This window comes from Pungitius pungitius, chromosome 1, assembly GCF_949316345.1.
Source record: "Pungitius pungitius chromosome 1, fPunPun2.1, whole genome shotgun sequence".
Classification (NCBI taxonomy): domain Eukaryota; kingdom Metazoa; phylum Chordata; class Actinopteri; order Perciformes; family Gasterosteidae; genus Pungitius; species Pungitius pungitius.
Genome location: NC_084900.1, coordinates 16,742,883 through 16,854,593, shown reverse-complemented (window position 1 = coordinate 16,854,593; position 111,711 = coordinate 16,742,883). Strand labels below are relative to the sequence as shown.

The window sequence follows — 111,711 nt, the reverse complement described above, 5'->3', positions numbered from 1 at the left end:
GAGCACAAAGACTTTAGGAAAGTGTAATGTTGGTTTATGATGAGTGTAGTATGATGCCTATATAAAATGATGGTGATGATAGCAGCAGCAGCAGCAGATGTCAGCAGGGCCGGGGCAGGATCCAGGACGAGGGTCCAGGGTCCCCAACGGCAGCTGAATTAGTGACGTGCATTAATAAAACTTGGGTTATGGTAGAAGGAGAGAGTGAGAGAGGACGTCCCCCGGCAGTCTAGGCCTGGATGGATCAGAAAACAAACAGGGCATTTTCACCCAGGAGGCCGCTGTTTGTGTTCTGTATGCATTTTTAACCACGCTTTGTTTTCCAATGCCGGTTTAAGTGGTTTTGTTTGAGTAAACTTAAGTTCCCGCAAAGACGTATGTTAGTTGGTGTTTGCGTCTCGTTCTCGTGCTGGTGTGAACAACTGGCTCATTCAAGTATCGCACCCCCCCCCCCCCCCCCGTTAAACCCTTGCAGGCCGATGAAGTGAGACGAAGGCTCCATCACCGGGTGAGAGGAGGCGGCCCGAGACACGGAGCTCTCTTTTTTCTTTTTTTTTTAAAGCGAGCTTTGACAGAAGTCTGCAATCCCTCCTCGCCACACTGCCCCTGCTAATCCTCCCCATTCAACCGCATCACTATGGAAACTGACTGGATGTCTCACCCTCGCAGCCTAACTTGCGCCGTGCTGCCTGTCACCAATGCCGCGGCATTATTGGCTATTGGAGGCCCGGCCTGTTGGTGCAGAACCACTGGGCTAATGTGCCTTAAAAAATCTGCACAAGAGACCATCACTGGAGCATGAGCTCAAAGCTGTGCATGGGGTGAGCATTTCAGTGAGCGAGTTTGGGCTGGATGGAGTACATTTTCATATTCCTGCGACTGCCACCGATATTCATCCATTTGCCTTTCCCTCTGGCGAAATTGCAGGAGAATATTTGTCAAGGTTTAGCGTCTTCAAAGCCGAGGTAGCCATAGTCGTCCGGCCCATCGGTGAGACCACGCAATCCTCCCAGCGCCGACGAGAATGGGCACACGGCGCGTGGACAAGATTACCCAGCTAAGCTCCCGATGCAGAGCTTGAACGAAAAAGCTGGGAGAAGTAAAAAAAATGTGCATGTGCATGTGCCGTCGACGTCGGCCTTAATCCATCCCAAAGCTCTTCTTCAACCCCCTCAACGATCTTGGAGGAGAGCTTCTGTAATCGCTAATTACAAAGAGAAAGTGGTTCTAATCGCTGGCAGCATCGGTCCGTGTGAACGACGGTAACCTGAGATGAGCGGGTATCAGCCGAGGGACCAGAACACGAGGATGAAGCCTGAACTTGAGATGGTTAAACCCTTCCGAAGGAACCCGGGAAAGCCAACTTACTTACCTTGGGAGAGAAGTTGCATTTTTCCTGGATCACAAAGGTGCATAAACGGTTTGAAACCTGTTTAGGTTGGTTAGGTTTTCGTAAAAGAAAAACGGTTCTGCACATGTTTCAATTATGGATCAACTAAATTTTTACATACTGCATCTTTTTCAATAAATCAACCCTGATCATCCGTAACAAGCTTATTCCAAAGCAAACAAGATCTGATTTAAATGAAAAGCTTTACATCAGATCTTTATCATGATCAAAAGAAACAACAATATTTCAAAGTTCAGTTTTTTTTCTGTTTACGGCATCCCCAGAATGAATTGTCCATTTTGTGATACAGCTGTGACAGATTAAAAGGAAACTATGAAACAAATAAATAAATAATGCCTTTGTTTAATGATTCATGAGTAATTTGTTCCTACAAATTTACATCTATAGGCAACAATCAACACTATTCTATCATTCATGAGGGTGTGTCAGGACCGACCCTCGTGTCGTGTTGATTCTCAATAGAGAAACAAACCTCTGGACCCACGTGTTTGAGGATAAAACCTCGTCATACCAACTCAAAGATTCACAAATATGTATGTTTTTGCATATAATATTGAGTAAAAAATGTCAACCATGAGCGGTAGCAAAGGATTTGACCCGATTGTGGTTTGATTCCTCCCAATTTAATGTCAGTTATAAATGTCAATATAAATGAAGGCCTCACTGTGACATTAGCGGAAAATTCGTGGGATGATTAACGTCATTAGGGTTCATCATCTTCAAAACACGAACGTGTGTAAAACATTTAATAAAAATCCATCTGTAGACCCACTACAAAACATACGGACCAGATGAAGGGCACAAAACATACGGACCAGATGAAGGGCACAAAACACTGTGTAGGAAAGACTCAAAGGAAATGTGTGATGCCTCATGAACTCACGCTGCAGGAGAGCAGCGGGGCCTTAACTTAATGAATTTTTTAACAATCCTCCACCTTTCGCAGGCACATACAGCTGAGTATCGTTCGCGTAATGGAAATCCATTCCAGCCTCGCATCCGATGGCCCTTTGTTCACTGAAGAAACAGTAGTGCAGCTGTGAAGATGAAGCCCAGATGTTCCCTTCGGATTCGAATTATTACACAAAGTCTATGATACCCGTTACGATCAGCAAGATTGTCATGATTGTTGAAGCGTGAACGCAGTAATCAGAAGTCAAAAGCTAACACACAGTCCCGTGAGTGTGAGCATACACAACGAGGCCTTCAAAGAACAAGAGAAGTATGAATTCCATTTTGCTAATTTAATTTCAGGTTCCTGGTTTAGTGAAATCTGGCTCACTCTCATTATTGGTATTTAGTACCACTGTGCTTCTGCTAATATGTCAAGTCAAAAGGACTATTTTGACGACAGCTGATATGGAGAGAAAAGCAGATGCCCAAGAACAGATCCCTGAGGTACTCCATATTTCATATTAGAATTTGTTCATATTTGTTATTATTATTACAAGAATTCAGAGAATAACAGTGAGACATTTTAGTCTTGTGAGTAAATTAGCATTGATTTTTCTTTTTGCAGTGAGGGCCTACAACTGTTTTTTGCTTTTACTATCTCTTCATGTATGACGGTTGAAACTTGAGGATTTCACACATCATCGAACACATTATATCATTCGGGCAACACTCACCGCTGAAAGTTTAAAACGGATCACTTATTCAGATACTACACACCCAACAGATTACCCTCATGGAGAACTGTTTACACTGTTGAATAAGGACTTTTTTTGTTCGAGTTCACAAAAGCACATACGGGACCTCACTGCTGCGCTGCCCGTCCCGCACCAGAGGCCTATTCAACATAATGAAGTGCTCTGATGATGAATCCCAAATGTGTTAAATTTATCACTCCTCAGCCTCCACTAGGGGAGACCCATGACTTGTCGGTCTTGCTTGAGCGCAGTGGCTGCTAATTCACTCACTTGCATTCTCCATCATGTCTTCCCAAAGTAAAATACATTTCATTTTGAGAGCATTGGATTTTCCACAGGCATAGACCAGTAGTGGACTGGAAAATTGATCTAAAGTTGCTCAATTAATCCTCATTATGGGTGTTTTAGCACATGGACAGATGCTCCCTTGAGGATTTCTTCACCGGGGGCCTTGCAGAGTTTCAGGCTTTCTGTACGTTTGTCAGCATCTATTTTCCCTTTGCTGTAAAACCCTGACTACTCATGAATCCCTTTCCCAGCTTTGACTTGGGAAAGATTACTCAATATTTGGTCTGGGCTTCTTTTCATGTAAATAGGAACTTATTTTCACCTATCTAGTCTCCTGGTGCATAATATTTTGGTGCTTTTACACACGTTTTAAAGGCATTAGCTCTGAGGCATGCGGTCAAACTACAGCTGCAGTCGCACTAAAAACTGACCTTTTGATCTCCCAGAATAAACATTTCTGGTATGAAATTATGCTATTTTGCATTTCGCACTGCTTTGGAACAAAGATCGCCTTTGCTGCCCCTGTCAGACGTGACGTGTGTGAGGACAAACCTGGAGGTTGTTACTGCATGCCCCACGCCTGATGGTGTATGTGATGGCACACGCATGGCAACATCTATAGATGGCAGATGAACTTGTATAACTGATCGTGTGTGTGTGTGTGTGTGGAGTGCATAAGCAGTGTGATGCAACACCTCCAATGTATCCATCTCCTAAACTGGGACAGATGCATGAGCAAGAGCTGAAGTCACTTAATTTAGTTGTTGGCAACGGCATCAGGAAAAAGACGACCTTTTGTTGGTTCCTTGAGGCCAATGAGTGAGTCACATGACAGCCGGGTATTTACAGTGCCTCCTGTCACTGGCCTTGTCAAATCACAGCACACTTCACTGAAGCCCATTGAGCCCTCGGCTGGACTTCAGCTACACGGACAGAGGCAAAGGTGCCCCCCCCACACTCCTTTGGCTGGAGCATACTGCAATCCCGAATAATGCAGAAGAACAGGAGGGCATAGGGGGTGTGTGTGCATGTTGGTGTATGTCCATGACAGGTTGTGTGTTTGCACATAAAGGCGGGAGAGAGAGCGAGTGAGACGTAAAATGGGAGACACAGACTGTCTGCAGGAGCAATGAATTTCAGGCCCATTTATCTTATGAATGAGCCTCTGGAGGGCATTCATCCCCAGACGGTTCCATGAATTGTAGAACAAATAAAACTGCACTTCTAGACCCACATCTCACTGAGGGCAAAGACGAAATCGCTTCTTTCTTTTTTCTCTCGTAGTCTGACTTGAGAGATTAAACCAGCAAAAGATACGACAGACACCAACCAGCAGTCTGGTGGAACCCACTACTCCTCGACTTGACTCTTTGGTTGCCAGTTGAATGAACACACTTTAGTCTATTAGAAGACTAGTTACCGTGTGTCAGCCGATGGTTTGTGGATATTTTTGTCTTCTCCATTTTGACTTTTCACTACCACAAGTGCCACGAGAGAGAGAGAGAGCTGTGAACACCGTGCTGTGTTGAAGGAGACTTGACACTGGAGACTGAGACCAAAAAGTCACGTTTACATTTTTTACTGAGGTGATGAAGGCTAGTTTTATCATACTGCTCTAATGGCAGCGCTAAGGAGACAATTGAGCAAATTGGCTTCGTATTCATTTTCTTTCCATAGAATGAATAGTTCTTTTGTAATGGGTCACTTTCCTGCATTTGCGTCCGGCCTCGAACTCAAGCTCTCCAAAGGAGGCCACATAGAAGGCAGAAAGTTTTCTGTCATTACGGCAGCAGGGAGATGGCACTACATCACGTTTGCGCCATCTAAGGGCTCCCATTGGTGCGCGGTTCATCGTGTCTCCGTTGGAAAGGGCAAACTCCGGAGGGAACATAATCAACATCGTAGGGTCATCCAATAAAGGCTGGTTTCTGTGGGACGCGAGGTGTGCACCGTTGGGACGTTTCGTGCGCCTGGGTTAGCGTTAGCGCTGCTGACAGTCTGCTCAGGGCTCAGGCAGCACACACCAGTTACAGAGCCACTGCAAAGACATTTATCTTGGACACATCACACAGTGCAGGTCAAATACCAGGACAGAAGTACAGCAGACAAGAGTCGACAGAGAAGGTAGCTGCAGCACAGCGATGCTACAGCAAACTTTTTCATTTGCGACGTTCGCTGAAGTTGTAGCCGCTGCTCGTTTTACTCGGCGATGTCTGAAACATTGTCAGAAAGCCTCGGGGGCCTGCAGATTCCATTTCAGGGAGCTGCTATTTGAGGGGAAGAGGAGAAGGCAGTGACAAATCCAAAATGTGTGTGCGTGCACGCAGGGAGGATTTTTACTCCCAGTCATACGTAGGCTTCATTTCTATGGGTTTCAAAATGCAAGCTACTGTATTCAAATATAGTACTTGCTGCGTGCCGTTAACCCAACTGGCAGCTCTTTGCTTTGAGGAAGCGGCTCGACCGTGCGATGCAGGCGACAACATGCAAAAATAACCATTGCGTATTCTTTCTTCTCCAAGTAGTGAAGTATTTATATTTATATGTGCTATATAGGCCATTCTTAAACAAATATGTGTCTATTTTGTTTTCCTCATGTTATTCTACAATTATATTGAATTGAACTATTAGTAATGCGTTGCTGAGCTTGAAAACAACTGTCATGATCTGTAATGGCATAAAACCTGAAATACTAAGTAACAAGTAAGTAGTATCAGGGCTATAAAACAATTTTTTGTGCTCACCCGAAGACCAAATGAAACATTAGGTCTTAAGTTCACTCCAGTTGCTTCATGGGTAATTGTGTTTATGACGGATATATCATCTATGTTATTAATGTAATGACCCTGAACAGAAATGACTAACTTTCTCATCTATTCGGGATGCAGCAGAATGATGTGTGTGTGTGTGTATATCTTTTTTCTTTCTTTCACATTGCCATTCTAAAATTGTGTTCGATGATGAATCACTCAACACATCTTCTCTCTTGCTCAAAGGGAACTTCTTCTTCATGTATCTGAGAGGAAGTCTTTTCTGGGTGTCTCATACACTACGATAGAGGTTGTAAGAGCAGGGTTGGGGGGAGTGGGGGGGACTGAAAGGGTGCTGGGCGACTTGGTGGCCCAGTGGACTGGAAAACGCTGGCCCCGGGCAGAGACGCAAGTGTGCGGCTCCGTCTAATGTGGCCACTGGCTCATTAGGGTTCTGATGCAAGGAACACTGCGTAACGCCAAGTGCCTCGGCTCCAGAAAGAGACCACTGAGCGCAGTGAAGCACGGCGAAGAACACCCTCTCCCTCACCTCCGAGGACACTGCCCTCCATTCGGGTTAGACATTGTCACCCATCAGCGATCGGGCCTCCCCGATGAAGCGCTCACTGGACGGGCAGAGATGCTTTTCAGAAACGCCGTATCGCTCAGCCTCATGCAGAGCGTTCACTTCCTGCCACAAACAGGAGCTGCTGGCAGGTTGGTCATCAATGAAAGGAGGCGGAGGGGAAATGGATGGAGGGAGAAGTGGAGGAAAGAATAGAGTGAGGAGGAAAGAGAGTGACAGGCTCGGCCCTCCTCCGCCCCCTTCGGAGGTGAGGAGGAGCAGGAGGTCCTCTGCTTCAAGCTCAGCTGCACGTCAACCCGATCGTTACATCACACGAGCATTTGCATTGACATGATGGATGCTGTAGGAGTGGATCTCCACCAATGCAGTCCAGCTGATTCAGTACACTGCGAGCATGAGGAGAGCCTCTGCGGGCAGTTCGACACGTGGACTCTTTAATGGTTTCTGCAGGAACAAGATTTGGGGGGGGGTTGTTGGTGGAATTCTTCTTTTTTATAGATAACAAGCCAGTTCAACAATCTATTGCTTTGTTACGTGCACAATGTGCACGCTTGTGCAACTTCAAACAGCCTGGTTGAATGCATGCGTAAAGCAGCTGAAAGCAGCTTGAGACATATAGAGTGTAACCATTTGGACTTGTGGATTTAGTACATTTGCATGAAGGGTTCTGGAGCACAAACAAACATGATTAAACCCTAATTGTGACCCCCCCCCCCCACCCCTCCCCCCCCCCTCCATATGCTTAAGCAATGCCAAAGCGAGCAAACGCGCATAAGAGGCACAATGCAGACACTCTGAGGACACAATGTGGCGGCAGGGAGGGAGGTGGATGGTGTGTATGTGTGTGTGTGTGTGTGAGGGGAAATAGCCCCGTTCATCTCCTCTCATTTTCTGCCCGCTTCTACCCGGCTGAGTTTCTATGGCAACCCCTCAAAAAGCGGTGTGCGGTGAATTGTGTGTTTTGCGATGCGCTGTCTGATTGCGCCGCGCGCAGGGGATGGCGGGCTCTTTCGTCAGCCGCGCGCTGTAAAAGGAAATTGGTGGAGAGCTCCAATGAAACGGCACTTACATATGCTTTCTTCGGTGCGCGTGCCAGCCTTTCGGTACTACAGCTTGCGTGTGTGTGTGTGTGTGTGTGCGCGCGCGCGTGCACGCTTGTGGAAGCGTTACATTAGAATCTAGTGCCCCCTGCAGAGCGCTGCTTACTCGTCTTGGCTCCCACCAGACTGGATCCGTCCGACCATGCGGACTCATCAGTATGCGTTCGGGTTCCAGCTGATTGAGGCGTCGATGACGTTTCATTTCCACTGAACTCCCCGCAGTGTGCTTTTCATTTAGGGGGCATTTAATGAACGAGCCAAAGAGCACGCGCGGAAAAGCATCACAAAAAAACCCCTCATGTTGCCCCCATCCCTCCCCCCAATCCAATTTAATCTATCCACTGTGCGTACATTTAAATTGAATTGTACACAGTGCAAGACTTTGCAGCCCCCCCCCCCCCCCCCCAACACACACCTTACATCCCCTCCTCACCTATATCCGCCCGTCTATTTCCAGTGCGGGGGTTCTACCTTTGCATGTGCACTGCATGGCGGGAGATCTGTGTCTGCCTCTGAGGAAGAGGAGGACATGTTGTTCACCGCGAGCTCTCTGCGTGTCTCTGAGTGGCTGCACGATGCTCGTGAGCTGTGCCAGTCTCCATTAGCAGCCCATTACCAACCAGCAGGATCAGTCGTCACTGAGAATGCCTGCCACTGCGTGCGCGCGCGCGCGTGCGGGAGCTCTGTGATTGAGATGGCCTCGTTTCCAAAAATCATGGAGGGAGGGGACAAAGGGGGACGGGGGGTGGGTGGGGGGCTGCAAAGTCTTGCACTGTGTACAATTCAATTTAAATGTGTCTGCAAGTATTTGGTTTGTTTGACCCAGATTTCTCACCTACCGCACAGTGGATAGATTAAATTGGATACCCTGAGGCAGGCTCCCGCACCGGTTTAATTGAGTCGAAACGTAGTGAACAGCGCCCCCTGCCGGCAGAGTCTGTGTAGCACACGAAGGCTCGGAGTTTAAATCCTTGGATGAAAGATGATTGAGGCACGTGGGACAAAACCAGACGCAAGTATGTTTGCGTGGTTTGATCCGTGGGGAAACCACAGTATGTATTTTCTTGACGAAGGGTTGGTTTGCTGCAACCTTTTCATTTGCCCCGGGTTTGATGCAGTTGTTTTCTCAGATTCATCTCCGTTACACTGGATAATCCAAAAGGACTGAATAGTTTTCATGGATGGCTGCTATTGTTCATTAAAAGAAGAAAAAGTTCCAGTCGCCCACTGATTCTAGAGATATATAATAAGATAATGTTGCCATGTTGTAATTCAACTCTAATATATTGTGGTTGAGGCAGAATCCTCAAAACCTCTTGCCGTAAATGAAATAATGTGATGTTGTTTGTGTTTTATTTGGAGTAGGTGAATCATTTATTTATCTTTTCTCTTTCTCTACAGACGTAGATGTGAGGATGCCCCTTGAGCCGCCAAAAAAAGAGTTGATTTCCCTCACATTCCCACATGTGACCTCATTGAAAGCACAGGTGTAACCAACAACAGAACCTTCAACTGCATTACATCGATCTGCTCCGGGTCCAGTGTCAGGGCTCACCAGGAGCCTTAGATGGAATGGAAGCATCATTAATGTTATTATTTGCCCCAGTGAGTCAAAATGTCTGCCGTGAAGGGAAATCTATATTTCGCCCCACAGATCTCCCCTCCTTCTCTCTCCTCCTTTCACGGTGTGCTGGCCGTAGTCGGTCCTGTCCTAGACACACACACACACACACACACACACACACACACACACACACACACACACACACACACACACACACACACACACACACACACACACACACACACACACAACCTCCAGAGCCCTCTGCGTCTCTGCTCCAGGTCTAGAGGAATGTTGAGTGTCTCTACAGCCCCCCTCCCTGGAGATTAGGCCTCACCATGCCCCCCTCACTTCATTCCAATCCAAAGTATGCCCCCCTAAGAGCTGCCGCATTTTTATCTGAGCCGGGTGATTGTGACAAATGACACACAAACACACGCCGAGGCACAAAACCGAGGGGAGGCTGGGGTCCATGGGGGGGGAGGAGGAGGAGGGGCGGGTGATGTGGTGAGGAGCTTTGGGAAGGGGGGGTGGGGGGGACCAAGCAGCGCCAGGCTCCTGCTATAAAACCCTCCCAGGATGAGGCCAGTGTCCTGCCCTGAGCTGGACACAACCTCCTTCCTCTGTGCCAGGACGCTGACGGGACAGGCAGCACACGAGCCTCCACCATGAACGACATCTACAAGGCAGCGGTACGTCCTCTCCTTTTTACTTTGTCGGATGCTCGACGCATGAAAACTTAAGGGCGAATCTGTGTGTGTGAACTGAATGTCGGCGATGTGGCTTTGGGTCAAAAACCATACGTCTTTAAGTTTATTTTATTACCATGATGTTCATTCATATACCAAAGTCCTCCATCACTGCGTTCATCTGACACTACTTGACAAATCCCTGCTTGCCTCCATCACCTCCATCACGTGGCCGATGTTTAGGAGGATACCATATACGTCCCTAGATGTTCTCCCACTTCGGCTTCCTATCGGTGCTGACAGGAGCCACTCAGGGGGCCGGGACAGGTCGCAGGCCCGCGCGCCTAATTTGGGCCGGTTGCTCAGACGCCTTTCCGGGTCCTCGGGCCTCTGGAGCCAGAGGAGGGCTTCAGGTTTAGATACACCCCCCCCCCCGCCCGCCCCTGAATTCCAGCATTATCTGTGAGCCCGAAAGCCGAGTGGCTGCGGATGGTCAGCCGGCTGTCCCGTCCACTCACGCCCCGCCGCAGACATGCAGAGAGCGCACACACAGCCTTGTGCATTTGTTTGTTTGGATGGACCGTTTCTTTTCTTCACATATCAAGTGTGTGTGTGTGTGTGTTTAATTCATAGTGGACGACACACAATAACTCTTACATAAGCAGCTGTCTGCCTCTTTCATTCGAGGTGGCTTTTCCAGGATTACTGTTCCATTGTTGGGCCAGATCCACAGCTATGCTAATTCAAAGCGCCGTGTATTGTGTCCTTTATCGGTGGTTCCTGATCCTGTCTGTTTATTTTTAACTCCTCCTCTTACTGGCTCTCACATGATGTATAGGTGGTTCTGTCAGGGATGGCCCACTGTGTTTGGGGGCAAAGATGTTATCTCTATGACTGAAAACAAAGTTCAGATATTCTAATGGATTTACCAGAAGTGAAACCCACTAATGGTTGAGACATGCACAGTGATGTAAGAGTAACATACACAAATAACGGAGAATGCAAAAAATAAAGTAGTTTCCTGCATTGGTTCCAATCAGAGAGCCAAAGCATTTAGTACATCAACTTTTTTTGCTTCTTGCAGGTTGAGCAGCTGACGGACGAGCAGAAAAACGGTGCGTTAAAAACCAAATTCTGACTTTACCCGTGTAAATGTGGACCTCTCAAAGTATGATGCGTACAGTGCAGACAGCTGCTTACGACAGCGTGGCTCAAACCCGTCCAGCGTCGCATCACGCTCATTTCCTTCTCGCAGAGTTCAAGGCCGCCTTCGACATCTTCGTGCAGGATGCGGAGGACGGCTGCATCAGCACCAAGGAGCTGGGGAAGGTGATGAGGATGCTCGGGCAGAACCCAACCCCGGAGGAGCTGCAGGAGATGATTGACGAGGTGGACGAGGACGGTAAATCACACCAAGCGGCCAGATGATTGCCGCCGACTTCTCCGGAAGTTCCTTCGCTGTTCAGACCCCCCTGGGGTCTATATGTCAGACCATTGTCGTTGGGGGGGGGGGGGTCTTACTCCCAACAAGATTTGTCGGGCTGAGTTAAAGAGAAGCGCGTATCGGATGATACGCGGGACAACTTGAATTCTCTCTGTGCCTTAGTGACGAAAAACCTCAAAAGTAGCATCGGGGACTCGCGTTATGAAGCTTCGATGCATGTCGTCACGCTGTCAAATAGTGGCACAGAGGGGGACATTTAACGGCACAGTACGTAGTTCATATTAGAACGTTGTGTTTAATCGATTGGGCCTTCCCGAGTTTTACTCGCTGAAACGCAGTGTTTGGTGTGCAGGGAGCGGCACGGTGGACTTCGACGAGTTCCTGGTCATGATGGTGAGATGCATGAAGGACGACAGCAAAGGGAAGTCTGAGGAGGAACTGGCGGAGCTGTTTCGCATGTTCGACAAGTGAGTTTTTGAAAACCTGCAGTTTGCAGCTTCGTCCCCTTCGTGTCGAGAGAGTAAATCCCTGCAGACCTGTGACAAAACTCCTCGTATCTCCTCATACACTTCCCCGCACGTGCAATTATGTGTTCTGACAAAATGCCAGGCGGCTCTGCAGAGCACAGCGCGCCGTTTGCTCCTTAATCCTTTTTGACAGCACGGAATATTTCAAACACCCACTGCGTGTGAGCCAGACACCTCGCCTGAGCATCAAAGCACAAACCTCTCTCTCTCGGTCTAACAATGAAGTGTTCCAATAAGACTTACACAGTCGGTCACATGTCACGCACATCTGTGGAGCCCAACCTAGGCTTTGTGCCTTCATGTATCTCACTCCCTTTTTGGCAGGAACGCAGACGGTTACATCGACCTGGACGAGCTGAAAATGATGCTGGAGTCTACGGGGGAGGCCATTACGGAGGACGACATCGAGGAGCTGATGAAAGACGGGGACAAGAACAACGACGGAAAAATTGACTACGATGGTGAGGACGTTTTTAAATGTGAAGTCATTTAGCTTTTATCCAAAGCGACTTACAATAAGTGCATTTCCACCACAGAGATACAAACTCAGAAGAACAAGTAATAAGAAAGTACAATTTTCATCAAATACGCAGTTTCAAAACATGTTATAGATAAGTTCCATTATGAGTACAATTTTTTCTTAGAGGTCACTTGCTTACCGTGTCTTCCCCTAACCCTGCAGAGTTCTTGGAGTTCATGAAAGGAGTGGAGTAAACCCTGAACCAGAGACGAGGCCACGGTGTTATTGTTGTACGTCCACGCGGAAAGCCGGAAGCTGATTTTGGAATCCCGCTGATAGAAACGATGGGGACGACTTTGCAAGACTCGAATACTGCAGCTGAATGTTTGTGCGTTTTTTTTTTCTTTTTTCTACCATCTTTTGCATCGTTCTAAATACAGTCTGTAACTACTTTTCGGTGCCCGTGTATACAGAATTTGTGTAAATGTATCCAAATGACTTACGTTTCCCTTTTGAGAAGCTGGTGTTGTTTAGCTGCAACGTGACGCATGACGTGGTGCACGAGGCATACTCCAAGAGCAGCGGTACTGATCCAGTTAGTGTGCTGCACGCGTGTGTCCTGGTGTGCACGTTGTGTACATTTCGGTATGTTTAGGAGACCCTCTGGGCTCTTCAGCCTCCTCTCGGGGGCCCCTGGAATGCATATCTATCATACTGCAACACTAAATGTCAGTTTGAAATGTGCACCCATGTAATAAACACGATGCATTTGTCGGAGCCGTCATGTAGTCAATTTTTCATTTGGTTTGAATCGTCTAGTTTTAAAGTTCTTATAATTTGCAATTTAAAGTTCAACCCAAAGTTTAAAAAATAGATGTATTTTTTTCTCTTTTTACTTTTTAGTGCTATTCATGAATCAAAATTGTTTTTTTGCTGGTCGTCTAGTTTTGGCGATGTCGGGTTACCATTCGCCATTGTGATGGGAATCAATACTCGTCTTCTGGTGCAAAAGGAGACCAAAAAAAAACGTCTCTTACCAGAAATCATCACCTGCTTACTCAAGATGATCTAAAGACAACATTTGATCTGTTTCTTATTTAAACCATACTTCCTACATGAAGCTTTTCACAAAAAAGGTCTGTACCTCAGCTTGAGTGACCGGGTCTCAATTTCTGGACAGAGACATTGTAAAATAGTTGGGGTTTTTTTTGGTGACTTTGAGCACAAGCCGTGTGCTGCCTGCTCCCATCATGATGGAGAGAAGTTAAGCATCTCTACAGTCCATATCTCCAAGGCAACTCCCGCTTTACAATATGAACTGATAAATAGCAATGCAGGATAAAGATAACTCTCTTTTTTTAATTTTGCGTTGAAGAACAGAGCAGCGTTCCTATGCCCCTGATTGGCCGGTGCTTTTCAGTAGAGTCAAACGACACTTAAGTTTACAATCTTGTACCCGATTCGCCTCGCTGCTCTTTGGATTCTGCAGGCCCGATCACATGCTCGCCTCCCTGCTGCTCACAACAGCAGTTCAACACACTGAAATATCACGGATGTGATGTCAAAAAACAAGAAGCCTTTTTGTGTGAATCGGCCCTGTTTGCCTTGGAAGCTGACGTGTCCGTGCGATTCGGATTCTATGGGAGCTCTCGTCTGCGGCATTTCAAATATTTGTGTGGTTGCCGCGTACGTGTTGAGTTACGCAGTCTATTGAGACGGGAGCTATTTATGTCTAATCATGTTAGTGCCCATGTTAGGGGATCTGGATTGACAATCAGATGCCTTTGTCCATATTAAGAATGCTATTTAACTGCAAAGGGGCCAACAGTTCTATTGTTAAAACGGCTTTAATTCTGCCACGTGTTGGCACGAATCTGCAGGTTCATTTCACCCATCGGATTCCAGACGCCTGCATGTGAGTCTTAGCTTCATGTTCAGAGGAGTAGAGAAATATAAAAGTTCCTTGATATTACTCCCGAGTGTTTCTGTAGTGTGGAGTCAGCCGGTGAAGTGGCTGCAGTTCGCACTGTGGCCACTTGGTGTCAGCAGGAAAACGCGGTTACATCTGTTTGTTTGGACCGAGAGGGGGGGGGGGGGGGGGGGGGGGGGGGGGGGTCGTTTCATGGCACTACACGGTTCCCCAGAAGTAAACACACATGTCTGGTGAGGACAGGGAGAGGTTGTTGGAATTGTATTTGAATAATAGCTATACCATACCATTGTTTGGAAAAACAGGGTTCATTTGGGTCCATTTCCTAAAATGAATCCATATCATTTCCATCCCTGACTCTCCATCGGGGGTCCTCGTGGTCGCTGCAGCTGCTCTGCCCCCCCCCCCTCCCCCCCATCAATGGGAGGCCGGGCGTGTGTGTGTGTGTGTGTGAATGAATCTGAGGTGTGGCGCACTTGCAGCAAGTTGGGTGGGGGAAGTGACGCAGTTACGTAACAGCCTGATGACTCATGCCCGCTGTTATTAACACACGGTTATGATCCTCCTTTTGTGACTTAATATGCAGCTCAGGGACACACGACCCCCCCCCACCCCCCTCCCCTCCCCTCCCCACCCCCCCTGTGTCCTCACGTGAGTCCCTGTAACACTGACATCAGAGGGGATTGGGTATAGTATAAGATATAAAAAATTATGTAACCGGCTCCATTCACACACACACACACACACACACACACACAGACACAAGACAAGCGTCTCGGTGCTCTGTGAAAAACGTCCCAATCCTGCGCCATTGATTCAAGCCGACAGTGGGTTGCCTTCGTATGTGATCTATAGACGTGTGAATGGAGTTCACCGCTCGCTGCGGCCCACGCAGGCCTCGCACTGAAGCCAGCAGGCCTTTGGGCTCCTAGAAGATTCCGGTTTTACCGGCTTCTCCGCGTCACAACCGTGTCGAAAGTTGTTCCCTCGCGCCCTAAATAATGCCTGCCTAATCTCTGGAAATGTTCCATTCACCATTCACCCTTTTTGTGAAATATGAATACATGCTTCCCAACACCTCAAGTTTCACTATGGGCTGCTGGTTCTGAATGATTTCTTTTTTGTTAGTTTTTCGGGGTACAAGCATTATTTTGTGCTGTCATCTATAATTGGCATCCCTTCTTTGAACAATCATATTTCGACGGTTTCCAGGGACTAGATGCTCAGTTGCTTTTGTTGCCGTAAATAAACAACGAGGAAGTGGAACACTTTCAGAGAGAGAGAGAGAGAGAGAGAGAGAGAGAGGAAGGACTGCAGATCAAACTGGAACAAACAGAAAGCATCACGATGCTTCATCCCACTTCTGGTGTGCAGAACACTGCGTCTCTGTGTCCACGGCGGCCCACGGCGCAGCGACCACGGCGCAGCTCTCCAATTCCACAAGAACTACTCATTGATTCCAGTTGAATGACTGCGATTGTCACCTCTCAATTTACCACTGGAGGCTTTGTCTATTTTTACCACTTTCAATCAACGGATGGAGTGCGTACGTTAGGTGGTACAAATGAGTGTTTTTTTCAAAATGTCAATGTCAATGTCCTGTTCAGCTGGAGAGATAATAGAGGAGTGTTAATTCTTGACCTCACTACGTTGGTGCCTAATGTAGCAGCAGCACAGACGTGTCCTTCGCCAGGAGCCAGGCGTGGCCTTGGGTGACGTGGCCTTGGGTGACTCGTTTCCCACTGCTCCCTCCTCCGTTCCCGAGGTTCCCAGGCGACCCTCTTACTTCGTGTTGGGTCTCCCGGCCGGACGAGGAATGTTGCCTCTCGTTCCCCAGCCGCCTGCAGACAAACGTCACCTTGTTTTTTTTTACGCGTGCAGGGTGATGCGCGCGCACCACCGGGTGGCCAAATTTCCCCCCCCCCCCCCGCCGCCTCGCTCTGCCACAAGTGCTCCGTGTGGCTGCGCTGTACACACACATGACCCAGTCTCGTCCTCGCCAGCAATCAACACGTTTCCCGCCCCCCCCCCCCCCCCCTGGAGGAGCGGGTTCATGCCTTCGCTCTGAGGTCGTGTCAAAGGGCTTTTTTTGAGGGGGGGGGGAAGTTGGGGTGTCTGCGGTGGGTTTCTGGATAGATAAGAAGCTTCTGGTCAGGTGACTCGATGGATGTCGCAACAGCAGATGTCTAAACTAGTTGGTGGCAATGTTAAAGTTGATAGTTTTAGAGGCCTTGTTCCTTCTTCTAAATGCGTGCTTCCTCTCCACGAGGCCCACGACAAACCCTTCCACAGCGCCCGGAGGCAGGAAGCATCGCTGACGGCTTTTTTGATTTAGATCCGATTGTCGAGGCCGGAGAGGAATTGACTGGCGCGTCGACGCATGCCACTCCGACGCATGCCATTCCGACGCATGCCACTCCGACGCATGCCATTCCGACGCATGCCATTCCGACGCATGCCATTCCGACGCGGTTGATCATCAGCGGCGTTGAACCGGTGCTAAAAGGGAACGTCTCATCCGTAACATGTTACAAGAGAGCGAGGGAGCGGCTCAGAGGGCCCCCTCCTCAGTGAGATGATGTCATCCCCAGATTAGGATTATTCTCCCCGGGCCCGTGAGCATCTGCTGTGAGCAAACGTTGCGAGATCACTCGGGGTCAGATATTCGGATGACCTGTCTGGGCGCATTTATCTTCGTGTCACGATGCGGGAGAACAAAAGGCATCAAGTGAGACTGAAAGGTGAGTTTGTCGGTGAGGGCGAGCTGGAAGACATGGAGCCAGTTGTTGTGCATCAGAGGCAGAAGCAGCTGTGAAATCATTGTCAGCCATGCAGTATGCTAACTATGTTCTCACAACCGCAGCAGCTGTGAACCAGCGCCGACTGGCTTCTGCTCAGCCTCCACAACACACACACACACACACACACACACTCACAGCCACATGCCTGTCCGACATCCTGTCCATCTCATGCACATCTGCTTTCCCCGGCGATGCTGACTCAGCACAGCGTTGGCCTGCGCTTCCCTTGTGCATGTGCGTGATCACGGCTAGACAAAAAAAAAAAAAACTCTGGTCACATAAAGCGTGTTGTGACAATGTAATTTCTGAAGAAGATCTAAAGTACATGGTTTAGGCTCGCCTGCTGTTCATGAAATATGGTCTTTAAGGAAGGGAATTCCCTGCTTTGCATAAATATGACTTGACATGACATAAGAGAGCACTTATTTCTTTATATTGCGTATAATCATCCTGACTCTGATGCCATTATTCACAGGATTATACGCCTCAAATGAATATTGCCTAACGCCGCAACTGAATTTCACCCCCCCCCCCCCGAGTTGTGGAGGAAGGGCTGCCGAAGTGTCTGTGGTCGAGCCCCACTTCCTTCCACCGCTGCTCCAGTGACTGGTTTTGGTGGTGGGCGTGTCCGCGCCGTGGCGTTACAATGGTGGGCGTGTCCACGCCGTGGCGGAGTACGATCTGGCCCTGCCACTCGTGTTTGTCTCAAGAGAGCCGGGGAGAAACAGGAAATCAGGCATCTTGGTCGACGGGGGGGCCGGGACTTCTCTGAGGTATCGACCACACCGCCTCTTTTTTTTGTGAAAGTGAAAGTCGAGTAAAAACAGGACAAACAAATGATTTTCAAGCAAAAATATACAATATATTTGTTGTATAAACTTGTACAGAATGTCTTGGACATTTAGCTTTACATATACTATACAATACGGGTGGAAAACAGGGTCACTTTCGCATCCTTCATGATTTTAAGAAAATGTCCCCCCATGGCAACCGCATTTTATGTACATCTTGACAAACATACCAAAACGCAAACAGCCCTTGGATGCACTTTAAGAGGCCGCGAGGAGATACAGATGACTGGTATAAAAAAATCCCTGAAAATGTCTCTCTTTGAGGTAAGAACACATTTCGTCAAACTTGTTTCCTTTCATTTCCTCTCACACGTCAAACGCGCCGTTCTGAGAACGCACGGGCAATAGAGAGCAGCTGAATAAACGTTGTGCCATCAGAAGGGAGTAGCTGCAGGCCAAAGGAAACGTGGAGACCATCCATTCCTTTTACGCACCGATTAGTTACACATTTGTTCCTCTCAATCGTGGCGAAAAGCCGCTCTCACGCTCTCCGCCTCGACCTGGTGGTGTCGGACTTGTGGTTCAAGGCCTCGACAACAGGAAACGTGAGCTACGGAGTTGCAAAACAAGGTCACATGCAAATAATGCAGTTATAAGAATTAGAATGTACAGGGGCAATTATGGAAAGTGATATGTTTTAATTAAGTGGGCTTTTACTGGATCTTACAAACGTATTGAACGGGACATCAGTGAAAGTATTCATAAAAATATATACTTTCTGTGGTATCTCCATTCGTCAGAAGAAAAACTGGACGTTTTTTTTTTCAAGGCCCGGATCGCTGTCGAAGCTTATTTTGCACACCGTGAAAATATCTCGAGATTGGTCCCCCAGAAGAACACATTCTGATTGGCCGTCTCAGGGCAATAATCGAAACACTAACATCCGCCGCACAGCTGGTCAAACGACAATCCTGGATTTAATACAAAAGTTACGAAGTGTCCTGCGGTCACGATGAACGCCACGTATGACGACGGAGTCATCCTTGTGTTGGGGATTTAAGGCAGGCTGGAACCGACGTTCCCTTTGGTTCAGAGACACCGTGGACCGACTTAATAAAAAATAAAAGGCCATCCAATCGACCCTCATGTCGACTCCAGGGTGTCCAGCTGGAAGACGTTGTGATTGGTCGGCGTGGTGAAGAAGAGCTGCTCCTCGCTGGCGGCGCGGTTGTCGCAGGGACTGCGCAGCCCCAGCGTCCTCTCAAAGTCCAGCAGCTGACCCATGAAGTTGAAGTTGGGGGAAATGTTGGACTTCTTCCTCTTGACGAAGTCGTAGGCGTCGTTGAGCGAGAGGTTGAGCCTCTGCATCAGGTAGGCCACGGTGACCGTGACCGAGCGGCTGATGCCGGCCAAGCAGTGGACCAGGATGCCGCAGTGCTCGGACCGGGCCTCATCTGTAAGAACCAAGGGAACCCTTTGTTATTTGGGAGGCGCTTCCTGCTGCCGTCGACTGACAGGGCGCGGGGGGGGTGGGGCGATTCAGCGACGCATGCTTGTGAACTCGCACTCAACACCGCAGAGAGAGAAAGAGAGAGAGAGAGAGAGAGAGAGAAGACAACATTTCCTTCCTCGTTATAAAGCGAAACCTTTCAGCTCATTGACCCGGCGCGACGTAAACAAGTCCGACTGCGCGCTGTGGTTTCAGGGCGGTGAGCAGCCTGCGGCGAAATCATGAATAAAAATAATAATAGTGATGCGACGCCTCCATGGTGCAGGATTAGTTTCAGGAGTCAAGTGTCGTCGCTCTGTGGTGTCGTCGCGCAACAGCCGCTAACGGCGAGGTGAGGAAGGGAGCGTTTGATGTTTAACTCGCGGTGGAAACCGCCATTCGACGATAATAGAAAAAAAAACGCCCACGAATCCATTCACAAAACCAGCGTACCGAAACAGCCATTATCACGAAATGATTCTCGGCTCGTTACCTTGTTATTAAACGTAATTAGAGCGCGATGACCTCGTTGATACAAACCAAAAACTAAACAATCAACAACATCTAAACACACAAAAGTGTCTGCTTTAAGTTTAACAGAGTTACTGAGCTACTCACCTATAAATGATATGGCCTCGGGGAAGAACTGGGACAGGTTCTGGCTCCAGTGGTCCGAAATGGGGATCTTTTTGTACCGGAAGTGGCCGTCGTGCTCAAACACGTTGGGCAGGTTGGGTGTGACGTTCAGGATGTACCGGATGTTGTACTGGCACAGCACGTCCAGGTTGGTGGAGTCTTTGGCGCAGCCCAGGTAAAGGTAGGGCAGGATCTGGACGGGGAAGGCCGGCTGGTTGCCGGGGACGGGGCTCTCCTCGGACTCCGTGGCGCTGCTCGGCTCGCGGTCGGACTCCCCGTCCGAGCAGTCCGAGCTGATCCGCAGGTTCCCGAAGCCCAGGACGGAGAGCGGCGGGGAGGAGCTGGGACAGGAGCTGTCCAGGAGGGTCTCGCAGTGCTCCGGGTACTCGGTGTGAAACTTCACGAATCCACCTGCGAGCACCAGGTAACAGAAAGTCACACCGGCGACGTGAGCTTTTGTTGTTGTTTAAAATAAAACTGACACACTTCTGGTTCCTGTTTCTATTCATGTTTACACGCAACAACAACAGGGGAAAAAAAGAGGCGGCTGGGTATTGAAGCGGAGCTGTCAGGCACACACACACACACACACACACACGCACACACACCCCTCCTCTCACCCTCCCTCTCCTAAAAAGAAACCATTCATGAAATGCATGCCCGTTCCTGCTGGAGCAAAACATGGCGCCGCCATTTTGGAATTTTAATTGAGAATCTCCGGGACACAAACTTCGGGGAGCCTTCAAACCGCCGCGGGCGAATGTTGGCGCTGAAGCAGCGTCCGTCACGTCCATAATCAGAAATCAATAATCGAGATTTTAAAAAATAGATAAAAGAAAACGCGGCCGCCTCGACGTAAAGATTCAAATATCGGTGTTTGTTCTAACGTCCACTACCGTCTTCGTGTTTAAAAAAACAGAAATAATGGACCGCTAAATACCGCGAATAGAGATGCTAAATTATGCTACGCTAGCTCGGCGTTCGCTAATTAGGACGGCCGAACAGTTCGCGCGACGTCACTTAACTTCTGACGTTCTAAACTCCACAGCAGCCGACCTGACGTCGCACGCATTTTTCTTCACGCCTGTTAACGGGTCTTTTTTAAGGGGCTTAATTTAAAAAAAGGAAGCAAACACTGCGTTACCTTCCAGGAAAAACGCTTTACAGCCGTCCTCCCACAGTTTCTGAAGAAGTAGACCCAGAACCGACGCCGGGGCGCCGCCGTCCTGCCAGCCCGCGGTGCTCTCGTCGTACAGCAGCACCGTGTCCGTCTTGCACCGCCTAATGAACTTCTCCTTGTCCTCGTGGTTGGGGATGATGGTCCGGATCGGTATGTTGCCCTTCCTGAACCTGCGGAGCATCAGCCCCGGTATGGCCAGGTTCATGGCGGTCTCTACGTGGGAAGACTCGTAGAGTTCGTGCGAGCGGCAGTCCAGCAGCAGCAGAGAAGCGGCTCCGGACTCCAACTCCAGCTGCAGCCATTCCACGCTTTTACTCGGCGTCACGTCAGACATGTCGGACTCGATATCATGCTAACACGCAAGCGTTAAAAACACAAAAAAAACAGACAGACGCACACTCACGCACACGCACATGCGACCGCGCGCGTACTACATGTTCCACCGGACGACGAACTACATTTCACCCGAGGTATATAAGTAGTAAAAGACGCGTTAGATGTCGCTTCGCCGGTGCATGGCGCTTCGGGTCGAGCGAAGAGATTTCCCCCTTTTTTCCTCTTCTCTGTTTCCATCGGTCAGAGAGCCCGAGCGGCTCCCGGGGAGGGGCGGCGGGGGGGGGGGAGATAACGGAGACCTCCTTCCACCCGGATCCACGGTGTGCGGGGGTCAGACCCGAGTGTTTAAAAGATCTTCTTCAACAACTTCCACCACACTCCGCTTCGCGCACTCTCGTCTCACCATCCCGATGCACGCGAGTTCGTTTTTCTTTTTTTTAACTTGACAGCGGAGCAGCTCGAGAGGGAGGAGTTTATTTCTTATGATTTAAAGTCATAGCAGAACTTTCACACAGAGTTTGACATCCGTAGTTCTCAATGTAATCAGTCCGCTCCGTATAATTTTATTTAGAAACCGGAGAACCTGTGGAACTTTTTTTTTGGAATGATTTCATCATGCAAACAAACCCAATGTAGTGCTCAATGGCTTGCGTCATTTTACCTAGTTTTAATTTGCATGATAATCCCCTTATTGGGTTTGAGAACATCAAATCAGGTGCAACGTCATTATTACACACGACATGTGTTGTTATTGCGTTATTAAACCAAGTCCTTCTAGCCTATGTGGCATTTCCTTAAGTGCTTTCGTGATTTCCAAAATACTCTTTTTTGCCATGTCCATATTACATAACTGTATACCTGCATACATATACACGTGTTCCTTTGCAGTGATTCTACAACAACTATTACTTTATTACACATCATACATGCAATTACATGCCTGTTCATTCATTCATAATCCGTTTACAGCAACAAATGCGCAGATCGGTGATGCGAGCATGTTGTCATCTTCATCACATCAGACACGCCCTCCAGATGGCTCACTTCCTCTCCCTTCTCTGGTTTTTCAATGTCCTTACGAGGTGAAAGGGGAAACCTTTTACACACGGCGTGTCTGTGGACGAGTGCCCATGGAGTGCATCGACACCACAGCACATCCACGCCTCCCTCTCTCTCTCTCTCTCTCTCTCACACACACACACACACACACACACACACACACTCTCGCTCATTCATAAAGAGTCATCGGACCTGCCCACAGATGCAATAAGGAACCGAGCAGCCCGCATATGGGCGGTGAACGGATGAAGGAAATGTGCGACCGATGAGAACGTTCTGCCAACAACACCCTCTTCTGGAATCTTTTATCTAGATTTACCGGATTCCCTGAACGTGAAGCGCGAGTTATTTCAGGCGGAAGCTTGACCTTGTTGGACATGTCAGGAAGCTGATTGTGCTACGTAGTGTTACTCCGTACGGTGAATCCAAATCCGACTTGTTGGCTAATGGCTCGTGAGTGGAGTTTTGATGCATGATGATAGCCCCTTGCGCGATAGTGGTGGTCACGTGACTGCTCCACTCCCACCTGTAAATTCTGGTTACATAACATCCTCCAAGCGTGATTTGAGGGTGATTCACTCCCAGGGAGAACACTTTGGTTTCGCAGTGTCTGGTGCTGCTTCCTGGGCCTTTTAGCGGCAGATGTTCCGCGGGAAGCACCGAGGCACCGGGGATGAGACGGATGGGAGGGAGGCCTTCCTCCCCATTGATGTTACTCCGCATGTGGGAGCAAAAGGCTTCTTAATGGACTCGTTTAAAAAAAATCTAAACACGAAGACCATGGGCCGCAGGGTAGAAGATGTCTAACATCAATACGCACATTCATATTCTATCTTCTCTGAGAATCTACATAAAATACTAGAGATGTCTCCACGGATACATCCGACCAATCATATTACTACTTTTATTACACCCAATATGATCTTACTCGCTGCACAGACGGGAAACATAATATCCTGTTCTCCATTGATACCATCTAGTGGTTTTGCTTTGAAAGCTGCTGCACCAGCTATGACTCATCTGCTCACAGCTCCCCCGCCCAAAATAAGGAGAACCAGAACGCCCCCGTGTGGTGAAAACCATGAAATGCATCTCGTGAATAAACAACAGGACGCCGCCATATCTGCACTTTTTTCGTGGATAGCAAAATATCTAACTTTTCTTTTTGCGTGTTATTTAGGTTAGAGCTATACAATCTTTTTGGGAAGTAAGAGTAAATTATATATCCTGCGCCACCTACCACAACTACATGCTTCTCCATCTCCTTCTTTCTGAGATGTAAATCTGCAGAAGAACATCTTAGAACTGAGAGGAGAGGTGACCATGTAATGAAGGTTCACCCACATACTGTGCATGTATGGGGTTGCACTGATTACATATTAGCTAATCAGTAAAACAACCCACATAGTAATACTCTCCGGTCAAAATTTGGCTTACTGCATTCATAATGAATATGTATTCAAAAGGAAATAAACAAGAGTCAATCATCAGTCAACCCACACGTTTATTTAATGCAGCAGGACCTTTCAATACGCAGCAACATGTTTGATGTGAATAATAAATATGTAGGTCAAATGCCGCAAGGGTGGTGGGGCTCGTTGGGATTTGAGTGTTCTTAAGCCACGGCCGATATCACGTGACTGAGGCCCGTGAAGTAGGACTTCTCCCTCTCGCTCATCAGCTCCAAGTGAAGAGGCCGCCGGCACAAGTCGCACTCTGCCGAGGAGCGCCGACTCAGCTGCATGCCCACCTCCTTCCAGGCCTTCACCAGGCGGTCTGTGGACACGAAGCAGAGAGCAAACCATTGAGGAGAAAAACATCTTTGCCATAAATTATGGATATAAAGTACACCTAAAAGCGTAGAAAAAGCTTAATGTTAATGAGATAGGCATACCAACGAAGTAGAACATCATCTGGGGGGTGTGGTGCGGCGTGGGTGCAATGCGAAGCAGCTCCTCCCCTTTAGCCACCGTGGGGTAGTTGATTGCCTGGACGTAGATGTTGTAACGAGACATCATGATGTCGCAGATCTCGTTGTTCTTCTCCGGGTCGGCCACCTGCCCGAACACAGCGCATCACACGTCAGCGTCGCATCTCAAAGTCAGCCGATCGGATCGACGCGAATCCCGCTCATCGGGTAAAGGAGCGGTTTCCGTTTACCCGCACGGGTATGATGTGGCTCGGGCAGTGGACGACCGGCAGGCCCGAGTCCGTCAGCATCTGTCGCAGCAGCTTAACGCTCCTCTGATGTTTCCTCCGGAGCACCCGGCCCTCCTCACTTTTTAAGACCCTGATGGACTCCCTCGCCCCCGCCAGCAGCATGGGAGGCAGAGAGGTGGTGAAAATGAAGCCCGCGGCGTAGGAGCGCACGGTGTCCACCAGGGCGTCGGTGCTGGCGATGTAGCCGCCCACACAGCCGAAGGCCTTGCCTTGAAGAGGAACCCATGACACATGGGTAACCGGGGTCAGGGAGCTACCATGCCCCCCCGCCCTTCATCCCCCGTTAGTTCTACTTACCAAGGGTTCCAGAGATGATGTCCATCTTGTGCATGACTCTGTCTCTGTCCCCGATCCCTCCCCCTCTGGGCCCATACAAACCCACGGCGTGGACTTCGTCCACAAAGGTTATGGCGCCAAACTTGTGGGCGACGTCGCACATCTCTTCCAGTGGGCACACGGCCCCTGTAGAAGACACGCGGCCCCTCGTTAGGCTAATCAAAGATTTGTCATCATACAAATGAAAAAAACAGATAAACCTGCTTCATCTGTTCATGTCAAATGCAAGGATGTGATTTATCCTTTCTTTTTAGAAAGAAGGAAATCTTTTGAATGTCCTGGTAAACTGAGACTCACCGTCCATCGAGTGCACAGTCTCAAAGGCCACGATCTTCGGAGCAGAGGGGTCGGACCTCTCCAGCAGCTCATGCAGGTGGTTGACGTCATTGTGACGGAAGACAAGCTTCTTGACCCCACTGTTTCTAATACCCTGGATCATTGAAGCGTGGTTGCCGGCGTCAGAGTAGATTTCACAACCTTGAAGGTGGAGGGTTGAAAATACTGTGATGTATCAAGAAAATATCCACTCAAATAAAAGCTTTGTGTAGCAGAAGGCATCTGTTTAATTACACCTGGTAGTGTCTTTGCCAGAGTAAACAAGGTGGAGTCGTTGGCTACGAAGCAGGAAGTGAATAGCAGAGCGGCATCCTTGTCGTGCAGGTCAGCCAGCTTGCGCTCCAGATCCACGTGGAATCCGCTCGTCCCCGAAATGTTTCGAGTACCGCCGGCACCGGCGCCATGCTTTCGCAGCGTCTTCCTTGAAGAAAGATGTCAAAGGGTTTTCTTACTTTGAGGGGGCACGCCAGGGTTTGCTCTCGTACCTCATCGGCGACGAATCCCCCGACTCACTCGATCGCCTGGGTGACTCTGGGGTGACGGCTCATGCCGAGGTAGTCGTTGCTGCACCACACGGACACGTCTCTCTTGGCGCGGAGAGACTCCGAGCGGTCGTCCGCCATGGGGAAGCGGGTGGCGCTCCGGTTCACCGTCTTGAAAACCCTGTACGTGTGATCGGACTTCTTGCTTTCGATCTTCTCTTCAAAGTGCTTGTCGTACTGGAAGGTGACGACTGAAGGAGGGAGGTCAGGACCAGGGCTTTGTGAGGTTGACTGGGAAGAATAGATTGTGCATTAAAGGGTCGTCTTTACTTACCCTCGGGCAGGTTGTCCTTCAGAAGATGAGACACTCTGGAGGACGAGGGTCTAAAAAGGCTCTTCGGTGACACTCGGTTGGCCTCGTCGGCCTCCACAAGGTCCACAACGGACGAATCTACGTCTTTCTTCCCTGTTCAAAGGAAGATGAACCCCGCTGATGACTATTAATGACCTCCAGATCAACATGCGACATTCGTTTCTGTGGAGCGTCCTCCAAACCAGGACCGTACATTACCAACCTACTGTATGAGTATCCAGTTACAGGCTGTCTACCTGTACGCTGAGTGTGCATCTCCTGGACGTCCTCCTGCAGCTCCATGCCGGCCTCTCTGACCACCCTGTTGTTATTCTGCACCATTTCTGCAGCCAGGAACGGGCATTTGGAGCCTGCGGCCTGGATGGCAGGTGATCTCGCGTCATGCTTTGGACCTGCAGAAGACAGGGATACATCTCAATAATACAGAATTAATTCATTTCATTGAACAAGTCAGTCAATACATCGGGTGCTTTACTACTGACCGTTGTTTGTTGGAGTGCCTTTGGATACAGAAGCTGAGGAGAACAGGGCTCTGGCCATCATCACGGGGCACTTCTGGGCATGGCTGACCAGCGAGCACTTCCCAGCCAGCTGCAGGACGACACCGGGCACGGCGGTGAGGAAAGGGCACCGGCGGATCACTGCGTCCATTTGAGAGCCTCTCGACCTGAATGAGAAAAGGGAGAAAAAACAGGGAGAAGCATCAAGAAGTATGAGTATGAGACGGTTCTCCCCTTGATCCAGTTGATTCCACAGCGGTCGAATATATTTAAATGCAACCCGGTCACTTCATTCAAGGATGAAGTTCCCACACAGATATTAACATTTATGTTGTTTTACCTGAACACATCCCAGTCGGCCCTCACGTAACAGATGAAAAATGTCTTGCGAAACATGTCTTATTCCCCACTAATCTGTGAGCAGTGAGACTGGAGAGCGATGTTATCACGAAAGCCCAAGAGACTGCTTTCATTCTGCCTCCCCCGCGGTCAGCTGTCCTTGACAAGTGGAAAAAAGGGTTTGGCCTTTCGAGGACACGTCTGGCAACGAAGGAGCCGATGAAACACACAGCACCCACCTCACCCCCCTCTGCCCGCCCCCTCCTGTATATGTCAAAAACAGAGGCTGGATCTCATAAGGTCTACCACGTCAAACAACTAGCGTTGTTACCAAATACTTTGATTCCAGAAATGAGTGGCTTATTAGGTTTTTTAATTACCACTGAAAGGACAACATATTTAAGTTGTAGATTGTAAACCTTAATTAACTGCACACCACAAAAATATTGAATGACGGATTTTTGGAATCACTTCTGATGAATTTAGACTGGACCACATGCAAACCATCCCTGTGATATTCCTTCATATCATTTATCTTATGTTATAATAACCCACCTGGTTTATTCTGCAGGATCTAAATGCAACGCTTGTCTCCCTCGGCTGATTTTTCTTTTCACGTCTCACGTTGAGGAAACTCCAGTTGCAGATCTTACAACACTCCGGTCATTGCGGTGACGTAGCAGCGGTGTGTTGCGCAAGCACGGAGCCACGCCCACTGGCATGTACGTAATACTGCCGAAGATCCTCTATTGTAAACAAAAACCACTCAACGTCCATTCAAGAGACCATTTCTCTTGACCCAAGTCTTGTTTTTAAATGTGACAATTCAAGGAATGTTTGGTACTACTATTTCCTATTTAATTAAAGTTGTTCTATGGTATTCCAGGGTTTTTCTGATACGGTACTATTTACTCTTTACTACATTACAGTGGAAAATATTTTACTCACTTACTTCACTGCTAAGTGACTTCTGATATTACATATTATGTTTTTTCAGAGATGAAACTACCAAACACGCATTGTTAAAAAAAGTTCAACTTTGACTAATTTATCAAAAAACTGCCAATAAAACAATACGTTTTCTAGAGGCGGAAGTCTCTGAGGAGGAGCCGGAAGTGGGCGGAGCCTGGGTCCATCAGGGTATTCGCCCTGGATTGGGTTCAGGTGTGAGCTATGGGGTCTACCTGTAGCAGAACATGTCAGCTGCTTGTCTGAGTAAAAAATGCAAGTTTCTTTGCTCCCGGTACATTTATGTTTGAGCTTCAGTCGATTGTTATTTAGTGTACAGTAATAATAGTACATGGTGTATTTTCATCTAGATAGAAGCCGGGTGCCAGCCTTCCCCACTCCTCATACAGTCCTGAATGGGAAGTATTTTAGGGCCATAATACATAAAACGTCCTTTATTTAGGTAAAATGGAGATATTTCTGGTGTAAATGTGACATTTGTTAAATACTTGATTAGCAATGTGCATTTTTGTGCACCCATCCTTTCTATAACCCTTTCTATAACCCTTATAACGTTTTCATAAATTATTTGGTATGCAAAATGCTTTCAGCATCCATTTTTATTACCAAACATTGTTGAATAAAAGAAAATTAACACTGCCTCCACCTACTGGAGGATATTGTAAATAAAAATCTCATGTTGAGCATTTATAAAGTGAGGGACCTTAAGTCTTCCAGATTGCAAAAGCAATAAATCAACGTAATCCGCTCACATAGCGTCTGGGCACCAACAAGCACAGCGGAGTTCTGTGGTTGTGAATCGTGTAAAGAAATAAAAATCCAAGGGGATAAACGAGAAAACAAAAAAAAGACACAAACGTGTTCTGACTTGTTGACGGGATCACACGGTTTTAATGATCAGACGTGCCACAGTAAGAAAACGAACGGCCGTTCAACATTACATTACAAACATATTGAGACAGGCGGGACGGTTAAATGGAAGATCTGTTTTTGGTTTTGAAGCTTCTTTTGAGCAGTTCTCTCCTTCTTCCACTGAGTGGCGGCATGGGGGCTCAAACCCAGCCCCCGTACCGCAGCTTGTTGGGCAAGTAGATGTTGGTGAGGAATTTCGGAGCGATGCTTGCCAGGGACTGGATTTCGGCCTTGACCTTACTCTGCTGCATCAGCTCCATCTGCAACGATTTTAAGGAGCAAAGACGTTACGGCGGCATTCAACTTCAGAGAAAAGGACCCCTTGTGTTCAGAAGCACATGGTGAAGGTTAACCCTGAAGGATCCAATTAAGGAAAATCCCTTTTATTGGTGTGTTTTCATGTCATTCAAAGCAAGTCAAGTTTTTGATCTCACACTGAAGAGAGTTTTGTTGGTAGGTATTGAAAATAGCATGGCAAACATTGTTGGTGAAATGAGATTTTTTCAGTCTTTATTTAGCTCACACGTCTGTTCTCACCTCTTTCTGCCACTCGTGGTTGCTGGTTACGTACGGCCTCCCAAGGAGGCTGCAGAGTTTGCTCTCATCTCTCCTGGTGAGGGGGATCAGGGCGTCCTTGGGGACCCGCAGCCTGGAGGATGGAATTATTATTTTTTAAATCTTTTCGCTACATTTAACTACCAAATTGATTTCCTTAAAATGGCAGTAGGCAGTCCAGTTGACAGACTGTCGTTAAGTGACCATATGCATGTTTAGGGAGAGACATAGGAGGGAAAAAAAGGCAAGGCTACAATTTAATGTATGTCAAAAAGCCCCTTTTGGCCTAAATCTGTTCAAGGGGACGTATACTTAAAACTCAATATGCTCTTCAGACGCAGTTCGTAGAGGAAAGAACTTCGACAGCAACGGAAACCAAAACAAACAATCCAAACGTCCCCAGAATATAATCCCAATTAGAGACCCGACGAGGAAGTAGGAACTAGCCAATGCTGAGTCCAAACCTCTGGAGGTCAGAGGGGAGGAGGCCTAGCCACATAACGCTGGGGACGGTCAGGCTGTGGGCCTCAAACGCCATCGCCTGCGGAACAGAAACACACACAGGGGCAAGAGAAACAAATGCTCGCACACATGACAAATCTCAAATAAACACTCTAATTAGCGCGGCTGTTCACAATGAACATGGGGATGATTACACAAACGTCGCAGACATCAACAAAAGACGCTGCCACACAATCAGTCAACGCCGTCACGTCGCTTTCAATATTCTGTGACGGAGGATTGGGCCTCTTTTTGTTTTTACTTAAAAGAGGGGGCATAATTACACATTGCCGACAGTGAACAGGCCACATTGGACAACATGCAGCATGGGAACCGGCGGCATGGCAGGACTCACCACGGATCCGTACTTGTAGATGCACATGATCTCGATCCCTGGGAGAATCAAAGGGAGAGACACAGATGCGCTGCAATCACCAGCATACCGGAGCAATTATCCCCCCGAAACGTGTAACAGAGCTTAAAACAAAGTAAAGCATTACACATGTGTGTCGCCGTGCCACGGGGCAAAGGGTCAGAGGTATGGAGGCTGGTGGAAAGTGAGCCGCCCTGCCGGGACACCGATCACGCCAACGGAAATCGCAGTCAGGCTCGGCACAATGACGTAGCGGGACAGGTGCTAACATCTGCTGGCCTTGTGGGACTTTCCCCCCCCCCCTTCCTCCGAGCAGTGTGTGTATGTGTGTGTTCGCGTGGAGATGAAAGGACAGCGTGCAAAGAAAGAAATGTGCAAAGTATGTGCCAGAGGGGAAACCATTTTTTTTGTTCACCCGGACGGACGGAGAGTACCGTGAGGGTCGGCGTCCACCAGAGCGAAGACGGGGACGTGCAGCGCGTCCCAGAGCTTCCTCACCATCAACCGGCTGTTCAGATCCGGCACGCCTTTACCCTGATCCACGCGAGAGCGTCAAGAATGGCCTTTTTTTCCAAGAAGAACTTGTGATTGCCATGATTCACAAAGACATACTGTGATTATGATACAGGGCGACATCTTGGTGCAGAAGTCGTCGTCCAGTAGTCTCTGGAACGTTGCGTCCTTCTCAACAATCAGGACGAATTTAGCAGACGACACAATATCTGTAAATGATGAAAGGAAAACAACCCAGACCCTGCAACTATAAAGCATCACTCAAGTATACTCTATCAAAACTAAATCAATAGGACGTTCAAAGACAAATCGCAAAAGGATACTTTTAATCCCACAAATGTTTGAGGAAACTGAAACCGCCTGAAACCAAATGAAAACATGGGTTTGACTCGTGAAAGATGTCGGCATGTATTATTTATGTGATAAACACAGAGCGCTATCGCTGGTTTGGTAGGAAACGCTAAACACCCTCTGGTGCTGTTGTACACAAGAAGAAAGTATACATAAAAGAAAAAGAAATTGCTGAAATCATAGTGGATACAGAGTTTGGAGCATGGAGACTGTTTGAGTGGTGGATGGAACTGACAGCGGAGGCGGAGCGGCAGTCGATCCTCGTGCCGTCCTCCTCCATGTAACACAGGTCACCTGAGATGAATCCCTTCGACGTGGCCAACTGGGGACGTCGGAGCCACACACACACACACACACGCACACACACACACACACACACACACAAGCTCGCTCTCATTAACACTGCTTGATTTCAACTTGATTTCTGTTTGATGACACAACACAGCCCCCCCCCCCACCCCGCGTGTTCCCCAAGATAAGCAAAAGAAAATAGCTTATTTTCAAAAACCCACAATACTTAAAAGATTTAATATGTGTGTCTCTAACAAAAAAACAACAAAAAAATGAATATACAAACAAATTGTTTCTGGGCATGTTTTTTTTGCTCACATTGACGACGAGAGCACACACGCTTACCACATGTAGTGATCGGCGAGAGACCTTTAACATGCAGGAAATATCATCCACTAAACCATCAACGGCCTTCTGAGAGCCAAACAGCTGTGTGTTGTTGTAATAGATGTCTCTGTGGAAACAAAAGCCACATCTTTAAATCAGGAATAATTGAAAGAAACTGCTGCACAAAAGAAAAGGTTGCACAGAACACAAGTTCTCTCCCAAATAAAATGTGAACTGGCGACAAATAACCTTTTGGTGGCAAACGAGTTGCTCTGCACCAGTTTATAGATGACCAGGAAAAGCTTGAGAATTTGCGCTTTAAACAGAGAAACAAAACAAAATTAAAGATAATAAACACTTCATTCACTTATCACATCATAAAAAATAGGACCTGAGTGGGAACAAGAAAGCAAATTCTGTTCTTAATTAGGATGTTCATGTGTACACCGAGCCCTAAAAGCTTTTTCAACATATACTGCCTGTGCCAATTTGTCACCTAAGACTAAGTTGGACTTTTACTGCCGTTTGTGCAGTTTTCGGAATGTGTTCAGACTGAAGAGCAATGAAAGCCACGTGAAGTACGGTACAAGTGAAAAGCCTTTTTGAGTAAAAGGAATGTCGGTTGTCAAAGAAAAAAAAGGGAGAAAAACACACGTGCGTATCCTCTCACCAAATTTAGTGGCAGACGAAGGACAGTCGCTCCTAACGGCGGTGACGGCGCTTCCTGAAGTCACTTGAAGCCCGACGGCCCTGTCGAAGCTCAAGTGGGAAGAGGAACAAGGAAAAGAAAAAAAATCTTGAAGCCATCAAACAAATCCGCACAAATTGGGTTTGCTACGTTTACTTTTAGAGCTTTGAAAGTCAGCTCCCTGCACCTGTGAGCCATCTAAAATCCCCCCGAGGGGGCTACCTGCGGGAAGCCTCGTCGCCCCGGTTCCTTCCAAAGAAACCGCTGGCATTCGCACATTAGAGAGGAGCTGAAAGTGGGCTTCGAGGTTTGATCCAAACAAGACCAGACAGCCGGCTTTGTTCTGTGCGTCGCATTAAAAAGCCCTTTTGTAAATGTGTGTTTGTGTTGGCCGGAGCTCTTAAATCCCTAATCATCCAATCAATTGTTCCGAGCCAAAGTTTAACTTTGTGGAGCTTGTTCTCGACAGCGGAAGTGTGTATTAAACAGTGATGTGGTCATCATGTGTGTCCTGACCTTCCCAAAAAATAAACAATAAATGGTAAATGTTTATTTATTTTGTTACACAGCAGGACTGGTTGTGTTTATCCCTTATAGGTCAGAGGGTTTAGACAGATGTTGTTGTCGGAGGGCGGGTGGAACATGTTGTTGACGTAGTCACCTGATGTTTGCCCAGCCGGATCTGCTGGGCAGTGCCAGGACAGGGGCCTCATCTCTGGAAAGACTCGTCACTACTTCAAGGATGACGTTTTCAATGCGGGTCAGGATTTCCCTGCTGGAAAATGCAGATAGTGTTTCAAACATGGGCCAGGCCAGAAAAAAAACAGCACATGGGAGTTTGATTTCTTCCCCTGCAAGACTTTAAGTCTCGGCCATTAACATAAATGTGTTTATACCATGTTGTGCATTTTCTGGAAAGTCTGACAAACATTCTGTGGTTAAAACAATTGAGCAGGAATGTTTTGTAATCCAATGAAGGAAATACCAACCGTTTACTTCAAATTTGATATCTGCAATTATTTACATGGATGTTTCATCTTGAATGACGAATCCTTCTGAAGTTATTAAACTAAAATACTTGTCACGCGTTACAGCTAGAAAACAGTAACATATTTAAACCAAACGAATACGTAGTTACTCAACTAAAGTACGTCGAAAGTCAACTTCTTAAGTATTAGTAAATCTTCGCTAACGTGCCTTTCACCACTCCGGCCAGCGTTAGCTTCCCTGGAACCCGGATGAAGCGCTAACGTTAGCTAGCTAACCCGGTGCTACGTCACGTTATCTAACGGCCGGAACTCACTCGCTGATTTCTTCTTCAACACGCTGGAACTCTGTCATTACATCGACATTGTTCAGCAGTTCAGTGCGGAGCTTGTCAACTTCGGAAAATTGCTCTGCTTGACGGGATCCCATCGTGTGTGTTTTAAGTCAGTACACCGCAGTGTTTGTAAAGAAATCCTATTCATACGGATGTATATGCACGATGTTCCCGCGTAAGGCTACTGCCGAAACCTCGCGAGATTTGCGCACAGGCGACCGCTTACCTGTTTATCTGCAAACACCAAAACTGCTTCATTTTCAAGGGTCAATTGCTCCTCCATAACTAAATAATTGACTAAGGCTTCAGGAATATATATTTTCTCTTTTGATGTGTCATCCAGGTAAGATAAGATTACACAAATGCCTATTTTCAACGTTACAGAAGCATGTTATTGTCACACACAAGCACATCTCCTGTGTCGTGTTGCTGCCATCGTGACACTTCTTTGAAATACCAACTCAGGAAGTGTAGGTGTGATACCATGACGTTCCTCAAACGTATCTTTTAATTGGCAGCATTTAGCTGTACTTTCCTTCAGGGCTTTTCCACTGGAAGTGTGTATCAAACAGTAATGAACTACTATTATGTAATGCGCTCAGCTCCACCTTTTTTCTTTCTCTTGTTCTATTTTTCACTTGTTTTTCAGGCCCATACTAGCCTGAAGGGATCTGAGCACTTTTTCCATGAAAAGGACAGAGTACACTTGTATATACACAACTTACACCATTTGATAGTTTTATAAAATGTAATATATTGTTCACAACACACTTAATGAAAGTTTTTCACGTTTCCACCGCCAACAGTACCCTTACTTGATAGGCGTGGTGTATTCCAGAAAGTAGTGGTAACGTCACTTGATAGTCGTGGTATTGGACGGAAAGTGGATTGACGTCATTCGATCGCGCGAAAACTGAAAGCTAACCGCAAACAACAATGGAGACCTACAGCCGATCCTGTTCTTGCTTCTCGATATGTGGCTGTTAAAGTAAATGCTGCAAGGCGACATTGTTGCGAAGGTGTTGTAGTTTAAAAATGGCGCCTCGTGTGTCGTCTTTCCCCTTGCGGCACGCGCAAATGACGACACTCTTTCAACCAATCAACGTTCTGCAGTGAGTCTAGCTCCACCCTTTAGTACCAAACAACTGTGCCAAGTACCCCAACGAAATACCCAAAAAGTGGTACGGTACGGTTCGGATTTTTGGTACTTTTCTCAACTTTTGGCAGTGGAGACACAAATAAAAGGGTACCGACCCGACCCGTACTGTACCGTACCGCTCAGTGGAAACGCGCCATAAGGTAACTGTAAACGGTTCAGAAAAATCCCCTTCAGCCATCAGTAATGAGACCCTTCTTGTAAGCTTGTTGCTACTTGTCCAAAGGTGTGTCGCTGTGTGTTTGTGTGTTTCTGTTTGAAAGTGTGCGTGTAGGTGTGTTTTCCTCCAGAGCTTTGTACACCCCTCGAGCAGCAAACCGACGTTTGCTGAGATCTCGCTCCATGAATTAGAAGCCATCCGCGCGTCCTTATATATTCCGCCAAAGACGGGTTGTATCAGTGGTCATGTTTACGGATTTCTCCCGACAAAAACTCTTCAAATTGATTAATTCTCTCGTAAAAAATCTTCCTTTTAAAAATGGCGGTATTATGCTATAAAACCGAATATGTGAGACTCCTGAAAGAATGCATTTAGCAGACCAATTACAGCCTTGCAGGGCTGCATGAGGCTTGCGTTTCTCTGAAAACGCAGAACCATAAACTAGGCTTTAATTTCAGATATGTGCTGAATCTATTAGGCCATGTAGAGTCCCCACATTCAGGGTTTGCTGGCAGGCATGCTGTGTGTGTTTTCGGAGGCACCGCGGTCGTTCTTTCGCAGTGTGAAAGCCCGGGCGAGTGTGTTGGGAGCCCGGATCTAAAGGGAAGAGGGTTGTGGCCCCGACCTGACCCTGAATATTTCCTAATGTGCAGCTTTACCAAAGCTTCCCCTTTCCCCTGAGTGGCTTTGACAAGCTGCTTCCGCAGTAATGGCTCTTAATTTCTGAGTAATTGCTATCTCTAAGCGATGAGGGACAGCCCCTCACCCAAGCTGAAAAAAACCTGAAAAGAACCATAACATGTGGAAGTCCACAGGTTGTGGGGGTCTTTTTTCTTCTGCTCCAGAAAGACGGAGCCCCCTGCTGTTCCTTTGGCCCGGGAGAGATTTGTGTCGAGTGTGAGGCCCTAACCTGAGGAGACAGAGTGCAACGAGTCATGTGCTTCTCGGAACGAGTGTTTGTACTGGGCAGGATGGGGGGGGGGAGGGGGCTTCAGGGTCAGAGGAAAGAGAGTGGGGGCACTCGCTGCAGGTGAGGGGGATTAGCTGCAGCTTGAGGCCCGAAAGAAACTAAATACAGATCTGTCAACCTAATCCTCACAAATAGAAAACAGAGCTGGCCTCCTTTCACAATCCACATAGTTCAGCACATCCACCTCCTGTTCCTTGGAACCCCACCCCGCCCCCCATCGTCCACTTTCTTCCTCGCGCTCTCCAGCTCCTCTGTTTCTCATCAGCTCTTGGCCTGGGCCAGACTGGCTGTTCCTTCTCCCCTCTAATGGCTCCTCAGACTGGCATCCACTAAAGAGGAGCTGACTGATCACCCAGGGTCCTCCCTCTGATTGACAGACAGCCTCACGGAGTGGTGAGGGCAAGAGTCAAAGGGGGCAAGGCCTCTCGCCGCAGAGTCAACAATCCAAATGGGATCTCTTGCCTTGAGCCGCACGGAACTGGCTCTGTTTTATCAGGCCCCTCACACCTCAGTAATGGACGCTGATAAGCACGTGGCTTTAGGTGAAGACACCGGCTCAGTGTCAAGCGTGGACTCTGCGCCGATGACACAAGTGACAGAGCGCCTTGAGTGATAACATCCTGTGATGGATAAGCCTCACTAAGCCAGGCATTTTGGTATAGGCTCGGCTAAAGCGGTATCTGTGACTGTCAGTCACACCGACTATAACGGATGGGACTGGCTGCACCGCTGAGAGCTATGAATCAGACCCGAGCTCCTCTGGTGTTCCCCAGCGCCGTATCCGAGTGTCCGTGAAAGGACGCACCGGAGACAGGCCAAAGTAGAGGTTTAGCGATGGCAAGGACGATTACAAGGTGCAGCATTTTTAAATTAAGGGGATTGTGTGTTTCTCAGCAGCAAATCTCTGCACGAGATGCTGTGCAGAATGTACACAAATATATTATGAAAACACCAAAAAGATAATGCAGAAAAGGAGTATGGGGAGGGTATTGGGTTGCCTTTGCCAGTTCTAATTGGTTCCCAAACGTAGTTTTAGCACAACGTCCAACAAAGAACCCCGTTTCTCTCATCTACTTCCTCTTTGTAGTGTTATCATTACTGAGCATGAAGAAATAGTCATATAGCCAAATATGTAACCTATCCGGCGATACTAGTTCTTCAAAGGAAGTGACAGGAAGAGTTCATAAGGAAAGAGAACTTGGATCCAATAATTCAATAATAAATCCACATTGTGAAAAATGCCATATGCCCCCAAGCCTAAATGAGATTTTGAACTTTTTTGAAGCTGTTTCATATTCCCGCCCCCTCCCTTCCTTCTGCCTGTATCACAGCTGTGTCTCACATGTTTCACGAGGCCTCAGTGTGAGACAACAGAAGGGGGACATTTGCAATACCTCAGCGACACCTGGTTTGTCTGTTCTAACAGGCCGCTGGTCTCTGCAGAGCACGCAGTGGGCTCCTGCCTAAAATGTAGACACGGGTGGACGGGACAGACAGAGGTGGGAGGGCAAGAACGTGCTTCCACGCTCATTTTTCCTTGCACCCCGACCCCACTCTGCTTCATTCGAGGGTCAGTTTACCCTGAAAAAACTTTTACTGTATCAAACCCCCCCACCCACACCCCCACCGCGCCACGGAACCTCATACTCGCCTGCGTGCACAGGCTTCAAAGGACTGCTGCCTGCTGTTTTCTGAGGCAACACATGAAATAAATATTAATCTGACCTCTGACCGTGTGCTTTGAGCTCCTACGTAGAGATAAGCGGGCCGAGGGAAAAGTCTCCGACTCTCGCCGGAGAAGAGATAGTGAGAGCGATATTATGTGGAGATGAAAAGTGTTATCTTGTGCTCACGTGGGGGGGGGGGTTTAAAAGAGGGGGTTTTGCGGCGATGCTGTGTGGTCTCCTGTGGAGCTTTGCTTCGTGCTTCAACCTGTTGGAGTGTGGAGGTGTCTTAGATCATTGTGGGGAGAGTGTATGTGAGCTCTCTAAAAATCCCCCGACCAAATGTGTGAACTTGAGCCAAATGTAAGATATGAAAGCAGCATATAGACCGGAAGACATGACATGTCAATATGTGGTCAGCTTAGCTTTGTAAGCCCTAATAGTATAGAACTTAATAGTCATGGTTTTACTTCAACACAGTTCCACCCTGGAGGGATTCACCCGACGAGCAGACATGTGTTCACTCTTGTGATCTTACAGACAGCGACTATTAGTCGAACTCGTGTTTTATTTCACCACTTAATCGTCTTGACAGTGTGTACCGCTGCACGTCTAAATATGCCAGTGGTTGTCTGTATCCACAGACAAAATACTGAGTTCACTGTGAGATACTTGACTGAAGGTTTAAACGCTACTTGTTCCGATTGTCTGCGGTATAGTTTTCCTCGCCGAAGGCCCCTTTAGAGCAGCTCACCCAGAGCGGGCCTCAGCCTGTGCCCACTGTTTACTGTGACTGTCATCGGCCCCACGGAGGCCCAAACAAAGGGGGGTCTGTTCCTGTTATTCTGCCCCGGGATCCTCGACCCCTCTTCTGGGCACAAACTGGGGAAGGGGTTTGACCTCACCAATTTGACGGCAACGGGCAACGAGAGCAGGAGAATGAGTGTGTGACAACAGGCGTTGGAGGGAGAGAGAGGGGAAGATGTATAGTTCTAACTGTAACCAGGACCCTTTCAAGTCCCCTGTCGGGAAACTGCTGTAAAGTAAACACCTGCGGCCATTAGCTGATTCTATCTGAGGCACCGGATAGAAATGTTTATATGTTACAGGCTACTACTGAAAGGCCATTCTAAAGCAAATTGAGGATTAGATATACAGAACGAGGCCATGTAAGCTTTCAGGCTTTAAGCCATGTTGAATTGTCATTGGGGAAAAAACGAGGAGTGAAAGGCCTTTGAAGCCAAGAACAACCAACCACATTAAATGGGCAGGAAGGTGAGCTAAGTGTGGAGGACCCCAAGACACGCTCTGCCTCCTTCGCCTTCCTCTGCTCGCAATCACAGCCCAAGTCGTCTGCTGCCTCTCTCGCTGTGCCATTGAAGTCTAATTTTATTATCGTAGAAAAATCACCCAGCAAGCCTCAGCCCCGAAACATCCCAACTAGTGAGCCTTCAAACCTCCGGACTCTGTGCAGCGAAACTCTGTTCAGATGAAGCAGCAACCCGAAAATCCCTGCGAGAGCCACGCAGAGCGCCCGACGGGGTCAAGGGCGTTCCATTAAAGTGTGGTGTTTAAGAGGTGTCGGGCCAGGAGGGGAAGATGGAGGGATGAAGCGGCTGCCAAACATCTGCACCCTTGCTCTCTGTCTCTCTGTCTGCGGCGGGGATGGAAAAGCTTGCAAATCTGCAAAAATGCCGCATGAAATGGCCTTTGCGAGCGCCGCCCGCTCTGACATCAAAAGACGCAAACTAAGGTATTCAGAGGGTGCACCTGCAGGCCGCTGAGGGCACCACGGCAACTTGCATGTTGCAACCTATCCCACGGCATTTAAGTATTCTCCCACTCAGCCAAATAATTGCATTTTTAAATGAAGTTTATTATTTCCCACATGAACACTGACAGGCCTATTGTCACTCTGGACATTTGTCACGATTGAATCCACACAAACACGCATGCGCGACGAATTGTTGGCAAAGCAACGATGAGACGGCCCTCTATCATAAACCGAACCACCACGATACAAATCCCGCCCTAATCCCGTTCGTATCTGTACATGCAGCCACGAGTATTTCTGCAACCGGTAACAAAGGACAACTTCGCTCTGTCCCCATTAGAAACCACAGCGCACACCCTTCCCCCCTCACCCTCCTCCTCCTCCCGCTCCTCCCAGCGCCTCCCCTCAACTTGTCCGTGTCTCCCCCGGTGAAGCGCATCTGCCGGCCGCCTCCTCTCTGCAGTCCGCACGCTGCACTCCGGTTGGAAGCTGTCGGCCGCAGATGAGGACAGAGGTCCACGCGGGCACAAAACCGAGCCAACAAATGGACTTTTGAAGTGCAGTTGATGTTTCATTTGGGATCACTCCCCTCAACATGAGGGGTCGTGCCTAACTTCGGATATTGAACACAGACCGGCTGTTGCTACAAGTTCAATATCCATTATTTACCCCGAAAAGAACTGAGCGCAATTACGCACGGCGAGTACTATGGCACCGATTTTGGACAGACGGGCTCCCGCTTTGCTCTTGGTTTGGAGCTACTGCGTCCTGGCGGACACTGCGTTTACGAACTTCACTTTGGATAACGAGTTCCACTCCAGTTTCATCCACCGCCGGCTGAAGAGCCAGGAGCGCAGAGAGATGCAGCGGGAGATCCTGTCGATCCTGGGGCTGCCGCACCGGCCGCGACCCCACCTCCACGGAAAGCACAACGCCGCCCCGATGTTCATGTTGGACCTGTACAACGCCATGTCCACAGAGGGGGACGAGGACAGATACTCGTACCCCTACAAGCCCGTCTTCACCACCCAGGGCCCCCCGATAGCCAGCATTCAAGACAACAACTTCTTGAACGACGCGGACATGATCATGAGCTTCGTCAATTTGGGTAGGCTTCTCATTCTCTCACCGCAAACTGTCAAAGTACAATTTTACAGGTTTTTTTAGACGTTGGAAATGAGACCAAAAGGCACTGTTATGCACCACAGTTAAACCTCAAGCACTCATTATAACAATAGCTTGTACTAAACAGTTGGTTGAGATATTGAATGAACCTAAGCTATAAATTTGAATGATTCTCTCATTAACAAACACTGTTTTTAACCATTGTTGCTTTGACTTGATTTTATATGATCTGCTACATCTGGCCATATGTTACATTACATGTCATTTAGCTGACGCTTTTATCCAAAGTGACTTACATTGCATTATAACCGATGCATTACATTTAGCCTGGGGAGCAATTAGGGGTTATGTGTCTTGCTCAGGGACACTTCGACATGGGACAAGGAGCAGCCGGGATTTGAACCGCCAGCCTTGCGGCTCCCAGCGCATCACACGCACCACCCTATGTTCACTCTTTACTCCAAGTATAGTTCTCTCCACTAGATGCAACACGCTGCTGTTTTTTAGGACCCGTTGTTCTGTCACTGAGGTGGACGTTGTAGTTGTCAATTTGTTCTTCAGCCCATATTTTATTGACGCATGTGCACACAGGAGACCAGCACAACGACCACCTCTACAACATAATAATAATAATAATACCAGGAGTATAACATTCCAGAGACCGTCTCTGTTGAACAGCTGCAACCAGCTCACGTCCAGGTGCTGCAGACGATGGACCGCCCAGCACATAATATGTCAACCATGTGTTATCTAAAGAATGAGTAAGTCAATAGCAGAATGGGTTCAAAGTGCTCTGGGTCCTCCCTCCATTCTAATCTGGAGACGTCCCTTAAGACACTTAGGACACGAAAAGAATGCAAGTCAATGACGCTCTAGTTGCGTTTGTTAGTCTCAGTTGGTCTCATGCTCCACTGTTGTGTCGTATAGGCACGTCACTCACATTGATTAGTTTAGTTATTGGTTGTTTAAATAGTTGTTCCCGGAAGCAGTAAGTCTTCACTATCTTTATTGAAATCAAATAGTCGGCCAATCGGAGGTGGTTAGAAGGTAATAATTACAACATTAGCAGGCAGCGTCAGATTTATTGGATGGATAAACACATTGTTGCCCCAGGTCCTTTCCGGAGACGTAGCTGTGTTTTATTTGACTGTTTTAACCTTTCCTACATTTTTGCAGAGAAAATTGCCAATGCATTCTTCGGGAGCGTTTAAATGTTTTTTTTTTGGAAGTTCACCAAGGAGTTTGCAGTTTGCCTTCAATTCTGGAAAGATCCATGTTGGAGTGTCTCGGCGAGGGGGAGGGAGGTGACACTGGTTCCTCCACTCACTGCACCGTGCAATTACTGTGGAAGCTGCTGCATTGTGACTATTTTTGAAAGGTTGATGAATTTGACCACAAAGACTCTCAAAGTCAAGGGCCACAGTAAGCTGACAAGGTAGAAGGGCTCCTTCTAAGAGAGACAGAGAGAGAGAGAGACAGCGTCGGCAGATGGTTGGGACTCGGCCCATTTCTTTTTGCAAGGACGCTGCCTAAAGCACTCATTTCATTTAATATATTAGAGGAACATGAAAAGAAGGTCCCACCGCCTCGTCCCCCCCCGGCACATGCTCAGTCTTTTCCAAACGTGTCGGCCGTTTGGGTGTTTGGGCGCTTTGCGTTGTGTGTCTGCCACGTGTTGCATCTGCCAGTAAAGGGTTCACCGTTAGGTTTCTCCCGGAGTCTCATCAAAATGTGTGTCCAAGGCAGCTTGATTCAAAACAGCAGACGATATTCAGTTTCATTCCCCTTTTGAGAGAGAGCTATCAAATGGAATGACCATTTCCTCTTTAGAATTCCTTCCTCGCCGAATTTGCTCATTGTGGGTTTGTTTTCTTATTTTGATCGTCTGAGAGCGAAACGAGTGCGGCTTTTATTTAAAAACCGTCCCCCCGAAGCTCTGCATGTCTCCAGACTTTTGTCCGCCGCCCGCTGCTTCTCCGAGAGGCCCGCTCTCGTGCACATCTTTGCGATCGTGTTTGAATGCTATGACAGGAATGCTTCCGATTTTATCAATGGCTGCATCATATGGGCGAAGAGAGGGGAAACCGCGTTTTGCATGACGATCTCAAATGGAGGCCACTTGCTCTCGAGTGCCACTGCTTCCCTTTTGTCGTCGGCAGGTGTGAGCCCCGCAGACGCCAGCTGGGCCGAGTCGTGGGTCTTTGGGACAGAACCAGGGACGTCCCCTCATCCGAGTCCCCCTCAGTTCAAAAGCCCAGCTGTGTAAATGTCTTACGACACACACCCAGAATGTACAGCGCCAGCAAGTGAGCGACAACGCACACAGAAAAGTACACCCCCACCAAATGAAAACGTGTGTTTCAACATGTTACCTGCTGCCATTCATTCAAATCCGCCCCGTCTGCACACGCTACTTTTATTATACACACACACACACACACACACGTGCTTCTTGTAGCTATTTTCTTAATGCAGCCCCAGTGGTCTCTGGCAGCATTAGGCCTCAGCCACTTTGAATTAAGGCATTTCCTCTTTAACAAACCACAGCTTCCAGGGCTTTTGGCCGCTACGTTTCGCCCGCGCTGCACTCCAGTTCGGTTCAAGTTTAAAGTCTCGCTCACTCGCACCTCCCGGAGTCCGGGGAGGTAGCTGTGACTTGCGCGTCTGCTATTTGCATCCTGGGTGACTGAAACGGTAGCGGCATCAACAGCTGTGTTGTGTGTGGGAGGAAGGTTGGCAGTCTTTTACTGTAAAATGTTAGCATGAGATGTGTTAGTCACCGCTTCCTCATGTTGTCTGAACCCATGCAGTCTGGCATGGATAAACGTAGCCGCAGGTGAGTGTGAGGTAAAGTGTGTGTGTGCACGTGTGTGTGTGTCACTTTTTGGGCTGGTCATAAATTCAGTGTTCACTTCCAACCATCGTGGTCCGTCTCTGGAATTCATCCCCAGGCCACTTGGTTACTCCTGAAAAGAAAATCACTTTAAATATATACATTTTTAACACATATATTTTTTGTTTGTGTATTATTAGTTGGAATGCTTCAAGCATTCCAAGTATTGTTCTTCTAATCTTTATTCCGCCTTATTCATCTTCTTCATATTATTAGTTGGAATGCTTCAAGCATTCCAAGTATTGTTCTTCTAATCTTTATTAGTTGGAATGCTTCAAGCATTCCAAGTATTGTTCTTCTAATCTTTATTCCGCCTTATTCTACTATTTCTTCCGCCGCACCTTTCAACTCCTTCACACTTTCAGCTATTAAGACCATTCAAATATTAAAATGTTCAGCTCATTCAGGGGAGGGGTGCTATGACTTTTCAGCTTTTTAGCTCTTATAATTGAATTAATATAAATTAATATCTTCAACCTTTTTAACATGGTTTCCTAATGGATTAAATTTTCAAATCCTTTCAAAACTTCTTCAACTTTCAACTTTTTCAGCTTTTCCAATCTTTCAGCTAGAGACACCATTTAAACTTTAAAATGTTGACACAAGTCTTAACAATTTTATAAAAAAACAGCTTGTTGATATCTATTATAGTTTTTTCATAAACACTAATTATGTTTCATTAGTTTTGGGGTTTCTTTCGAATTTAGAGTGGAGTTTTCCGGATTGTCCCGCGATTTAGAGTGAGCGCCGTGTGAGGATTCAGTAAAAAAAAAAGAGGCACTTTTATCTTTACGGCCACAATATTCACTTTTCAGCCTTCATTTAAAAAGAAAACATTAGCCGTGCTTGTGCTGGTTGGACTCGTATAAGTTTGGAATGTCAGAGTTATTTACTTTTTGCGTGAGGAGCCTGATTGTGAGACAAAGTCTGCTCCGAGCCCCATACGCTTCCATACAAATCTGCCAACATTTAAAAAAAAAAAAACACAGCCGGTACACTTTTTGTAAACGGCTGTTTGAGCAGTTTTAAAACACATAGAGACATACAAACTACACTCAAACGTTCGGTAGAGTCTTGTGTCTCTCAAAATGTCATTATTTTTTGGCTACTCCAAATAGTTTTGCTCCAGGAAGCATTTGTTTGAGGTGTGGATTTTGTCTAAATCTCTTCACTCTCTTCGCCGTGAGCTAATTAGCGATCAGCTGTTGATCTATGGCCATAAAGACGTAGCTCAGGGACGTGCAGGTTTAACCGTGGTTAGATAACGGTACGTGTGGACGTGCGTGTCGTGAGTTGGGACGGAGACCCGGGATGAGCAGACCGTAAGTAATGTGGAGGCTGGACCGTAAGATATTTGAGACATGTGAGAGCCATAAGTACTAGATTGCTAGCTAGCTAAACTGCTAACGAGGCTACTCCCCGCTGGAGACTTAAACCGTGGTTGTGACGTTGTTCCTTCGGTGTTGTCATTAAGCTGCAGGCACGTGAGTTTATTTTTTTACGCGAGTGATACTATTAATAACCTTTTCGCGGACCGCAAGAAGGTCCGTAGGTTAATAAGCACGTCAAAAGTTACGGGGAGTGGCGTGACGTTGTTCCTTCGGTGATTGAGCTGCAGACACGTGAGTTTGTTTTCTTACGCGAATGACAGGAGATCGTTTGGTCTTTATTTTACGCAACAAAGCGTCAACCTAATATACTATTAATAACCTTCATCGGACCGCAAGAAGGTCCGTCAGTTAATAAGCAAGTCAAAAGTTACGGTGGGCCAGCCGGGGTTAGGGGGGAGGAGGGGGTCCGCTGGTGGGCGAAACTGCGCACTGAGGAGTGAACAATTGTAATCGAGATGGGGGCTGTAGTATTTGTGTGTGTCCACTAACATTTAATTGTCCAAGTGAAACACTTAGTACTTATTTTAGTCATTGGCGCTGTATGCGTCCATCTTTATTTCACAAAACCGCGCATCTCTATGACATCATCAAGACATGACTGTTAACTTATCCGGAAGTATCCAGGGGCGTTTTTGATGGGACCGCCACAAAGCTCTTGGTAATTTCTACACTATTTGCAAAAAGATTTTTATATTTTATTTTGACTTGTTGCCAGGATCTTCTCCTGTCTTGTTTATTCTGTGCAAATGGGCAGGTGCCACTGTGTATGGTAGGTTGTGACATCAATGTATTAATGGGTGAGAGATGTCATCTAGTATTAAAGCGCTTTGAGTAGTCAGAAGACTAGCAAAGCGTTGTACACGTCCATTTACCAAGTTCATTTAGTTTGAATGAAAAAGATTCAGCAATGTTTATAAGTAATTTAAGCTTTTTTCGTTCTGTATTTTGCCATTTCTGTTTTTTCCAATTCTTTCAAGTTCATTTCAGCTTTTCAAATGTACTTCAGCTTTTTCTATTCTTTCAGCAATGTTTTGAATAATTTCAGCTTGTTGCAGTTTAAGCAACTTTTTAAAATTAATTTCAGCTTTTATGTCTGTGATTTCAAATTCATAGAAGCTTCTCCCATTTCAGTTTTTTTGCAATTGTTTCAAGTTCATTTCAGCTTTTCTCATTTCTGTATTTTCAGCCATTTTTAAATGTATTTCACCTTTTTCTATTCTTTCAGCAATGTTTTGAATAATTTCAGCTTTTTGCATTTTAAGCAACTTTTTGAAATTAATTTCAGCTTTTATTATTTCTGTGATTTCAAATTCATAGAAGCTTCTCCCATTTCAGTTTTTTTGCAATTGTTTCAAGTTCATTTCAGCTTTTCTCATTTCTGTATTTTCAGCCATTTTTAAGTGTATTTCAGCTTTTTCTATTCTTTCAGCAATGTTTAGAATAATTTCAGCTGGTTTCATTTCTGTACTTTAAGCAACTTTTAGAAATTATTTTCAGCTTGCATTCCAACGCATTTTCAGCAGGAAATGCATTTTCTAGTTCCGCCTTATTAGTTGGAATGCTTCAAGCATTCCAAGTATTGTTCTTCTAATCTTTATTCCGCCTTATTCATCTTCTTCATATTATTATTCTTCTATTTCTTCCGCCGCACCTTTCAACTCCTTCACACTTTCAGCTATTAAGACCATTCAAATATTAAAATGTTCAGCTCATTCAGGGGAGGGGTGCTATGACTTTTCAGCTTTTTAGCTCTTATAATTGAATTAATATAAATTAATATCTTCAACCTTTTTAACATGGTTTCCTAATGGATTAAATTTTCAAATCCTTTCAAAACTTCTTCAACTTTCAACTTTTTCAGCTTTTCCAATCTTTCAGCTAGAGACACCATTTAAACTTTAAAATGTTGCCACAAGTCTTAACAATTTCATTAAAAAAACAGCTTGTTGATATCTATTATAGTTTTTTCATAATCACTAATTATGTTTCAGTAGTTTTGGGGTTTCTTTAGAATTTAGAGTGGAGTTTTCCGGATTGTCCCGCGATTTAGAGTGAGCGCCGTGTCAGGATTCAGTAAAAAAAAAAGAGGCACTTTTATCTTTACGGCCACAATATTCACTTTTCAGCCTTCATTTAAAAAGAAAACATTAGCCGTGCTTGTGCTGGTTGGACTCGTATAAGTTTGGAATCTCAGAGTTATTTACTTTTTGCGTGAGGAGCCTGATTGTGAGACAAAGTCTGCCCCGAGCCCCATAAGCTTCCATACAAATCTGGCGACATTTAAAAAAAAAAAAACACAGCCGGTACACTTTTTGTAAACGGCTGTTTGAGCCGTTTTAAAACACATAGAGACATAAAAACTACACTCATGCGTTTGGTAGGGTCTTGGGTCTCTCAAAATGTCATAATTTTTTGGCTACCCCATATAGTTTTGCTCCTAGAAGCATTTGTTTGAGGTGTGGATTTTGTCTAAATCTCTTCACTCTCTTCGCCGTGAGCTAATTAGCGACCAGCTGTTGATCGATGCCCATAAAGACGTAGCTCAGGGACGTGCAGGTTTAACCGTGGTTAGATAACGGTACGTATGGACGTGCGTGTCGTGAGTTGGGACGGAGACCCGGGATGAGCAGACCGTAAGTAATGTGGAGGCTGGACCGTAAGATATTTGAGACATGTGAGAGCCATAAGTACTAGAGTGCTAGCTAGCTATACTGCTAACGAGGCTACTCCCCGCTGGAGACTTAAACCGTGGGTGTGACGTTGTTCCTTCGGTGTTGTCATTAAGCTGCAGGCACGTGAGTTTATTTTCTTACGCGAGTGATACTATTAATAACCTTTTCGCGGACCGCAAGAAGGTCGTAGGTTAATAAGCACGTCAAAAGTTACGGGGAGTGGCGTGACGTTGTTCCTTCGTGGATTGAGCTGCAGATACGTGAGTTTGTTTTCTTACGCGAATGACAGGAGATCGTTTGGTCTTTATTTTACGCAACAAAGCGTCAACTTAATATACTATTAATAACCTTCATCGGACCGCAAGAAGGTCCGTCAGTTAATAAGCACGTCAAAAGTTACGGTGGACCAGCCGGGGTTAGGGGGGAGGAGGGGGTCCGCTGGTGGGCGAAACTGCGCACTGAGGAGTGAACAATTGTAATCGAGATGGGGGCTGTAGTATTTGTGTGTGTCCACTAACATGTAATTGTCCAAGTGAAACACGTAGTACTTGTATTAGTCATTGGCGCTGTAAGCGTCCATGTTTATTTCACAAAACCGCGCATCTTTATGACATCATCAAGACATGACGGTTAACTTATCCGGAAGTATCCAGGAGCGTTTTTGATGGCACCGCCACGAAGCTTTCAGTAATTTCTACACTATTTGCAAACTTTTGAGGCACTCACCAACCATGCAAAATGTTTTTATATTTTATTTTGACTTGTTGCCAGGATCTTCTCCTGTCTTGTTTATTCTGTGCACATGGGCAGGTGCCACTGTGTATGGTAGGTTGTGTCATCAGTGTATTAATGGGTGAGAGATGTCATCTAGTATTAAAGCGCTTTGAGTTGTCAGAAGACTAGCAAAGCGGTGTACAAGTTCATTAAGTTTGAATGAAAAAGATTCAGCAATGTTTAGAAGTAATTTAAGCTTTTATTAGTTCTGTATTTTGTCAAATTCATAGAAGCTTCTCCCATTTCAGTTTTTTTGCAATTGTTTCAAGTTCGTTTCAGCTTTTCTCATTTCTGTATTTTCAGCAATTTTTAAATGTATTTCAGCCTTTTTTATTTCAGCAATGTTTAGAATAATTTCAGCTTTTATTATTTCTGTGATATCAAATTCATAGAAGCTTCTCCCATTTCTGTTTTTTTGATATTCTTTCAAGTTCATTTCAGCTTTTCTCATTTATGTATTTCAGCTTTTTCTATTCTTTCATCAATGTTTAGAATAATTTCAGCTTGTTGCATTTTAAGCAACTTTTTGAAATTAATTCCAGCTTTTATTATTTCTGTGATTTCAAATTCATAGAAGCTTCTCCCATTTCAGTTTTTTTGCAATTGTTTCAAGTTCATTTCAGCTTTACTCATTTCTGTATTTTCAGCCATTTTAAAATGTATTTCAGCTTTTTCTATTCTTTCAGCAATATTTAGAATAATTTCAGCTTGTTTCATTTCTGTACTTTAAGCAACTTCTTGAAATTAACTTCAGCTTTTTGCATTCCAACGCATTTTCAGCAGGAAATGCATTTTCTAGTTCTACTATTTCTTCCGCCGCACCTTTCAACTCCTTCACACTTTCAGCTATTAAGACCATTCAAATATTAAAATGTTCAGCTCATTCAGGGGAGGGGTGCTATGACTTTTCAGCTTTTTAGCTCTTATAATTGAATTAATATAAATTAATATCTTCAACCTTTTTAACATGGTTTCCTAATGGATTAAATTTTCAAATCCTTTCAAAACTTCTTCAACTTTCAACTTTTTCAGCTTTTCCAATCTTTCAGCTAGAGACACCATTTAAACTTTAAAATGTTGACACAAGTCTTAACAATTTTATAAAAAAAACAGCTTGTTGATATCTATTATAGTTTTTTCATAAACACTAATTATGTTTCATTAGTTTTGGGGTTTCTTTCGAATTTAGAGTGGAGTTTTCCGGATTGTCCCGCGATTTAGAGTGAGCGCCGTGTGAGGATTCAGTAAAAAAAAAAGAGGCACTTTTATCTTTACGGCCACAATATTCACTTTTCAGCCTTCATTTAAAAAGAAAACATTAGCCGTGCTTGTGCTGGTTGGACTCGTATAAGTTTGGAATGTCAGAGTTATTTACTTTTTGCGTGAGGAGCCTGATTGTGAGACAAAGTCTGCCCCGAGCCCCATACGCTTCCATACAAATCTGCCAACATTTAAAAAAAAAAAAACACAGCCGGTACACTTTTTGTAAACGGCTGTTTGAGCAGTTTTAAAACACATAGAGACATACAAACTACACTCAAACGTTCGGTAGAGTCTTGTGTCTCTCAAAATGTCATTATTTTTTGGCTACTCCAAATAGTTTTGCTCCAGGAAGCATTTGTTTGAGGTGTGGATTTTGTCTAAATCTCTTCACTCTCTTCGCCGTGAGCTAATTAGCGATCAGCTGTTGATCTATGGCCATAAAGACGTAGCTCAGGGACGTGCAGGTTTAACCGTGGTTAGATAACGGTACGTGTGGACGTGCGTGTCGTGAGTTGGGACGGAGACCCGGGATGAGCAGACCGTAAGTAATGTGGAGGCTGGACCGTAAGATATTTGAGACATGTGAGAGCCATAAGTACTAGATTGCTAGCTAGCTAAACTGCTAACGAGGCTACTCCCCGCTGGAGACTTAAACCGTGGTTGTGACGTTGTTCCTTCGGTGTTGTCATTAAGCTGCAGGCACGTGAGTTTATTTTTTTACGCGAGTGATACTATTAATAACCTTTTCGCGGACCGCAAGAAGGTCCGTAGGTTAATAAGCACGTCAAAAGTTACGGGGAGTGGCGTGACGTTGTTCCTTCGGTGATTGAACTGCAGATACGTGAGTTTGTTTTCTTACGCGAATGACAGGAGATCGTTTGGTCTTTATTTTACGCAACAAAGCGTCAACTTAATATACTATTAATAACCTTCATCGGACCGCAAGAAGGTCCGTCAGTTAATAAGCACGTCAAAAGTTACGGTGGACCAGCCGGGGTTAGGGGGGAGGAGGGGGTCCGCTGGTGGGCGAAACTGCGCACTGAGGAGTGAACAATTGTAATCGAGATGGGGGCTGTAGTATTTGTGTGTGTCCACTAACATTTAATTGTCCAAGTGAAACACGTAGTACTTGTATTAGTCATTGGCGCTGTATGCGTCCATGTTTATTTCACAAAACCGCGCATCTTTATGACATCATCAAGACATGACGGTTAACTTATCCGGAAGTATCCAGGAGCGTTTTTGATGGCACCGCCACGAAGCTTTCAGTAATTTCTACACTATTTGCAAACTTTTGAGGCACTCACCAACCATGCAAAATGTTTTTATATTTTATTTTGACTTGTTGCCAGGATCTTCTCCTGTCTTGTTTATTCTGTGCACATGGGCAGGTGCCACTGTGTATGGTAGGTTGTGTCATCAGTGTATTAATGGGTGAGAGATGTCATCTAGTATTAAAGCGCTTTGAGTTGTCAGAAGACTAGCAAAGCGGTGTACAAGTTCATTAAGTTTGAATGAAAAAGATTCAGCAATGTTTAGAAGTAATTTAAGCTTTTATTAGTTCTGTATTTTGTCAAATTCATAGAAGCTTCCCCCATTTCTGTTTTTTCCAATTCTTTCAAGTTCGTTTCAGCTTTTCTCATTTCTGTATTTTTAGCAATTTTTAAATGTATTTCAGCCTTTTTTATTTCAGCAATGTTTAGAATAATTTCAGCTTTTATTATTTCTGTGATATCAAATTCATAGAAGCTTCTCCCATTTCTGTTTTTTTGATATTCTTTCAAGTTCATTTCAGCTTTTCTCATTTATGTATTTCAGCTTTTTCTATTCTTTCAGCAATGTTTAGAATAATTTCAGCTTGTTGCATTTTAAGCAACTTTTTGAAATTAATTCCAGCTTTTATTATTTCTGTGATTTCAAATTCATAGAAGCTTCTCCCATTTCAGTTTTTTTGCAATTGTTTCAAGTTCATTTCAGCTTTACTCATTTCTGTATTTTCAGCCATTTTAAAATGTATTTCAGCTTTTTCTATTCTTTCAGCAATATTTAGAATAATTTCAGCTTGTTTCATTTCTGTACTTTAAGCAACTTTTTGAAATTAACTTCAGCTTTTTGCATTCCAACGCATTTTCAGCAGGAAATGCATTTTCTAGTTCTTCTATTTCTTCCGCCGCACCTTTCAACTCCTTCACACTTTCAGCTATTCAGACCATTCAAATTTTAAAATGTTCAGCTCCTTCAGGAGAGGGGGGCTATGACTTTTCAGCTTTTTAGCTTTTATAATTGAATTAATATAAATTAAAAACATCAACCTTTTTTAACATGGTTTCCAATGGATTAAATTTTCAAATCCTCTTAAAACTTCTTCAACTTTCAACTTTTTCAGCTTTTCCAATCTTTCAGCTAGAGACACCATTTAAACTTTAAAATGTTGACACAAGTCTTAACAATTTCCTAAAAAAAACAGCTTGTTGATATCTATTATAGTTTTTTCATAACCACTCATTATGTTTCACTAGTTTTGGGGTCCTTTTCGAATTTAGAGTGAGCGCTAGAGTGCGGGCAAAGTCGGAAGACAAGAGAGGGTCCATGTTTTGTAAACTGTTGGTAGAGCAGTTTTAAAAGACATAAAGACATAAAAACTACACTCAAACGTTCGGTAGAGTCTTGTGTCGCTCAAAATGTAATTATTTTTTGGCTACTCCAAATAGTTTTGCTCCAGGAAGCATTTGTTTGAGGTGTGGGTTCTCGGTAACTGTCTGTGAGCTAAGTGCACCTTGCTCCGTTGCCGCGCCAACGAGCTGGGCCTCTTTCTGTGACTCACAGCTGATCCTAATTAGCTGATTAGTGCAGCCTGACATGACCTCCTTCTCTCCACCTTCTCTCATCATTTCAAACCCCCATGGAGGGAGTTCTTACTGTAATGTTTGATGAGGCCTATTAAATAATATATACTGTCTCTCAACCCCCCCACCCACTCCCCCAATACCATCATTTCAAAATAAAAGCTGCAATGATTATGTTATTTAAACATGAAGCTTATGATACAGCTGTTTCGTTGAATACTTATTGCGCTTTCAAATAGTACTACAACCACTACTAATATTTCTAGTACTTCTAGTAGTACTTCTAGTATTTAAACTGGTATTATTACTAAAATACTTTTACTACTAGTATTTCAACCCAATGGAGGGAATTCTTACTGTAATGTTTGATGAGGCCTATTAAATAATATATACTGTCTCTCAACCCCCCACCCCGCCACCCACTCACCCAATACCATCATTTCAAAATAAAAAGCTGCAGTGAAACATAAAGCTTAGGATTCAGCTGTTTCGTTGAATACTTATTGCGCTTTCAAATAGTACTACAACCACTACTAGAATGTCTAGTACTTCTAGTAGTACTTCTAGTATTTCAACTGGTATTATTACTAAAATACTTTTACTACTAGTATTTCAACCCAATGGAGGGAATTCTTACTGTAATGTTTGATGAGGCCTATTAAATAATATATACTGTCTCTCAACCCCTGCACCTACTCACCCACTCCCCCAATACCATCATTTCAAAATAAAAGCTGCAATGATTATCTAATTTAGCCATGAAGCTTAGGATGAAGCTGTTTTGTTAAATACGTATTGCTCTTTCAAATAGTACTACAACCACTACTAGAATGTCTAGTACTTCTAGTAGTACTTCTAGTATTTCAACTGGTATTATTACTAAAATACTTTTACTACTAGTATTTCAACCCAATGGAGGGAATTCTTACTGTAATGTTTGATGAGGCCTATTAAATAATATATACTGTCTCTCAACCCCTGCACCTACTCACCCACTCCCCCAATACCATCATTTCAAAATAAAAGCTGCAATGATTATCTAATTTAGCCATGAAGCTTAGGATGAAGCTGTTTTGTTAAATACGTATTGCTCTTTCAAATAGTACTACAACCACTACTAGAATGTCTAGTACTTCTAGTAGTACTTCTAGTATTTCAACTGGTATTATTACTAAAATACTTTTACTACTAGTATTTCAACCCAATGGAGGGAATTCTTACTGTAATGTTTGATGAGGCCTATTAAATAATATATACTGTCTCTCAACCCCTGCACCTACTCACCCACTCCCCCAATACCATCATTTCAAAATAAAAGCTGCAATGATTATCTAATTTAGCCATGAAGCTTAGGATGAAGCTGTTTTGTTAAATACGTATTGCTCTTTCAAATAGTACTACAACCACTACTAGAATGTCTAGTACTTCTAGTAGTACTTCTAGTATTTCAACTGGTATTATTACTAAAATACTTTTACTACTAGTATTTCAACCCAATGGAGGGAATTCTTACTGTAATGTTTGATGAGGCCTATTAAATAATATATACTGTCTCTCAACCCCTGCACCTACTCACCCACTCCCCCAATACCATCATTTCAAAATAAAAGCTGCAATGATTATCTAATTTAGCCATGAAGCTTAGGATGAAGCTGTTTTGTTAAATACGTATTGCTCTTTCAAATAGTACTACAACCACTACTAGAATGTCTAGTACTTCTAGTAGTACTTCTAGTATTTCAACTGGTATTATTACTAAAATACTTTTACTACTAGTATTTCAACCCAATGGAGGGAATTCTTACTGTAATGTTTGATGAGGCCTATTAAATAATATATACTGTCTCTCAACCCCTGCACCTACTCACCCACTCCCCCAATACCATCATTTCAAAATAAAAGCTGGAATGATTATCTAATTTAGCCATGAAGCTTAGGATGAAGCTGTTTTGTTAAATACGTATTGCTCTTTCAAATAGTACTACAACCACTACTAATATTTCTAGTACTTCTAGTATTTCAACTGGTAGTATTACTAAAATGACTTTTACTACTACTAATATTACTAGTACTACTAGTATTTCAACCCCAATGGTGGGAATTCTTACTGTAATGTTTGATGAGGGCCATCAATTAATAACTTTAGTTTTCTTAGCTTAGGGCGACTTTGGGTGAGTGGGGAGGGCGGCCGTCCTCCAATCAGAGGGTTGGCGGTCTGATCCCAGGCCCGGCTAACCTGTATGTCACTGTGTCCTTGGGCAAGACACTTGATCCCAGCATTGTTCCTCTAGCTGTGACTACACTGTGTGAATGTTAGTTACTGGTTGGGCAGGTGCCACTGTGTATGGTAGGTCCTGTCATTGGTGTGTGAATGGGTGAATGATGTTATGTAGTGTTAAGGTGCTTTGAGTGCCAGAAGACTAGAAGAGCGCTGTACAAATCTATTTTACCAAGTCCATTTGGTTTGAATAACAAACAGTCTGTCTCTCAAACCCCCCCACCCAATACCATTATTTCAAAATAAAAGCCTCAATGATTATCTGTACCTCAACAATGGGTACACCACAATTGCTTTCAAATACTAGTGAAACTAGTACTTACTTCTTCTACTGCTGCTAGTACCACTAGTACCACAATTACAAAAAATGTATTTTTTAATTCTCAGCTTTTCCTATTTCTATTATTTCAGCTTTTATTATTTGTGTTTTCAAATTCATAGAAGCTTCTCCAATTTCTTTTTTTGCAATTCTTTCAAGTTCATTTCAGCTTTTCTCATTTCTGTAATTTCAGCAATTTTAAATGTATTTCAGCCTTTTCTATTTCAGCAATGTTTAGAAAATTTCTGTATTTTCAGCCATTTTTAAATGTATTTCAGCTTGTTTCAATTCTGTACTTTAAGCAACTTTTTCAAATTATTTTCAGCCTGCATTCCAACGCATTTTCAGCAGGAAATGCATTTTCTAGTTTTCTATAATATTTGACTATAGTTTTTTTTTTTAAATTATACATCTGTTAAAAAAGTAGGTAAATAGAATATTTGTAAAGATTCAAGCCTGTAATTCCAATCATACAAAATTAGAGCTTGGTACAGTGTACTGACTGTAAATTTAATTTGAATTTAATTTAAAATGTTAAAAGTGCGCTCCCCGGTGTATGCGTGTTAATCTGCTCCAGATTTAGGTTTCAGCGTCACTGAAACGCTTTTCCTCCCGAGCCGAGGGCTCCGAGAAGGCCCTGGCCCCCTCCACCATTCACGGCCCTCCGTCTGCTCCCGTTTTTTTGTCGGAGCCGAAAAGTCCACCTGATGGATCAGAGTCCTCAGAGTCCCACCGCCTCGGCGCTCCCCGCCCCTCTGTCGCTCCTCGCCTTCCTTTTCACGCGGCGCTGAGGTTTAGCGCAGATGTTTCCCTCCGTCCGCAGGCCAAGGCAGCTGCTTCAAGGAAACTTCATCTCAGTCCAACAAGTCCCCTGGTCTCGAACCTCCGCCATCAGCGTCTCCAGCTCCGTCCCGCGCGCAGGACCATCTGATACCAGAACAAACCGTATTGATCACCAGCACTGCCCCCCCCCTCCGGTTTTAATTAGTTGGTTATCACGCGGTCCCGGTGGTGTTGTGTGGTGTTTGGTCTCCGACCTCCCGCTCTGGCCCTCTACCTCCAGGGGTTTCCACCTCCCATGCTTCCAGACATAAAACATTTCAACACTTTCTCAAGTTCTTTTGTGTGTTTTTCCACTCCTGAGCTCTCCTTCTCTCTCACACACACACACACACACACACACACACACACACACACACACACACACACACACACACACACACACACACACACACACACACACACGTTCCTCCTTCGTAGGGCCCGAACTTATTTTACCCAAATGTGGGATCCACCCTTTCTGGCAGTGCTACAACGGTGTAAAAAATCCAGTGAGATGAAAAAAAATTCTATATAATTACCATCACTTTAATTTGTTAAAATTCAGAACTTTTTTTCTCTTGCTAGTTTTTTTGTTACTTTGTGGGGTTCTGTTTTTAACATTCACAACTTGCGAGTCCCACTTTCACACACACATACACATTTCTAGTTTTAATATCTTAGCAAGACAAGCATTTCTAGTCTTTGTATCTTCGCAAGACACAATGTCTTCTGATGTAAATAACAGGTTTACATATTTTTTGTTGCTTATCAAAGACATTGTAGGGCTCAATGTCATTGTAACCAAAGATCATCATAAGGTATATGGGGCATAAAGATTTCATTAATATAATGAACTCCAGCTCAATACAACTCAATGCTTTCCCAGTACCATTTCAAATGACATTGCAAAAAATAAACTCCTTAACACATATGTTCTTTTGTCTTTATTAACTTATTGGTGCATATTGCCACCTTCAAAACATTTAGAATGGAGTAGAGGAAAAACAAAAGAACTTTGAATACTGCCTCCACTTTCTTAAACAAAAGAACTTTTAGAGCCAGCTCTTGCCAAACAACGTTGTCGCCTCAGCAGTTAAACCCATAAACACACACTTCTCCACCGTTTAGGTTCTGGTTTTCTTTCTTTAGGACTTATGTCACCAGGCAACCGGAGGAGTGTTGAAAATAATCCTTTTCTCCAAGCAGGGGGGTCTAAAGTAAAAGTTTACTCATTGAACAATTGTTGAGCTCAGAAAAAAAGTGGGACAAGATGAAGATGAAGATTCATCATTGCCTGTTAAGAGGCCTCACAAACAGAGACTGTTAACCCTGTCAATTCGACGGTGCATCAGCAAGTTCACACTCGTGCTTCCGTCTCATAGTAGTGATTCTATTTTTTATGTAGAATTTGACTGCCTTCCAGTCTCGCATTCGGAGAGCTTCAGGCTCTGCATCAATGCAACGTTGACACTCCTGTTTGCCTGGAACACTGTTCATGGTAATGGATCTCCGTAGATGCCTGTTCACCGCTGCCACTTCCTCGGGTGTCCAGGTTCTTTTGACGGCAGTTTGTTTACCTAAGTGGACATAAAAGCAGCACAGAATTGACATGTTTAAGAATTGTACATTTTAATTGCCGCTGAAACACTATTGCATCGATCATCAATTGCAGTAATAATTTAGTTGGAGTTTGGACAGATTGTAGTTCTGATTACTGTATGCTTTCAGACTAGGGCGCAATTAGTCATTATAAGAAATGACTCCAAAATAAGTATTGATGTATGTTGTGTATAATAAAACTATTTCATCATTGGAGCTCCTTAGTGCGCCATAGCGTCGTCTCCCTACTAACTTATAAAATCTATTCAAATGTTTGATGGGAGCTCAGAGATCTCCTCTGGCTCACCTGCTCGGCACACACAGGTAAATCCACCGACTTGTGCAGGGCAACTGTAGGTAAAAGCTTGAGCTAAGCTTATGTTAAGGCCACACACGCTCTCTATGGATTAAATACTAACCCTGAAAACTCATGCAGGGTTTGAGGCATTAATTGCCATCCACCTGCACCCCTTGAACATAATTGTATGGACTAGTAAAATGATCATCAGACAGGGACTAGAGTCACTTAGGAGCGCAAATTCACACCTACTACAACCTAATGCCTTTGCTTAAGCTAAATGGGAAACCCTCATGTTCAGTCTCCTTTTTTCATCTAAACTCACCTTTTCTTTCCAATGACCTTTTTGGGCGGTTTTGGGGAGACACTGTGGCGGGACGTTGTTGCTGGGATGTAACACAGTCATCTTCTGACACATCCATCTCTTCCATGGTGGTATCTGGGTATAGAAAATACATTAGATATTGAAGAGAAACATTGGCTTAAAAATTCAATTAATGGTATTATTGCCTGTACTGATTGACTTATAGAATATACAAAATAGTGGCTGCCTCAAAAAAATACTGGAATTATCCTGTTAATCAATTGTGCATTCCTGCCAAGTCAGCATGTAAACCTGCATGCATCTAATGGTCAAAATAACCAGCGACAGATGATTCATTAATGATAAAAAAAAAACTAAAAAAAACACACACATACCTCCCATAATGTCTTGCGACGACCCCATGTTCTCAGTCTCGATGTCAACAGTCTCTAAAATTGTATGAAAACAATTGTAAATACAATATTAATGATTTGGGAAAGCTGAAACTGTGGTGGTCAGCCTCTGATAACAGCTAGGGGAATTTTGAGTTAGTCATAATTAAATGTTGTGCCAAAGAGGTTGGAAGGAGATATAAATGTAACTTTTTATTCTTAAAGGTCACCTAAATATGGATAAATATATATATATATAAATATATTCGGACTTAATACCGTTAACATCGATGTGAATGTCATCCAGACTCCTTCCTTTGTACTCTCCAAGTCTTCCCCTCTCCAATGCCAGAAGTACTTTACTTATTTTGGCAAGCTGGAGCGTGCCCTCTGGAAGGCGGTAGTGTTGTCTGTGGACGGCAATGTTGTGACCAAGGAAATCTGCCAATTGGTCAAGTTCTGTTGTTTTCAGGTTTAGAACCGTCGAGAGAGTAGCAATGTGCTTCCTAAGTTTCGTTGAAGTCAGCGCTTTGGGATTTCTGACATTGTCACAGTCATTCACAAACTGCCTTATGCAGTCGCAACCTCTGATGTGATGGACAGAATGTGGCAATGCAAACAAGAATCCATTTTCATTCAGCACTCCACATTCTTTTCGCTTCGCTATCAAAATATCAAGCGATTCCCTCATGAGTGGGGTGAGGAGAACGGGAACTTTTCTTCCCCGCTTTCCTACAATGGTTATACGGATGAAATGTTTGCAGAGCTTCTGCTCAAGTGGTGTGAGGGCCAAGTTTACATCTTCATGGTTTTCAGTTTTGTCTGTTGACAAGTAGGACGACAAAGGCATTCTGGATACCTCTCCTTCTCTCCGGCGGTTGAAAAGGATAACTTGTGCAAGGGTTACTTTGGCAAGATCCTTCCATGTTGAAGTTGAAACCTCTTCCTTCATGTCAATCAAGAGTTGCTGCTGTTTTTTAGATAGATGCGCATGGAGGTTTTGGACATCCTCTGTGAATGGAAGGAGTTGAGGAGAATTCCACTTGGCCTGGTCTAATTGAGTAAGCGCTTGGCTTGCAATGTCAAATTTCCAGCTTTCTTGATATAACTGTGCAAATTCTGCAGCATCTTGGACTGCTTCTTTATCCTTTAACTTCAATCCTTCAGATTTAATGAACATGGCCAAAGAATGCAAGCTGTGGCCAACTTTCCGAGCAAGAGATGGACGTTGATATGTCGCAGTTTTGTCACTAAATCCAGCAAGGCATCTTGCAGCAGTGACAACATGACCATACTTTTCTGGCTTTATGAGCTCTTTGATTGTTGTGACAGGTGCAACTTGTTTTGCAGCCAGTAAAAGTCTTCCAAGCTCTCTCAGCTTCTGCCGGATGTATTGGTGCTGGCTGATGACCTTCTCATTCTTTTTAAACAGTCTGTACCCATACTCAAGTATGCAGCGGTCTTGCTTCACAGCCAGTGCAATAGCATCTTGATTCATATCATTTATGAACTTCCAGTAGGCATTGCTCAAATCAAATGGAGCAGGTTCAGCAAAAGCACACAGTGACTGCACTCTTGTTTTACCTGGTCGGGATTTCTCACTCTGAGGCTTTAATTTGCAGAGCTGAAAATGTCGCCACATCACCTTTCTTGTGTACAACCCGTAGCAGTAAAGACAATGCATAAATTCTTGTCCTTCAGTCTTTTTCTTTGGTTGCTTGCATGGAATTAGTTTACCACTCTGTTGCTCCAAAACCTTAGTGTTGTGTTGAAAGTTCCCCTGATTTCGGATATAGTCCAATTGAAGCCTCCTTTCTTTTGAGTTTTTTGCAAAACTTAATGCTCTCGCAACATCCACCTTGTCAGTGTGTTTACGTGCCAAGTGTCTTGACATTTTCTGCACTACTTTGCAACAGTACAAGCAGTGATGTTTTTTGTTGTAACTTCTTTTACCATCCTCCTTCCTCATAACAGAATCAACATAGACATCATTTTCAATGGAAGTTGAAACACTTGCTTTGTTAGCACATTTTCCTGCCATTTGCTCATTATCTGCATCAGCTCTACTGCACTGACTTGAAGACTTGACGCTGCTCTGACTGCAAGTGGAAGACTTGACGCTGCTCTGACTGCAAGTGGAAGACGTGGCGCTGCTCTGACTGGACGACTTGGCGCTGCTCTGACTGGACGACTTGCCGCTGCTCTGACTGGACGACTTGGCGCTGCTCTGACTGGACGACTTGGCGCTGCTCTGACTGGACGACTTGGCGCTGCTCTGACTGGACGACTTGGCGCTGCTCTGACTAGACGACTTGGCGCTGCTCTGACTGGACGACTTGCTTCTATTCTGTATAGTTGATACAATTTTCTTTTTTTTTGCATTTCCCATTGATAGTTCCAGGCTGCAATCACTGCCTGTACTTTCATCCTTTAAGTTTGGAATATACTCCTCTTCGCTATCTACACTGGAGTCATCTGATCCTGAGACATTCACTTGAATCTTCAGAAAAAAAACAAAAACTAAATTACAAAACCTCCAAATGATCAAAAAAGGTATACCTTCCTTTTAAGTGATAACATTGAAGAGTAAAAATGGAGACTTACGCGACGGAAACAGCTTCTCTTTGTTCTTTGTATAGCCATTTCGGATTCAGAACTGGACGGGCTCTCTGCACTGTCTTCACTTGAATCATAGAGAGCATCAGAAAAATCTGGTAGTTTAAGCATCTGAAAAAGAGATGTCAGGGTAGTGTAAAATATTTAAGTTCACAGTATTTCAAATTAAATATAGGTGAAAGGTTTTGGATGAAATGGTCTATAAACGCGCTACTGGTATGTAAGTGTCATACCAGAATGCTTTTTGTCCTTCTCATCTTTGGAACCACTTGTGCGCATGTGGGATGGTCTTGCTCATCGTTGGTTTCGTCCACCATACTTTCATTTGACTCATGAAGGTCGTCAGAAAAATCATCGGTTTCATCAGTGTCGGAATACTGAACTAAAGGAAGGCTTCTGACAGAAAACACCTAAAAGAAAATAAATAGAATAATTAGTCATAATAATTAGGAGAACGTGGTGATCATGTATGTGGAGATATACAGAAATTAGATTAGATCCTGAAAAAGTGTTAAGTATTTAAAGTTACTTATAGTTTGGACAAAACGGAGGGCCCCATAAAGGGTGGACTAGAAACATGTGTGTTTAAAGTTGGAACCTCTCAACAACATTTTTGGGGCTGCAGTGCATCATGTTTAAAATACCCCTTTTAAAAATGCATCAGCTCAGGAAGTGGACAATCACACCTGTAAAAACCTGAGGTTAGATCCTGAAATGTGTTGTTAAAAGTATTTAAAGTTACTTATAGTTTGGACAAAACGGAGGGCCCCATAAAGGGTGGACTAGAAACATGTGTGTTTAAAGTTGGAACCTCTCAACAACATTTTTGGGGCTGCAGTGCATCATGTTTAAAATACCCCTTTTAAAAATTCATCAGCTCAGGAAGTGGACAATTACACCTGAAAAACCTGAGGTTAGATCCTGAAATGTGTTGTTAAAAGTATTTAAAGTTACTTATAGTTTGGACAAAACGGAGGGCCCCATAAAGGGTGGGCTAGAAACATGTGTGTTTAAAGTTGGAACCTCTCAACAACATTTTTGGGGCTGCAGTGCATCATGTTTAAAATACCCCTTTTAAAAATGCATCAGCTCAGGAAGTGGACAATTACACCTGTAAAAACCTGAGGTTAGATCCTGAAATGTGTTGTTAAAAGTATTTAAAGTTACTTATAGTTTGGACAAAACGGAGGGCCCCATAAAGGGTGGACTAGAAACATGTGTGTTTAAAGTTGGAACCTCTCAACAACATTTTTGGGGCTGCAGTGCATCATGTTTAAAATACCCCTTTTAAAAATTCATCAGCTCAGGAAGTGGACAATTACACCTGAAAAACCTGAGGTTAGATCCTGAAATGTGTTGTTAAAAGTATTTAAAGTTACTTATAGTTTGGACAAAACGGAGGGCCCCATAAAGGGTGGGCTAGAAACATTGGTGTGTGTCTGCGAGGTTAACTTTAAATCACTTAGGAGATAAAGACAGGAGGACCCCATGAAGGACAAACGAGAAACAAAATGTGTGGGGTTGTTATCGGTCTGTTCTCTCAATTGAAATTCTACAGAATATGGAAAGCTTTATCACGAAAAGCCATTTTGACACCATCTTACCTGGGCTATAGCTTCCTTTCTGCGTGATTCCTCATGGGAAGTCAGATTTAAAGGGGTGTCTTCTGTCTCTATAGTCACAGCAGGGGCCTCATAGTTGGTTACCTGGGATTCAGAATTAAATTTAAAAATAAGATTTAGAACTCATGATGTCATTTTAGGAGATCTTCACACGTTACAGAAGTTAGCTCATGTAAAAACAGGTTCAGAAACAGCCTATGAATTAATGATATGCGCTTGGGAAGGCTCTATTGTAGATTTCTAACATAACTAACATCAACATGTTAGGGATTGCACTAGTTCACATTCAGAATACTTCCTTTTTAAACACACACCAGTTGAAAAAATGTAATACATTGGATTTCAACACTAAAAAGGATCGTAATAATAGAATTGCATCGTGTACAGGCCTACAAAGACAGTTTGTGATGACAGTGTGTACATTACATATTTACCTGGGCTATGGCTTCCTCTCTGCGTGATTCCTGATGTGAAGTCAGATTTAAGGGGGTGTCTTCTGTCTCTATAGTCACAGCAGGGGCCTCATAGTTGGTTACCTGGGATTCAGAATTAAATTTAAAAATAAGATTTAGAACTCATGTCATTTTAGGAGATCTTCACACGTTACAGAAGTTAGCTCATGTAAAAACAGGTTCAGAAACAGCCTATGAATTAATGATATGCGCTTGGGAAGGCTCTATTGTAGATTTCTAACATAACTAACATCAACATGTTAGGGATTGCACTAGTTCACATTCAGAATACTTCCTTTTTAAACACACACCAGTTGAAAAAATGTAATACATTGGATTTCAACACTAAAAAGGATCGTAATAATAGAATTGCATCGTGTACAGGCCTACAAAGACAGTTTGTGATGACAGTGTGTACATTACATATTTACCTGGGCTATGGCTTCCTCTCTGCGTGATTCCTCATGTGAAGTCAGATTTAAAGGGGTGTCTTCTGTCTCTATAGTCACAGCAGGGGCCTCATAGTTGGTTACCTGGGATTCAGAATTAAATTTAAAAATAAGATTTAGAACTCATGATGTCATTTTAGGAGATCTTCACACGTTAAAGAAGTTAGCTCATGTAAAAACAGGTTCAGAAACAGCCTATGAATTAATGATATGCGCTTGGGAAGGCTCTATTGTAGATTTCTAACATAACTAACATCAACATGTTAGGGATTGCACTAGTTCACATTCAGAATACTTCCTTTTTAAACACACACCAGTTGAAAAAATGTAATACATTGGATTTCAACACTAAAAAGGATCGTAATAATAGAATTGCATCGTGTACAGGCCTACAAAGACAGTTTGTGATGACAGTGTGTACATTACATATTTACCTGGGCTATGGCTTCCTCTCTGCGTGATTCCTGATGTGAAGTCAGATTTAAGGGGGTGTCTTCTGTCTCTATAGTCACAGCAGGGGCCTCATAGTTGGTTACCTGGGATTCAGAATTAAATTTAAAAATAATATTTAGAACTCATGTCATTTTAGGAGATCTTCACACGTTACAGAAGTTAGCTCATGTAAAAACAGGTTCAGAAACAGCCTATGAATTAATGATATGCGCTTGGGAAGGCTCTATTGTAGATTTCTAACATAACTAACATCAACATGTTAGGGATTGCACTAGTTCACATTCAGAATACTTCCTTTTTAAACACACACCAGTTGAAAAAATATAATACATTGGATTTCAACACTAAAAAGGATCGTAATAATAGAATTGCATCGTGTACAGGCCTACAAAGACAGTTTGTGATGACAGTGTGTACATTACATATTTACCTGGGCTATGGCTTCCTCTCTGCGTGATTCCTCATGTGAAGTCAGATTTAAAGGGGTGTCTTCTGTCTCTATAGTCACAGCAGGGGCCTCATAGTTGGTTACCTGGGATTCAGAATTAAATTTAAAAATAAGATTTAGAACTCATGATGTCATTTTAGGAGATCTTCACACGTTAAAGAAGTTAGCTCATGTAAAAACAGGTTCAGAAACAGCCTATGAATTAATGATATGCGCTTGGGAAGGCTCTATTGTAGATTTCTAACATAACTAACATCAACATGTTAGGGATTGCACTAGTTCACATTCAGAATACTTCCTTTTTAAACACACACCAGTTGAAAAAATATAATACATTGGATTTCAACACTAAAAAGGATCGTAATAATAGAATTGCATCGTGTACAGGCCTACAAAGACAGTTTGTGATGACAGTGTGTACATTACATATTTACCTGGGCTATGGCTTCCTCTCTGCGTGATTCCTCATGTGAAGTCAGATTTAAAGGGGTGTCTTCTGTCTCTATAGTCACAGCAGGGGCCTCATAGTTGGTTACCTGGGATTCAGAATTAAATTTAAAAATAAGATTTAGAACTCATGATGTCATTTTAGGAGATCTTCACACGTTAAAGAAGTTAGCTCATGTAAAAACAGGTTCAGAAACAGCCTATGAATTAATGATATGCGCTTGGGAAGGCTCTATTGTAGATTTCTAACATAACTAACATCAACATGTTAGGGATTGCACTAGTTCACATTCAGAATACTTCCTTTTTAAACACACACCAGTTTAAAAAATGTAATACATTGGATTTCAACACTAAAAAGGATCGTAATAATAGAATTGCATCGTGTACAGGCCTACAAAGACGTTTGTGATGACAGTGTGTCCATTACATATTTACCTGGGCTATGGCTTCCTCTCTGCGTGATTCCCCATGTGAAGTCAGATTTAAAGGGGTGTCTTCTGTCTCTATAGTCACAGCAGGGGCCTCATAGTTTTTCACCTATAATTGAGATATTATAAAAGGAACATATTTAGAACTTACAACTTCCCAAAGAAAAGAGTCTAATTCAACTATTATCTTAACTATTGTACTGGCAACATTTATGTTTAATTTAATGATGTAAATGCAACATCCTTGACTTTACTGACACAACCAAACCCTGATGGTTTGTCAACTGATATTAAAATAAAAAGCAATAACTAATATATATCAGCTATTATAGGTCCGAGACAACACCATCAGTAGCAGATACACTATCTGAATTAATGAGCCAATTCAAGCAGATTTCAAAATCATTCAAACTTCAAAATCTCCCAGATTAATAAACCGATTAATCCTAAACCTATAAACCAACTCACCTTTTGACGCCATGGCCATTTTGAATCACCATAGTTGTAATCAATTTCAGATCCTGCTTCGATGTTCTTTACAGCAAAAATGCACAAATGTGGCTTGTTGTTTACTATAATCTTTTTCATGATGCAGTTTGGAGATTTGTGGTTGTCATTCACTAATCTTCCAAGGGATCCATCTTCTCTTGATGCATCAATACTAAAAGGTATGAGAAAACTACCGGTTAAAATATGGACAACTTATACATCAAATTTCAGTCTGAACATCGTCACATTTATCAGTGATTGCTTAAAAATGGATTCATTGGAATAAAGTGTTGCAATTTACCAAGAATGTGTGTTCAAATGATTCTTCCAAATCTATTCAAACCTTTGTTCTAGAACCTGGCTCAAAAAAACATGCTTACCACCAGTTGCATTTCTGCCATTCAAATTCAAACAGAAATGTACTCTGTGTCCCTGTGTACTGTCTTGATTGGCATTCTTCCAATGATACAAGTTCTCCCCTGTACTCCAAGACAAAATCCCCGTGTTCGATCGGCTGGGTAGCAAACACTCCCCTCCCTATAAGGACAAGTACATATTTGATAAGAAATATTGAGTCATCTTAGTCTTCCACAACAGCAGCTTTGTTGAAAAGTCTAATTGAAAAGTATCAGGAACTACGATAGCATAAAATGCTGGCCCTTAAAAAGAACCTGAAGTCCCCGTACCTTTGTGGACATCAATGAATCTTTCCTCAAACCAGGGTTTGTCCCTCGAAGACCGAATGTGTAACTCCGCATCATCAGTCGGACGTATCCGGGCTTTCCTTTTCAACATTATGGCTCTGGAAAAATCATTTTCCAAGTTATCAAAAATGGGAAAACAAACACATCACTAACTAATTAACTGAGTTATATTTAGGATTTGTAATATGCGTGAAGTAGTCAATGCCTGATTCCAAGATGCCACAGCCCATAGCATTCCATGTGCAAGTAAATCACCAACTCTGAATCCCAGCTTTACATCCTTTAAATCAAAAACCCTGCTGTAAGTATGCTGTCAGCCAAGCGTCACATATAAAGGCAAAACTATAATATTAGACAAAAGCAGGGAGGCATAAACATATATTCAGCCTGAAAGTAACTGCACACACACACAGCGTTTTAGCCAACCTATATGTATGTAGTACAGGGCCCTGGTTTCCTTAACACTTGTTATTGCAGAACCACGTCTACAAACTAGATGAAAGCAAATAACAAGACTATCAAAATGCACAAAGGAGAACTTACACATTATTATCTACATGCTGGGATCAATTACCATGGCAAGTGTATGACCAGTGCAATCCATATATTATTCGATCAGCAACCCCCCAAAACACAGCTATCTGCTTATTGAGCCCTTCTAGAAACTCCTCTAAATGATCACATTGTAAAGTGTGCATACAACCCCACACTATTACAAACACTGCAATTTAAATTACTTATTAAGATCCTTTAACATCTTTTGAATGACTTCACACATCAAATGAAGTTTTACAGCACTTATCACGTCACGTCAGCTGTTTGAGCTAGTTTGTTTACTCTCAGCACTGCAACGCCAACAGACGTACACGTAAAACCCACGGGACAAACGGCGCAGATGTATACAGACACCGCCCCCCGTGTGTTAAGAAGTGACTCACGCTGCTAATAAAACGCCTATTTGCGTGTTTCACGGAGGTTATCAGTTATGCATGTTTCCGGGCCTCCGGTTGAATTATGTAGCAGCGAACGGAGTCGTAACTCTCCGTATGAAACAAACGTGTCCACCATCCTTTGCCGTCCTCAGTCAAACAAGAAGCCGTATACAGACACCGCCCCCCGTGTGTTTAGAAGTAACTCACGCTGCTAATAAAACGCATATTTGCGCGTTTCACGGAGGTTATCAGTTATGCATGTTTCCGGGCCTCCGGTTGAATTATGTAGCAGCGAACGGAGTCGTAACTCTCCGTATGAAACAAACGTGTCCACCATCCTTTGCCGTCCTCAGTCAAACAAGAAGCCGTATACAGACACCGCCCCCCGTGTGTTTAGAAGTAACTCACGCTGCTAATAAAACGCATATTTGCGCGTTTCACGGAGGTTATCAGTTATGCATGTTTCCGGGCCTCCGGTTGAATTATGTAGCAGCGAACGGAGTCGTAACTCTCCGTATGAAACAAACGTGTCCACCATCCTTTGCCGTCCTCAGTCAAACAAGAAGCCGTATACAGACACCGCCCCCCGTGTGTTTAGAAGTAACTCACGCTGCTAATAAAACGCATATTTGCGCGTTTCACGGAGGTTATCAGTTATGCATGTTTCCGGGCCTCCGGTTGAATTATGTAGCCGCGAACGGAGTCGTAACTCTCCGTATGAAACAAACGTGTCCACCATCCTTTGCCGTCCTCAGTCAAACAACAAGCCTAACTTATTAACGTAGATGTATACAGACACCGCCCCCCCCCCCCGTGTGTTAAGAAGTAACTCACGCTGCTAATAAAACGCCTATTTGCGCGTTTCACGGAGGTTATCAGTTATGCATGTTTCCGGGCCCCCGGTTGAATTACGTAGCCGCGAACGGAGTCGTAACTCTCCGTATGAAACAAACGTGTCCACCATCCTTTTAGCCGTCATTTGCAGTCAGTCCATAACAATCCTTACTCACCAACGTTGCACTCGTTATTTTAAGCCTTTTATTGTCAGTCAAACAACAGCCTAACTCAGCAACATTGCAATCGTTCGTCTAAGCCACACTAACATGCTGTTGGACCCGCCCCACAGACATAAACAAAGCCTCCGATTGGCCGAAAGTGACAATCGCGGGAAAATCCTGTGATTGACAGTCACCCAAAGCGGCACACTTTTGCCGTTCAGAGTAACGAGATTACGGTTTTTGTGACTAAATAATGCGGCAGTAATCGCGTAGTCATAACAAATGTTAATATTATACTTATTCATCAGAAAAAATATCTTAAGTATAACAATGCTGTAGCTAACAGTTAGCATTTTCTGATCTAAAACTAACAGTAGAAGCTAGCAATATATAGCTAGCTAGAAGCTAGCAGCACCAAGAAATTGTAATTTACAGAATAATGTGCTACTTTATTAATCCATTAATCTACTGTGGGTACAGATTGAGAAACAGATAAAAAAAAGTCATACTTTAATACAAAAACCTACCTTATTCTCCGCAAAGTTCCCAGTTGAGCAGCCAACACCGCATGGCTTTGGTATGCTGAGACATGAGATCTCGCTAATGACTTCACGAAAAATCTCGCGAGATTTCATAGAGGCCCCTCATTGGCTGAATTCTTACACACACCAGGAAGTGTGTGTGTGTGATGTTATACCACCTTTCCAACACTTGGGGCACTAGTGAGTAAAAAATCCACACACACATCACACACACTTTTCCATACTTTCTGACTTTGTGAGACATGTGCTAAAAAAGCTACAGGCATGTCAGGGGAGGCTTGTGAGCCCATATATGATGATAATTCTAGTGGGGTCCCTCATTTTGGGCCCCACAAGGTTGTTGGGCCCCACAAGATTGGTGTTCTCCCTGTTACATGGCCCCACAAACTAACAACTGCAAGTGCACACACACTTTCTCCGAACCCCAAAACGCAGCTTCTCTTTCCCCTCCACTTCATTCCTCACTCTCCCATATGTCTTTGACAGTCTTCGTACGCCTCTCTCAGATTCATACATATCGCTTCTGTATTCACTCCCGGGTGAACCAACGTGCACGTGCTCGTACGCACGCTCGTTTGTGGAGGGAAAACGTGCACACTCTTTTGTTTTGCCTGGGAGGAATGTTTCTGGAGCTAATTAGCGTTATTGAGCGCATGTTTTATTGCCTTCTGCTGGACACGGAGTGAGCAAAAGCAGAGGAATGTTACAGTCGCTACGGATCACCTTCCTGTCAGGTATTTCCTCTCAACGCTGCGCGCAGTTTGATGTGTGACGCCGAGGCCCTTGTGTGGAAATAAATGGCACCAATGAAGACAAATCCTCTCGTCGGGCAGCTTCGCAAAGACGAACAGTCAGAGAGATCCAGCAAAACACATTCTTCCCCCCCTCCCTCCACACCCCTCGCTTATTGTGCCTCAGATTCACCTGCTGAACCCAGGAGTCCACAGCGACATCTGGATGTGCGCAGCAGAGCCTCGGTGCTCTTGGCCCGGGCGAAGGCACTCGCTGTGAGGGATGATGAAACACTCAGCGGGTGAGTTCTGACAATGTGGCAAGTGGTCAAAAGGCGCAGATGCACTGAGCAGCGGGCCTTCTAGCTGTGTGATGTACGGAGCCCCCTCGTTGCCAGGAATGTTCTCCTTTTAGTTTTTCTAATACACCCCCCCCCCCCCCCCCCTGCCCCCACACCCCTTTCCTTTTTATTAGGTTTCCGTCTGTCTCTCCAAACGTAGCTAAACTCACATCATTTCTCCTTTAGGAAACGTGCAACCCAAAATCCAATTGCAAAATGCAAATGGAAAGCATTTATACTTTAAAGTGCGCTGTGGATTGCAGAATGAGTGATATTCCCACCCGTTTGGCCATGTCTCTTTCATCTGGGTTGCTTTGGCCTTCCCTTATCAGCACACACTTCTTGCAGCGGCGGGTACCAAGCGGCGATGCCGAGGGAGAGCAGATGTTGGGTGCCAGAGCGCAGCCAGAGACCCCCGGGGGCCAGCGGCTCCACTGCCGCTGCAAAAAACAAATACATAGGGCTCATAGGGGAGAGGAGGGAGGAGACGAGGAGAGCAAAAGGAAAGGAGAGAAGAAGAAGTCCAGGAGGAGAAGAAGGGGAGGAGAGCGGTGGATTCAAACCGAGTTCGTTTCCCTGTTTATTCCTCGTGGGAAAGCGATGTGCTTTAGAGCGTTTTGTTGTACATCTCTGTGTCTGTGTACATTATTTTGGGTCCACTTACTCTGCCCGGTCACCAGCTGCACTGTGTGATAGTTGTCCAGGCGGAAGATTGGGTAAGCGGGAGCCTGTTGAACTGACAACCCCCCCCCAACCCAAGATCCCCCACCCAACCGGTCCCAACCGGGCAAATCAAAGCCCGCAGAGGGCCCGAGCGTCGACTTCCACGAAATTCTGTGTCACAGCTGCGTTTCCTCCACAGCGAGTTTGTTTGCTCTAACAAAGAACAAAAAAACAACACTCACCCAATAGGGCTGTGATTAAACAGAATAAACGACGCGCTGTTAGAGGTCAGGGTTCCAACGTGTGCCCACGGAAATTATATAAAAGTTTTATGTAGACAACCGGAAATCTGCGTGCGGATGTGTGTGTGTGTCTTGCACGGGTTCTTTTTTTGTTTCTTCTTTTCTAGGCCTATAATAAGAAGCATCTTGGCTGGTCGAGGAGGGTGTGGCCCCATGTGGCCGCAAAATTAAAGAACATAAAAAAAAACAAGGGGAAGAGTGAGGGGGGGGGGGGGACGGGGGGACGGAGCGGCTGTGGTTCCGCGTCTCTGCGTCGTTTCATCCTGCAGTTCAGAGGAGGCGCAGATGGTTCCCGTGGCATCAGCACAGAGGGATCCCTCGCCGCTCCTCCGTGCCCCCGCCTCCACGCGCTCCGTCGCTCGGCGGCCGAAGGTCCGTTGTCAACCGTTGACTTTCAACTCGACCGACCTCCGAGGGAACGCCATGAAGTAGAAGTTACCAATTTTAGAGATGACTCAGTTTGCCCTGCAGGGCCTTCAATCATCGCGGCTTAGAAGAGGTTCATCCCTTATGTTAAGAGTAAATAACAGATCTAAAGGTGACTGAAGACACCTAAGCTGGTCAGGAAACTAAGCTTGCTTGCCACATACTCCAAAGTTCCCTAATTAACACATTATGTGCAATTTGTTTTCATTTGTACAAAAAGCAAAGTGTATAAATACGTTTTTTTTAATGTTATGGTTATGGGGGATTCACTTATTGGCGTCTCCACCAGACAGGACATCTGTGAAGTGTCGTTTTCACACTCTTCTTCTTCTGTATGGAAGGTCTATTGGTACGCCCTAGAAGCGCCGCTAGGTGGGTTTTGTCACATTTTCTGATGCACCGACCCTTTGGCGCACGGCGGCCACGCGGTTTCGCCGTCGGACACATTCCTGTGAGTTTCCGGGCTGTCGCCTAGCCAGTACAAACCCCGTGATGCCCAGCGAGGCGTGATGCGGAAAACCGGCACCACGTTCTTTTACGGGTGCAGAGGGCAGACGTGTTTGATGGCCGCTGTGAGGCGGAGGGAGAAAGAGGTCACCGGAGCTGCTCAGAGTGCAACCTCAGACCTCTCAGTGGCCCTCAGGCTAGAAAACCTTTGTTTTTACCACAAGAGTTTTCTTCCTCTGGATAATGCCGCAACTTGCACACTGGCTCCGAGGCATGCGCACGTGACCGTGCACACACACACACACACGCAATCGGCTGTGAGTTTTATGATCGTTAAGTGTCAGTAAGTTATAGCATGAAACTCCGCTGACCCTTTCCCAGCGAGCCAATGGTGTCAGGCCACAAATACATCACACAGGCATGATGTCATTAGCAGCCGCCGGTGGGCAGGATGTTTCCTAACGTGGTAATCGCCCTACTGTGGGTAGTCACCCGGTACCCAGGAGATTTAAAAGCCTCACTACTTTTTGTAGGATAAACATCTTGAGCACTCTGCCCTTTTCTTGCACTCCTCCTTTTTTTCTCTTCCCCTCTCTCTCCATTCAGCTCATGGAAACCATGACTTACTTGTTTCCCGACACTTGTTGAAAGAAAGATTATTACGGGGCCTCAGTCTGTTCTGCGTGGCTTTGTGTAGTTTTCCGTTCCACTTAATTCACGTCCGTATGAAATGACCTGACCCCGATTTGACTCGCTGCTTCTCTACTCCCCGGCGTGTGAATCAGGTGTGCTGTTGGACTTAATAGGCTCCTAGGTGCAGAGGTGCAGATAACGGCCGCACAGTTCTCCCCAGGAGAACTGAAGGTGGGATGGGAGGAGGGTGGGGTGGGGTGGGGCCAGGGGGGGGGGGAGCTTAAGCTGCCGGTAGTGAGAGCGGTACCAGGGGTGAGATCCCCCTCCCGCGGAGCAGCGGAAGCGTGCAAGGCGAGAGGGGGGGCGGGGGCCTGCGAGGTGTGAGGGTGCCAAACAGACGACTAGGCTAATGCGCGCCGTCAGATTTGGCCGCTGCAGCTGCAGAGCTCGAGGTGTCGGAGGAGTGTCTTAGGTCTGACAGAAAGAGATGGGAGATGGAGTTTACATTTTAGCCCAGGGAGCAATTAAGGGTTAGGTGTATTGCTCAGGGACACTTTGACATGGAACATGGATAAACCAGGGTTCAAACCAACAACCCTGCGGTTCCTGGCGCACTTTCACCAATCCATGCACCATATTACATGGAGTAAAGCCTGATATCAAGAACTGTGACACTATACAGTTACATTTCAATCCTATCAAAGAGTTAATTGCAAAAAATGAATCTGATCTTGACACTGGATGATGACTCCAGCTCTTTCGTACTATTGACTCTGTAAGAGTTGAATCTTTTTGCAGTGTGATTTCAACACTTTTGCTGAACACTGGAAAATAAACTCTAAGGATTTTGCTATGTATCGATTCTGTTTTCTTGTGGGGTTTTTAAGGCTCTATTATTCATGATACGTGATGAGGAAGCATTGCTCATGAAAGAGGCTGCCGGAGGCCTCGCACCGTCGCTACCCTCTGGTCACCACACAGTAAAAACAGAAGTGTTAATTTAACTCCTAAAGAGTTGAATTTTATTCTGTTTCAGATAACATTTGGTCCCACTCGAAATCAGTGTAGAATTTACTCTATGGTCAGTGTCAGGTTTTTAGAGTTAATTCTACTCGATATTGTGTAAAAAATAACAATGAAATGTGTAAAAGTATTCAGCACTATAGTTTAATCACACGGTTAAGAGTAATATAATTACACAGCAGAGTTAATTTATCTACAATTTGACTTAAAATTTTTTTTTCATTTCTCCAGTGTTAAAAAAAATATTAATCATATGCAGTGTTACTGAACTACAATTCAAATAAAAACCAGCACAAAAACACTAGATCACAGAACTTACAATTTATTGTAAAAAAAATAAATAAAGCATTTCAATGTAATTGAATTTACATTGCAAACACATTGCCTTGTCTCTGACAGAAACATGTGTAACATCATTAACGTCACAAAATGTTTACCATACATTACTTGTATTGACGGTACTTTGAGGATATGAAAGATCATTTTCTACAGAATTAACTGAACTGCTTCCATGGCACTTTTTAAGATGCTTTCTTAAACCTGAAAAACTACCAAAAGAACGTGAGCATCCTTCTTGACCACACTTCAGAAAAAGAGTCCTGCCTGTACATAGCCCATGAATGACCTTAAAGTGCTTAACGAGGTTGCTTGGACTTCCATGGTAACTTTTGCAAAGAAAATACTTCATAGTTTTATCTTAACTAACGCACCATTCTTGTCCTCAAATCATTGTTTCCCCCATGTCGATGTTACAGATGGTTTTTTGCACAAAAGTGAAAAAGCTGCTAAGGGAATAACTGTATGAGGTACCAAAGACGTAATGGGCTTTAAAGAGTTCGTCAAAAGCTCCAACTGAACCTGTTGCCTTGCATGGAAGGGCATGCTTGTCAACCACAATGTAGTAGGAGTGAATGGTGCTGTGTGGATCCCTGGGCAAGAAGGTAGGACTGACTGCTTATGGTGATGTTGTCTAGATGCTGCTGCACACTGCTTCCAACCTACAACAAAACACATTCAACAGAATTGTTTTGGTGACTAGCTTCTGACAATAGATCAGATCACTTCCAACTGTGCATAAGATTGAGCTGATGGAAGACATATTTTAGGATTAGTTCACTTTGAAAAGAAATCTTTGCTGATAATTTACTCCCCCCCATGTCATCCAAGATGTTCATGTCTTTCTTTCTTCAGTCAAAAAGAAATTAAGGTTTTTGAGGAAAACATTCCAGGATTTTTCTCGATATAATGCACTTCCATGGTGACCAACAGCATTGTGTATCTGTTAACAAAGAATATATATATATATATATATATATATATGGTTAGTTGCTGGTTCAACTAACGTTAACTTACACATCCATTTGTCTCATGCACTATGCATTACTTAGATGTTATACTGCAATTACAAAGGGCGCCCGTATTAGACAAATTTATGCTGGTTGAATATAACGTTAACGTTGCTATTTTCTGCAGCAAATTAGGCTTAACGTTACGTTAGTTAAAGTTAACAGGCACGGTGTCCATTAGCAACCAAATAACTGAGCCAAAGTTAGCTAGCTCATTATTTTAGTTCGAACAGTAACCCGTTAAAATTATTAACCCATGTTAAACAAACACTTCATGCAATCAGTGATCTAAGCTATCGTTTTATAAGACCAACATTAACTATCAGAAGCATGCTATTTCTAACGTTAACTGTTACCAGCATATAAAAAAACCTAATTTAGATTAAAGTTGCCCTGGAAGCTACAAATAATTTAGCTATTAACTGTATTAAATCCTTTATTGTTGTAGTGAACGTTATTTTACGCATAAATCATTCTGACCAACTTCATTTGTGAAAATATTAGGCTACAACATAACGTTACATAAAGAAACACACCCAGTTAACGTTACCGATACGAATTGATATAACTTGTAATATGACCTCAACTTATCAGCACATCTCTAAAAGATGTAAAGTTACAGGTTTGGTGTGGAAAACACAGAATATTACTTACCCAGCAATATCAGTAGCTTTGTGTTGCTCTTTTCGCGATCTCCATCCACCAAAATGCGTGCCGTTTGATGACGAGCAGCAAAACGGCGATTATTCTCTTTTTTTTTTTGTGGCGGGTATTTATCACTGCTGTAGAGTTAAAATTGTCATTGTGTTTCTGCAGATTTTACACTCATTTTTAACTCCACTGATAGAGCAGCTTTACTCCCAAAATGTTGAAAATACTCTATCTGGGTTAAAATAACTTTACTCTGAAATATTAACACCCCATTTTTTACTGTGCAGGCGCGCCGTGGGTTTGGAGGACAGAGAGGTCTTCGGCGCCCCGACTTCTCCAAGTGTGTCAGCACTTTGTACAAAAAGCAAATCCGGCATCAGACTAAATGATAAAAACGGCTCACCGTCGGTGTGCGTCGCATGTTGGTGTTTTTGTCTCTTTTGCATGTCTCTGTTGTTGCATCTCTAATTATGGATCACAGAAACCCATAATGATTGAGTTACCGCGCTGTGACGCACAAGGTCGCTCGCTTCACAGGAAGCGCTTTGTGATGGTTGCGTGTGTGTGTGTGAGTGTGAGCTCCACAGAATGGAAGGCTCATGAGCCACGAGAGGGTGTGTTCACCATGTTTGTGGTGTGCGTATGTTCGCGACACAGGTGGGGCGAAGGCTACTCGCTTCCTCCCAGAGGAAGTCATAAATGCACCCGCTTGGCTTCGGCAGTGCCTCTCCCCCTCGCCTAATGACTGCCATGCCGCTTTAATGACCTGTGAGAGAAAAAGAGAGAGGGAGACTCAAATTGTGGCAGAGGCCAAACACTCTCTGCAGATTCAATTCACACAATGAGGAGTTGGAAAATGGAAAGAGAGAAATAGTTAGTGTGGGAGTTTCACCGCAGCTGTTCTCACAAGCAAAGAATAAAGAGCTTTTTTTTTTACCACAAAAGGGGCGGCAGGCCTGGCTTTCTCCCCAGAGGCAGTGCACCTGCGCTCAGCCGCAGGTGGGTGGGAGGGGTCCCCGGTAACGCAGGAGACAAGAGAGCGTGTGAGGCGTGACGCGATAGTAATCATGCAACACAAGGATGCGCGGCAACATGCAGTTGGGAAACGTGCATTTTTTAAATATTTTACCTGAAGGAGGGTTAGGGTTAGGGTTAGGGCTAACCTAGCACCAAAAACCATGTTTTAGGACAGACGCCAATATCTTCAGAATGTGACTTCATCAATACGATGTCCATCAACATTAACAGTTTGAGCCCCGTGCATCATGACGTGGACAGGAGTACACCTCCTCCTCTCCCACCTCCCCAACCTGCTGTCCGCCCGCCAGGCGCAACTTGATCCGGGACCACGATGGAGTCAGGTCTCTGTAAAAACTTCCTGTTGCTAGGCTTCACAAAATATCTCATTTCGTCTATAAGACAGCCAATGGTAGGGTTGGTAGTGGTCCCGGGACCAATCTCTGGATTAGATAAGCCTCCATCTCTGTGTTGTAGAGTCCCGAGTGAGGTCAGCTTCAACTTGGCATTAAAACGTGTGCGTTGTCAATACACGTGGCGACGCTTTAAGCAAGGGGGGCTTGATGAAAGCCAGGATTGACTGAGTGTCCCACAGATTTGGGACATGCGTGGACACAGAGGTTGATGCAGGTCGAGCTGGCTTTTGTCTGTAGACTTGAGCGGCTTTTGAGAGCAGTCCGGCGTGTCCCTGCAGCAAGATCCAGGACATGGTGAGAGCGAAGCCGAGAAGAAGCGTCCATCAGTAATTAGATTCTTACTCTACTCGTGCTCTGGCCAATCATCTCTTAGTGCTTCCTTTGTACAATGTCCTTCTGCAAATGGCTTTAATGGGTGAGAGTCCACTGGGAAAAGTACAAGTGAAGAGGGGGCCGGGGGTGGGCAGGTCTGAGGAAGACAAAGAGGCAGGTGTGTAGTAAAAGAAACGACACGCACTGGAAGCATAGTGAAACACGCACAGCATTGACCTCATCGCTCACTCATATTGGTAACAGCTGGTATGCTGCGATGGGACATTCGATGGAATGGTGGCGTGTGCGTGCATTAGCGTGATGAAAGCTCGGCAAAGATCTCGCAAAGATCTCGCCAAGTTCAGATCAGTTGATTCCGATAAAGCGCTCATCGCGCAGCGACAGATGGTCGATGGAGGGCTGTCCTCCGTCAGTCAATCCGCCCACCCCTTTGGGTTCAGATTAAAGACTCAACAGCGATGAAATATTGTAAAAACATTCGTGGACTTTTCTTTTTTCTCTTTCCAATAACTTCATTGTAAAAGTTGAATGTCCACTTCAGGGTGAAGTATAACTTTGGCAATCCCTTAACTTTTCATCTGACCCCAAAAACCGTAAGATAACACTACTTTTAATTCTTCAAGTGTCTTTTAATTGTCCCTGTATAAGCGAGACCATTTCAAAATGCCCCCAAAAGAAAAATGATCCAGTGCTTTCATGTTTTTTTTAGAAGGGTCTGTGTGTATAAACCTGTATGTGCATTTGCGTGCGGTCCATCAGACGCTCGATAGGCCGAGCGGTGACGGGAGAGCGAGGAGATGTTGAGAGACAAGGCGCTGACCCCTGGGGTCCTGGGGGAGCAGGGTCAGTGGGGCCACGTCTTAGGGAGGGAGGGGGGGGGGGCGTGCTCGGAAAAAAAGCTGTGTGGATGAGAAAGAGAGGAGGGGACGAACCCCACCCCCCCAACTCATGAGAACCAGATGAAGGGCAGACTGGATAACTCTCTGTGAGAGGAAGAGAGCGAGAAGAAAGGGGCCCATAAAGCTGTCGGAGTCCGCCTGCATCTCTCTATCGTTGCGCCACATGCATTGCTGCTAGTGCTGGTGCTCATGAATGTCTCAATCATAAGCCAACACGTGTACTGCACGTCCCATGCATGGTTTTAATCTGGGACTGACCCCAAGTCCGACAAGCAATATCAGCCCCTTGCTAACAGCTGTGGTTGTAGGACTCTTTTACTTTTTTGAAAATGTGTGTTTTTCGTCCTTGTTTTGCAACACAATGCACGAGAGAAAACTACATTTTTGTTTCATTTGACACATCCCTGCCCACGTTTGACTCCCTACTGGTAGAGAGGGGGATGCAAAAAGGCTAATGGGGAAGGAAGCACGTTATCTGTTGAAATTTGTCTCATGTTTGAATTTCTTTCAAATATTTTATTTTTTGCAGTTGAGCACGATAAGGAATTCCTACAGGTGAGGCGACATCACAGAGAGTTCAGATTTGACCTGTCACGGATCCCAGAGGGCGAGGGGGTCACCGCTGCAGAGTTTCGCATATATAAAGACTTCATCCACGAACGTTTTGACAATGAGACCTTTCGCATCAGCGTCTACCAAGTGTTGGAGGAACACACTGACAGGTGAGCGAGGCGATTTGGGTTTTTTGGTGTGGGGGAAAAGACCTTCTTGAGATGCTGCCAGAATGAAATTGAATGGATTGAAACCAAATTTAAACAAAAGTATTAGGTCGAAAAATATTTGGAAAAAAAAGTTTAAATATAGTGTTGAAAAATGTCATGGGAAAAAAGTAAAGAAAAATGTAGGTCAAAAATGTTTATTAAAGTCAAAATAGGTTGGAAAATATCATGGGAAAAAAGTAAAAAAATTAGGGCTGTCAAAAATAGCGCGTTAACGGCGTTAATTAGCTGTTTGTTGTTAATTACGTCAATTTTTTTGACGCATTTCACGCATGCGCAGTGTGACAAATTATTCAGGTCCGGAAAGAACCTCTTCTTCTAGGGAATGCACTTCATCCTATACAACACATTACTGCCACCTGCAGGCATATGTCAGGCCGTCAGGTTCAGCAAGTTGTTTGCGCCAGAGACCCGCTCCCCCCCCCCCCCCCCCCCCCCCCCCCCCCCCGTTCTCGCGCAGCAGAACAGAGAAGAAGAAAAGCTCCGCCCAGCAGAGCAAGAGCAGCGCTGTTCTGAAACATGCGGAGGAAGAGAAACCAATGCGATCTAAATCCTCCCAGGTATGGGAATATTTCACACTGAAATGGGGGTGGTAGCGGATTTCTTTGCAGCGCCAGTCGTTCTAATCGCCGCGCTCGACTTCAAGGTGTAACCTTTATTATTGTTCGGTCTGAAACGGCGCGCCCAGTGACGGGTGGTGCAGCAATATTGTTGTTCGGGTGGAAATCGGGAGAAAGGTCGGTCCGGGAGATTTTCGGGGGGGGCTTTGAAACATCGGGAGGGTTGACATGTCTGGTCATGTCTGGTCATCGCAGGAGCACAAACTCGCAGCAGAGTGGGATAAACTGCAGAGGCTCGAGACCCTTCTAGAGCCATGCAGGGAAATCAGTCTGTAACTTATCAAATAACATTGATTTGATTATTTTCTGGAATGAATTAAAAAATCAAATATCAATAACATATATTTATGTAAAAAATAATAATTATGATAATAATAATGATAATTATGTATCTGTGTCCTGTTATTTATCTTTAGTATGCATTTCAGAAAGAAAAAATGGTTAGGATTCAGGTGTGATTAATCATGATTAATCCACTGAAAATTCTGATTAATTTGATTAAAATTTTTAATCATTTGACACCCCTAAAAAAAATATTTGCTTGATAGTCTTTTTGAAAGAAAAGTAAAAAAATATCATGGAGAAAAAGTTTTTTTTAAAAGTTAAAAAATATTTGCTCGAAAAATAGTAAAAAAAAGTCAAAGAATATAATTATTGAATTTCGTTTAATTATTTTTCTTATAATTTCTTGTATAGTTTATCATTAATGAAATCAAGCTCAAGTGGAGACCCTGACCTCCATGTGTCTGTAACCGGGCTGGGTTGAAGGTGTGTGTAACCCAGAAAGAGGCCCATGTCCTGCCCTCGTCATCCTCTCCTAAAGATTTCTGTTGTCCAGAGGGAACAACACAGGCATTTATCTAGGCCTGGGTACATGAACCAGAGCTCTGTGACACACTATCCGCCCAGTCAGAAAATAGGTCGGGATACATGAATGGCCACATGAGGAACAAGGGATTTTAGTCTCCGATGGAAGAGGAGTAGAGAATCCAGAATTCAGGGTTGGACAATAGGACTGAATTGGATATGCACTATTTCACTTGCTGCTTTTCACAGTTCTTTTCTCTATCACAGCTATTCTCTCTCTCTCTCTCTTTCTCTCTTTGGCTCTCCCATAGGGTTCTAGCCAGTGATGGACTGTGTATAGTGAATGAAAGGACCCGTCGTTTATAAAGCCATTATTGTCAATTAAGAAAATGAAGTGTTCCCTTGGGCTTTGCCATCTGGAGCCCTCCCTCCTCCCTCTCGTTCTCAAACTCTCTCTCTCTCTTTGTTTCACTCCGTCACACTCCTCTGACTCCCCCTCTCCCCCGCTCCCCCCCCATCCACTACATTACTTTTGCGCTGTGGTCGCTTTACAATCCATCACGTGGCTTTTTAAAAACAGAATTGTGCACGTTGATCTCTGACCTCAGAAGTGAACTCATCTTCCGTGTCCTTCTCCAGGGAGTCCGACTTGTTTCTGCTCGACTCCCGGGTGATGTGGGCGGCAGAGGAGGGCTGGTTGGTGTTTGACGTGACTGCCACCAGTAACCACTGGGTCCTGAACCCCGGCAGGAACCTGGGCCTGCAGCTTGCACTGGAGAGCACCAAGGGTGAGTGCCACTGGTCTCGGGGGGGAAATACAAGAGGAGCAAAGGTAGAAAGATGGATATGATGATGATGACATGATGAGGGGGCAGTTAAATGAAGTTGAGTTGAGGGATATGATGGATTGGAGGGTTCCACCAGAGGGCGCTAGAAATAAAGGGAAGGGTACACAAGTCACACTGAGAATAAGGAATTACCTCAGTAAACATTGCACACATGACATTATGGTCTCAATGGCCAGTTTCAAGCATTTAGTAAATTTTCGTCGAGTTTAGCTAGCTTGTGATGGACAGGCCGCCACCAGAGCCGTGTACGGCGTCTCTGCGGGCGAGTCAGTCTTTCGTACAGTCCAAATATGGTCCCCTCAGTTCTGTTCTGAGTGCGGAAACCGTTGCTTCAGAAGGGCTCTTCACAAACTGGGTGAGGTCAAAACCACTACTTCCTCTTCTTTTATGCAGTCTCTGTTTATACCCTAAAATGTACCCAGTGTAAATATCTAGTTAATTTGATTAAAGTTAGATAGCTCAAGCTCAAACATTGCAAAATCAAGTCTGAAACGTAGCGTGTGGTTCGCATTCGCCGGTAGCATTTTCCCAGCAAAGATAAATCAAACTGTGCTCCTCATCATTCATCATGGGCAATTCATCCGCGTCCTCCTCCGTCACGCCCTTAAGCATCATCAGCAGGCTTTCAAAGAACATGCCTGCGTTATTGTGAGGATAACATCTCAGCTGGAGTTTGGCATCGCAAGGCCCGGGAAAACATTTATCAACCGACAGCCTGGGGAGTGTGAGCGTGTCCCAGGGTACTATCTCAGAATATGACAGGATGTTACATGTCAGGTGAGAAAAACAGACACTGAATTGCTTTTGTTTAGTGGGAGGGGAGTGCTTGAGAGTGTGTGTATGTGTGTCTGTGTGTTTGTACGAAGGGTGAGCGTGCACAGGCAGGCACACGGGACATCCCGTCGCCAGCGGCGACCAGAAGCCTCGATTTGCCTCACAGCGGCTATCAGGCCCACATTCTCCTCTGCGGGTGAAGCAGACACCGCTGGAGGCCGCATGCACGAGCGTGCACCAACCCGAATGCACAACACACACACACACAACACACCCACTCCAGCACAAGCAAGGCTTTGATGTTCAGCGCTCTGTTTTGGTTCTTGGCCATTCACAGAGGGAAGCCTCGTGGAAAGGCAGACAAAGATGCGGTTCCAGGGAGGGAAAGTGTAAAGACCACACACACACACACACACACACACATGCATGCAGGTGGACACACACTTATTAGATCTAGAGGGCATTCGCCATTCTCCTCGGTGGGTCGCCGCGGATGACTCCGAGCACGACGCCTGTGTAAAACCGCGTCTCTCTGTCTCCCCCTGCAGGAGAGAGCATCAACCCTCGGGTGGCGGGGCTGATCGGCCGCAACGGGCCTCAGAACAAACAGCCCTTCATGGTGGCCTTCTTCAAAGCCACTGAGGTGCACCTGCGAAGCATCCGCTCGGCGCAGCAGGGGGGGGGCAAGCAGCGCAACCCCAACCGCTCCAAGGGGGCCAAGAACCAGGAGGCCCTGAGAGTGGCCAACGTGGCAGGTAAACCGTGATCTGTTTTCTGTCGGCTTTGCGGTCCACGGGAGAATTCTCTCCGGTTCTCCATTGGCCTGCACACACACACACACACACGGTACATCCGGGCCAACAAAAGCAGCGCAAGATGCCTTGTGCCGAAGCGCTGAAACATTAAACCGTAATACCCGAGCTTCAGAAATCACTCCGCTGTCTTTGTTTATTTGCACAAGCGTTACAGAGCCGCGTTGGGGGGGGGGGCGAGTCGCGCTTTTAATGGCGAGAGCACATCTGCGTTGCGCTGTAGGGCAACCGGGGGCCACAACACATGGGCCTGCGGTCCTTTAACCGGATGATGAGAACCAGTTGCTCGTGATCATTTCCAACGTGAGCCACTCTGGGGAACTTGAATGTGGCGCAGAGCCCCCCCCCCCACACACACACGCACGGGTCCCTGGAGGAAGTCGAGGGAGATAGCGTTAGATGCGAAACAGACGATTCCTTCATCTTTTCAAAAGAGACGGTGAAACGAAGCGACGAGAAGGAAGCGAGAATAAGTGAAGAGTTTAGTTGGGAGAAAAAGGGGGCGGGTCCACTCCGGGCTGCACATCTGTTTCGTCCAGTGGAAACTCCGAGCCCGGCACAGTGACCTCGAAGCAGGGTGGCCCATTCATTTGAAACAATTACCAAAACCGCTCCGTCTGGAGGTGCTTTCCTTCAGCTATTGTTTAAATGTTTAAATGGTAATGTGTACAGTGTGTTTAGGTCTGTTCTTCATCATCTCCAATGGGGGCTCTGACCACAGAAGGGTCCCTCCTCTCAGGGATGAACAGACAGTGTTGAAGTCAAATCTCTCTCTCTCTCTCTCTCTTTGACTTGTTCCCTCAGAAAACAGCAGCACTGATCAGAAGCAGGCATGCAAGAAGCACGAGCTCTACGTCAGCTTCAGAGACCTGGGGTGGCAGGTACGGGACGCATCGTCTTCTCCACGAAACCCCTGGTACGCGTCGGACCAGAATCAGGCCACGTGATACTTGGGTCTGAGCCTAGGTCATTTCCACCTGGACGTGCTCACTGAATCCACTGTGACCTTTGCCCTCTCGCTGTCCAGCTGCAACGCAAGTTGCTTTCCTTGCTAACTGTGATCTCAGAGCAATGAGCGCAGGACAATCAATCAATTAATCTAATGAGGAACATAAATTAGCACCAATTTGGACGACCTGTTAGTGTCCCACCGGCTGCTGCTCCTAAAGTACTTTTTGCTTTTCTTTGTCGTCTAAAGTAGTACATATTGGGGTTTTAGGAGTTTAAGTCAGCCACAACCAGCAAATCAACATTTTTGAACTTGAGTATGTGAATAATTTCACTATCCCCCGTCATCCCCTGTGATTATTGATCAAGGAAATAATTCACAGATAAATCTGACAATGACAACATAATTCGTTCAATCTCATCATGAAGAAGGCGCTGACAATTGAGCCTTCCCCCCTTTATCCCCTCTTCCAGGACTGGATCATCGCTCCTGAAGGCTACGCGGCGTACTACTGCGAGGGAGAGTGTGCCTTCCCGCTGAACTCCTACATGAACGCCACAAACCACGCCATCGTGCAAACCCTAGTGAGTAGCCATGAGAGCAGGGAGGCCCAGAGAAGAAGAAAACGCTGAGAGTCTTAAATCATCTTGTCAGCTGTCACCAAGCGACGCTGGCGTGACGCGGAAGGACAGATTTCATTCCCTCTCCTCCCTGCCCCCCCCCCCCCCTTCTCCCAGGTTCACTTTATCAACCCGGAGACGGTTCCCAAGCCCTGCTGTGCGCCCACGCAGCTCCACGCCATCTCCGTGCTCTACTTCGACGACAGCTCCAACGTCATCCTCAAGAAATACCGCAACATGGTGGTCAGAGCCTGTGGCTGCCACTAGCCCGTCACCGTGGAGACATGCGCACACACACACACACACACACACACACACACACACACACACACAGGTAAACCGGGCTCACTCTGGCTGTCGTGCACCATCTGACCCATGGAGGACTGCAAAATGTTGTGCGAGTGCGTGAGTGGGAGAGACCCTCCCGAGGAAAACCCGGATGTTGTGTGGCACACCGCGAGAGCACACTCACAGATGAAACACGCACACACACACACACACACACGTCTGTGCTTTCTACTGTGTATACAATACGTTAAATGCAGTGATTGTACTGTATATTCATTCAGTCGACCATCTTTGTTATTGTGGGTTATTCTTTTACTGTAGATTTCTTTCATATATATATATATATATATATATATATATATATATATATATATATATATATGTGTATTGTTCATACCCAGATGGATGTTCTGAATTTCTCCAATGTACAATAACGTGTAAATAGTTTTTTTTTTTTCAAAGCAAAGCACGAGTTATATTTATTTCCTGGCGTGTCCCTCTGTGTTTTCTCTCCTGTTTGTGATGGCGCCCGTTTTCTTTCTCACTTCTCCGCCTCACCTGCACGCTGCGCGCTTTCACGGCAGCAGCCGATTTCACCGCATGTACCTGACGCACGTTTTTAGTCGGCCCGGTGCGGAGCGTCTCGTTCTGCGTGCGGAGACTTCTTCGGGTTTTATATCCCTCCGGCTGTAACACAATCTGTCACATGTATAAAAAAAAGGTCTATTTATTGAGAGCCGACTGTCTCCAATGTCTCAACCATGTTTTACTGCTGAACTGGTACCACAATAAACTGGGAGAAAGGCAAACTAAGACACCTGGAAGTTTGTTCTTTAAGCAGAATGACCTGCTGACCTGAGACGTGTCACAGAAGTGCCTCAACGCTTCGGCCTGTGTTTTCTCTGGTTGGCGCCTGTTTGTGGCCGACGCCTGTGAGGTGGATGTGTGTCTTTTTTTTTTTTTGTACCGCGCGGCCTCTGTGTTTCCTGTCTTCCGCGAAGCCTTTTAGATAGTCGTACTAGGCTTCGTCGAGGGTTTCTGTTCCAACACGTTCCTGCACAGCGAGCTGCACGTGTTCGCATCCTCCTCCACGTTAAAACACGTTCTGATGATTTTGTTTAAACAGCAGCGAGGACACACTAAAGCAGGGGTGACTCCGCCGCCCTCTGCTGGGGGGGGGGGGGAAACCACTCACACGGCCAGAACTGTTGGATTTAAAATACAGCTCTTATCGATCCGAACTCTGGAATTGAACTGTCCGCCTGCTCAGTATCTGAAGGACGTCTTCAAGGCATGTGAGGGGGAGGAGTTCATGGAGGATACAAAATAAAAAATAAAAAAACTTTACCCACATTCATTTTCACATGCGGGTTTCAGTGTAAGCGTGTGGTGTGTGTGTGTCATTTTGGTCGGTTGTTTATGCTCTCATGCTGACATTTGGAGGATAACCTCTGGCAGGTTAAAGGTTAACATGCCGACCTGTATTGCGTTGCTCTTTTATTATAAGACCGTTGTATTACAATAAAAACTTGAGGAATTCTTCGTTGTGCCTTCTGGGAAAAGTAAAGTAAAAAGGATGATTATATCTGTATGTATTATTTGCCCTTATCGCCATTCACTTAACTTTCACTGTAGCAGCTCGGGAAGGAGAAGGAAACCGAAAGTATGAAGCTCAAAGCTTTCGCTTTCACTTCCAATGTATTTAACTTCAGTTCCTACTCCGGTTGAAGGTTGAGGGTCTATTTGCTTCTTTATACATATATATATTTTTTGTTGAGTACTGTATATTTATTCAAAACACTTCGAGTAACCCTATTTTTGTAGAAGCTTGCGCGGCATCAGAATAAAATAAAAACGCTATTTTTTTATTCACATGGTGGAAACGTCGAGGCACTCCTCACATGCGTCTCCCCCTTTTTTTAATGCGGTAAGACCCCGTTTTTTTTTTGACCGGAGGATGGAAGCCAAGATGCGCATGAAAGAGTGGCTGGTAGCGCAGATAGAGAGCGGCAAATATGACGGTCTGTGCTGGGAAGACGAGCGCAAAAGTATGTTCCGGATCCCGTGGAAGCACGCAGCCAAGAAGGACTACAAGCAGACGGAGGACGCGGCTCTGTTTAAGGTCGGACCTCATGCCAAGTTCTGCTTTTACGATTCATAAAGGGAAAGAAACGGAACCCAGAGCACCGGTTGACACCTGTAAAAGGAAGCCAGGATGAATCCAAAGTCCAAGGCCGATACAAGAACCTCCATTTACAAATGCAAAAATAATCCCATTGCTCACTATGTTGAGCCGCTTGGTCCACATTAGTAAGTAATTGTGCTGCATTGTTTTTTTTACTATCAAAGTGTCTTTTTTTAATCCTTAGTATTCAGGATTTTCCTGTCTTGGTGGTTTTCTAGTCTACGTTACATAATAATTTAGATACTAGTCCAGGAATTAGCAGATGTTACAGATGTGATGTCATTCTTCCTTACTATTCTGTAAAAGATCATTTAATATTTTATAATTCAGTTAATTGAAATAAGATTATTAGTTTCAATGCATCCCCCATTTTAAGGCATCTGAATCAGTCCTTTCAGTTTCACTTTTCAGTTTTCACTCAAATTATTAGATTTCTACCTCATTTTTTGCTTTCACACCAAAAGAACAGTAGGTATTTCAGGGCTTCCCTTAGACGATTTACAGTTCACTTGCTGCAAGAAAATATAGTGGCAGTGTTGAAACATGTGCGTAAATGGTCAAATAATTGTCACGGTTTGGGTCTTTTTCCTGTTTTAGTTTGTAGTTTCATGTCTCTTGTGTACCTGGGTAACTTCACTTCCTGCCTTGTCCTGTCTTCCCCTGTGATTGTCTGCGTGTCAATGTCTGAGTACCCTGTTACGTGTCCCGTCAAGTCCCCCATGCCATGTAAGTCTTTTGTTGGTTTTCAAGTCCAGGTCCCTGTTTTTGTCTTTATTGTTTCCTCCTCCTTCTCGCCCTTTTTTGGTTGGAGTGATTTTGAGTTTTTGCCTTTTGACTATTAAAGTCCTTTTATTTTCTTTAACTCCGCATCTGAGTCCTCCCTCCATGTCCACGACCCCCCCGTTGTGACAGAATGTCGCAACCAATGCAGGACTCAGCAGAGTGGGGTCCCCAGAACCCTTTCTGGCGGCCCTCCCCGGGTGTCGACCCCTATGTCGACCGTCTCATGACGTTGACTGCACAGCTACGTGCCACCCTCGACCAAGTAGCAGGGTCGCAAAGGCCCACGCCGGCTCCAGCCCCGGCTTTAAGACCCACGACTCCAGCCCCCGCTCCAAGACCCCCGTCCCCAGTCCCGACGCCAGTCCCGGCTCCCCAATGCCTGTCCCCAGTCCCGATCATGACCCCTCCCTCACGCCCTCTTGGGACCGCCTGGAAGTCGGTCCTTGAAGGTGGGTTGGGGTCAGCCGGAGCCGCAGAGCCCGGCGCCCCACGCCACCACGCCGGAGCTGCAGAGCCCGGCGCTCCGAGCCGCAGAGTCCGGCGCCCCACGCCACAACGCCGGAGCCGCGGACTCCCACGCCTGGCCGCCGCCCTGGCAGAACCCCGGAGCACCCCACGCCCGACCTTCGACCTCACATGGCCACCGTTCCGGTCGACCCCCGGAGACTCCTCGGCCGCCTGACCGCCTACCAGCCCGCTCATAGGTGTCGCGTCCCCACCCTCCCTCCCCTTGTCTGCTATGTCCTTGGTTCTGCCCTCCCCTTAGGACCGTCTGGAATTCGGTCCTTGAGGGGGAGGTTCTGTTACGGTTTGGGTCTTCTTCCTGTTTTGTTTTGTAGTTTCATGTCTCTATGTCCCTGGGTAACTTCACTTCCTGCCTTGTCCTGTCTTCCCCTGTGATTGTCTATGTCTGAAACTGTCAATGTCTGAGTACCCTGTTACGTGTAAGTCTTTTGTTGGTTTTCAAGTCCAGGTGCCTGTTTTTGTCTTTATTGTTTCTTCCTCCTTCTCGCCCTTTTTTGGTTGGTGCGATTTTGAGTTTTTGCTTTTTGACTATTAAATTTCTTTTATTTTCTTTAACTCCGCATCTGAGTCCTCTCTCCATGCCCACGACCCCCCGTTGTGAAATTTTAATGATTTGATCATGCAAAATCATCTAAAAACCTCCCACGTTCACGTCCAGGCGTGGGCCGTGTACAAGGGAAGGAAAACCCAGCCGTCACGTTAAGAGTCTTAAATCGTCCCGTCAGCTGTCACAACAACAGGCGGAACATCTGATGATCCGCAGCGTGGACCCGTCACCGCTGACGTGATGCGGGGTGACGGAATGCGTTTTCATTCCCACGGTGTGGGAGGCATGGACGTGGACATTATTCACGCTGGTCACCGGGAGGCCGGCGAGCTTTAGATAGCGAGAAGACAAACGAACACTGTGCTTAACTGTGCTTTTTTTTCCTTGTTAAACCTCATACGTTCACATTCAGGCGTGGGCCGTGTACAAGGGCAAGTACAGGGAGGGGAGGGACGCCCCCGACCCGACCATGTGGAAGACCCGTCTCCGCTGTGCACTCAACAAGAGCACGGACTTCCGGGAGGTCCCTGAACGCAACCAGCTGGACATCACCGAGCCTTATAAAGTCTACCTGATCCAGCAGGACCACGGCTCGGCAACACCAGCAGGTGATGGTCAGGACCAACGCTGCCGCCCCTCTTGTCTCGGAAAGAGAGCAACAGACAAATCACAAGACAGATAATTGAAAGCTACTTTTTTTTGTATGAAATGGCCTCTTCTGGGTTTCTTTTATTCATTCTCATTTAGGTTCTCATTTGTTGCTCTCTTCTCAGAGTCTCCTGAGCGCAAAGATCAGGCGATCCACGCTCAAAGTTCTCAGAGGAGCCCGGCTGCTGTGGACCAACAGGTGAGTTAAAACGACATGCCGTCCAGCCGCAAACGTGACTTAATGCTGAGAGAACCATTAGAACCATCCCAGTATCTTCTGCTCAAATTGGCTTGTCTTTTGTCTTTTAATTATGTAAATGGATGTACTGGTATCCGAATCACCACTTCCACGCTGTTTGAACCTAATTGTGTTTTTGTTGTTGTTTCTTTGTCGAAAGGAATCAATTCCTTTGAAGAGTGAAGAAGTAGAACCATTGCCGGGTGAGTCCCCCACACAAAAACTGGTCCCATTCTTTCCCATGTTGACGGAGGGATCAAAAGCACAAGAAATCAAAGGATCAAGTCGTCGGAGGGGTCACCGTCCCGGTCTGAATACCTCCACGAGCCAATGAGAAAGAAGTGATCAGTTATTAACCCAGCGGGGCGACGCCCCTTTTGCATGTGAGCCGTTCAGTGTGGATGAAGTTCTGACGGAAGGGTGTCTCTATTCTGCTTCAGATGATCTGATGAGGGAGCACATGTACTGTGAGCTCACAGCAAGAAGAACTCTAAACCGGAGCCCCGCTAGAACAACCTTGCTCAGCCCCGCCCTCGCCATATCAGGTAAGCTCGCCGAGCAGTGAAAGCAAACTCAACGGGCGCCGCGCGACCTGTCGAACCACCAGTTGTATTTTGTGTGTGTGTGTGTGTGTGTGTGTGTGTGTGTGTGTGTGTGTGTGTATGCAGACCTCCGCATGCAGGTGCGGTTGTTGTACCAGGGACGGCGGGTGATGAAGGTGACCACCAGCAGCCCGGACGGCTGCTTCATCCTGCAGGGCGGCGTCCCCGTGGGGAACGAGCGGATCTACGGGCCCTGCGACGCCCAGCAGCTCTGCTTCCCCTCGCCGGGCGCCGCTGCCCTGCCCTCGTGGATGGCCGAGGCCATGGACCGTCTCCTGTGTCACCTGGAGAGGGGCGTGCTGCTGTGGGTGGCGCCGGACGGGGTGTTCATCAAGCGCTTCTGCCAAGGCAGGGTGTACTGGAGCGGCCCCGCGGCCCGACACGCCGACCGGCCCAACAAGCTGGAGCGGGAGAAGACCTGCAAACTGCTCGACGTGCCCGCCTTCCTGGACGGTAAGGTCACCGCAGGGCGCCTCGAACCCGGGGCACGGGTCGGTCGCGTGAATCCAGCTGGAACAAAAAAATGGGGATTTACTCGAAGAGAGGCGGACTGTTTGGGAGACTTTATTGCTCACGTTACTGCTGCGCTGCTTTTGTGTTCAGAGGTGCGGAGGTGTTTTCAGGGGAGGGGACCCACGCCTTCTTATGAGATCGAGCTCTGCTTCGGAGAGGAGTACCCAGACCCCAACGTGCCTAAAAGCAGGAAGCTGATCATGGCCCAGGTGGACATTTTCCATTTTCCCTCCTGCATATTTACCTTGAAAGCATTTGTGCAGATTTGGGCTGTAGAGATGATGGCCAGGATTCAAAATTAAGAGTTTCTGTTAAATCTTTTCAGAATATTTTCAACTTCAAACCCAGTTTTTCTTCATCAGGGTTTAGATTTTTCTTACTTTCTGTAATGCTGTTGAGAGATATCGATCTGATTCTAATAGCTGGATACCATTATTATTATCAAAAGATTACTATTACCATTATTCCATTCAGTTAGGCATTAAGTCCATTCATTTAAAACAAATCTACATAAGTAGAACGTCGAAGTCCGGGTGTCGGGAATGAAACAAGGTCGGTGCACCCTCATCTTTAGTTTAACGCTTTCCACTTCTCCCTGTCTGCGTGAATCAAAGCTGTAGTACTTCCTACACACCAGCAGAGGTCCTCGTGCACACACTGACGTTCTACCACGCTGTGTCCTGCTGGCCAGGTGGTGCCCTTGTTTGCAGTGGAGCTGCTGCAGAGGTTCAACCAGTGAGAGGAGGAGGAGGAGGAGGACGACGACGACGATTCTCACCCCCAAAGCAGAGGGGTAGAAGATGTAGCAGAGGGGCAGCTTCCCTGCACCTGGGCCGCCGCGGACAATATACAAGAGGATTTACTGGAGTTAATTCCTCCTCCATGAGATACTAGAGCCGAGCAAACAATACGGAGTACCACTAGCAGAAATGCATGCACGATGAAGAAACAATGCTAGTGTTGGCCTTTTTGCGAATATATAAAGGGATTTCTTTTGTACATTAAATCGCTTTTTCATTGCTGGATTGGATCAATTTCAGCACAATTATTTTTTAACCCAATAAAACAAAAAAATCTGATCGAACCACTTCATGCTTGGTGGCTTTATCGGAGTTGTTCCATTTGGGACACGTTCAATTTTAATACACTCCTCATGAATGGGATACTTCTGTATACTACAAAACACTGGAAATCTTGTGTCCAATCACTCCTTTTACTTTCATTCAATTCAAATATATATCTTTTAGTGTAAATTCAAGACCTGCTTAACTGACATCTTTTCATTCTCGGCACTCTTTTTGGGCTCCATCTGCCAGTTTATTTATTTTATCCTTGTGTTTTTTTGTTTGGCATTTAACACCAACTAACAACTCTAACGCAATAACTGCACCAACCAAAACCATCTGCAATTATGGCGGGTTTTTCCAGGGCGGATGGAGGGATTTGAACAACAACCTCTAATCCAATAATAGAAATCTATTAACACCATTCAGTGAAAGTGTCAGATGCTGTTAAGTGAGTATTGAAAGCTGCTTCATTGGCACAATGTGGCTATCATTTCCAATATAATACATTAAATAATGTATGATAATGAATTACGTTATATATTTTTTATTTTGTATGGTATATGTCGTAATGTGTACTTCTAAAGTAGAGGTGTACGCTGAGTGAATAGTGCTTTATAGATAATAAGTTCACACATCGAATTAAATCTATAAAGCTTTTTTTCCTTTATTTCTAGCGAACATCATGACAGTTTCACAATTTTTTAAAAATATACATTTTTGTAGCTATAACATTTAAAAAGAAAAATCAACAGGTAAAGTTTTCTTTTTGAAAATAAAATACAAAAAGAAAAAAACAAAACTAAAGTGAGATTGTGTGCTGAATCAGAGGAGATACCCGTATTTGAATTTAAAATACTTTCATCATTTTCCCTGCCTTCAAACAAATACAGTACGTAAAAAATTAGATGGGAACAGAAGCGTGCAGTACATGGGGGTCAAGAGTATTCACAAAGCATCATGTTCCAACGTGTTATTAGCACCATTACTCCTCAGCCACGCTGACTTTTCACTCTTTCCATCATTCAGTTTTTAATGGAAAAACACCATGAATGTCAAGGTGATGTGGCACAGACCCGTCTGTGTGGGGGGGTGGGGGGGGGTGGGGGGGGATTGTCTGTTACGCAGTTTTTCATTAGTGTTCTCCCTTTCTCAGAGATAATGTTAAGAACATATTGGAGGCCAATGCCTTGACGAACAATCAATTGTTTCAAGTGACTCCCAGCGATGATAATAAAAAGGAAAAGAAAGGCGAAGAGTTGCTCGTACATTCACCTTGCCCGCTCAGACCGACATGTCGACCTCGGCTCAGAAGCAAGAAAAGAAAACAAGAAATGCATTGCAAAATTGACAGAGATTGCATTAAATCGGTTTAGCATATTTACTGTATATAACATCTGTAATGTAATATATATATATATATATATATAGTCAACTTTTGTTCATTCTGCGCTTCTTCAATAGCGTTTCTTTCATAACACTGATTGAAAATCGATACCCTGCAGAAAACACTGTCAGTAAGTAGGTGGGTGGGACAACCATTACAAAAACAGTGACCACAGACGAGTGCTTGATTGTCTCACTAAATGTCTTCGGTGTGTGTCTGTGAGGAGCCATCTCGAGGTCCTTCAGCGGTTGCTCCTCTCAGGGCTGCTCTTAGTAAGGTTGAGGAAAGGAAAGGAAAGGAAGGGAAGGGGAAGGAAAGGAGGATACATCTAGGACCAGACTAGGATGGACAAGGTTAATATTTTGGGCAGCAGTTTGGACACCCGTAACTTGCCTCTACTATTTTTTTTTAACTTTTATTTTTACTTCCCTGCAACCCTACTTTGAGGTCTCCTTGTTGTTTGTCTTGGTGGGTGCACCAGAGACAACAAGGGTGTGTATGTGCTCGCGTGTGTTTGTGCGTGCGTTAATATTCATGAATGCGTATGCATTTCCAAGACTCTACTGCCGCTTTGCTAGCTTGTAGCCATGAGGTAAATCCAGGAGGCCTTCATCAGTTCCGGTTGAGTGCAAGGTATCCGGGGCAGACCAGCGCCGCTTGCGTGGACGCGGCCGCTCTCGGGCGGGAGGCTCTACAGCCGGGGCACGTTGAGGAGGAGCCGGCACAGTAGGAGGTGGGTGGTGAGGAAGAGGGGGAGGAGGAGGCGGAGGCGGCATCTCCTCCCTGTGCGAGCTACCGGATTGTCCTGCAGCCCTGGAGGGGTGGAGTTGCGCGCGGTGGGCCCTTGGGCCGGTGCGCGTGTGTGTCCGGGGGGTTTGGGTGCGGGTTGCAGGGGGCGTGGGGGTGAGAGCCAGGCAGACGTCCCCCTCAACGAGCTGGCGGCAGGTCAGACCGTACAGCAGAGTGGTTCTCTGGGGGCAGCAAGATGACCAGCCCCGGTCCTGCACAAAGAACGGATACTCCACCAAGACCTTCAGTAACTCCTAAACAAAACCACAAAGATGTTACACACTCAACCAAGAGGTCTCTCATGGATTTCAATTATTTTTACAACAATCTCACTTTGGTCTGTTAAAATGTGGGTCTTGAGTGGACCCGTTGTTTCAGCCTGAGGGCATCTGGAGCTTAAAGTGTGACCGATTCGCTTCAACACTTGTCCTTATCACGCAGGTATTAAATAAATTATTTCTGATTTTGCGATAATGCCTGCCACTCAAGTTGTAAAGCGAATATCGAGAGAGAAAGCTGACCTGAGTGTTGCGGTCTGTGAGGTGGACCTGCAGGTGGCTGAAGCCTTGTGCGCCGCTGGGGGAAATCAGCAGCACAGTGCAGGTGCTGAGGTGGAACTCTGGGGAGGTATCTGCGCTCCTCAGGAAGTCCTCGGTCCGCAGCTCCTCCACCCGCTTCAGACGACCGCTGGCCAACTCGATTAGAGAACCCTTGGTGAAGTGAGGTAGGAGCGCTTGGGGAGGGTGAAGGGCCGGGGGTGAGGTGTGAAGATGGGAGGGAGAAAGCTCCCTCTCTCTGTCTCTTTCTCTGTCCCGTCGTCTCTCCCGCTCAATGTCTCGTTCTTGGTCTTTGTCGTGTCGTAGTTGCTTCTCATTGTCCTTACCTCTCAGTCTTTCTCTGTCCATTTCTTGGTCTCTGTCCCGGTCTCTTTGCGACCTGTCATGGTTGTTAGGTAGACCCAGTGGTGATTTGGGTGAGTTCCTTAAATGGGGCTGCCTGAGTCCGGGCTCCCTGTGCAGGTTGTACAGAGCAGTTCCTGAGGGGCTGTAGAGTGGGTAGGCCTGGACCTGAGGGCAGGGTTGGCACACTGGCCCCAAGGAGTAGTAGATCTGCGCTTCAGCTGGTGGGACTCCGAGGGTGTCCAACAGTCCCCCTCTACCTGCCCTGGAGACAGGCCCGAGAGGATGGGGACTGGTGGAGAGTAAGCTGGCCTTTACCATCCCCTGCAAATGTCTGTCCTGCAGTGAGGAATGTGGCTCAGAGCCTTCCTGAGCTTGATAGTCTGACAAAAATGGCCCTCCAGTATGGACACAGGATGTTGGATCCTCCTGCGGGCGCCGTCCACCGTTGGTATGGGAGCTGTGTGCACTGATGTCCAGCCTGGCTCTGCTGCTGTCGTTCCCATAGTCTCCTGTGAGCAGAGGCCTGGAGGTCGAGGCAGTCCGGCTGCCTGGCCCATCCAGGCCGTTGGGCCTCTTGCCCAGGTATCTGTGTCGGGGCTCAACAAAGCTTGGATCTTGAGGGTAGAGAGAGTGGTGGTTATACAAGTACGATGGGGAGAAGAGAGGAGAGGAGCTGTTGTCCCGTCGGCCACTGTTGATGTAGGACCATATGTCTCGAGAATCGGCCGGGAAGGGAGTCTTGAAGGACGATGCGGAGGAGGAAGATGGAGAAGGTGGCAAGGAGAGGGGTCCTTCTCCTCTAAGCCACCTAGAGTGGTGGGGCAGGGGTGAGGAGAGAGGATCATCTCTCCAGCCGGGAGACCCTGAGCCCCTCCTCTCGCTGACCTGCCCTGGGAAAAGCGGGAGAGAGACAGAGGGGGAGTAGCTCAGGTGCCATGGGAGGGGCAGGGGGAGACCTGGTGCTGGAGCAGGAAGGGGTGGAGGAGTATGCAGGAGATGGGGGTTAGGGTTTAGCAGAGCTCGGTCACTGGCCTCCCTGCCTCCCTCCACTCCTCCTCCGCTGGACCGGCTTCGGAGCGGCACGGGGGGTTTAAACTCGTCCAGAGGGATGTGGTGTCCCACCGATCCTTGCCGAGACTCCCTCTTCTTGGGAGGGAGGCACTCTTTGCCGCGGTCGGGGCTGGGATTCATGGGTGGGCTCAGCAGCACTGGGGGGCCCCCTGTGTGTGGGTTTAGGCTAAGTCACATGGGCCTCACGGGAGAACGAGGGGCGCAGGCAGAGGGGAAGGCGGAGACGCAGCATCACTGTCTGATCACTGTTGAGTCCGTTGTGCTGAACCACGACTCACCTGGAGAACGGAAGAGAGGGGAGAGGACGGGAACAGGGGAAGAGTGATTCAGTATGGACGTAGGGAAAAAAGTCAGGTCCTGCCTTCAGCTGCAGATCAGACTCAGCTATCAATCTGACATTGAGCTGCATCAGACAGATGGCGAGCAATCAGCCAGTGACTCCCTCGCACGCCGTACTTTGAAAAGGTTCCTAACGCTTTCTGAAGGGTGCCACTAGGTAGTCATTACCTTCTGTGCACTGTGGTTGGACTGAAACTACCCGACTTACTCGTTTCATTCAAACACATCACTCCCACATGTGGACTAAAAATATATCTCGCAGCCAATGAAGTTCAGGGGCAGTGCAGTACGTGCACACGCACACACAGACGCACACACAGACGCACACACGCACACACACACACACACACACTCAGAAACACGCACAGAGCGCTCACAGCAAGAGAGTTTTCATCTCTGACTCTCGGGGGGATGATTAGAATATGCAGGTACGTTTTCTGTGCCACTTTCATGAACCACCCCCACAACACCCGCGGGTGTTCTCTGTATATTCTATACGAGCTTACTACAACGTGGAACGCAGAGAGCAGCAGACACACAAACCCTCCCTCCGGGCGGCTGCACTCACTCCCCCCTGTGAAAGGCAAAGCTGGTCACCACCCACTCAAAAGCTGACAGAGACACTGTTGATATTACCACCAGTTGTTGTGGATACAGGATATGTGTCTTTGCATAATAATTATGTGTCACAGCAGGGGTGTGTGGAAATGTGTGTGATTGTCTGTGTGTGTGCGCGTCTACGTGTGGCATGTTTTGTGTGCGTGTGTAATTGTTCTTTTCTTTTTCTCCCCGCGAGAATGTATACGTGTGAAAGTGTTTATTTGTTTAGGTCTCTGTGTGTGTGTTTGTGTTTAAGTCCTCAAACGTGTCAGAGATTTTGCCGTCAGTGAGAAGTGCGGGGGTGCTCCACTTATTCTTCCCCAAACGTTTCAAACGAGCCGCCAGCCCAGCTGTTCCCTCCGCCACCACCACCACCACCACCAACACCACCAACACCAACACAATCACCACCACCACCACCACCTCCTCCTCCTCCTCCTCCTCCTCCTCCTCCTCCTCTTTCGCCGCCACTGCTTCGACACCACAGCGCCATGCTGCCACTCTGCCCCGCACTCACCCGCAAGTCTGTCTCGACAGCCTACCAACTCCCTGCCGTCTCACCATCCGCTGCACTGTCGTCGCCATGGCAACTGTTTCCACACACACACACACACACACACACACACACACACACACACACACACACACACACACACACTCTGTTAGAGAGGTTAGATGGGGATACTCCATGGAGAGGCGGGTAAACTGTTGCTCATCAAGTGACTTGTTCCAAAAACAGAATAAGTGTTGGAGTGGAGCAAGCTGTTTGTGCATCTGAGTGGAAAACTGCAAACGGGTGACGGGAGGAGGGGAGTTAATTGTCCCAGACAATCACATGACGGTGTGGTGAAGGAGAACGTGGGAGATGGTTGTGATGGATTAAAATAAAAAATAAAACGTCTGTTGTTGTGATGTAAAACCATATCCAGTGTGATATGTCTTTTCAGTTGAGCTGAAAGATAACGCGGCCTTACGTGGGCTGACAACAACCGTTGACCTCCGCGGTTCAGCAAAAATTGCTTCTCTCGAGATGAAATGTCCTCGGACGGCACCAACCGGCGGAAATCATTCCCTTCACAACCCATACGTGTCAGTATTCATCCAAGAATATTAGGATTTTCATCAATGAATTTTGATGCTCTTATCATTGTATTCAATGTGAGAACCGGATAATAATCATAAGAGAAAATTGTCAGTACCTGCTGGACTAAATAGAGAAGAAAAAGACAACAACCTAATAATCTAAAATCTATTTAATCAATTAATAAAAATAAGGGCACTAAAATAATTCACAAAATCTTTTTTGTTCCCGTTCAACAGAATACACTAAAGCTCTTGATCACACCTTCACTCGACAACTCTACTCTGCTTCTTTGGCGGCACACTAACTTGTCGAGAAATCTAATCTCTCACAACAAATATCTAGTTTCGGTATTCGTCCGCAAAAAGATACCCTCGTCATGTCAACAGCCCAAAAGAAAAATCCTGTCAAGAAAGACCTAATATAAAAGTAGAAGTATAAGTATAAAGTAGAAGAAAACCAAGAACACAATTGTGCGTGTGGAGGAGTTTGCAGTGAAGTGTCTCGGAACAGAATCCTCCTACACTGTGCAGATGTCTTCGGCTGGAGCTACGGCGCATTTAAATAAAAATCTGTCTCAGTGCTTCCAACCTCCTTCCGAGGAAATTCCCATCAGGATTTTTGATTAATGTAATTTAGTAGTTATGACGTAAATGCAGTACACCGTTAAAACGGGTTTTAACAAAAATGTAAGTAAAATGCTTAAATTCTTCAACTTTCTCTCAAGTAACTGTCAACCGGCTCCGGCTCATCCCGCCATTTCTTTGCATGCATTTCTCGGGAACTTTCAAACGCACCACGTACTCACGACTGCAAAGCAACACAAAAAAAGCAGAATTGCATAAAATTGCAATTTCTTCTTCCTGTTTTGCTATCAAACAAAACAGCTTTTGTGACAGCTCAGAGTTGGTGTTTTTTTTCTTTAATGCAAAGGCGCAGTTACAGAAGGTGGTGTTTCTGCAGCGTGTTGCTGTGACTGCTGTAATTTCAACACTGACCTTTGGTGCGCAGGCTGAGCAGACCTGGTCCCAGTCCCGGCAAGTCATTCATATTCCAGTCCTCCCAGCGGGGTCGGCCCCACTCCCTCAGCTCCTCGCTGTGCTACGCTGCTCCTCAAACAGCACCGCCACACAAGTCACAACACCCGGGGAAATGTGCAGCCTCCAGCTACACGCTGCCTCTGATCTCTGCATGCATGATATAACACCAGCCAGCCCCACAAACCGAAGGAAAGAACTGAGAGCTGCTATCGGTCGCGTATGTGACTGACTGAAGTGTGTGTGTGTCTGTGTGTGTGTGTGTGTGTGTGTGCGAAGGGCTGAGGAAATGAGTAATATCTAGCAGCGAGAAAGATGTCTGCTATGCAGAGCCACACAGGCAGACCAGTTGCTGCTGCCGCCCACTTGCTTTAATCACTGTGAGGGATACAAACGCACACACACACACACACACACACACACACACACACACACACACACATTTCACACACAAATGTACACATAGAAACAGTCAAGGATGCAGCAGGTACAGATTGTATACCGGCGGCATAGATGGGCTATATGCTGCCTCTGCACTGTCTGAAAGGTTTGCTCTGACCTGTTAAATTCAACAAATCAAAGAGGATCAAATCGACGAGTTGTTTATCTGTGTTTGTGAAGACGTGTTGCCACAAGAAGGAGAGGGAGAGATTGGGCTAGGAGGCTCATCATCCTACACACACACTCTCAGACTTTGGCTGCCTCTGACTCAAAACCAAACCTCACATTCATCAAGCACACACACGCACACACACAAACACAATAAAACTTCTTTCGTCTGAATTTGCGTCCTTTGTTCTCATCAAAGCACTTTTGTGACTAAACTTGTTGCTAAAAGAGCTTTTGTGAATTAATTCGATTTCACACTCACGGAACGTTCCGCCTCGTGTGGAGCAGAGCGCGTCGGCGGGCCTTGGCGGTGAGGGCGGGGCGGCAGAAGGCCAGAAAGGCCGTCGGGTTTTGGGAAAGCGCAACAGACGACACAGAGCTGGAAATGCAACTCTGTTCGGGAACGAGGGCAAACCGCAGTCCTTAGAAACACAATAGATAAGAGGAAACCTAAATTGGAGCTCGGGGAGCGATACGATTTAATGAGGCAATTTAATAATTACTTGTGGTAAATAATATGGAGCAATATTATTATTATTCTATTTTTTCTGTGAGCAATTCATGAAACGTCACCTTGAAAACACAGAAGAAACAGAGCAGGAGCCACGCACGTATCCAGCGGCGTTTGGGACCGGGGAGGTTGACCTTGTCTCAACTTGGCGAACCTCAACAGAGCTGTGGAAACGTTCTCGGTGAGGTGACAATGCCCAGAAAGTCTCCCGTGACATTTAGGAGAAGATTACTTTTCATTTGAAGTGAATGCTGTTTGTTAAATGCTGTGCTCTGAGGTTGTGTGGGCATAAGCGATGCGTGTCTGCTGTGGCATTCGCTGCGTCTGTGTGGGTTTATTACAAGTATCACAATTAGAGACTACGGATTCCTTCTTTTTTGTTGTTTTGGATTGTTTTGCATTTTGATTATACCATAGTGGGAGAACAAAAAAAAAAGTACTATCCACAATGTGATGCTGAATGGAAAACTACTCTAATTTATTCTAATATTATTTGTCAGGCTATAAATGAATTACACAATAAAACATCTTAAAAACTGTACATAAATGTATAAATGAAAAGACACAAAAGGCTAACAATCGAAAAAGCTGGTTTACAAACAGGACATTTAAGGCTGTTTTCTTCTTCAGTTTTCATAATATATTTTAGATTAAACAATTTTGATAATTCATTTAAAAGTTGGCCGCATCAAAAAAGTTGCCACAATAACATGAGTATATTTAACCAATTACACTTAAAGTAAGTTGGAATTTCAAATTTAAATTTCCAAAATGCAGAGAAGATAACAAATATAACTAAATATAACCAATATATTAAAACATATGGTGAGAAATCATACTATAAATATATATATATATATATATATTATTTAGCAAATACACAACGTTTCTTGAATAGGAAATAATGGTGTAGTAAAACAAATAGAATAGTCAGCCTTTTGTGCCAATCATTTTGTTTAAATTATATCCGGGTTCAATATACATTTCAGTCACAATACAATACAATACAGTCATAGTGAGATGACTGTTTGCTAAAATATACAGATATAGAAATGACTGTTGTGCTACTTATGCACATAGGCTTTAATATTTAGCGTACTGAACCCACACACTGATCAACACGAGCATCAAATCAGTCCTACTGTGCTGTCAATCATGGATGTGCACAACTTCCCCTCTCTCTGTGACACACACACACACGCACACACACACACACACACACACACACACGGTCGGGCTTAGACAAGAAAGGTCACATGAGTCACCTAGCAGACCAAAGCGTTGGAAGTGTCAAGTAGCGAAAAGGGGTCAAAGTTGTTAGGTTAGGTTTGACATTGTCTCCTTGATTGCATTCAAACATGGGACACATGGGACAACCTTCTCAACTTCTGCTCCTTTCATTGGAGTTAAAACGCATTGAACTTGTTTTCTTCCCGCGTGGCCTCGTATGGGACGTCTGATCGTGTTTCATCCCCGAGCCGGGAATCTATGACGGACGTCTGATGCAGCAGAAATTTGTTGCTGAATGTAACGGATCCGAAAAGAGGGGGGGGGTCATGGGGGGGGGGGCGTAGTTGGATAGTTGGAGTGGCGAGGGGAGGAGGGGAGTACTACTAGCCGTGTGTGGTGGCTTACTCCTCCAGGAGCGGGGCTAAGTCGGGCTAAGAGGACAGGCGTGATACGGGCCGGTGGCTCGCTGGGCAAAGCGCCAGGCCACCCCCCCCCCCGGGTCCATTCTTCTTCAACGGGAGGAGCCCGCAAGCTCTTCCATGCAAACACTGCAACCTCACAGTCACTCTTCCCACAAATGTGCACAGTCATGAAAAGAGGAGCTCACTTTGCCTTTTGACAAAGCATACAAGATCAACAGTGTGTGTGTGTGTGTGTGTCTCTTCAGAGCAGCAAAAATAAACACCGTCCCGGTGTGGTGTATAGAGTATGCTACACACTGCTGGAGCAGAGTGGATTGGAGGAGAGTAGCACAGAATGAGTGATGCAGTGAGAGGATGACGGCTGTAACGTATTGCCCGGGATAATCCCCGTGAATCCCAACTGGTGCGGGCTAAGGGAGGCTTAGTGTGGTTTCTGGGAGGAAATCCCCCTGTGAAGTGGTACAGGCCGTTAGCCCCTTGGGTATAAATAGGGCAGCTATGGCTCCTAAGCTGGCTTTTACGCAATATCAGTTAAAAATATGACTAGACTAATTGCACGCAGGTCAGCCAGTCAGCAGAAAAAGAATAATAATAATAATAATAAAAAATAAAAAAACTCTTCCTCTGACCACACTGCTTCAGTGTCTCTCTTCTTCTTCACACACAAACACGTGCAACAAGCCGCGTGTGTGCGCCCGAGGTCAGATGGGAGCAAGTGGAAACAGTTGACAGGTAGTGTGCAAACCTCGTGGGTGACATTTACTAAGGCGGGTTGCTTGTTGTTGTCATTCATTGACATTTAAGTGTCTGCTGATGAGGAGTTTCATTTGTGCTCTTTTCCCCTCTCTCAAATCTCCTCTGCGGCGTTTTGCACTGGCTACACCTACAAACCACAAAGAGATGCCTCGGGTTTCAATCTGTGGGCATCCAATGCACGAAGAAGTACAAAAAAAAGCCTAAACACAACACAAACCCGGCGACGCTCCCTCTCGCTAGTTCGTGACAGGATGAGCCAAACGCACAGCGCCTTGTGCGAGTAGTAGTCTCACGCTACGGGATCAGTGGCTTAAAATTGAGGCGGGATGGAAGACGAGAGAGAGAGAGAGAGAGAGAGAGAGAAGTTCTATGATGGCTCTCGAGAGCAGGCCTCTTGTCTGAAGCTTCGAGCGGCGCTCCTTTTCACCGGCTCTGTCTAGACCGGCTTTGTAGATGCTGTCTGGATCATCTTTATCACCAACAGGCATTCAAGGCCGCGCCGCTTTACACCGCTGACGCTTCTCCCTCCCGGCCACGTACTTGTTTACCCAGCGCCGCGGGACTTGTGCTGTTTGCTGTAGAGGGTGCCACAGATGGCATTGAAATAGGATTGAGTGGGTTCAGCGCTTGGTTTTCGAAATGAAAACAGGGAGAGTCCCACATGAGAGGTAACCTTTAGCGCTATTTGATAGTCTCTGCTAATGAAAACCAAGCGCTTAAAGGAGTCAAATTCAATTAGAGAAAGATGTTTTGTTGACTTCGAGGCAGCAGAAGCAAGGGCAGGGAAGTGAATACGCGACCTTAGGACGGGCTTTCAGGACAGTATCGATGCTGTAGGCTACAGGATGTCTCAGATGTTACACTTGCAAAGCCCATTCTTTGCAATCTGTCGCATTGTGTCCGTGCATGCCGGGTCCGTCTGCACAAGCGACCTGATCCGCCGGGATCAGAAAACGGGGAATGCGGACAGAAAACAGTCCGCATTCCACACACACACACACACATCTTCACAAATTACTTTTGAACGTAGATGCACCATATGAAAGGTCCACTCGACTGACGAGGAGACCCAACAGAGTGACCAGAAGATGTGGCCGCTTGTGGACTGCCATTTTCGGGAGCCTCGAGTTGACTCATTTTTGGTCAACGCCACCTTGGAGTTTGTCTGTCTTGTTTCATGGCGAACAGAATCGACCGACCATATTTGGACAACGGCGGAGGGATCCTGTCAACGGCGTTGCACTGCTCTACCGTTTCCCGAATTACCGTGGTCATATTGATGATGCGTGAGCTTCACTTTCCGCATAAATTGACGAAGAAGAAGGAGAAGTACAGTGCGATGCTTGTGTCACGGCAGCACGGACTCTGGAAACCTTGCCGAACTCGACCCCCCCCCTGCGGTCCTACGAGAGGATATGACACGGTCGTACAGCAGGTTGGGCTTTGAGTGACAGCAGAGGGGGGTTTATCCATCACCCCTCCTGCACCTCTGGTGAGCCAGAAGCAGAAGCAGAAGAAGAACAAAAAGGAGAAGAGAGCGATAAACCACACCGAGGGTACACGGGGTCACGAGGCATCAAACAGGTTGGAGGGGGGGCACAAATCACATGGCCTCAACAACAGTCCATGTGCAGATGTCTAGTTGCTGCCTGAATGTACACTTCACTCTTGAAGATCTCCCTCTGTCTCTTTCACTTTCAGCCCCCCCCCCCCCCCCCGACTCCCACTCTGTCTTTCCCTTTCACTCATGGCTTTGAGAGCACACACTCGACGTGGGTGAGGGTGCTAGAGTGTATGACTGTCGACGCTAGGTGCAGTGTGCATGCGTGTGTGTGTGCGCGTCTGTGTGTGTGTGTGTGTGCGTGCCTGCCCGTCTGTGTGGGGCTGTAGGTGGAGAGGCACAGCAGGGTGTAGAGGAGCACTGTGATAATGACAGACCAGGCATTATATAACGTACAGATTGCGTAAGGAGAAGATTATTTCAGGTCCAGATATCGAGGATGTATAAGTTGTGTTTTCCACGTGGGCGTGTGCCGCACCGTGCGCACACCTTTAAGTGCAAGGCTTTGTGTTTGTGTGAAAATGTTCTGAAATGTGCACATTTCTTTTGGTGTCTTTCGAGGGAGTGCGTGGGTGTTGGTAAACTAAGTGTATTATGTGTTTGTAAGATGGGGGCATGTATGTTTTCAGATTTCCTTCATAACATTCTGCATATCAAAACAAGTAAGTGGGAATGTTGGCACATTTGTTGCGCAGCTTGCACAAGGGGTGACTATTATTGCCGGCTCCCACTCATCATCACTTTTAGACTTGAGAGAGAGACTCGCTGTAAAGGGGCTGATGCTGGATTCAGTGATTTCCCTGTTTGAGCTTGTGTTGAGGAAACTTTTGAAGAAACACCATTGGTCCGAGGGCTGAACAAGCTTCAGGAATCCCTCTCAAGAGGAGGCGGAGGAGGAGGAGGAGGAGGCCAACCGGTTTGCTTACAGGCGTCACGTTTGGCACGTCGATCGTCACGGTTTGGCAAAACGTCGATCGCTAGATTCTTTTCAACAATGGAGGGGTGGGGGGGGGGGGGGGGGGGGGTTGCCGGGTAAAAGATTAGGTAATTTGGCTGTGGGGAAAACAGGTAAAAAACACCCTTAAAGTAATAATAAAACAACAGTAATTCCCCCAAATGGATTTATCCCTAAATATTCGTCTGTGTCTCTATAGAAATACACTCCCAAACTAAACAGTAGCACGGCTTCTGCTTTTAACATCGATCATTTTACATTTATATCATGGGTTTGTGTTTTGCTAAAAAGTATACGTTGGCCTTGACCTCGCTTTTAATTCTCAGACCCAATAAACCCATGTGTGTCTCCAGATATGTTTCTGCACACTTACAGTCACGTTTTTTTTTTTTTTTTTCCCTTGTTGATTTTGTAAAGTGCAAAAATAAAAAATAAAAAAAATAACACACTAAGCGTCCACGCTGATCCGGCCACATGGTCACGAGGTTTTGGTCCTCGCAGGATGTGATGTGTGGAGTCAAAGAAGCGAGCCGCAGCAGATATATTCTCTGTGTGCGCCATGCATGAGTGTGCCCCTGTAAAAATAGACCTCTTAAAGGGCCAGCAGCCACTCAACCTTCTCCCACGAGCCCCTTCTGCTCTTCAAGGGGGCGACGGTACTCTAAGAAAACACGGGATGGGGGAGAACACGGGGTTGTATTTCTGTGTCCCACGAGATGTGGGTGGAAAAATACCCACGTTGGCGAGGGCGCTTCCACGGCGCCAGAGCCTCAAGGCCAACGTGCACGCATCACACGTAACCTCTGATAAAGATCTGGGCTTGAAGAGCTTGAAGACACCTGAGTACAACCACAGCCTTACCTTGGCACAAATTGTCGGCCTTACACCACACAGTGCGTCCTCCAAATCAAGGTGAAATTGCTCCTTTAGCACACGAAGTCACGTGTAAAAACACTTGAGCTCAAAAGGAGGGTTTTTCCTTGAAGCAATCTCTCTAAGTGACATAGGACTTCCTGCACACTGCCGCAGGTCGTCCTCGTAATTGTAATAAGTGAATTAAAGTCGGCGGGGACAAATGTTGTGCGTCTGAAAGACGTCTGTAGCCCTGTACAGGAAACCTGTAACCCGTGAAGTGCTCTTATGGATGCAGCCCATCGCTGCGGCGGGAGGACAGAGGCCGACCCAGCTGAGACCAGTTGAGTCGTTTGACCACGTGGTGCGAAGTTGTGATGGCGAGGGTCGCTCACAGAGGCCCGGTGCACACCCGCCTATTCCCCAAACTGTACAGTGCCCTGCCACCGACATCTGCACCCCCCCCCCCCCTCTGTCCTCATACCTCATTTTGCACTTCTTTCCAAAATGACCCCCCCCACCCCTCACCAATCTCGTATCTGTTCCTCCCAGTTTAAGCGGGCTCCTCCAGGGCCCCCGGCTATCTCTGGACCAGGGCTATTTAAGCCCACTGCTCTAATTCTGAAAGTCCTGATCTGCTGTCATGCTGAGTGATGAACCTCCACCTCTCTCTCTCTCTCTCTCTCTCTTTCTGCTTCTTCCTCACACACACTCCTTTGACTGTGGATCTGTCACACTCTGCCTCTTGTTCAAACGCTCTCTATTATGCCCTTCCACACGCACAAACACTCCCACACACTGGAGCCGATTTACATGAGAGGTACACGCTCATTCACTCACTCACACACACACACACACACACATCTCAGACGTATTTTTGCTCCCTGTCATTAACAGAGCTCACTCTCTGGGTGGGCCAATGACAGACACTCCTGAACCGGTTCCCTCAGAGCATTTAAACGCACACAGCTCAATGTGTTCATTCAGAGTTGCCAACACACCTGCACTGCCTCTCTCTCTCTCTCTCTTTCTCTCCCTCGCTCTCTCTCTCACACACACACACAGACACACAGACACACTTAGGCCCGGGGGAAGCGGTGTGGTCACATACCTCGCCGGGTGCGTAGCAGAGAGTTTACTCATTGGACCGGTAGGCAGCAGGCACGTAGGAATATCCAGTTTTCAGTCTTCTTCCTCTCTGCTGCTCAGCCTCCACTTCCCTCATCCTATTCCTGCTTCTCTCCTCCTTCTCACTCTCTAAACGCCTCTCAGCTCTCTCTCTCGCGCTCTCTCTCTCTCTCTCTCTCTCTCTCCCTGCGAGTGCCGCTCTCTCTCTCTCTCTCTCTCTCCCCGGCTCGCTCGATCTCTCCAATGCCCTCCCTCCCTCCCTCCCTCCTCCTCTCCCGCCACCGCTCTAACACGCACACACACACACACACACACACACGCACAAACACACCTTCTATCTCACCCTTTACAACTTCAATCTGCACTCATCCCTCTGAGTAAGTCTCTCTGACAAACGCCGACACTTGATAACTTTTTTTCTTTCCCCTGCCTAATATGCCTCCCTCCCTCCCCCCCCCCCCCCCCCCTCCCTCTCGCTCTCCCTGGGAGTGTATAATTAGACAGAGCTCAGTGGTAATACAGTCAGGCTCATTGTGGCAGCCTTAGCATTGCTGCTCATGTTTGGCCGGTGGCCCGGCGGCTTCACTCATTAACCTCCCTCGAGCTGCGGAATGGAACCGGCCCGCGGGCTCGTGCTATTTGCTGCAGCACACCTCAGGGCCCCCCCCCCCCCTCCCCGTTGGTAGGTCGTAGGTGAGGGGGGACAGACGCAGCAGCGTGAGAAAGCGCTGACGTGCCGCTGCAAGTGAAGCGTAACACCAGCTGGTCGGAGGTTTGATGATCGCAGTCATAAGGAGCCACTTCTCTTTTATTCGTAATCACTTGGTCACGATCTGCGTGCTGCGGCATCATGTGCTTTTCTCTCAAACGTAAAAAACCACAAAGCACATTTTATTGTGAAACCACTCGAGGTATGGGAATGTCCTATGTGTGTGTGTGTGTGTGTCTAGCAATATGTCATGTGCTCTTCCTACTGTGCTGCATCAGTTCCCATCACAAATGACCTGGCATTACCTTTCTGAACAGTTTCGCCTTTACAGTAGTTTATGTTCATTAGAGTAGAATCAAATCCAGTCGTGTTATTGATATCTCAGTTTCTGGTTCAACAAATACTGACTTTGACGCCACACCTGGGCGCCAGTGCTTTCACTATTGTTTTTCCCTCTGTCATCATGAGCAAAGCAGTCGACTCATGTCCAGGCCAAGCCAGGCCAGGCCAAGACCACGCAAGAGGTCATGAGCCTCTTGCGTGGCTGGGATCTCTCTACAGGTCAAAGTGCAAAGGTAGTTTGGATTCCGTGACCTGCAGCGATCGCAGTCCTGCCCACTGGATCAAGCAATTATCCTCATTCATGTGTTACTTTTATATTTGCTATGTTTTTTTTGTTGTTGCTGTCGGCCATTTTAAACATTGATAAATTCAAGTGAGGAACTTTCAACTGAGATATTCAGCGGCGCATCAGACAGATAAAGTGCTCGCACTTGTTTGAATACTAAAAGTTACATCCAATAAAAATATAATAAAAAATATCCCTTCTTTTATTCCTATGATTGACAAGCATCCTCAGATGGATAGATATATGGATATTTGTTACATTCAAACCCATATTTGCAGCATAGATTCACTTCTTTTTATTTGATCTTAAACGCTGTCATTTTACGCTTAAAAAGATTTGTTTTTGTTTTCCACCAAACACCCATAAACATTTATTCTTTGCTTCCACAAAGGTCATCACTGATTTAATGTCAAGCAAGCATTATCATTCTGAAAGTTTCAGTTTGACTGGAGCCGAGGAGGAGGAGGGAGATTGTGATCAAACAACCAGAAGGAGTGGGAGGGTGTGACTACAGCACTAATCAAGAGATCACATGGTGTGTGCGAGTGTGTGTGAACGTGTGCGTGCGCGCGCGCGTGTGTGTGTGTGTGTTCTTTGCTCTTGTGATCATTAGGCACTCTGCTGGCTGAACGCCTTGGTATCATTTCCTCTCTCCTCCTCTCTCTCTCCCATTCTCACTTCTGCATTCACACTACAACATCCTATAATCACGGATGCAAATAGAACTGGGAAGAAGAAAAAAAAAAACCCGCTACTCCGCTCGAGGTTTGTTTAGCAATCAAAAGTTTGAGTTGAGCTCCTCGGCCCATCGATGAGAGTCAGTGAGGCGGCAATGAAGAGGAACACTTTTCACTGTAAGACCTTATTTGATGAAGAACACGTGCGGCAGTCAACGCGGACACAGGCATTTATTTTGGGATCTCGTTTGCATTGTGCCATGAAGGAACAAGGCTGGGGAAAAAAAAGCTGACAGGTCATAGCAGGGTGTGATTAGGTGTAAATGATTAAATGAATTATGGTTGCGTTCTATTTAATATTCACTCAGTCATGCAGTGAGGCAGCACGCACCACGCCAGGGCCCATCTGAACGCAACAGGGCCGTTGGTATTGTAATTAATTACACCTGTTTTTACCGCCAAAAAGGGCCCGTAGTCGTGTAAGTGACTGCATTTGGTACCAGGGCAAATGGAAACAGTCGCTGGTGGAGACGCGCGGCAGGTGGGATCAGGTGGGATGGGGTTGGAATCTGTGCGTGGTAACACAGCCCAGCTGGCTGCAGGTTGGGCCACACGAGAGATCTGGCTTTGCATGAATCTGCATGATAGTGAAGCAAAGGGTGACTTGGTGGTATAATCCATTCAGCGTAAAATGGACTACCATGCGTTATTATTAATTGTTTTCAGAATAAAGCCCCTTCACAAACACACAACGGATTCAGACAATAAATGCAACTTGACCCCGTTGACCTTTAAGGTCAGAAAAATACGGTGCCTCCCCAATGTTACGTTCTCAGATTCCACGGTGGCCCACACAGAGCTCAGGAGCTGTGTGCATCTACCTGAAGCCACACGGACGGGACACCTTTTGATAAATGAAAGAACACCAACTGAGAAAGAGAGCCAAGCGCAGTGGGACACAAACCCGTGATTCATGCCACGGGAGGAAGATTCACAATTATTTGTGTGCATTATTTGCATTTGTATACTGTATGGGCATGTGTGTGTGTGTTTGCGTGTGTGTGTGTGAAAGGGACTCACATTGTGTCAGTTGCTCCTCTACTGAAGTGGCCTTTTCTTTTTTACTTTTACACTTTCCTATTTTTGGGCTATGTTAGCAGAAGTATTAGTATCCAGCACACACACACACACACACACACACACCATCATCCAAAGCCGCTTGGGAGTGTTTTGGAAGAGAGAGAGAGAGAGAGATGTGCATCTTTCATGGTGCTCTGGTACAATAGCTGATTCAGTGGAGCAGACAGAAATATCCAGGGTTACTCGCAAAGTGAAAAATATCGTATTGCATAAGATGGTGAAAGGACCTGACCACGTAAATGCAACAGTAGCTCTCTCCCATAAAGGCACACGCACACACACACACACACACACACACACACACAGTGACACACGCGGTGATGTCCTAATAGTGTCCTGCAGGCTGGCGAGCAGAGGCGGGCCAGGGCAGAGAAACTGGAGCTGAGGCAGAGTGCTGACTCAGGGAACAACCAGGGAGAGATGGAGTGTGTGTGTGTGTGTGTGTGTGTGAGACAGAGAGAGAGAGAGAGAGAGAGAGAGAGGCGACATTGTGCTGCACGGAGGCCTCACGACTTGCGTGCGGGAACCTGAATGTCGCGACCACCGCTCGCAGCGCTACACGTTGTTTCCCCCCCGCTCTCCCGGGTCCAGGCCCGCTGACGGAGGATGGAAAACAAAACACGGCCTTACTCTCGTACGGACTCCATTGAGAAAAAAGGAGAAGCGGAAAAGAGGAAGTCTCTCTTTCTCTACTGTTGGTTGTATTATTTCACTCCTCACTTCATCTGCTGAGTAGACGCTTTGTTAAAAAAACAAAAATAAACCGAATATGACAGCGATGTCAACAACGGTCAACTGCCAGCAAGGGTTTTAATTAATTTAATGAATGACTTAATGAAAAACACAATTTCCCAAAGCCCAAAGGGACGTCTGTTCTGAGAAGTGATATTCACTTTATTTTGACACATCACAATATTAACCTGCAGTTTATATAGTTATGAACTTGGAAACAAATTCAAATCGACGGGCGTTTGATTTGAATGAAGTTTAAATAAACTGTAATCATCCGGTAAAAAACTGCAGCAGCACCCGAACTGGCGACATTCAACTGCGAGGTGTGTAATGCGATGTATAAAGACTGCGCCCTGAACACGAGAGCAGCAAGTCAGCAACATCCAGGTGGTTTTGGTTTACCCT

The 111,711-nt window shown here is 45.8% G+C and overlaps 8 protein-coding genes across 11 annotated transcripts; 3 read left to right on the top strand and 5 right to left on the bottom strand.

Annotated features, from left to right (window-relative positions):
* The first annotated feature begins 9,928 nt into the window (after positions 1 to 9,928).
* Positions 9,929 to 13,245, top strand: tnnc1a (troponin C type 1a (slow)). The gene is made up of 6 exons (XM_062562712.1): positions 9,929 to 10,040; positions 11,122 to 11,152; positions 11,293 to 11,439; positions 11,834 to 11,948; positions 12,333 to 12,469; positions 12,691 to 13,245. Exons 1-6 carry the CDS (start codon positions 10,017 to 10,019, stop codon positions 12,720 to 12,722), a joined length of 486 nt encoding a protein of 161 aa, XP_062418696.1. The 5' UTR covers positions 9,929 to 10,016; the 3' UTR covers positions 12,723 to 13,245.
* Positions 13,246 to 18,061: 4,816 nt separating this feature from the next.
* On the bottom strand, positions 18,062 to 22,198 carry LOC119222019 (dual specificity protein phosphatase 7-like). Its single transcript, XM_037478343.2, has 3 exons — positions 21,260 to 22,198; positions 20,098 to 20,526; positions 18,062 to 19,444 (listed from the first exon to the last, which is right to left on the bottom strand). The coding sequence occupies exons 1-3, from the start codon at positions 21,627 to 21,629 to the stop codon at positions 19,134 to 19,136; spliced, it is 1,110 nt and encodes a 369-aa protein (XP_037334240.1). The 5' UTR covers positions 21,630 to 22,198; the 3' UTR covers positions 18,062 to 19,133.
* A 1,978-nt stretch (positions 22,199 to 24,176) lies between these two features.
* LOC119221984 (5-aminolevulinate synthase, non-specific, mitochondrial-like) lies at positions 24,177 to 27,948 on the bottom strand. 2 transcript variants are annotated; one of them, XM_037478275.2, is made up of 11 exons: positions 27,832 to 27,948; positions 26,920 to 27,104; positions 26,674 to 26,829; positions 26,399 to 26,530; positions 26,096 to 26,315; positions 25,819 to 26,003; positions 25,544 to 25,723; positions 25,208 to 25,372; positions 24,851 to 25,119; positions 24,585 to 24,747; positions 24,177 to 24,466 (listed from the first exon to the last, which is right to left on the bottom strand). In XM_037478275.2, the coding sequence occupies exons 2-11, from the start codon at positions 27,086 to 27,088 to the stop codon at positions 24,306 to 24,308; spliced, it is 1,800 nt and encodes a 599-aa protein (XP_037334172.2). In that variant the 5' UTR covers positions 27,089 to 27,104; positions 27,832 to 27,948; the 3' UTR covers positions 24,177 to 24,305. The 2 variants fall into 2 exon arrangements, with proteins under 2 accessions (XP_037334172.2, XP_062418689.1); XM_062562705.1 differs by lacking the exon at positions 27,832 to 27,948 and adding an exon at positions 27,278 to 27,447.
* Positions 27,949 to 29,103: 1,155 nt separating this feature from the next.
* Positions 29,104 to 34,237, bottom strand: spo11 (SPO11 initiator of meiotic double stranded breaks). The gene is made up of 13 exons (XM_037478339.2): positions 34,060 to 34,237; positions 33,418 to 33,531; positions 32,739 to 32,827; positions 32,318 to 32,384; positions 32,087 to 32,195; positions 31,686 to 31,772; positions 31,423 to 31,459; positions 31,199 to 31,308; positions 31,021 to 31,120; positions 30,569 to 30,606; positions 30,177 to 30,253; positions 29,695 to 29,806; positions 29,104 to 29,417 (listed from the first exon to the last, which is right to left on the bottom strand). Exons 1-13 carry the CDS (start codon positions 34,170 to 34,172, stop codon positions 29,298 to 29,300), a joined length of 1,173 nt encoding a protein of 390 aa, XP_037334236.2. The 5' UTR covers positions 34,173 to 34,237; the 3' UTR covers positions 29,104 to 29,297.
* Positions 34,238 to 40,360: 6,123 nt separating this feature from the next.
* bmp7b (bone morphogenetic protein 7b) lies at positions 40,361 to 85,112 on the top strand. Its single transcript, XM_037478322.2, has 7 exons — positions 40,361 to 40,909; positions 79,118 to 79,310; positions 81,434 to 81,582; positions 82,965 to 83,171; positions 84,033 to 84,109; positions 84,651 to 84,761; positions 84,915 to 85,112. The coding sequence occupies exons 1-7, from the start codon at positions 40,510 to 40,512 to the stop codon at positions 85,062 to 85,064; spliced, it is 1,287 nt and encodes a 428-aa protein (XP_037334219.1). The 5' UTR covers positions 40,361 to 40,509; the 3' UTR covers positions 85,065 to 85,112.
* Positions 57,114 to 69,695, bottom strand: LOC134129750 (uncharacterized). 2 transcript variants are annotated; one of them, XM_062562706.1, is made up of 16 exons: positions 69,346 to 69,695; positions 66,871 to 66,986; positions 66,565 to 66,721; positions 66,164 to 66,356; positions 65,703 to 65,804; positions 65,252 to 65,353; positions 64,800 to 64,901; positions 64,351 to 64,452; positions 63,899 to 64,000; positions 63,450 to 63,551; positions 62,998 to 63,099; positions 61,627 to 61,803; positions 61,382 to 61,504; positions 58,781 to 58,834; positions 58,407 to 58,520; positions 57,114 to 57,761 (listed from the first exon to the last, which is right to left on the bottom strand). In XM_062562706.1, exons 2-16 carry the CDS (start codon positions 66,977 to 66,979, stop codon positions 57,708 to 57,710), a joined length of 1,695 nt encoding a protein of 564 aa, XP_062418690.1. In that variant the 5' UTR covers positions 66,980 to 66,986; positions 69,346 to 69,695; the 3' UTR covers positions 57,114 to 57,707. The 2 variants fall into 2 exon arrangements, with proteins under 2 accessions (XP_062418690.1, XP_062418691.1); XM_062562707.1 differs by lacking the exon at positions 69,346 to 69,695 and adding an exon at positions 68,831 to 69,077.
* A 1,654-nt stretch (positions 85,113 to 86,766) lies between the features above and the next one.
* Positions 86,767 to 92,684, top strand: irf10 (interferon regulatory factor 10). Its single transcript, XM_037478340.2, has 8 exons — positions 86,767 to 87,207; positions 89,538 to 89,733; positions 89,899 to 89,972; positions 90,172 to 90,214; positions 90,452 to 90,556; positions 90,680 to 91,066; positions 91,217 to 91,335; positions 91,818 to 92,684. Exons 1-8 carry the CDS (start codon positions 86,959 to 86,961, stop codon positions 91,863 to 91,865), a joined length of 1,221 nt encoding a protein of 406 aa, XP_037334237.2. The 5' UTR covers positions 86,767 to 86,958; the 3' UTR covers positions 91,866 to 92,684.
* A 148-nt stretch (positions 92,685 to 92,832) lies between these two features.
* zmp:0000000926 (ataxin-1-like) lies at positions 92,833 to 107,594 on the bottom strand. Of its 2 annotated transcripts, none has more exons than XM_037478268.2 (3): positions 107,404 to 107,594; positions 94,888 to 96,617; positions 92,833 to 94,620 (listed from the first exon to the last, which is right to left on the bottom strand). In XM_037478268.2, exons 2-3 carry the CDS (start codon positions 96,457 to 96,459, stop codon positions 94,138 to 94,140), a joined length of 2,055 nt encoding a protein of 684 aa, XP_037334165.2. In that variant the 5' UTR covers positions 96,460 to 96,617; positions 107,404 to 107,594; the 3' UTR covers positions 92,833 to 94,137. The 2 variants fall into 2 exon arrangements, with proteins under 2 accessions (XP_037334165.2, XP_037334166.2); XM_037478269.2 differs by lacking the exon at positions 107,404 to 107,594 and adding an exon at positions 99,358 to 99,740.
* Between the last annotated feature and the right edge of the window lie 4,117 nt (positions 107,595 to 111,711).

Coding starts and splice junctions, on each gene's coding strand:
- tnnc1a (XM_062562712.1), top strand. CDS start 10,017: ATGAACGACATCTACAAGGCAGCG. Junction 10,041..11,121: donor ACGACATCTACAAGGCAGCG/GTACGTCCTCTC, acceptor TGCTTCTTGCAG/GTTGAGCAGCTGACGGACGA. Junction 11,440..11,833: donor TGACGAGGTGGACGAGGACG/GTAAATCACACC, acceptor TTTGGTGTGCAG/GGAGCGGCACGGTGGACTTC.
- LOC119222019 (XM_037478343.2), bottom strand. CDS start 21,629: ATGTCTGACGTGACGCCGAGTAAAAGCGTGGAATGGCTGCAGCTGGAG. Junction 20,527..21,259: donor TAAAGCGTTTTTCCTGGAAG/GTAACGCAGTGT, acceptor TGGTGCTCGCAG/GTGGATTCGTGAAGTTTCAC. Junction 19,445..20,097: donor CGAGGCCATATCATTTATAG/GTGAGTAGCTCA, acceptor TGGTTCTTACAG/ATGAGGCCCGGTCCGAGCAC.
- irf10 (XM_037478340.2), top strand. CDS start 86,959: ATGGTGGAAACGTCGAGGCACTCCTCACATGCGTCTCCCCCTTTTTTT. Junction 89,734..89,898: donor CGGCTCGGCAACACCAGCAG/GTGATGGTCAGG, acceptor CTCTCTTCTCAG/AGTCTCCTGAGCGCAAAGAT. Junction 89,973..90,171: donor CGGCTGCTGTGGACCAACAG/GTGAGTTAAAAC, acceptor CTTTGTCGAAAG/GAATCAATTCCTTTGAAGAG.
- LOC119221984 (XM_062562705.1), bottom strand. CDS start 27,333: ATGTTTCGCAAGACATTTTTCATCTGTTACGTGAGGGCCGACTGGGAT. Junction 25,373..25,543: donor GACTGTGCACTCGATGGACG/GTGAGTCTCAGT, acceptor TGTCTTCTACAG/GGGCCGTGTGCCCACTGGAA. Junction 24,748..24,850: donor GCCACATCATACCCGTGCGG/GTAAACGGAAAC, acceptor GTGTTCGGGCAG/GTGGCCGACCCGGAGAAGAA.
- bmp7b (XM_037478322.2), top strand. CDS start 40,510: ATGGCACCGATTTTGGACAGACGGGCTCCCGCTTTGCTCTTGGTTTGG. Junction 81,583..82,964: donor TGCACTGGAGAGCACCAAGG/GTGAGTGCCACT, acceptor CTCCCCCTGCAG/GAGAGAGCATCAACCCTCGG. Junction 84,110..84,650: donor TCAGAGACCTGGGGTGGCAG/GTACGGGACGCA, acceptor CCCCTCTTCCAG/GACTGGATCATCGCTCCTGA.
- zmp:0000000926 (XM_037478268.2), bottom strand. CDS start 96,459: ATGAATCCCAGCCCCGACCGCGGCAAAGAGTGCCTCCCTCCCAAGAAG. Junction 94,621..94,887: donor TCACAGACCGCAACACTCAG/GTCAGCTTTCTC, acceptor GGTTTTGTTTAG/GAGTTACTGAAGGTCTTGGT.
- LOC134129750 (XM_062562706.1), bottom strand. CDS start 66,979: ATGTTGAAAAGGAAAGCCCGGATACGTCCGACTGATGATGCGGAGTTA. Junction 64,902..65,251: donor GAGAGGAAGCCATAGCCCAG/GTAAATATGTAA, acceptor TCTGAATCCCAG/GTAACCAACTATGAGGCCCC. Junction 61,505..61,626: donor GAAGGACAAAAAGCATTCTG/GTATGACACTTA, acceptor TCTCTTTTTCAG/ATGCTTAAACTACCAGATTT.
- spo11 (XM_037478339.2), bottom strand. CDS start 34,172: ATGGGATCCCGTCAAGCAGAGCAATTTTCCGAAGTTGACAAGCTCCGC. Junction 31,309..31,422: donor AAACATTTGTGGGATTAAAA/GTATCCTTTTGC, acceptor CATCATTTACAG/ATATTGTGTCGTCTGCTAAA. Junction 29,807..30,176: donor CTCCCCTCTGACCTCCAGAG/GTTTGGACTCAG, acceptor TCCATCCTCCAG/GCTGCGGGTCCCCAAGGACG.